At 43.2% G+C, this 142,334-nt stretch overlaps 2 protein-coding genes across 5 annotated transcripts; one reads left to right on the top strand and one right to left on the bottom strand.

Moving 5' to 3' along the window:
- Positions 1-7,513: 7,513 nt before the first annotated feature.
- Positions 7,514-75,922, top strand: CABLES1 (Cdk5 and Abl enzyme substrate 1). The gene is made up of 10 exons (XM_035564082.2): positions 7,514-8,100; positions 38,348-38,419; positions 40,638-40,730; positions 47,835-47,912; positions 57,296-57,395; positions 58,897-59,053; positions 60,074-60,177; positions 69,834-69,940; positions 70,869-71,076; positions 72,718-75,922. Exons 1-10 carry the CDS (start codon positions 7,514-7,516, stop codon positions 72,856-72,858), a joined length of 1,647 nt encoding a protein of 548 aa, XP_035419975.1. The 3' UTR covers positions 72,859-75,922.
- A 10,277-nt stretch (positions 75,923-86,199) lies between these two features.
- TMEM241 (transmembrane protein 241) lies at positions 86,200-141,992 on the bottom strand. Of its 4 annotated transcripts, none has more exons than XM_035564079.2 (15): positions 141,834-141,992; positions 139,835-139,881; positions 137,203-137,280; positions 132,914-132,995; positions 129,818-129,895; positions 128,166-128,188; positions 126,737-126,788; positions 125,476-125,524; positions 123,545-123,590; positions 122,563-122,598; positions 116,529-116,563; positions 115,180-115,249; positions 112,363-112,456; positions 90,208-90,272; positions 86,200-86,896 (listed from the first exon to the last, which is right to left on the bottom strand). In XM_035564079.2, the coding sequence occupies exons 1-15, from the start codon at positions 141,903-141,905 to the stop codon at positions 86,836-86,838; spliced, it is 888 nt and encodes a 295-aa protein (XP_035419972.1). In that variant the 5' UTR covers positions 141,906-141,992; the 3' UTR covers positions 86,200-86,835. The 4 variants fall into 4 exon arrangements, with proteins under 4 accessions (XP_035419972.1, XP_035419971.1, XP_035419973.1 ...); XM_035564078.2 differs by having other exon boundaries at positions 128,166-128,191; XM_035564080.2 differs by lacking the exon at positions 137,203-137,280 and having other exon boundaries at positions 128,166-128,191.
- Between the last annotated feature and the right edge of the window lie 342 nt (positions 141,993-142,334).

Below are 142,334 nucleotides of genomic sequence, written 5' to 3' on the forward strand. Positions count from 1 at the left end.
CCAGGGTCAGGCCACCTATGCCATTTCTGAGTGTCCCCACACCCTAGCAGGCCCTCAGCCCCCTCAGAGAGTTCACCTGGCCACAAGGACTCCCAAACATCCACACACCAGCATTAGCAGTGTTTATTCAGGGTTTTTGGGGGAGTGGAGCTGCCCTACCACCTCACACCCGGCCTGTGGCCAAGACTGGCCCCAGCCCCACCAAGGTCACCGCCACTCTGTCTCCCTCAGTGTGTTGTGCCAGTTTATCTGGCCGCCCTGGGAAAGAGGCAGAGCTGACCTTGCTGGGCACTATTATGCTGGAAATTTGCCCGTGGCAAATATTTACACAGGAGTATTGTTCAGAGAAGACCCAGGCAAGGCCTGTGCCCACCATGAGGGCAAGGAGAAGGGGCCCAGGCCACCTGTGCAGGCAGGCCGAGGTGGCATGAGGGGAGCCTGCTCTACTTCAAGGGTTTCAGGATTTCTACCAGCTGGGGACGATCTCCACCTGCTGAGGATCTCCTGAAGTTCACAGGGCTTGACAATTTACCCTGAAATCCTGGAGCGTACCGAGCGTGGCATTCTTGGGGGATTGCATTGCACACAGGCAGAAAAATGCCATTGAGACGATGCAAAACCTCAGCTCGCTCTGCCAAAATTTTCCATGTGCCTCCTTCGTTCACACTGAATTAAATATTTTCAAGAGGAGAAAAAAAAAATCCCTTGAACTTTTTTTTTCTTTTCAACTTGGATATTAAACTTTTACAGACACGATGAACTCATGCAACAGTCTCTGAAGTAAAACACTCCAGCAGCATGCCCCTTTGGGAACTTCAGATGCTATTTATTTAATGTTTTTACCCTCATTGAAGACCGTGTCTCAGAAGGTGTCAACAGTATTTTCCCTCTCACGCAGCAATTTGGTCAGACTGTCCTGTGAACTGGAGGATTTTCCTACCCTAGGCAGCCAACGTGCCTAAAGACTTGCTCACACGAATGTTTCAGAAACCTGCAGCTATGTTTTAAAATTATCCCGAGATGATTAAAAATTAACAAACACCATGGTGATGACGGATGTTCTCCCAGGCTTCCCACTGAAATCTTAATATCCAGTGATTCTATATTCAATTCCAAATTATCTCAAAATGGTAAAGAATGGGATAAATCACAGCTGTCACTTTATGAAAAACATTTAAAAAAGCTCTTTTTAGTGGTAAGTCTTGTTTTGTTCTACTGCCATTACAAGCTGCTTTTTATTTATCTGTCTGCTTAAGGAGACTGCCAGGAAGACAGGACATTTGCCTGTTCTCCTCACCTGAATAAAGACCACTGCATTCTTGAACCTCACACCTACGTTAACTTATTATGATACTGAAAAAAATAAAAATAAAAAAAAATCTGAAGAAACTGCAGTGAGACAAGGACAAACACAGACCAGGATTGTTTTCTGCACAAGTGTCCACAGTTTTTGTTTTCCAAGGGAGGGAGGAGCTATGTGGCCCTGTTCCCATTTAATCACACACATAGAAGCCAGAAACTGCTACATTCCAGTTGCAGCTCAGACACGGCCACCTTCCTTGTTTTGTCTACTTACCCTGCAAGCTCATTGCAGCAGCACGGGTCAGCATTTTAGCAACAACTAGTAAAACAGAGCTCCTGTTTGAGTGTGCGTCCTTAAGGGATCCACAAGTATATACAGCAAACAAACACCACCAACAACAGAAATCCTCAAACCGAGCCTAAGTTGAATGAGTAACTTTAAAAATTCAAGTGTGCAAAAACTGAGGAAGGAGAACTCAGGCTGGGTGTGCTTCCCCTCAGCCCCCTTGCAGTGCATCCATCAGAAGGGAGGATGGTGTTTTCTCCTCGTGCAGCTCCTTCCCTCCCCGCACCCAACCTTACGGCTCCCTCCTCTGCACCACTTGCCTGCCCTGAACCCATATTTCAGCAGCTGCCTCCACCGTGACCCAGAACAGCTGGGAACATCCCTTCCTGCGCTCCTGTAGGTCTGGGGACTGGGTGCACTCAGCTGGTTCGGGAAATGCAGAAGGCAGAAGTTTGCTCAGGGAAGACATCACTGGCAGTTTTAGCTGCGAGGCAGTAATAAGTCTCCAGCTAGCACATGCACGCTATGATTCAAAGGCTTAAAATTGGACCAAGGTGGGTGGATTTTGACAGGAAGGGCACTCCCTCCTCCTTCCCCAGCCCCACCTCAGACACAGAAGCCCACCTCCTAAATTCTTGTTTCAGTGCAGGAATGCTTGGGTATTTCAAAGCAAAGGTCAAAAGAATTTCTAATGTGGGCGAAGCAATGCGTTTTTCTTGTTCCTGCTCTTGGAGCTGGCATAACCATTTTGACCAAAGTTTCCTGAAAAAAAAATGTTTGGCCTGAAGAGGATCTAGCATAGAAAATGCCAAGGTGTTACAATGGAAAATGTTAAGTAGTCGTATTAAAAAGCTGTTGCCACCAGCCCCACCTAAAGGTATGGTATGTTGGAATAATGATATATATTCCGGTTTTGACCACTTAACTAGAGTGCCCTAATTTCTTGAAGAGACAAACATCTACCAAATTGGCCCCACCACCCACACGTGTACTGCTAGCCTACCGAAGACCTCAGAAGCCTTTCAAGGCGGTACAACACGCACACAAACACCACACATGCCACACCTCTGACATCTTAAATGATTAGCAGGTTAATTTGGTGACCTTTATATCTGCATGTCAGCTGAGCTGTGGAGGCACCGTTTCATCTTTGCCAAGGGCATTTGCTTCTGCGCTTCCTGCCAGTTACGCACAGGATCTTGCCCACACTGCTCCAACCATAATGCTAGGCGACCCCAAACCTCTCCCACTTTACCACTGCTGTATAAGAATTCGGTTTATGTTAACTGGCTAATGTTGGCACATACCCTAGAAAAATGCAAGAAAACAAAGTTAGGTTCCTGGTAAAGTGACAAGTGTGGGTCTCTGCATATCCAGGGAACTCTGTTTTTTAAACAAGGCAACAAGCATGTTAGTGTCAAGCTTTTATATCCAATTAGCAAGAGCAGACTTCAAAAAATAAAACACTCAGGCTCCTGAAGAATTACCAGTGGGAAGCAAGTACTTAGCTTTTCTGAGAATCAGGCTAAATTTACAACAGACTTAAGGTTAGGGCCTGGCACCGAAATAGGACTTACTATCCAGATGCAGTATTAGTCTTTTGTAAAGAATTTGTACTGTCTTTATCCAATTTCCATTCTTAACTATGGCTTTCAGTGAAGTGTGTTTAAATTCCCTCTATTTTATTTCTGCCAGACGGTTCTTTTAAGCAGAAGGATTATTAAATTCATATTCCAAGTCCTTCTTCAATGTTACAGCTTCTTTCTTCTATTGAAGTGCAACTGTACTCCAAAAAGGGACTTTGGGGAGGAACTAAAAAAAGCCAAATCGTTTATAAGATCGCTGATTTATTGTTTCTCCGAAGTCTTGCACAGCAAGTGTGCTCACAGGCTACAGGAATCTGCCTAGCTGCTGAGATCCGACAGTGGGATCCATGACCATGGGTAACAGTTGCTTCTGTTCTCAACTACAGAAGTGACGCAGTACCACCTTCAGATGACTTCTCTGCTGAGCTTTGCATATAACAACATTACCGGACTGATCCTGACAGTCAGAAAACAATGCTGTGAAAACGGCAAGAGAGAATTGCATTGGCTTTTCCTTCCACTAGCTGCCTTCCTCCTGCAGCTCTAACATGTGTCAGTGACAATAAGAAACTTGTTTTTATCGCCCAAGCACACAAACACTGCACTGAGGACACTCAAGCACTGGCCTGGTGACTCACGTTGGTGACTCAGGACTGGTTATTCCTGCAGAGTTAACTCGCAATATAATACAAATCTTGTCTCTAACTCAAGTTCCAGGCAAAGTTTTCAATACACCTGCAAATATGTTTTTAAGCTTGAGGTGGCAAGCCATTCAGGCGCACAGCTTCAGCTCAACCTTCCGTGGCCTTTCAGACTTGCTCTTCAACTCCTGTTGGCTGCACACTTGCATTGCAACAGGGCTCCCTTCGCACTAGTTACGCTAAAACCAAGACAACATAAGGCTTCCACGCTTGGATTCACTTTCCTACAAAGGCAGAGGCACCACTTCTACAGTCTCATTTCCCAGACTGGTAAATTGCTGAGCTTTCACTTTTTTTTTTTTTTTTTTTTTGTCCAAACTCCCTCTACCCTCTTCAAAATCTTTAAACCTGGCCTCTCCACTCACCTGTGTCAACTGGCTCCCCCAGTTCCTCGTTGTCTCCAGACACCCACAGCTGATGAGTCTCTCTCTCTATTCCAGCATTTTGTGCACTGGGTAAAAAAGTTATCACGCTCTTCCACTCCTATTACCACTTGTCATCCAACCACTTACATAAGCCTGTGACCTCTGAAATAAAAACATTTGCTTGCACTTGGGTAGAGCTGGTTGGTTGGAAGAGAAATTGGAGAGGAAAATGATTTAAAAAACAGTCACAGAAGCAAGTTTCCAGAATATGTCTTTTTGGTTTTCCTTTCAAGTTTGCTATTTCCTCTAGTCAACCACCGGTTCCCCATCAAAGAAAAAAGTTTGAACCAGCAAAGTCAATTTGTTTAACATTTCCACATAACCTCCGGCAAACAAGACTCCTATAGCCCGTGCAATCATCTACAGTTCTGCTAAGCACAGATCAAAAGGATGTAAGTAACTAGGAAAAAAATATTCACCTTAGGTTGTACATATTCGTTTTAATTTGCTACTAAACATATAAATAGGTCTAGAGAACCTGGTATTTCTAACATGCCAATTATCTCTGTACTGTGGTGCCCCACTCATTAACAAAAATAGCTTCACTTTCGACTGAAAAAGTCGTGTTTTTCTTGTTGTATGTTGCTTTCTCAAAGGGGTTTGTTCTCGTGTGCAGTGGAAGGGATGTTTTAACCCATCCTTAGCAGCACTGTTGGAAAAGGCAGTCCATACCCACACAGCGCCCACAGGAGCATTTGTTGAGGTCCCCTGAGGAAGTTAGGCTCATGGGCACACAGATAAGTGCTCCGCAGAGGTTGCAAGAGGTGACAAGAACCTGGTGACCTCAGCCGAATGCCCCAGCTTAGCAAAGACCTACAATTTATCCCAGTCCCTCTAACTTTGACGTAAGGAGGTTCGATAAACTCAACCATTCACATGAGTCTTCCCAATTGTACACAGTGTATCAGGTGCCAAAACGTATTCGGACACCTGTGAGGACAAGGGGGGGGCTAACAGTTTTCTCTAGAACAGTTTCAGAGGTGTTCTAGAGCAGAGGTTATGCCTCCACAGCAAAATAACGCTCACATTTATCCCACCACAAGGGGGATTTTGTGAAAGGAGCGCACACTTTACACATCAGAATTGCCCCAGGTTAGACAAACCTCTCGAACCTGCACCCGGCATTTTGGTGGCGGTTCTCTTTTACCATGCTTATCTCCTGGTAGAGGCTGGATTTGGAAAATACGCTCCAGGACTCAGTTGCCATAGCAAGCTTTTGAGCTCTGGGGAAAAATACACACTGTGGCTGCTTCCTGTCAGAAATGCAAGAGGTAAAAAATGAGTGTATGCCTCACTCAGCTGTAATGTGGAAGGTGTGAGTTTCATGACCTACAACACAGAAGTAGTCCTCGGGTCAGAGGTCAGCACCCAGGGAACGTGCTGACTGTCAGGCTATGAAGCTATGGCACTTCCCTATGTGGCCCAGGAGTCCTCCCCGAAAGAGTCCTAAATTCTTTTTAAAGTGGAACTGTCTCAAAAGGCACCCTGAGCTTCTCCATGGGACCTGAGTGCATCGCTTCCCTAGCACCAGCCGCCCCACTGCCTCCTGCTGCAGCACTGGGGCTGCCAGTCGGAAGCAATTCCTCACGCTTCCTCTCCAAAAGAGAAGTTGGAAGGACTCGTGGTGATCACCAGGGTACAGAGCACCTCCCTTACAGACGGGAGATGCCAGCTGGGCTCTCCTCTGGGGAGGTGAGTCCGGCACTCAGGCCCACCCGCTTCCCAGCCAAACCATCCGTCCCCGATGCACCACAGGGACGAGCACACCGGTGCCATCTGTTAGGGAAGACAGCATCAGCTTAAGCCTCAAGAGAGCAGTCTGAAGTGGGAATGCCCATCTCAAAATAGCACTTGGATCTAGAAGGAGGTGGGGGTTGGGAAACACTCCCTTTCCCCCAGCATTTCCCATCCATGCTGCCTGTACAGCATCCTTATTGCATCAGGAGCCTGCAGAGCCCACTCGAGGGACATCGGGGCCTTAAAGGCAGGGTTTTGGGGCACCCAGGGTGAGTAAAGGCCAAACTTTCACAAATCAGACCGAGTCACAGAGCTCAATTCTAAAGTCATTGAACGCTCAAAAGGTCAGTTTTGAGAGGAGGGCAAACCTGGGTCCATAGCTGCTTCAAAATTAATAGCATTAGGTTTTCCTCTGTGACCAAACGCCCAGCTTTGTTGATCAAATCTGCAAACTTTTGATCAAATCATAGGGGGCACTGCTTTCTTTGTGACAGTCTGAGAGGGATGTAAACTATCAGCAAACTGTAACGGGGATATAATAATACACATCATTGTAATGCTTCATGAAGGAGGTGCACGTTGCTGTCTCACAAGGATCGTGTGTGCTGGTGTTTGTGTTATCCAGCCCTTACATAAGGACAAAAACACTTGTAGCAAGGCTGAGCTGAGCGAGTGAAGTGATGAAGAAACGAAGGCGCTTCGCGCTGTGATGGGACTGGCCTCAGGCCAGTGGGGCTGGGGGCGAGAGGGCACCCTGAGTAACCCCACTGCCCCCGGAGCAGGGCAGAGCGAAGGCTTGGGGTGAAGGGGGTGAGGGAAGGGGGGCTTGGGGGTCTCGTGAGGTGTTTTAATGGTGCTTTAATGATTTGGGGTTCTTGTGAGGTGTTTTAATGGTGCTTTAATGGTTTGGGGGTCTCGTGAGGTGTTTTAATGGCGCTTTAATGGTTTGGGGGGTCTCGTGAGGTGTTTTCCGAGCCGCCAGCTCGCTGCAGCAGCCCGGCCGGGGTGCTGCCGGTGGGGACACAGCGGTGGCAGCCCGGCGGGCCATGTGGGCACAGACTCCACCTTCCCCTGCTCCCGCCCGCCCCCACGCATCCAGGAAGGGAAGAAGAGGGAGGAGGAGGAGGAGGAGGAGGGAAGGGGGAAAGAAAAAAAAAAAAAAGCAGAGAGAGGTTGAAAGGAGGGAGCTCGCCGAGACCCACCCTTCTCCCTCCTCCTCCTCCTCCTCCTCCTCCTCCTCCTCCTGCTGCGGGCTGCTGGCCGGGCTTTTGTTTTGCTCCGCTCCCCGCTCCGCACGTGATAGCCGCGGCACCCCCATGCGGCCCTCCGGGGCGGCCCCGCCGGCGGCCCGACGGCAGCCTCGCCCCGCCGCCCGCCCGCTGCCCTAGCGGGGAGCCCGGCAGCGAGAGCGGAGCGCCCGGCCGCAGGGCAGGGACGCGGCAGGGAGCGGGCAGCCGGCCGGCACAGCCACGCACAATGGCGGCGGCCGCCGCCAGCCCCGGCAGCCCCGCCGCCGCCGGGCCCCTGCCGCCGCCGCCGCCGGAGCCCTGCCCCAGGAAGGGGCCGGGGCCGCCGCTGCCGACGGGAGCGGGGCCGGCGGCGCCGCCGCGCAGCGACCCCCGTCGCAGGCAGGCCGCGCTCTCCTTCCTCACCAGCATCTCCCTCGACGGGAGGCCCCCGCCGCCGCCGCCTCCTCCGGCCGACGGCCCCGCCGCCAGGCCCCGCCAGGCCCCGCCGCCGCCCCCGCCGCCGCCGCCGCGGCTGGGCAGCCCCCCGGCGGCGCCCGCCGAGCCCCCCCGGCCCCGCGGCGGGGCGGAGGAGGAGGAGGGCGGCGGCGAGGAGGACGAGGAGGAGGAGGAGGACGCCTTCGCCGCCGTGCAGGTGCCGGCCGCCGCCTTCCTGGGCGCCGCGGCGGCGGCGGGGAGCCGCGGCCGCCTGAACTCCTTCACGGCCGGCGTGCTGCCCGTGCCCTTCGGCCGCGCCAGCCCCCAGGGCGGCGGTGGAGGAGGCTGCGAGCTGGGGCAGCCCGGCCCCGCCGCCGCCTTCGAGCTGCAGCGATCCCGGTAAGCGGCGGCGGGGCACGGGGAGGGACGGGACGGGGCGGGGGGGCGGCCCCGGGCAGCGGCAGGTGGGAAGCCGCTTCCCTCCTTCCTTCCCCCTTCCTTCCCCGCGGGAAGGCGTTTCCACCTTCATCCACGAGCTCTTGGTGTCCCTACCCGCTGTTCCCCGCCTCAGGGCATCCTTTTCCCCGTTACCGAGCTCGCTCGCCCCCAAGTGTGTAACCTCACCTGCTTGAACAACCACCGCTTTTGGGCTAGGGACGCGCAAATGCACGTGGAGCAGCTGCGCCACGCGTACTGAACGCTCCTCCCGCACCGCATCGTGCCCGGGTGTCGCAGGCTGAGGGAGAAGCAGGCTGGAAGCCGGAGGAAACGACTGCGTGCTCCCAGCCAACCGCTCCCACGTTCCCTGCTTGCCACGCTCGCTCCGTGTCGCTCCCTCGGACAAGCAGGTAGACTTGGAGTCACGTGCTGTTACTGCCAGGGTTCAGAAGGGTAACCTGAGCAGAGATTGCTGCAGAAAGAGCTCAATCACAACCAACTGGCTTGGAGAGATCAGAGGGACTCCAGGAGAGTACCCGTGGCCTTGGGAGCTGGTTGTGACCCACAGGTTTGGGGGCTGCTGTCCTACTCTGGAACGTGTCAGGTGACAGCTGCACTCAGCAGTTTGCTCCTGGCGTCCAACAGCCTGCATTCTCCACAGCCTTCCACTTAGTGAGCTGATTATCCGTGCAGGATTCCCGTGCCATCTTTCCGTATTCCCAAAGATCCTCCTCGTTTTTCCGTGCTTGCACTCCTTGGTCCCGTGCTCGGCTCTGGGAGAGATGCTCAGATCCCCCGTGCATCACTTCTTCCCCCAGCCCATCCTCATCCCATCGTTGTTTTCCCTTGCCCCTCTTTGCTGCTCTCTGAATTCCTCCTTCCACAACCTGCCCGTAACGGCCCTCCCTGAGTGCTCTGCCACTTGTGGTGTGCGATGTAAGGTAGGAGCTGGGTTTTGTTTTCTTGAGAGTTAGGTTCAGCTGCGGCAAAGACCTTGTGCAACTCCCCAGCGCTCGCTGGTAGCGGGTGCCCGTGAAGGAGAGCTTCCCGCGAAGCCCGCAGCTCTGCTGACGGCCATAATGCGGCACATGTGCGGTCCAGGGCAGGCTTTGGCTTGGGTTCAATAGATGCGTTTGTGTTTTGGAAAACATACTATTCTTAAATATAGAAATGGGATGGACTTGAGGTGGCGGCGTGCGCGCAGAGGTTGTACCCGGCCTTCGCTCCGCACCTCGGCGGAAAGGCACCGCTCGGGCTCCGATAGCGAAGGCTCGCTCTTCGCCGCACGAAAGATAAATCATAGGCATGCACGCTGCTGGCGCCAGCCCAAGAACAGGGAGTTCAAGCAGACCTGCTGCCGCTCTCCTAACGGAGACTGAAGGAGCCAAATGGCCGGCACATGGCCTGCCCTTACGGGCGTGATGCGGGTGGGAGGCACGGACCAGGCACCGGGGACAGACTTCGGCTCACCTGAAGGAGGATGCGGAGCAGAGAGAGAAATCAGGGCTTTTGTTAGCTCCTGTGTACCTCTGCTGTCTCTCCTGCCTCCCTTTCGTTCTCCTTGCAGCAGGACTTGAAAATGAGTTTGAGGTGTCGTTTGAAAAGGCTAGTCCTGTGCTTGGACACGTAAGTTATGTGGTAACATGAAACCATTTTCTACTACCATATCAGGCAAGACAGGCTGCGTTATGTTGTTGTTTTTATTTAGTTTTCAGAAACCATCGTGAACGTCTAATCAGAGTTTCCTGTTTTTTTTGTTTTGTTTTGTTTGTGTTAGCAGTTTGTATAATTGTGCACTGGTTTATATTTAACAGGGTTATCATTAATGTGGTTTGGGTTTGTGCTCCCTGTGTATTCACGGGGAATAAATGATTCAAAAAAGGACGTGGAGCTTCTAGCTGTTCGGAGGCTAGGGTGTAATTACGCATAAATGGGAAAAAAACGCTTGTGCAGTAGTTGGCTTGTTGATGCCGAAGGCTGTTGTCTGGTGCTGAAGAAGTTTGTCTCAGTTATGTGGTGAATGGGCGGCTGAGGACACTACTGGAAACTAGGGCCAGATTGTGCCACGGCTTTCCTTTGTGTCAAATTATAATTCGTTTTAATAGCTTCGTCTGAATTAGCCAGGACTTCTGTGGAACGAGATTTCAGCAACACCAATTTAAAATCATTACAGTGTCTGGAGGTTAGGTAATGATCCCATCCACGTACTTGTTTTTATGTAAGCCTACAATTCTTCTTGCTGTAGTTTTCTTTGCAAGAAACACCGTTGTTTCCATACGTGAAGGTTCCTTTCCTATACGCGACTTTTTCCAGTGGCTCAGGTTGTAAGAAACGAGTGTGTAGGGAGACAAATCAGTGATTGGATTTGTAGTTTAAACACCACTTACAGTTGCAGTTGACTGTGTCGCTGTGTCACAGCAGATGGGAAGGGGAATTCCTCCTGCAGCAGCTGGTTTGGGCAAGGCAATAGAAAGGAATATCTGCTGAGCAATTGCTGGGTGGGGGGATCTAGTCAAAAGGATGTTTAAGCTACCGTGGCTCAAATGGATTTATCTTCAGAATTTATTGACCTACAGAACAAATCTCATTTCCTGACTAATTCTGAAATTAATGTGTGATTATTAAAGCTCGTAAAGATTCAATTTGTTTCTACCCATTAGAAAGTCTCTGCGCCTTTCACCTTCCATCTCATTCAGTTTTGACAATACAGAGGGGAGGCAATTTCCTCGTTCAGGTCTCCATTCACTGCCACGGCGTTTTGTTGTGTAAGTGCTCAGGCTGTTATTGAAAATATGAAAGCATTTGCCTGTTTTAAATAGCTAGGTTTTGGCCTAATTGTTCATCGTCCAGAGAGACGCAGTGGAGGGGGATGCCGGATTTGTAGACTTGCCCAGCCTTTGTGGGGCTCACAAGGTGCAAGTTGGCGCTGCAGGAAGCCCCCAGGATCACCGCACATCCGCAGAAGATGCCTCTGATCTTAACACCTCAGGGACAAAAGAAGAGCCTCTCAGAAACGAGTGTGTTACGGGCAGAGTCCTGAAAGAGGAGCAGAACAAAAAGCGGAGGGCACTGTCCACCCTTCAGGGTCGTGCCAGCGTCGGGAGCTTGCTTGTGAGCTGCTGGAAAAAACATCGGACCTTTTGTGTGTGATTGAGACTCGGTTATTCACTGAGCCTAAAGCCCTTCAGGCAGCCGGAGTTTTAGAATTAGGTATACAAGAACAGCGTGAAAACAGCAATTTAATGGTCTGAGAAGTGAATGGAAAGTGCACATGCTGAAAGTGCACATGCTGATCTTTTCATAGGTGTGCGACCTTGTGTACCACTAATCATTGCTGCCTCTAAAAACGGGATGCTTTGGTGACTCCTGTCATCATTTCAGAAACCCGAATGGCCATCCCGTGCCACCCTAAAGAAAAATGTTGAAGAACAGGATTAAGGCTCTATAATAAGGGCTGTTTTGGTGGTGGCACCGGTGTCCTGCTGCTTTTGTCCTTGCCGAAGTGTTTGACACAGTTCCCGGGGGGCAGCCCCCCAGGAGAGGACTTGCTGTCCCCGTGTGTGCAGCTTGCAGGCTTCTGAGGGCCCCGTGAAGGACACGGAGCACGTCCACGTCCTGTGCACGTCCTGTGGCCCATGCTGAGAGGCTGGGTCCTCATGGTCACTTCAGGCACGGCAGGAGCAGTTGCGGACCGCTGGTGGGCTTGGAAGAGTCAGGTCTCTTCCTTCTCTTCCCTCCACACAAAGCCTGCGTGTACTGGAGGCTTGGTTAAATGGCATCCAAGAAGGGTTTGGGGAATTTGCTGGACATCTTGCAGGTCAGAGGAAGCCGTACCGACCAAGTCATACTGGAAACATAAAGCCCCGTCTGCATTTTGAGCTGTACACACGCTGAACATGGCCAGCCCTGCATCCACACAGGCTGGCATCCGCCTCCAGTGATCTCTGCATGCCTCTCCCTGTGGTCAGGGCACAGGTTTGAGCTTCTCTCTGTGGCTTACTTGGAACATCTGTAAACATTGCTATATTTCAGACATCAGTTGAAGTTGACCAGTGTTTCAGAAGTCACTGTAGTACAGTAATAAGAGGACGCACGGACAGATGGACAGCATAGTTATATCAGCCTTGTTTCCTTAAGACGTAGAGCTTTAAACAAAATCCCCCTGACGTTTGCTCTGGCATATTTCAGGCTTTATTATAACACTTAGCAAGCATCTTTCACCAATAAGAAAGATAATATTCATCAGACAAGAAAAAAAAACACCCTTTGCTGTCAATTCTGAAGAGGAGCTGGGACAGAACGTAGGGTACACGACTACTAGGGAATTAATTAGACATCTTTATAGACAGACACATGCTAAGACAGAGCTGCCTGTGCAGAAGTCTCAGAACTTGACAAGTTTTGAAGTGAGACAGCGTTAAAGCCGGATCAATCACCTGCAAAGCTCCTGTGCACGCAGGCAGGCTGGCTCTTCTTGTTGAGAGCGAGCTACACGGTGCCCTGTCACAGCAGGCATCCCTATGTGGTGAAAATCAGGAGCATCCATGTGACTCAGCAGCCCTCCAGACCATCACAAACACATAGTTTGATGGTAGATAGATGGGATAATGACAGATCATAGCTTGTTGACAGCTTTCGGATAGGAAGTATGCTTTAATCAGTAGTTATTATGACTTCGAGAATTATTCTGGTGAAGGACATAGCTTAGTTCGGAGCAGTTGAAAACGGCTAAAATACAAATATGAGGTTCCAAATATTCTGTCTGAAAGGAAAAAAAACCGAAATCTCCAGTAATACTGATTCTATGGCTTCTGAGCTTCAAAGCAGTAAATAGCAGGTAGGCTGGCTGGAGGCTCTGTGGAGAGTTTGATGTGAGGTAAAGACAAGAAGCACGAATGGTGATTCAGAACCAGACCTTGATTTATTTCTTTTTCCTTACTTCAGCTGTTTGTGGTCTCTCAGACAAGTTCTCTACTACATAAACATAAAGGCTCATCTGCCTAATTTAACCTGAAAATGCAGGAGTTTGGTTTTACTTTTTGGAACTTTTGTACATTGAAACTTCGGTAGACAACCTTAGCCCATGACAAGTATGGGAAATCAGATTCTGTTTAAGCAGTGCAAATACACCTGCAAAATTCATCACCTCTGGCCACACGATCATACTTCCAAGGCCATAGCCAGTCCTTTTGCTCAAACGCTCTGTTCTGCACACAGAATTGCCATTGAGGAGTGCGGGGCTGCCTCGAGATACCAGGCTGAGCGACGCAGCAGGTGCTGTGAGACGCAAAGCTGGCTGCTTTAATAACCCAGCTGAAAAACCTCGTGCCAGTTTGCTGCAAGAAGTGCGATTGCTAGAAATTACATTATTTGGCACATGGAGAGCCTGTATCTGCTGGCCTACAGTTTGCAAATAACACACTGAGAAATTTAAGGAATGGTGTGTTTGATTTCATGAGAGGGGCTTAGCAGAAGTTTTATTTGCTGCAAGAGGAAGGGTAAAGAACTCAGCAAATCGGTTAGGAGAGGAAAAATTCACTGCTGTTTGGAGAAAACATGATGTGCCAGTGGGAGACTTTCAGGAATCTCTCTGGCACATGTCTTCAGGTTTGCTTTTCAGGCTGCAATATGCAGATGTAGGAGAGTATATATTTAAGGGACTGTGAGGTTCCTTTACAGTGGCTACTGTGTTATATGCATAGCAACTGCCTTCCTGTCATGAATGTTAAATATATTTTCTGTTCTAATGATGTGTTTCAGAGTCAACATTGCTCTTAGCACAGCTACATTTCAAAGTTTTTGCCTAAGGAAGGTTTTCTGTTGTGGAAAATTTAGAAGTGAATGGAAAGTTAAGCAAAGGCTAGTTTCCTTTCTGTACAGAGTGGTTTTTTTGTTGTCGTTGTTGTTTTGTTTTTTATAAAAGCCTGGGGGAAAAAAAGATTTGCTCCCCACAATTGAAATGTGTTTTTCTCTGCTTGTCTTGGGTGGCAAAAGAAGGTATGTGCTTTCTGACCCAGGATCCTTCAAAGCCCAAAGTATGCATTTACATATGTATGAAATTACTTAGGCAGGGTATAAAGTTACTCTTGTAAATGAATCTTTGCAAAAACAGGGATTTTTCTGTATAATATTGATGGGATAAGAAAAAAAAACCTGAAATCTAGGTAACTTTATTTTTAATAATTTTTCAGACAACAATGGATTGCATTTTGGTGCTCCATCAAGTAGTCGTATTACCAAGGCAAATATGATTACGGTTTCAAATCTATGTGTTGTCAAGACAAATCAGCCATAGGCGCATCAGTTCATAGGTAAAGGCATTCAAAAGAAGCATAAATTTTCCTCCAAAAGGAAAAAAAAATCCTCTTATTTTGTGTAACAGGAAAAATCTGTAAGGTGACACTGCGCTGACTTCTCTCTACACCACATCATTCAACCGGAACGAGACTTGTGGAACAAACGGGGAAACTTTTCTGCTTGCTTTTCTTTTTCTCTGGGCTTTGGTTAGGATGATGAGAGCTAAGAAGTTTGTAGTGCCTCTTGGTTTGTAGCCTGTTAGTGGGTACTGGTATTTTCAGCCATCCGCTTGCTCTCTGGTGTGCGTGGCCTGGCCCGTGACCCTACAGGACACATCTGCACGTACTTTTTCGTGTAGCAAAAGAAGTGATACTGCAGTACGGTGGCAGTCCTAGCACCGCATTGACAAATAGCAAACCATAGGTGCTGTTGCAGTCCTCAAAGTTGAGGTTGTGCCTTCTGCAGCCTGGGGAGGCTGGTCCTCCCTCTGTCCTCTTCCGTCTGTGTTGCATCCTCTCCCTTTCTCTTTCAGGATGGAGAAAGAGCCACCGTAGGTACAGGGTCAGCAAATCCCAGTAAAGAAAGTGGAGAGCGAGTTTCAGCACTCCAAGGACCTAGAGTATGGTCACAGTGCTCAGAAAGGACTGTTGTCACCTGAAGGGATGTCTGGTTTCATCTGAAACACGTAGGGATGGAAAAAGGGGAACCAAGAGATGACTGTCTGGTAAATCCCTTTGCCTCTGGGCCTGCTTGGACCACATCCATGCATACGTATGGAGAGAGCAGATCTCCTTCAGGTCAGGTACACAAATACGGTCCATACCTTGCTTCCTCTTGTTCCTTGTTCACCCTCGTGTACTTGGAACCTATACTTTCCAAGCCCCTGTACTCAGCCTGTCTGAAGGATATGACATATATTAGCTATGGTTTGAAACATGTCTTGAAAACATCTTTTTTTTTTTTTCCCCTCAACATCTTTATTCCTTGTGTTTTGTCAGTCATAGCCCTCTACAGACAAAAAGTTTTGCTTTCCTGTTGCTTCTGCACGTGAGTTAGTACTTGCAGATCCGTCAGGAAAAGGGGCTCACTTCCTCCTTTTCCAGCCTAGTTTTCAATCGGCTGCACCCAGGCAAATGTGGGGCGACAGAAGATGTGCCCACGTGTCTGTAGGGGCCCGTTGAACTTGCATAGCAGGGAGGGAGTGAACTCCTCTTTAGGTGACAGAGAGCTACATGAGAAAGGTGGCTCCATTTCGATGCCTGGGACTTGGGCAGAACTGAGCAGCCTTGGTAGTTACAAGCAAACTTCATAGATCTCAACATTGCTCCAAGAGAATGATGTCATTTCCATAATTAAGCATCGTAAAACACTAGCCTGCTTTTCGGAGAATATGAAGAGAGGAAGAACAGCTTTCTGATGCTGCGGTGCACAGTGCGGTTTAATTGCTTGGGTAGGTGAGTCGAGCAGGTACTGCAGCACGTTATGTAAAAAGGTGTGGAAAGATGGCAGTCTGCTATTAATAGGCTTGGAAGAACATTCTTTAAAATACAAAGGTGTAATTATGCTTTCTAAAACAGAGCTCACATAGCCTCCTGTTTTCAACCCTTTATATGTCTTAGGAATGTTTTTGATTTCTTACTTAAACCAAATCTGGGTTTGATTTTTAAATGGTGGTGTTTACTGTTTTGTAGAATGACATCTTTTAATGTAACCTAATACAGAAAAAGACACAGGTAAGAGTTGGTTACTTAAAAACATAGACTTATTTACAGAAGAACACAAAGTGTCATTGTTAAGTACCTGCGTAGTGACTTTTTTTCTGCAATATATCTGCAAAATCCATATTTTTCTGTGTGTAACTTGCCTCAGGATAAAATGTTTTTTCTATTTTAGAAGCAGCTCCAGGTACTGCAGAACTCAGCCTTGCAAGTAACAAAAGTGCACAGTTATTTTAGGGAACGTACTCCATTGTAAAAGGTTTTGTGCTTCTGTTTGTTTTAAAGCGATTGTTATAAATACTGGTTTCTTGTTTACTCAATATAATCCTTATTGATTTAAGGCTATACAAGTCAAAGATAAGTGCTAGGGTGTAACAGGGAGTGTAGTTTGAGCAAATGCATTTAAAAGTAAAAAATACAATTTTTTATTAATTTATCACCACCCTTAAATAGGTACTTTTAGGGCTAATGCAGCAGTAGTTTTCATTGCTAGCCTCATGCTTTGTGTTAAGGTTGAATGCATGATGTGAATGGCAACACATATTTGCTCCCAGCGAGTCTGTGAGCTCACAGCTTTCATCTCCTGGAAGGATGTAGCCTTGTGACAGGAGCAATGGATTTTTATAGTGTGGTACTGTGCTCAGGGCTGTACAAAATCTCGTTGCTGCTGTTCCATATCACTTACAAACTAACCCCCAGCCCACATGGTTTTGTGCAGTAGGGCACCTCACAAAGATGGGGCTTGTAATTGGAATTTATTAACTCTGGGAAGGGAGGTGAGGGATGGAAGAGAAGGGGCTGGAAGAGCCCTCATGAAACGTTGTGTGTTTGCAAAGGTTGAGGCATCTGGAAATGAGTGGTCTCTGAATTGCTCAGCTACAGGTGAGAACAGGATCAGGCCCGTCCTTTCTTTTTTAGGTGTAGAGGTAAGGTTTCCAACCTGTCAAGCAATTGTCTATCTTGAATATTTTACTGGGTAAATGAGCACGTTATCCATGGTTGATGGTGGTGCGGTCTTCTGTATAACCAGCAGTTGGCTTGCATTTGTTGCAGTGCTGCTTTGCACAAACTGGGAACGTTTCAGCATGGTCTTGTTTTGGTTGTTTTTTTGTGTCATCTGCATGTGCGAGAAGAAGCACGGCTTTTGAGAGGCTCTTGACCCTCACATCCACTTTCCCAAGATAGGGGGTTATGGTAATGAAAACTGGCTTCACTTCTGCAGTGTTTTTTCTGGATTAGATGTCTGTCTTGTATTATTCAGGCTAAAGAGAGCAGAGCAATTCAAGCTGAGATTTTTTTGAAGGAGTCTCTGAACCATGAATTTGAGGAACTCTCTGGGCTCCTCTGAAAAAATCTCACTTTAAAAAGACAGCATGTGCTTTTCCTTTCTATTTTTTCACAAATTTTGCTTCCCGCTTTGTCCAGCCCAGCTCCAATCTGTATATTTGTCCTCCCTGTCAATTTTTGGGGGAGTGGTTGGTGTTGCAGACGATAGTTGCAATTCTGTTTTTATTGAAGCTAACAGCACAGTTCTGGGTAAATCAGTGGGTCAGAGAACTTGCTTTGTGCTGATGTATCAGCTGAAATGGACAAAATTCTCCTCATAAATCTTGAAATATGGCTTTTGAAGCCATAAAACTACCAGTCTTTTACATCTTAGACCATGGAGGTCTGTGGGCCCTAACGGAAAATTGGGGTGTAGATCGTGCTTTTCTAACAAAGTATGACCATGATTCTGTGATTATTCTTCAAATCTTCATTGCTTTTCAAGTTTCCTTCAAGTTTAGAATGAAAACAAAGTTGGAGTAAGGATATCTCAAAGGTTTGGTCATGTCTTCAGTCAATGTGCGTGTGTCCTGCTGTGAGGTGACAGTCAGTCCCGCCAGACCGTGCTCCATCTTGTGTGAGGTGTTCAGACACCCAATGCCTTGAAACAAAGCTAAGCAAGAACCGCCAGAGCTACAAATTACTTGAAAGCGGGGCTTTTGTGAGAGGAGTGGGTTTCCTCAACCCAAAAGGCCATGTCCGTGCTGGTGAGCAGCACGGCCCAGCGGGAGCAGAGCGGCAGGGCAAGGATCTTGGTGCTGAGGACAAGATGTCCTCTTCAGGCCAGCTCCAGCGTGGACCTGGGGACGGGGAGCACCAGTGAGGGGTTCCTGCCAGCTCTCATCTGTCAGGATTATTTTTTAAAATAATAACTAAATCAAAAATTGTAGGGAAAATTTGTGCTAATTGAAAAAGAGCACTTGGGCATTTGTTTTCTTTTCGCTGGTCAGTTGTGGGCTTTTTGAGCCTTCATTTTGTAATGCAGTAAATTCTGTGAAAACTACTTGTTTGTGTTACAATTCCTCACACTAACAGGCATCTTTCCTGTCTGTTTATTGGAAAAGGTGAAACAGGAAAGCAGAAATTTCAAAATTCGGCATCACATGTTGACAGTTCATAAGTCTGATCAACATAGAGCTCTACTGTCATACCCAACACGCTTTTTCTCTTGTCCTGTGCTGTATTTAGCAGCAAACATGTAGCTTGTGTGAGGAAGTAGTGGTTTCTGCTCTTGAGGTCTGGGGGGGGGAGGGGGGGTGTTCTTTTTCATTCAAAAAAAAAAAACCAGAGGCAAAAAACTTTCATAAAAGCATGCCTATTTTCTGTTTCAGTGGAAATAAGGAGGCAAAATTTTGCCTGTGATTTATGCAAGCAGATGCCACAGGAGTCGTCATAGTGGGTCATGTCTGGGGTCTGCGGGCAGCGCTGCCTCTCTCCCCTCCGTTTTAGACACCTTCATTAATGTTCAGGCCCAAGGAGGTGAAGAAAGGGCAGAAGCAAAAGAATAAAAGATGGGTGTGCTTTGGTTTTTGCCGCTGTCCGGGGCTGCCCCCCTTCAGATCGCAGCACTTGAACTTCCTCCTTCGCAGAGGCTTGCAGCGAGGAGGGAAAACGTTACGGGTGGTTGGGCAGTCGGACAGACAGCGGCGGAAGTGTATTTTTGGTTTCTTTGCTGGACGGGCTCTTTTTGAGATGTTTCTAGAGGAAAAATAAAGGCATACACATCTCCTGTTTTCCAAACAGCAGCTAACAGGTCATGCCCAGGAGAGGAAATCTTCCAAGTTCTCCCTGTAGCTCTACCAAAGGTAACTGACCGATGTCCTGTTAGCACTTGCATCCCCTGTTCTGCTCAATGACTTTATCTGGTTTCCCTGTGTCGGGATCAAGTAGCTAGACCAGGATTGCTGGAGGAAGACTGGAGCTGTGCTGTGAAAGCTTTAAATATATTTTACTCCAAATGATGGCTGTATGTTCACATTATATTAAAAGCAAGGATTTTTATCCTACATTAATACCATTAATATTCTCTGTTAGGTACAGGTGATGTTTTTCCAGTTGCTGAAGAGTTTTTCCTGTCTAGAGCTGCAGTGTTTTTACTCCCAAATTTAGTTTTCAAACTTATTTTTTCTTGAAAACCCTCAAAACATAGCATGCTTGTCGTGGCTAGCTACAAATATATTTCAAACGGAGTGCCTGGTAGGAAATAAACAAGGGAAGGAACTGGGAAGGGGAAATACCTGGGTTTAGGGGCTCTGTATCGGTACCCTTTCTGGCTAATATAAATACAGAGAAGTTTTTGTATGCAAACAAGTTCAGAAGGATCCTAAGCATAGTTTGTCTTTATATGTTGTAGTACTGCCATTAGGATACTATTTGCTATGTATTACTTACCCAGATATGACTTTATATATAAATTTGACAGATTTAAGTAGCCATAAATGTATGCTACAAAAGCGTATGCTTCCTGTTTTCCTTTTTAGAGACAAAAGAAAGAGATGCATATTTACAGATAATAAAATGTAATGTTTTTCAAAGGAATATTGATTGTTTAACTGCCCGTTTGATATCCACCTTGGAAGATTAAGTGTTTTCAGTAACAGCTTTGTGGTCTGTACCCTTTACTTGTTTGCTTAATGTCTGGCATGAAATGATGTAACTGGTACCAGTGCAGGTAAGACTTCAGCTCGTGTTTAACCCCTCGCTGGCACCATATTGTAAACGGGAAATTATGTTGTGCGTGCGTAATCCCATTAGGCAATATTGTTGTTCAAAACCCTTTTTTTTCTCCTTTCAACAAAGCCCCTAGGTCTGCGGTGAAGTGTTTTGTGACACATTTTTGAATGGGCCTTTTGCCCTGCTTTCAGTTCTTTATTGCAATAAGCTTTACCAGGAAACAAGAATCTCTTTCTTCTCTGCTAGTGTTTATTCAGCTTGGGGCTGTGATGCTGAATATGCAGACAGACACAGAAGTCAGATGATCTAAGATGTGTTACAAGGTTAGCCATTTCACATGAAAATCATATAAAATCTATATCGGAATTGTTAAGTCTGCATTTAATGTCTGCAGCATCTAAATGTCTTAATTACTTTTTTGAAAAGACGGATTTTTTTCTGTCTGCTTTCACCCCCAAGGCTGTTCTAAAGTAAATCCTCCCTTGCATTATATTTAGTTACATCTTTTGAAAGAGGTGATTAATTTGAAACAAGTAGTCCTAAATGAGCTTTGTCATTGAAAAATGGCTTTATAAAAATAGAGCCTGATCCTGCAAACACGTGCAGTTCCTTTCAGCCTTACTCTCACAGGTAGCTGGTTGCCTTTGACTTAGAAAGTGATCGCCTAACAGAGACTCAAAGTGAGCGAGCAGTTTCGCAGATTCGTTTGAGCAAGAGCCCCATCAGTTGAGGTTTCCGCTGAAGTGCAGCATTGGTCACACACGATACGCAAGTTCAGTAGTCACTGCTGAAATGTGGCAGATGCATGCACATCCCATTCCTTGTTTAGGAAAACAGGGGAGCAAACGACAAATACTCTAAGCAGCAACTTAGCATTTTTTAAAGATTTGTAGTATGTTTTTTCATGAGAATTGGAAGCAACATTTCTAAAACCACATAATCCAATAAAGGATCCTCTGTCTCCTTTCCATTGATGTTGCAGAGGATCTTACTCCAGTATTGTCAACTTCAAAGTCTTGCAATGTATGATTGAGGCTTTTAAAGTTCCTGGACTACTGGGATGAAGGGGAGGTGCTCAGTCTAATCTCCTTGTGTTCTGTCTCCTTGACAAAGTTCCTAACTTTTGGAATCAAAAAAAGCTTTAAAAAGATGCAGCCTGAAAGACCTACATACCAGAAGGCAAAGTTAAGGCTCTCTAAAGATTCACAGAAATTCATACATTTTTTATATGTTTTAGCTTTGTATTTGTTGTTTAAATGGATAATAACAGAGTCACAGGTCCCTCATGCCTTCCACTTTTGGAGAATCAGCAGCAAAGACCGGAGCCCAGACGGTGTGTGCGTATGCACATGCAGAGTTCTTGTGTATATTTTTTGGACAGAGGGAGGGCTCCCCGAAAAATGCACAGTACCACTGTGGAAGCAGTAACAACTGTCCCCATCACGATGTTTGTTTCAGTGTCTGCCTTGGGACTGCTGGTCATGAGAAGATGCTGAAGCGCAGATGGGCTGGGGCAGCATGGGTCCCTCCGCTACTCCCAGGGGTAGGGCTGCCTGGTGACTGCTGTGCACTGACATCTCCCTTAGCAGCAGCCAGCATAAAGTAGATGAAAAACCAGAAAACGAGACGGCTCGCCCTGATGGCCAGGAATTAGTTTTTAGGAGGGGGTGTAGAGAAACGCAGGGGGACCCATGCGTCCCTGTGACTTTCTAGGAGGGGTCTGTGTGTGGGGACCCCTTTTATCCTCTTCCCTCTGAGATTTCTGATACTGGACTCAGTCAGGAAGAACTTCCGATTTTTTTTATTTTTTTTTTCTGCAAGGCAGCCGCCTCCTGTTTTGAAAATGCTCTTTGCTTGTGAACGTGACCGGCTGGCACTGCTGCCTGCCCCAACAAAACCAGTCGGCCGCTCTGGGGCGTGCTAAATCCCCGACAGCGTGTTAACTCGTCATGAGACGGGGTGTCATCCCCTGCCAGGCTGAGGTGTTCAGATCCAGCTTTCTCAGAGTTACTCGGTTCATATGGATACGGGTTTCGTAATGCTGCTTTACATCAGGTCACATCAGGGAGCGGTGCCTGCAAGCAGCCCGCTGCCAGCTCTTGCCTGAGACTTGTCCCAGCAGCAGCCCGGCTCGGGCTGCGGTGGCTGCAGGGCGGGTGGCTGCCCCTAATCCGCTCTGTGGGGCACGGAGGCAGCCGTGAAGTTTCTGACTGGGATACCTGGGTTTGGCTGACTTTAGGATTTTTTTTGGTAACAGAATTACTGGCAGCAGCAGGAGCATGCTGGAAAACAAAAAGCGGTACTGCAGAATTGTCAGAGCAGATAATGTTAGGATGGGGCGCAGCTGCCTTTTTTTTTTTTTTTTTTGTCCCCTGTATTTGTGACCCTTATTTTTAAGAATTTTGTTTCAACTGTTGCAGTCTGCAAATTGAAGTAGGGTCGTGTCTCCTGCTGAATATTCATTCCTGCTTCCCGTCTGACATTAGGCAGTGCCATGGTCAGCTCTCCAGCCCACATGGAACTTGGGGGGTTGTTGGCAGGGAGGGGCTTTTGTTACTGAGTTTTCTTTCATCTTGAGGGTTTTTTTATATACATATGCCTTGTCAAATCATTTGTCTGTGCAGGCAGAGTTTAGAATGAGTGTCTTCCAGGAATCAAGATAACTATTAAAAAAATTAGAGGCTTGATTCTGTGAAAAGCATAAGGAGCATTTGGTTATCATCTGGGGTAGTTCACTGGGCTTCAAATGGGAATTATAAATAACAAGCACAGGGAGTGAAAGATGCCTCTGCTGAGGACTCTGCGGTCCAGGTGGAAGCTGCTTCTCCAGTTCCCCAGCAGACAGAGTGGGGACAGGGTGTGATATTTATTATAGTGAAGAAGGGCAGGGCTTTTTTGGCTGTCTTTTTCCAGGAAAGAGGAAAAGGAAGTAGGTCCTGGTTTTGCTGTATGTGTAGAGGGGAGAACAAGCCTTTTGAAGCAATAAAAGGTTGGAAAGGAAAAGCAGCAGTTTCCTTCTTCCTCCTGTTTTCCTCTTGACTTCCCCGTCTACCCCGTTACGGGTAGGAGCTCAAAGTGCTGCAGAGATTTGTGCTCAAGGCTTTCTCGTTTAATTGACTTTGGGTAGCGAGACGTGAGCCAGGAGTCTGGCAGGGGGATACAGTTTGCCCTCGTAATTTTTCTCACGTTTGCATTAAGTATGCAGCTAGAAGCAGCTTTTGTGAGGACTGCCCTGAAAAGCCAGTCTTTTGGGGTGTTGGCCTTTGTGTTGCCTGAGGAAACTCTTAAATTTATGACCATAAACCAGTGTCTCCTGACTGTTCACATTTGAGAATAGGGCAGATTTCTCTGTTTCAGAGAATCAGTGCGCTGAGTTGCTGGGAAAATTGCAACCCTTCAGCATGGAAACAGGCAGTTTTGTTGTGTGTGAAATGATGTGTGCCCTGTTTGCTTGCAAATTAAACTTAGTGGGTTGTTCAAACAAATGTCACGTTGGTCTCCTCACTCTTTTCTTAAATGATTGTCGAATATAACTGGGAGAACTGAATCCACAGCAGCTCCTTACAAGAGAGGTCAGAGAGCTCAGGAAATATGCGGTAATGTACTCAATAAATACATAGTTTTAGTGATGCTTTGGTACAATTTCATATTAATTCTTCTTCTCCTGACTGCTGTATTTTTTTCTCCCCAGCACGATCTCCTGCAAATAACTTGGCAGTGCTCATGGGTCATCAGACGGACACAAATCGGTCTCAGCAGAGTCAGAATTTGTGGGTACAGGGAGCTGGTGCTGATGCTGGGGAGCTCCATGTGCCCTCTGGCACAGCATGGGGCCATGCCGAGCATCCCTTGGAAAGGCAGCCTTGTGTGGAGCAGCGCCTGCATCCCTCTTTCCCCCAGTCCCACCCCTCTGCTAAGGGACCAGGTGTTTTCTGCAGACACAGTGCCACCCACAGCCCTTACACATGAAGGGGTTTTGCATTCAGTGCCACACCACAGACGGGAGGAGGGAGACCCTGCCAACTCTAAGTGTTTGGACCATTTTGCAAAATGAATACCTTGAAATTCTTTTTTCAGATTTACCTTTTCTGCCCTCTGTTAGCATGCCCGGAGGTTGTGGCAGAAAACCTTCTGCTCCTCACGTGGTTGCAGTCTGCAACTGGCTGCTGAAAGAGATTCAGGATCGTAAAATTCAGGGGTAGTAGAGGGTGGAGAACAGTATGGCCACGCTCTGTAAGTCATCTCAAATACCTAGCAGAGCTTCTTTAATAGGAGAGATTTCTTCGCTGCTGTTCTTGTGTTAGTGGGACACAAGCCTAAAAGCAAAAAATCAGATAAGTGAATATTAATGAAATCTGACATTAATTATAGCTAGAGAATGCTCTGGGAGAATTCATTTCATTTTCAGTGGATTTAAATATAACTTTGCTTGTGCAATCCTGTTAAACATTGTTGCAGTATGTCACTAAGAAAGCTCATTATATTTGCTATAGAAAGATTATGACTTTAGGGGGATTAAAGTTTTAGTGGTGGTTGCCATCTTTCTTGTGGCCCTAACAGGAAACTGTTAAATGTGACGAAGAGGGAGGAAGCTGTGTGTAAGCCAGATTTTCCATCTGCCTGGAAATGCAACCATTAATTCTGTTGAACCAAACCAGTGGAAACTCTGAACTTTTTTTTTCAGAAAGCAAGGTTCTTCAGAAAGGTGGTGTGTTCAAACAGTGGGAAACATTTCTTTCTGAGGCTTTCATATTGTATATACAGATGAATATATATATATCTGTGTCTCTCTCTATATGAAAAGAAAACAATTCCAAAGTAAAATGTTGACTTCAGGCAAATCAAAATGTTCTGGTCCCCTCAAAATCTGAGATTTGATGATTTTGCTGAAAATAGCAGCTGAAACGAAAACAGCAATATTTTTACTGTCACTTAGTTACAACCCTGCACCCAAAACTAGCAGGGGCCTCTGCTCCCTACACATTATTGCTGAAGCTGCTAGGCATTTTCAGCCTGAAGATTTTGCCCTTCCAGCTATGTTGTGTGTTTTCTTCTTATTATTTTTTGCTATTATGAACCTAAGCCTGTCCCTTTGGCCTGCTCATTTCTGTTAGCAAAAGTCTGAGCTTGGTGTAAGTTGAAAGCAGGTGTGACTTTGCTCACGGCGTTTGTGCAGTGGGGTATAGCTGAGGGGGTTAATGTTCAGACAGTGCTTTGCGATGCATTTTGTTCACACCGTGCAGCACTTACTTCAACAAGTCATTTGCTGACCTCAGTTAAAGTGATGTGTGCAGACTGATAGCTCTAGTTGGACACAAGACACCTGGTGTATCAGTGATTAAAAATAAGAAACATAATAAGAAACATTATGACGGGTTAGTGTACAACTGCCTTGAAACCACTGCATGATGATGGTGCATTTGCCATCAGATTAGGTCACGAAGCAGCTTTACTGCAGCCTGGAAAATTAGGAGCAAAAATAGTTCTGTGATTAAAACTTCAGCTTCTGAAAGCTCTTCAGAGAAGAAAGATGTGCAAATGCAGATGTATGGGAGAAATTAAGCAGTTTGGATATGCACAGTTCTTGAATTTAAAGAGAATAATTGATTAAACCGCTGTGCTAGTTCATTCTCACAGCCACCCTGTCTCAACAAAATTAAATGAAACACCAGAATGATCTCAGAATAAGTTGCCTAAAATATAATCCATAATCGGTCAATGTATTAACACGGAGAATTTAGTAGTTTCTATGGATATGTGGTTGTTCTGCATGTGCATAGCCTACAGTAGCAGTTGTCTTGGTTTAGATTTATTTCTCCCACGTTTTAAAAATATTCCATACCCTTTATCACATGTTTATCAGCAGTAAAATAATTTCTCTCGGAAGCAATGTTTGCTTTCTGATCAGCCCTTCCATCAGGACTTGGTCTCCTCCACAGCCCTCAGCTGCAGCAGCCAGATTCCATCACGCACAGGGCATCCTGTAAGTCCCTCGTGTGCTGCCAGGCAGTTTTTAAACACCAGAGGAAAATGAGCGTTTGAACTGATAAAGAAAAATAATTAAGTTCTCATTCTGCTGTTATGTTGTTTTCTTTCCGCTGCATCAAGCAGAAAACACCGACTATATTGCAGCTGTGCTATCGGGTGCCTGAAGGCTGAAATCTGGGCAGTATTGTACAGAGGCCTCTTTGCTGCCTGTACCTGTTAGGTACCAGGCTAGCTCCGTTAGCTTGGCCACGTGCAAGGAATTTGCTCGGTCGCGGAGAGGAGCAAGGAGCAGAGAATTACGGGAGAACATTAAACTGACTAATGAGACAAACAAGCGGTGTGAAATACAACACGCCCCAGCTCTGAGGCTAGCACGAGCTGTACGCCTGTTCAGAAAATTGCCATGGGCTTGACTGGAAAGCAACAGAAATACTCCTGGCAGCGAACACAGTCCTGGCTAGTCGGGGCAGTTAAATTCCCTTGCCTGTTTATCAGTGTGCTCAAGCTGAAAGGCTGATACAAAGTGCTTCCTGCTCAGCATGATAAATAGAACTTTGCATGATAATTATGTTTACAGCAGGACAGATGTACTAATAACACGTCCCCTAAAGACTTCAAATGAGGTATAAAAGAACCAAATCTCGGCTGAAAATGCTGGCAGCAGTAGTATTAATTGTGTAAGTTACATCTGATAATTGTCTTGTTTCATTTGAATGAGGCAGTCAGCTATTAATGGCTCGTGCTCTGTAGTACCAAAACAGCCGACTGCGCAGAATTTGTCAGGCTGGGTAATATAGTTATATATTAGCAATGCATCCTAATGGACATACTCTAGCGGATAGGGAAGAAGTGTTGCAGTTAATTTCTAATGCTGTTTCATCTTCTATATCAAAATACTTGCCTATGTGCCTTCAGGAAGAGAACTTATTTTTGTTATCTACAAATTGTTTGATGTAAGACAATGCCTGCAGTAAAAAAACAGACTCTTTGTGGTTATTGAGGACTGAAGTGAAGAATGACTAATTAGTTGTCTTGTTCCACTTACCTCTTCCACACTGGTGATATGAATGAAAATCTTACGCTTGTTTTTACATATATTAAAGATCCCTGTTCTGCAGATCTATTACAGAGCAAGCGCACATATAGAGATACACATATATATAATATAAACGTGACCTAAAATACTTAGAGTAAATTATCAAGCCTAATTTTTAGAATAGCAGTAAATGAACTCCAAATCTGTGCTCATACTAGATGTTGTGCCAGAATTACAGTTAAATAAAGATTTTGTAGGTAACTAACCAAATTTAAATCCCTGCTGGTCCAAATTGAATTACTTTTTGTGACATCCTAATTCATTTGCATTCCCAAAGCGTGTTTCGTTTCATCTGTGGTAAGCTGAGCTGCAGATAGTATCCCAGAGGATTACACTTCTAGCAGTCCTAACCCACATCCTTCCTCTGGTTGATTAATCTGTAAATCCTTCAAAATTTCTCTGCCGTGCTTTTACAGCAGAGCATCCCTGAGTAAAGCATGTGAGCGGAATCCTGAAATGGGCTCCCTTAGCATGAGAAGGGCTCTTTGTGTGTTTCATTAGGCAATACTTTGGGTTTTTTATGAGGAAACAGGCGGCTGACTTTCTAAAGAGCTCAAGAGGTGGTCGTTGGTTAGCAAAAGAGAGCTGACGGCCTGGAAAAATGCCTGGAGATGCTCTGTAAAAATTGTCCTTGGTTCCTTGTAACCTTTCATCATCTTAATTCGTTGCTAATGAGCTGCGAATTCATTGCAATTCATTGCAGAGCTTTAAAATTGCCGCTGAGTCAGATGACAAAGGGCTTTGTTTTATGTTATCAAGAAACCCCCTCAAAATGATTGAGGACTGGGCAGTAGCACACAGCCTCTGGAAGAAGCCTTGGCCCCCATGTCGCTGAAGGGTGCCCATGAAACTACAAAGAGCTGGAGAGGAGAAAGGAAAGAGGAGACCAGATGAACAGAAAATCTTTCTCAGCTTTCTGCCTTACTCCTGCTCACGGTAGGGAAATGGCTGTGTGATGGATTTGTTCCCAAACTGGGTGGGTTCCAGGCCTGGTGCTTCTGGCTGAGCTTCCCAGGCGTTTGGAGACCGGCACCTCCAGCAGCACGTGGATGCCACCCCTGCCTCGCCTGAGCCTCAGAAGGGGAGGAAGGAGAACCTCTGACAAGCTGCCCCTCTGGAAAACACCCTGACATTTTTGGACTTTCCCCCCTCCCTCCTCTGGAGGATAGGCACAGGTTGTAAACACTCACTGAGTAGCTGCCGCTTCACCTTGATGTTAGCAATTTGTTTGTGATTGTGAGAGCTGGATAACTCTGATCCTCCGCTATTCCTGTGAGGTTAGGGCGTGAGCCCATTCCCAATTAACCATCTCTATCAAAAGACAGGTTGCAACTATATTATTAGTGGGTGCTTTACGTGTTTGTTTGTTTTTTTGAATGTGTTGTGGGTCAGATCAGGTCAGAGGCTCAAGAAACACCTGAAGCGGGTCACTGTGACATTAGCAATAGCTCTCCCAGCCTCACCTTCATGGCGTAATATGAATGCAACGTATCTTTAGGGTGAGGTGAAGAGAGGCTGAACGTGTGGGGAATCACCCCTGGGGTGGTTTGGTGCAGCAATCGGTGTGCTTTGAAGAGATCTGCCTGCCCTTGTGTCTGCAGGTCATCGGTGCCCAAGCTGCTGCCTCTGCTGCTTCGGCTCAGGCCTGGCCGTAGGTGGAGGTGGTGAACACAGTGTTTTGTGGGTGAACCAGCACAGGGGAGCTCGCCAAGCACACAAACATGAAATCTGGGTCTTGTGCCCCTTTCTAATAGTGCCAGACAGCCCCATTTGAGGTGCTTTTCCTCGCCCTGATAATGTAAAGGATCAGTAGGCCCTGTCTAGCAGTGCCCAGCCTCCTGGGCTGGAGGTCTCAGAGCAGCTTCCGACTGCATCTGCCAAGCCAAGGGAAATGTCATCAGGATGTCTGCTGGGTGCTCTCTGCTGTGAAAATGGGAGGGGAGGCTTCTGAGCAAAATTCCCGAAATATTTGATGTTACTGTACCACCACATTTTAGCAGCGGGTAAATAATACAGCTACACGACCAAATGTTACCAGCATTGTGAGGGTCCCATAATATGTGCTTGCTGGAAGGAAGGAAGAAGTGGGGGTTCCTCACAGAGCTCCGATCTCTTAAATTAAGTCACCCCCCTACCATGATTAGTAAGAAAGATGTTCAGTGAGATGTACAGTCATCTTCAGTTTGTAGCTGGTCTTTCACCGTGCAGCTCATAAGAACTAAGTGTTCTGAATAGAGTAAACGGGCTTCCGAAAACATTTTAATTTTTAATAGAGGCATGTACCAGGGGAGAGAAACCTTGGGCTGGGAATGTGCCAATTACAGTATGCTATGCTGAGCAGGAGACCTCAGCAGGGGGAGAAGAAAATGATCTAATCTTCTGATTCTGCTTCCGTCTATCAACCCAGGAAAATACTGTGCCTAGTCACAGTGGCAGCGACAGGGAAGAGGAGGTGGTTTGCTCTTCCCAGGGCAGCCACACTGGTTGGCTCCAGGCCCTGTCATGACCAAGAAGAGCAGGAGAGAACTGAATTCCCTCTTACAATTCCCAGGCCCAAGCCTGCAGACCTGTCAAAGCGGTTATACTTAACAATAAGGATCTTCCATTGCCTTCTTAATGGATCCTTCTTAATTGGATTGCCTTCTTAATGGATCTTAATGGATCTTGGGCCCCTCGCTACAGGAAGGACATGGACGTGCTCGAGCGAGTCCAGAGAAGGGCGACCAAGCTGGTGAGGGGTCTGGAGAACAAGTCTTACGAGGAGCGGCTGAGGGAGCTGGGCTTGTTCAGCCTGGAAAAGAGGAGGCTCAGGGGCGACCTTATCGCTCTCTACAGTTACCTTAAAGGAAGCTGTAGTGAGGTGGGGGTTGGTCTGTTCTCCCACGTGCCTGGTGACAGGACGAGGGGGAATGGGCGAAAGTTGCGACAGGGGAGTTTTAGGTTGGATGTTAGGAAGTACTTCTTTACCGAAAGGGTTATTAAGCATTGGAACGGGCTGCCCAGGGAGGTGGTGGAGTCGCCATCCCTGGAGGTCTTTAAAAGACGTTTAGATGTACAGCTTAGTGATATGGTTTAGTGGAGTACTTAGTGTTAGGTCGGAGGTTGGACTCGATGATCTTGAGGTCTCTTCCAACCTAGAAATCTGTGTCTGTGTCTGTGTCTGATCTTATTTTATCATTTTTGAAACTGGCCTCTGTTACTGCAGATATGTTTTTAAGTAAATACATGATTTTGTACTGAAATGCCTTTGGCATTAAAACCGACTGCATGGACTAACAGGCAAGAGTACATTAATCCCAGTTGATGTGTTAATATTTAAAAATATGGCACTGATCTGTCTTGCAGTACCTCATGTTACCACAGATATCCAAAAGTATACCCTGTGTTGAATATCTAAGATACCTAATATTGGATGTCTCTAAACTGTATGAATTAATTGGCTTGGGCTTTAGCACAGTACATGGCCAAAGAGAGGAGGGCATGACCAGTGTTTGCTCCTGGGTATGTAATAGGATGGTGAGAAAAGCACCCGATCCTGAGGGAATTTGTGGCAAATGTACCCAGAACTAAATCCAGAGTATGCACCAGTAAACACTCCGATTGTCACCATCTGTGCCAGGGCTCATATCTCATCCATGAAATACCTCAAGTTAGCTTTCACTTGTTCAGTTTGATCATTATGTGCTGCTCACATGGGGAACTTCTGTTTTCTCTGTCAGAAGAATTTTATCCAGGCAGTTCATTATGTCCAAGATGCATTTTTAGAGAGAAGATTTATTAGTCCCTGTTCACATCTTTTCTAAATCTAGCGTTAATATGCAGAATATGTTCCCGCAGATAGCATGCACATCTGGAGGCATGGTTATAATTTAGAACTGTAGGTAGTCCAAGAGATACCATGAATGAAACAAGGGAAAACAAACAGGAAAAGGCAACAGTCTTAATTGTATAGTTATGTATGCAGGCGAGAATTAAAGGTGTTTTTCAGATGTGTATATGTGTTTCCACATGTTACAGCATCACTTATCTGTAGCCTTGATTTCCCAGTGCATTCTTACAACATTTGATTGCTCTAAAATACAACATTATTGGATTTTGGTAATTTAAAAGCTGGTTTTGGAGTGTAGCTTATTCAACTAGTGTCCTGAATTTTAGGGTTGATTCATTATTCTCTTAGGAATAGCTATCTCTCAGGTCAGGCTTTTAAGGAGCAGTGTTCCTTGTGGACAGATGTAAATATTCATCATTATACAATGCACAGAGTTCATCAGGCAGAAATTGTGCGTGAAGAACCTGTTAGATCTTTGACAAGGTAGATCCTGTCTGTTGATCAGACAAAGACTGGTCTGGGTTTTACTGTAGAAAAAGGACATAAAGATGAAGAATTTGTATGTTCTTTACAGTGCTACAGTATCTGCTCTGGCAAGCACCCTTGTTTTCATAGGACAGACAATTAATCTTGTTGTTTGCTCCTTTGCTAGTTTTGAGTGTCTTTAATTAAGCTGGTGCCTGATGATGTCTTGCCATGATAATATGTGTTAGGTTATGAGGTAATGGCTGTTCTGAAAAATACAGCTGTGGCAGCGTTCTGGCATATTCAACATAAATCACAGCTCACAAGCCTTCTGAAAGCTATCACGTTGCTGCAGAGTCAGGAAAGTGAAGACAGTGAATCTGTAAATCACTGGTTACATATAATAGGGGATGTAGATTTTAGGCGCTTCAGGAACATCGAGAGATCTGCTGTCTTTAAATGAATCGTAGTGAATTGCAGCTGTAGCTCCTCATTATAGCTTGGGTATAGCTGATAGTAGGAGGACAGGGTGCAGAGGCAGCTGCTACGGAGAGAAGATGGTAGGTTTCAAACAGGATCTGTCTTCAGTGAATTGGGAACCCAGCTGGGGAAGGTAAAAAGAAAAGGGGCCCCAGATTCAACAACACGTGGTGATTGCTCTTCCATTTACTAGACTAAATCCTCTTTTTTTCCTTCATCAGAGATTTCTTATCACTGCCTAATGTTGAATACATTTCCTCCCAGAATCATGCCTTCTAGCAAGGCTAAAGATTAATATCTTGAGTGGAATTGTGGAAGTTGCTGCAAACGACCGTATCTCCCATTTTTCTACACACACGTGCACACACACAGTGCAGATGCTTTGTCTATGAACGGTTTGCGTTTCAGCAATTCTAATGCAAGTCCCCTGTCTCTTCACAGTGCTGGTACTCCTGATTTTTTATTTCTTATAGACAGATCCAGATGGTGCTTCTGGGACATTGGGACAGAGTCATACTAGAATTTTGTGGTCTCTTTGAAGGAATATGTACGTAAAAATACATTATAATTTGTGAACAAGAGGTTCCGCTGCATTGACACACTGTGAAAAGTCAGTAGGATACTTTAGTCTTGTCATATTGTTTTCCTTCATTCTTTCCTCTTTCTTTTTTGTACTCTGTATTTTACACCAGTGTAACTATTTGTAAAAGAAATAATATGTAAAAAGTATTAATCCTACCTTCAGGACAGCAAGGTGGATATTTTCTACACACAGAAGTTATGTGCAGAAAGATCAGCAGGCAGCAGCTTGAGTGCTGTGTGTTTCGAAGCTTCTGCCTTGTGTATAGTGAGGACGAGGCTTGGAGAAGGATTTGGATGGCAGTATGGGTAGGATACAAAGCTCAGGGAGGACATCTGGTTTGGGAGGAGTCTGCCACGTTTATGCCATAGCTTTCCCTTCATCCCCTTGTTTTCTGCCCATCTTCCTGCTTATGCCCAAAGGGTTGATGCAGACCAGGGAAGCATTTTGGCATGGCATTATTAAGCCAATTATCTTTGGCTTAAGGTTTGAAAGCCTCTCTCCTTGCAGCATGTATCCTGATAGGAACAGGTTGCTGGGGCTCCTGCTAGCTCAAGGTTTCTGTGCCAGAGACACGCTGCAAAAGGCTGCGGTCTCAAACCAGGTTTACATCATGCCTGGACGTAGGTGACAACTAAATACAGTTCCCTTGGTGTATATTCTGTGGGTGTGTGTTTAGATTGGGCTGCTGAATTAACCGAATACCCCATTTTCAGCATATGCCAGATGCTTTTAACTCTCACTGTGGATAGCCTTGCCAATACACTGAGCAATTTAAAACTTCTAAATGGAGTTTGATGTTTTTTACAGAGCAAGGCTGTGCTTCGTAATTATGATAGCACATAATTAAATACTGCTTTATGTCAGTTTGGGTAGCTCCACGAAACTCTTAGTAATTTTTAACAGCCTCGGGGTTTGTTTTTGCTGTGTTTGTCTTCCTGTGCGATATTGGCAAAAGACTGGAAGAAAATGAGCTGGGACACAGGGATCCCAGTGAAAACTTCATTCGGAGGGCGAGAGCGACTCATTAGCAGGTCCTTCATCCGGGTTAATAGCGGGTCATGAAGTTAGGGGTTATGAGTGAATGGCGATTCACACGCAGCTGATGTCTCGTATAATACTTCAGAGGAGTGCATTAATTGCTGGCAGCTCAGCCTGGGGGTGTGGGGCAGCGGCACGTAGCGGGCAGGCTGATGAGGAAATTGAATTGGGACGAGGTGGTTCTTGCCTTTGCTGCAGTGACAGGGGCAGGAGGTCTTTAAAAGAGGCCTGGACATGGTCCTCGGCCAGCAGCTCTGCTTGAGCAGGGTGGGACCAGGTGCCCTCAGAAGGTCCCTTCCAGCCTCAACCCTGCTGCGATTGCCTGAGAACAGTATCTGGATATGCTCCTTAGCCAGAGCCCACCATGGCTTGGAGGATGGCAGCTCCTGGAAGCCTGACCTTAGATCTCGCTGAGGTCTCTCCTCCTTCTCTTCATCCTTTTTGGCGTGGGAGGAAGCAATGTGAAGCACGGTGAAGAACAGTCATAAGATGTGCTGTTCCCGTGGAGGTGGGATCAAGACACTGCCCTGCCTGGCTTGACCCCTGTGGGAGCTGCATGTCCAGAGCACGGCTTGCTACCTCCCCAGGGAGCGCTTGCAAAGGATTGCAGTAGGTTGGCTTTTGGGCAGCAGCTTACACGGGCAACTTGCTGAGCAACAACGAACTGCTACAGATCTAGCTCGGGTCCTTCAAGAGCTTTAAGTCACAAATTCTGGATGAATTGCAGTGGGGCTGGCGTAAGACCCCACTTCCTTGGTGCTTCTGTAAAAGTCTTGAGAAAATTCATTCGTCCCAGACGAATTGGAGACGCGTGTCCTGATGACTGCTTAAGTTCTGCACGCCAGCACTACCTGCTCTGCTGTCTTCAGCTGTTGTAGGTTTGTAACCTTAACATGAGCAGGGGGGATGCACACCCACAACTTTCTCAGAAATTAAGCATACTTAAAATGCAGCTCTTTCTTCCTGGTTTCCTAGCTGTGCTAGAAAGTCATTACACATGGATTTAGTTTTCCTTATCTCTTGGATTATCATCTGCAGTCTTCCTTCCTTCCTGGATGAATTTATCCAGTGTTCTGATTGCAGCTCCATTTTTTATCACCTCCTGTCTTAAGGGGCTTACGGTTTTGTAGGCTTAACGTTATTGAGCTGAGTATTTTGCAGCAGTTGACAATGAAGATAATTCTCCACAGATTGACGGGTTGGTTACAGTGAATCTTTTTGCAGAGTACTTAACTTGGCCATTCGCTCTTTTCGTCGCAGACCTTTATTTCATTTTTTCTTTGTATTCATTTTCTAATTGAGCCACATATTAATCTGACTTAGGAGAGGAGAAACAGACAACAGTTGAGTCTTAAGAAACTTCCACAGGGATTCAGACATCTGTTCAAAGATAAATCCGGTATGCAAACAGGGTCATGAATATCTTAGAAAATAGCCCTTTAAAATACCAACGCATCAAATATTTCTGTAGTCTCTTTCTTTGGCTTTGATTTGGAATTTGACTTTAGCATATTAGTAATTTCTGGGCTCATGTAACAGTTGCACGAAGAACAGGGAGGAAATGGGAGGAAGAAATGTTTTAGATGAATGTTTAAGGGAAAGTGGTATTATGTGATTTTTAAAGAAAAAACAAAACAGCAAGCAGCATGAGACTGCGACCAGCAATGTCCTACAGGTGTTGATCCTGAGAACTGTGAGGAGATCACCTTACCAGAGCTAAAAATGCCTGCCAGGTTTTTTGTGTGCATGAGGGTGAGGGGAGAGAGAGGGGCTTGGTATGCCTAGAAAGTGGTAATTAAAACTAGGAGTAATTTTTTTGAGGCTTTGTTTGGAGTAGGAGAAATTAACATTTTTACTAAAGCATCTTTTTTTTTTTGGTGTGTTAACTGGCTAAGATTTCCTCTATGTAAGTTTTAAAACATCCGTGTATTCAAAACTCAGCTGCCTGAAGACTTATCCCAAAGCATGAGTCTTGTATGAGTTGTGTAGGGCTGGTTTGTTTTGGGCTCTTACTTAAGAACAGAAGGATTTTCCCCTGCTTGTTATTGAAATAGGACAATTTTAGTGCGAAATAGGCATTGACATAGCTTTACATCAAAATGTTGGTGATTTGGGAACAGTTTGGGTTATTTCAGTGCAAGTCTGCATACGCCAGCTGCTATAGCAGGTTAATCAGTTTTTGAAAAGCAACCCTTCTAAAAGTTGTACAGACAAGCCCTGTCCACTTGCCTGCAGAAAGAAATGTGATGAAAGAATTTAAACATTAAACACAAGTTTTCTTCATACGTGTGGGGCACAGGGTGTGAGTTAGCTCACAGCAGGTAAGTTCGTTAGTTGGCATTCCTGGTGTAAGATCCAGCTGTGGAAGGCTTATCAACGCTGGTATTTAGGTCATCTTAATTAGGCCTCAAAGTAAAGATTTAGAAGTGGAATAATTGCACCTACTTCATTGCTGCTGAGCTTCTTCAGTGAAAAGAGGCGAAGTTCCCGGGCAGTATGAAGTGATTTAAGCAGAGGCGCTGCAGATCCTCAGCAGTGCTCCTGTGCCCGCGCCAGGAGCCGAACTGATAAAAAACAACAGCTCTGGGGAGAGGTGAAAGATGTGGCGGTGTGCGGCTGGCTTCGATGCTGTGCTGGATAACCCTGCTCTCACTACTGCAGTGTATGTCCTCGTAGGTTTCTGTGTGACCCGTACTTCTTCATTTCTGGCATCGAAAGCTGCCCCGGAGTTGATGAAATGAGTGGCATTCATTTCTGCCAGCCAACTAATGCATCTGCCTTGATAACAGATGCAAATGTAGGCAGTGCAATCTGCAAACCCGTCTCCGCTAAGCGACTGGCGGTGAAGGTGAGGATGGGGCATATCTTTGGGTAAGGGAAGGCTTGGAGGAGAGCTGTGGTGGCTGGAGTGTGCGTCTCGTGTTGTTAGATACCGTGAAGCATCTAACAGCAGATAGGGGAAATACTGTGCTACTAGCTTGATAAACATAATAGGGAGAAGGTGGCAAGGTTGTACCACTCTTTATCTTTTCGACTAACAAGCACACTAAAAGTTTTAGTATGCTTTTGGCATATCTAACACTACAGGATGGGAGGGTACCATCATTCAAGTGTGTTATTAACCTGACGGCGTATAAAGAGGTATTAAAAAGCAACAGCTGTCATTTGCCACATCAGTGGTGCTGGTGGTTGAAACGTCCAACTTCTGTTTGTGGACCAGTGCAGCTGAAAATAGAGGGGGAGCTCCTTCTCACCTGAATTTCTCTCCAGAAGAGCTTCTCCGTGTCCTCTGACTCTGGATGGAGCAGAGGGAGCACCCGTGGGCACAGGAGACAGGTGTTCGTTGTCTTCTTCCTTGCCAGCAAGTTCAGCACACCCTAACATTCAGACTTCTTTATATTTTCTTAGCAGTTTGAAGGCATATCCTATCTTGTACCAGGTCTTCTACAATTCTAGGTTAGACAAAGCCCAAGGGGATTTAGGTTTACATATTTTCCTAATAGGATTATGCTTCACACTTAGTTGTTCTATAAATTGTTTGATTTTTTTTTTTTTTTATGATTTGCTAAGTACTTGAAAACCTGCGTATACATTCAGAGTGTCTGGGGGTTAGCGATAGAAATCTGGTGTTCGACCTAGTAGTAAACTAAATCACTGAACCTCAGGGTTATTTTGAACCGAAAACATTTTGGTAATCTGATTTCCAGCACGGCTGCAGGAGCAGTTGAAGCAGTGCAACTGCAGGGGCTAGCAAATTGCAAGAAGGATTAGAAACTGCTTACGCTGGCATCAGTTAAAACAATTTATTGTGAAAATACAGCCCAGGAATAAAGTAGTGAGCACCCTTCCAGACACAGGGCTTGTGGGTGGGTTGTATCGTGCACATTGTTCCTAATTTGTGGTGGTTTGGGGGTGCTCTGGGTGCAGCTCCTAGTTTGCTGCTGCTGTTGGGGTGCTGGGAGGTGTGCAGCAGCTGCTTCAGCAAGCCTGTGCTGGGGCTTCTTCCTTGCCCAGGAAGACAATCAGAAAACTGGAAGTGATAAGGTTTCCTTTACAACTTCATTTCAGTGGTGGTTGGGAGGGATCTGACTCAACCATAGAAAACTGGTTTAAAACCCAAATAAACTGCTCGGTGCTTCTCAGAGGGATGAGCAGAGCTCCTCTTCAGACAGCTGTTCTGTATCCTAACACCTAACAAGTGATGAGATAGTAAAAGTTGGACATGGCTGAGAAGTGAGTGGCATTTTTTTTGGTAAAAAGGCCAAGGAGGAATGGAGAAAATGAGAAGTGTTCCCTGTAGCAGTGTGGATAGCAGTCAGTCTCTGTGGAGCTATGTCTGCGTTATTTTGTCAAAGACCTCTAGTTAAGATATTGCAAGCTGTAGTACAGCAAGTGAGGGACTGTTGGCAGGTGGGTATTAAACCCTTAAAGAAAGGAAAACTTGAAAGCCCAAACTAAGGAGAAGGACCTGTTGGGAATGTGGAGTTTGAATTGCTGTTTTGATACAGAAGCGTGTATGAAATAAGTTTGGTTCTGATTGGAATCAAATGGATTTAATAAGATAAGCAGAAAAGAAGAAAATGAAAGTTGGTTAATAACCCAAACGTACGGCTCAGGTAGAGAAGCTGTGGTTTGTGAACCTTTCTAAATAGCAGTTCCAAGTACTTCATTATGCACTCTAACCAGTGGCGATGTTTTGTGTTTTTTCTCCGCAGACGTCGGCTGATCTCCCAGCGATCTTCTCTGGAGACTTTGGAGGACATTGAGGAAAATGCCCCACTAAGGAGGTGATTTTATTAGCTCCCTGTCTGGTTATTGGTCTGTAAGGCACATACATGGACAGGCTTGCTATCCCTGCACGTGCTGAGAAGCAGCTGAATGTGCACATTAAGGCGTTCTTCATGTTGGTAAAGGTATTAAAATGTCACACACCCTGTAAGGTGGTAGGTGATGGGAATTACACGGTTCCTGGCTTTAGGTTACTAACTGGAAAGCCAGTATTTATATTTTATGAATAGAGAAGTCTAGCTGACACTAACAGGAATGACCAGTGCCTAACTTAGTACCTTGAAAATGTAGGTACAGCTGCTTTAATAAAGTAAGCCCTTTAAGGTTAGTATTTTTTAGCATTATTATTGTTTATGGATTTTTAAGGTGTTTGTTTCTCTCAGCACACACATCCTGTTTCACCAGCCAACATTACTGTCTCTATGGGTTGATTTGTGACTGCTACTTCATTAGTAAATCCTCTCCCATCCATGTTACATCATCAGCTTCCGTGCGGTTTTATTTCTGCATCCAAGAGGCCACAGCTTCTCTGGGGACTGCAGTAATTAGTCACTAGGCAATCCTCTGGAGTGTTGGAAAATGGAGCAACTGTTTAACAGTTCAGAAACGGGCTGATCGGCAATCTGACCAGTGTGTGGTATGCTTCCAGGTCAGCTGTTCGGCTAGGCAGCAGCTTAATTTTGAATGTCTCTTTATCCCGGGACCTGTCATTCAGCTGGTTTATGTTGGTGTTTAGCCTGTGGCCTTGTGTATCCACATGCACATTGGCTGTCTCTCCCCACCTTGAAGCAAAAACTTAATAGCAGAGGCTGTACCGACTGGCCCGTTACCAAGACTTGATTATTTTTACAAAGCTTACTGTTGAATGCTTACCAGCATGTTATGAAGTGTTCTCATAAATGATTCAAACACATATAATTGGCAAAAGATATAAACAAAGCATGGCTCGCGAGGCAGTATTTCTGTTTGCTAATCTGCAGAGTTGTTGGTAGAACCGCTCTCTTGGTGGTATTTTCCTGCGAAGAGGGAAACAAGCCTAATTGCAACCATAGGGTGAGGGAATTGCAGGGATTTTAATAGCAGGGGAAGGCAAAAATAGCACAGTGGTGGGGTTCCCCCCTGTGGGGATCTGGCCGGGGAGGGGGGCGTGGTGGTGGCATCTGGGGGCAGCAAGAGGCAGCCCCTGGTGCTTGGGACCAGTAGGCTGAGGTTTCAGTCCAACAGAAGGACCTCAAGAGGTCAGGAAGCAACTGAACTCTGTCTACATGTAGGAGAGGATGGGAGAAAATGGGTTCACGGGGTGCCATGCACCAGAGAAAGCTGCTTCTCCCTTCGGTCCCACGGAGGATGCAGCGCCTGCAGTCCTGCAGCCCTGGCTGCACACCGAGTTCGGGAGTTATCTCTGGTGCCTGTGCTCTGTGACTTGGAACAAAACAGCAACGAGATGAAACTGGAGAAAGCTTTCACAATGCGCAGTTGTGGTTTCAGTTGATTAAAAAGAGCAAGGCTGGAAGGAGGGAGGGAGTGTTGTTTGTCTCATCGCTCCTTCCTCTGGCAATTTCTTTCTCTAATTGCAATTTTAAAAAGTGTGTTCGCATGTAAAACAGGTTTAAGCGTTAATGTTTTGAGGGGAAATTTTTCTCTGAGGTAATTCATTTTATTTTCCGTTGTTCTGTGTGCTGTCAGGAACATGGAAAGTGATATTTAGAGTTAAAAGCAAATACAAATTATCCTTGTAAATGAGAGATTTTAAGTCTTTCTAAAATTAAAACAAGGAAGAACTTTCCTCAGTAGCTCCCTTATCAGTAGCCAAGGAGGTTACAAAAGTGTGGGTGTTGGTGTGAGCAGAAAAAAATGCAGAAAGATGTACCAGGTTTTGTTTTACTTTTCCCCCCCCCACACCCCCTCCCAAAGCTTGGGCTAAGCTGTCACAACAGATTACAGGAAGTTTTATTTTGCTGAGATTTTTTGTGTGTTTTTCTGCGTGAAGGGAGGGGTGGTGGTGCCTTTTCTCATTATTATTTTAAATATTTTTTTTATTTGAGCTGTCACATTTCCAGACTTATTGTCTTCATTGTTCTTGCTGATTCCTAAAACAGGGTGACTTGAATCATTTGTCTAGTCTTTCCTTCCTGCCTTTGTGTAGACTTCTCAGCTGTACAGCAGGGAACTGAGCACTTTTTTTTTTTTTTTTTCCCCAACTGATTTATTTTTCAGATGTCGGACTCTCTCAGGATCACCCAGACCAAAGAACTTTAAGAAGGTTCATTTTATCAAGAACATGCGGCAACACGATACCAGAAACGGCAGGTACTGTGCATGCAAAGGCTGCTCGTGGGGCACGGGGGCATGGGAAGGTTCAGCGTCCCCCTGAAACAGTGCAGCGTGCACTGCCTGTTGCCAAATGTATAGTCGATATAGGCCATTAAAGTAGTTTGTGAAAGTGCAGGCTCCTTTCTTGAGTGAAATACGAGTCAATGGCAGTGCTAGCCGATAGATTTTTAAGACCTGTGTCTCCATAATGCAGATACCTGTGGAAAAGGAAAATCAGCGGTGCTGTCAGTAAACCAAGCATAATCTGGTTACAGTTCTTTGAGGATAGTGCCAGGTGCTAAGTGTGAGAGGGGCACATGGCTGAACCTGCCTGGAACACGTTTAGCAATGGCTAAATGATATTTCAACAGCTATTAGGTGAGTGCAAGGGTAAGCACAGAGTTTGCTGGGTTGTCAGGGCTGCCTATTGAAGGAGGCTTACCAGACAAGTGACTCAAGAAAACAGCTGGAGGGAAAAGTATTAAGATTATCCCAAGTCTTACAAGATGAATTATAGAAGTGACAGATTCTGATCGCACCATTGTGTCCTCCCAGCTGCAAAGTGCTGTAAATGCGCAGGTGGGGATGGTTGTGACAAGTGGGATCCTTCTTTTCAGGGCAGACATAGGCAGAAAGGGTATTTGGGGACACCGCAAGATGTATGGAAAGGTGTGGCTGTGGCCACATGTGCACCCTGAGCTCTGATGTGCAGTACCCAGATTGCAGCCACAGGCACTAGCGGTCCTGTGCAGCAGCAGGCAGCCAAGATTTCCCTTGCTGCAGGTGGCACGGTGTCTGTCTTCTTCCCATCACCCAAGTAGGTTCTTATTCCAGGTGTCATCCAGTCAGAAGAGAAAATAACTCCTCCTTGCTTATAAAGACAGTCTGTCTTCTGTGTCGTGGGTTTTTTTTCCTTCCCAAGACTATTTCCCTTATGCCTTATGATATTATTCTTGTCCTTCCAAACCTAAGTAGGTTACCTGAACAGGTTTCATATAGACTAAACTGTCCTGCTGAGAGCTGACCCTTGCACATACCTGCTCTCGTACAACTGTAGTGGTCAAGAACCACATACATAATCTGGGGAATGATTTGTGGGTGTAGTCTGTGATTTTAATCAAATGTGGAGCCAGATCAATAGAAATTGTGACATAACGTCGAACCACAGTTTTTATGAATCGAATTCTGGGAGGTGTTACTTGGCTAGAAGAAAAATTTCCTTGCCTTTATTCTCACATGTACAATTGAATGCAGCTGAAAGGTAGTAATCAACATAAATACAGCAGAGTGTGGCTCTGGGAGATGAGAGTTTTTTAGAAACAGCTTTTGTTCCAGACAGACGTGCAGAACTGTTGACTTGACTATTGTCTGACTAGCAGACGATTATTGTCTAAAAAATGAGTACATGTGTAATCAAACTCTAAAAAGCAGCTCTCTAATTTTAGCCTGGTTTGTGCATAAATATATGTACGCTCTAGGAATTTCTTACAGGAAAAAAAAAACACGCTTATAAAGTATTATGCAAATTTCACAGAGAATGAGTAATTTCTGAGATATGCATATAAAATAAATGCATAAACTTGAAATATTACCTGTCAAAAATGAATAAATACTTGGTTTGTAAACTATCTACAGAATCGCTCATTTTCTCCAGCCATTGCAAAAATGTATTTGTGGGTTATATGCGGCATTTTGTCTTAATTCGTGTTACGTCAGTCATTGTGTCTGATAATAACAGAATATTTTTGTAGCTCAGAAAACACAGCCTAAGCTTTTGTTATTCAACTGGTTTCTTATCTTTATCAGCAGACACAGTTTTCCAGAATATTTCCATAATCATAATAAAGATCCCTTTATCTGCAACACAGATACAGTAAGAACAAGATACACAGTTTGTTAAATGCTTTTCATCCTATGGACAAAGAACCACAGCAATATTAGCTAAAAATAAAATGTAAAGTCAATACTTTCTGTCTCCCTAAAGCCAGTTAAGTCTAGCAGTAAGAAATCCGAGCACGTACCCTGCTTTTCCAAGGGGTCTGGATGCTGTTGCAGTCACTGAAGTTAGTTGGCATTCTGGATGAAAGGGGCCCCTGGAAATTCAGTTCAGTGTGCTTCATGTATTCAGCCTCAAATCAGCAGAGGTTCAGAGTACCTTTGGACCTTTGATGTTGGTGTCCTCCGCACTTCCCTGTGACACAGAGGAGCCACAGGTATTGCAATGGATAGGAAATCCTCATGGGTCTCCTTCCTTTTGCCCAGGATCTCGTCCCAAGCAGCTCACGTGTGTTCACGAAGGAAGGCTGAGTTGGGCTCTCTGAGCTCTGAAACCTGCAACCCTTCTGTCGCTGCACGACAGCCTTTCATGTGGCTTGACTTGAGGCAACTCGGCTTTGAAAACATCTACACTAGTATATTTCTGAGTGGAGGATTTAATAGCTAGGCTTCAAAATAGCTAGTGCTTTCAGTAATTGTTTCACTGGCACGAGACCAAGTTGTTTCACTGGCACGAGACCAAGTTTCACAGCAAAGAAAAATGCGGTATGGATGATAGCTCAGGGCTCATTTTCCTTTGTTAACTGCCCTTTTTGGGGCTCTTAACCTGTGACATGTCCCTGTCCTGTAGTGCTGAGAGCTCTTCCCCTCTTAGCCCTGGAGGTGGCACGTGTTGAGCAGCGATACTCTGGGTAGAGCCTTCGGCAGTCCTAGCAAAAAGGCAGGACGGGCTGTGGTTAAAATAACAGTTCAGGTATTTGAGCACTGAGAAAAAACACCTATACGCAGACCGCAGCATATCAGTGATTCCTTGTAAGGCTTCCTGTTGATAGTTTTGTGCGCTGGTTAAACCAGTTTCTTCAGATTTGTAGGATGTGGCTTATTAAAGGAACGGGAAAATTAGGTTTCCTAGACTGCACTATCAGAGCAATCTTGTAAAATAACACAAAATAAATTTGCCCATTAAAAGACAAAGACAAACCAACCCATCATACAAATTAGCAAATGTAGCCACTGGTGTGTGGTTTCACCCTATGAGACCTAGTGACTTTACTCGGCAGGTTTATTGGTGGTCTCTTCCATAAACTGTGAAGCAGAAGACGTCCTATCTAGCAGAAACAGGCCATCAAAATAGCAACGTGAGCCAGCTGAACAAACAACCCAGGGTGAGAATGTGACAAGAACATTTCTGGAGTCATCCTATATAGCAGCAAAACAATACACCTCTCCCACTCCGTGCCATTGCTTTCTCAATTTCTCGTTAGAATATAATTCTGTGCCAAAACCAAGCAGAACCCATAAGCTACTGAAAGGTCTTGCTGCCCTTTTAATTGTGGTAACGCACCCGTGCACACTCAGAGGCTGACTATTTGAGTGTCCTCACTGTTTATGATTACTCTCAATCAGTTTCAGATAGCTCCAACGTAAACTTGGGACACTGTAGAATGATGTCTGGTACCAAGATGGCATCTGTAGTTTGTGTTCATCCTTACCTGCAGGGGAGCAAAGTCTTGCTACTCAAACATTATCAATGACATACGAGGAAATATTCAGAATATATACAGTACACATGATGTATATCACATTGCACAATTACAGTGTTTTGGTGCAACTCAATCAAACCTAGACAGAAGCTAAAGAAAACAGATGTTATTCTTCAAATCAGGCGTATTACTAACTCTGCTGAGCGCCTTGTGCTCTGTAAATTTTTGTAGTTTTGTAGTATATACCTCATTAAAGAAATTGGAAGATGAGCTTTTACAATCTCAGACAGTTGCGCATTGTCAGAGCTCTCTTGCAAAATAATGGTTCCTTTAAGCTGTAGCAATTAGTACAACTTTTTGGTAAAATGAGAGAATTAGAGAGTGAAAACCTTTTCATGAAGTAATTTTAAACATGTCTACATGGCACAATGGCAATTGGGGCACGTAAACCCACTCTGAGTCAAACTGCTTCTGATATCCAAGATATCTCAATCGGAGTTGCACAGCATTGTAGGTACTGATGAAGAGCTGAAATCCAGAAAAATGCTTTTCTCTCATAAACAATAATTCTGTTTTCCTGAACAGCAGCCAGCTTCCTCCACACTTTCTTCTCCAAAGCATGCTTTATGACAAGTGTCTGGATTTTCTGGTCCAGCAAACCATAGTCAGCCCTCAGAATATTTTTGTTTCCACACATATTCTCTAATCTCTGAATAAAATGCTGTTTTATCTCTCTGTAATCAGCTTCTGACCACTGCCATCCCTGGGTCTCTTCCAGGCCAGCTCCTAAGTCTGTTTTGCACCAGCCTCCCTCCAGTAGCTCTGCAAGTGGAGGTTTTGTGGTAACCTGGCTCTGGAGGCCCTTGCAAGGAGAGGCTGTGCACTCATCTCCCACTCTGCCTTGAAGATCTTTATGTAGTTGGGGCCCCCTGTTTCATGGAAACAGGGACAATGTTTGATTCCCAAGGGAAAGAAATCTGAAAAAAATAGAGCCTGGGCTGATGCTTTCTATTTTCTTTCTGATCTGATTCCTTCTGATACACGCAGCTAGTTTTCTCCGGTGACTTCCCATTGATATTTCCACTTGAAGACACAGAAAGCACCAGTTTGTTTTTCTTCAAGAGGGTTTTTTTTAGGGAGTTGTAGGGCATCAGTGGAAGGACTGTATTTCCAGAAGCAGCCAGAGGGAATGGGGGATATGCCTGATGGGTGCTGTGGTTCTCTGAATTCCAAGATGCTTTCGGATGTCAACCTTGAAATGTGTGCCAAGTTGCATACATCAGCAAACGAGGCTTTCAGTGAACAAGCGAGCTGTTGTGAGTAGCAACTATTCAGCAATAAACAGTGGCAAGCACAAAATTAATCATATGCCAGGTTTTTTTGCTTGTGGCCTACCTTTCTCAAATGTGACAAAATTATTCTCCCTGCTTTATAACTTACTGCAGCACCATGAGACCAGTCTTATCAGATATGAGATACTTGCCATAGGTAAGGGCTGTTATGGAACTCAGATCATACAGTATCTGCTGCAGGAGAGTTTCCTAATATTGTACACATGTTTATTATTAGAAACCCTCCTGCTATTAAAGGGTAAATACCGCTTTGCTTTGAAATATACTTTTAAGGAAGAAAATAGAATTGCTGTAATAGAATGATCCAGGAAAAGGAAAATTGATCATTCTGCATTTTTCCAGGGAGACAATACTTGCATGCAGCAGCTCTCTGGGGAACCTAAGCCTTTTCCAAGAAATATGACTAAGCCAAGCTGGTCCCATAAGTAAACAATGCTTTAAAAAAATGTAAAGGGTATAAGATTTAGAGATGTATGTGGTGATTTTCAGACAACGAAGAACAAAATAGGTTGCTAGGGTTTGTCATCCAACTTTGACCAGTATAGGACAAAGGATGAAAAATGTGGGTGAAATCCACTCACCACAGAGATCCGTGGCAGACAACATCAGGAAAATCGGTGCTGAAGAGCAGAGCAAGGAAGTGAAATTGCCCTGACAACCAACCTAGCAATAGGTCCTAGCACTCTGGACCACAGGTGGAGACTTTCAGTAAGGTGAAACACGGGTAAATCATAACACTAATCAGGTTAGAAGTGTACGAATTACCATCACCATATCTTAGAGGAATTTGAGGGGATAGTAGTCTGTTGGCCAGTTTTAGGGGAAAGAGGGGTCTATTTCAGTGTATGTTGTACAAGTGTACAACTGTTGGGGTCCTGAAGCTAATGAGGAAAGATGGTATATTTATAAATAATCACATATTTATTGCTAGTGTATATCTTACATTTTGATCAAGTTCCTCTTGGCTTCTTGCCCAGTCTGCATGTCCTAAAACTTGAATTTATGCTGCTGTTGGAAGTCCTGTGTAGTTTTATGGAAAGTGGGTCTTGACCTCAAGGTAGTTCTGATGTTACTTGATGATATGTTGGAGGTTGATGGCTAAAGGTTATAGTGCAGATGTAAAACAGATAGGTTGCTTTAAGGTATTTAATTTAATGCCACTCGGTGACTTACTGCAGATGACGCAGAGATTTGGGGACTGGTTGAAAACACAAGGTGTTTGCTGGTAGAGCGGCCTGTATTCTGAGATAAGCTCTGTGCAGGCAAACAAATCATGCTTGCATGTAGCCAAATGTTGAGGTACCTGCCCATAATGAATGAAGGCAAGCCATCTTTACAGGAGGAGGGATCCAGTCCTGACAGTTAATAACTGAGACAGACATTGTGCTGGAGGAGAAGGGGTGAGGAGCTACGTGATCAGTCATGCCCGAGTGTCAGTGCAACATCATAACCAAGAGGGTGATATGATTACTGAGCGCAGAGGCTGGTGAGTGTCTTCCAGGCAAGACACAGATCTTAAAGGTAAGACTGAAGCTTACGTGACATTAACATCTGCCGTCTGTGCAGCTGCTGAGTCCAGTGGTAATGCCCAGAGGCCAAGGAGGATGATGGGGAGGAGTTGGAGAAGACTCAAGGAGGAACTTGGAAAACAGTGGAAGGATCTGAAAGCTTGTCGTAATAGCAGAGTTTGACTTCATTCATGAAACAGTCGATATCAGGAACAGAAAGCTGAAAATCAGTGGAGTCTTTTGGTTTAGCAGAGGAAGGTCATGACAAGCAGCAGCAAATTTTTGTCCAATAAATGCAGACTCAAAGTCAGCCACAGAGTTGTGGGGTGCATCACAGTTGATTGGTGGTTGGTGTGTATCACCTGGGATGCTGTTGGATTTGTTAGCTTTGTTTTAGGCAACTTGGTGAGGTATCAGAACAGCTCCTTGATGCTCCTGGTGGACTCTCTTTCACTAAGACTTTTAGAAAAACATCAGTTCTAGATTCCAGGTGAAATGTAATCAATATGTTCTTCTTGGAAAGCCTGTACAGGAGATGGGTTGTACTGTATATTTACTGTATAAGGCACGGACTTCAGCATTCCTTTAAAGATTCAGTTAAGCGATACCTTACCGTGAAATATGAAAGAAGAAGGAAAAATTGTCAGCGATGGAATTTTTGTGATGATTAATTCCTCAACAATGACATCTGTTGCTTTGCTTATTGTGGTGGGATTTTTAAATTTTAGTCTTTGATTTCTTTTATTTTCTTTTATATTTTAGAATAGTCCTTATCAGCAGCAGAAGATCCTTCTGTAGCATATTTTCAGTGCTGCCATATCGAGACTGTACCCAAGTCGGGTATGTATATTTATACACATACTTATGTAGTCTTTCTGGGCCTGCATGTAGAACTGGGTACGGACAACAGAATGACGGAGGCTAATGCTTTTAAATATCTGCACTGAGAAGAGAAGAGAGAAATGCATTTAGAAATGTTTGCATTGTGGGTCGTTACCAGGTTAAAACTACGATTCTCAGCTTCCCAGTTTGTTTATTTACATGTGTTGTGGTATCTTTGGTTATTAAACTGGAGAAGACTATCCTCCTGAATTCTACATTCTTGAAAAATATATGCAGCCTATATTGTTTCTTCGGCCTTCACTCGTCTTTGACGAAACACGTATTTTAGACAGCACAACTTTTATTTTATAAGCAGTCCTAGCTTTCTGATTCTCCCACATGACTATGGTGTTACTGTATCTAGACTTCCATTACTACAGAGAAATAATTGAATCTGAAACATAATAGCTTTTCATTGTACTTGTAGACAGTGGTCAGATCATTCAGTTAGCGAAAAGAGAGTTGTAGTAATGCTGACAGATTGTTTTGGCACTGATGCCATACAGATTCTTAGCAGTTGTGAGCAACTTCCATGGAGCTGACTTACATCCCTGAAAGTGCTGAGCCACTAGACCTCAGATAGATATCTGGGTTCTCCAGCAGTTCTCCAAAGACTGAGAAAGCTTTTTGCTCTTGCAGTGAAACTGCAGAAGCGGAGGAAACTGGGTTTAGCTAGGAAATGTCATCTTGCAGTCTCTGGGGCACGACCTGCTAAAGGCAGTGCTGGCTGCAGCTCTGTGCCTCTGGGGCAGAGGTTTAAAACGTGGCCGCCTGCCAGCGAGCTGAGAGTTGCCTGTAGTTGGCAATGGCTCGGTGCCTGCAGGGCACAAATCTGGGGGAAATACTTCAGATGATGCAGGGAGGTGTTTTTTGAAAGACCCGCAAAGTACCTAGAATCAAATTCATCCAGTGCACAAAGGGTGAACTTGGCTCATATTTTTCTGCCATCTTTTTAATTCTGGAGAGTTATTCGCCACAAGCTGCTCATGCATCAGTAATTCAAAACAAAGGGATATTATTTTTAATGCAGAAAGGAAAGGAGGTACCTGTGTAGGAAAGTTGACTTGCTCTCCTGTGTCTTACAGTAAAATGTTTCCCATAGTTAAGCAGGGATGACACATCAGGCAAATCCTCGACAGACGGGCAGCTTTGTTCAGTCTTCTTTGGTGCACTGTCATTCATTTATGGTCATTGCCCTGTGGAAATTGCCTCTTTATTGAAAATTGAATATATTTTGAAATGCTGATGACTGGTTATATCTTCTAACTTACAGCAGTAATGAACCCAGCTCCATGTATAAATATTATTTCAATATGTAATGTCTTGTACCGTGCTTGCGCAGCAAGAAGGGATTGGGATGAGTAGATAGAAAGTGCCAGTACACAGCAATCCAGCCCTTTTCCGTCTGTTAAAAAGCCAAAATTAAAAAAAAAAAAAAAAAAAAAAAAAGCCCTCTGTCTTTCTTCCAAAGCATCAGAGGAAGCGAGAAACAATTAAATGGTGCCTCCTTCCAGGAACGGCTGGTGCAAAGAACAGATGAGGCAGTATATCAGGAACTGTAGCCACTCTGTTCAGGCTGCACAGTAGCTGCTGACTGCTTTGCACATTTTGGATGTGTGGTAGGAGAGGGGAGAGACATGGGTACCTTTCCGAAGCTGTGTAATGACACCATCCTTTAGCTTTGCTTTCTGTGTGTCCCTGGATCACTGGTGCAGCTGTTTTGACTGGTTTGCGGTCTGTAAGCATTAATGAATAGTTATGGGGAAGAAACAGATAATTCCAGGGAACTTCGGATGTGTCCTCAAATAAAACAGAGTGGATGGAGTAAGCCCTGGCAGGAGTGGGAGAGCAGGGTGGACATGGAGGGGACACTACTTGATGTGACAGGAGCACAGGGCAGAGCTGCTGCTGCTTCTCCACCTCTGCTCTGACTTGCAGGCTCCGCGGCCAGCGAGGAAATCTCCAGGCACAGCTGTGCCCTGGGGAGGCTGCCAGCCCCAGCTATATTGTAGGCAGCAGAGAAGAGTTCTCCTGTACCGATGCTGGCAGCTGAACTGCTCCAATAGATCTGTTATAAAAACCTGCCTGAAAGGCAGTTCCTGCCGACACAGCTAAATTCTGTGTACTTGGCCAGGATGGATGGGGCATAACGACCCCTTACCAGCCATGTGCAGGAAATATGCTATAGATCTTCTCCACCTTCCATGCTCATTCAAGCTACGATAGCAAGAATCCTCCCCAAGCTATGTTCTTAAATTGCTGTACAAATACAAATGTGTGTCTGGGGGGATGTGGAAGGGAAGGCTGCAGAAACACAAGAGGGTGAAATTTGAGCTGTACCTTGGAAAATCTTTCCCAAATCGCCTTCCCTTGCAGGCAGACAGCAGCAGGCTCACCGGAGCATGGCTCACAGCAGGAGTTTGAAGGGAAGCATATTCCACAGCAGTGCAGAGGTTGCTGGTGATGGATGGTGGTTTTTGTTACCTGCTGTTTCAGAAGGCACATCGGGTTGCACGTGCTGGGGCTGAGAGGGGAGGGCACCACGTGCCAGGGAAATTATTTGCTCTACTTCTCTCTGTTTTGTTGAAGAGAAGCAAAAAGTATAGAGAGTGATGTGTTGGAGAGAAAAATAAGTCATGAACAGTAGTTATCACTGGAATTTTGTGTCCTCAAAATTTTGTCCATACCTTTTATTTGGTGGAAAACTAATGCTCTAGCTTACAGTGCTTTTGTGCAAGAGGAAGGGGAGAATTACCACCTAGATTCATTCACAAAGGTTTCGAGATACGTTCCTGCTGCTGAAATTACTGAGAGGCAGGTACATTTGTGGATCTGGGCCGTAATTTCTCCTCTTCGGGTCTGGTTACGGTGAGGTTGCCCACATCTTTGCAGGTGGCATGGTGGCAGGCACAGCTTCACCAGTTTCCATGGCCAAGAGCAGGGCAATGGATGGGACCAGAGCTTGCTTTTCTTCCCTCATCTAGACCACCAGCGCAGCTGCAAGAGCAGGCATAGCCAGGTGAAAGCAATGTTAGGAAGGCTATGCAGCATGTCAGGAGCTGAAAGAAGCAGGAGTCTTGCCTGCTGCCTTCCCTTGGCCTCTGAAGTCGTAAGTTAGCAGACCCTATGCACTGCTTAGTGGTAGCTAAGGGCAGCGATGAGAGAGCTGCCCCGTAGTGGGAGCACTGTGATAGTTTTATTGCCTTTCTTATTAAATTAACACACATACACACAAACTCTCATTATCATTACAGGCCAGTCTGCAGAAGCACGTATTATCATCAGCGCTGGTAATACTGGCTGAATGCTTGCCTTTGATGATGCTTTTATGAAATTTGAAATCATTGTGTGGTTCACAGGTTAGTGGTACGGCAATTCTAGAGCTGCTAGTAGTGCTGCAGAATCACTTTGGCAGCTGATACTCTTTTGCAGTGTACTGGAGATCTTCACAGCTAAAGGGTATTCGCAGTCTGGGTTTTTCTGCTAAGCAAAATCTTGCTCACCTGTGAAACATGCCCACACATGGGTTTTACAGTAACGTTTACAAACGAAACTCCAGTTCTCCATTGCTTACGTGCTCTTGGAGCTTCTTTAGGCACCACTTCTCCTTTGGCTTCCAAGGAGACAGCACAGTTCTGGCAATCCTCATGGACGTTGTTGGAGGTGCTCCATGTGGCCTGCAGGACTCAGTGGCAGTCCGAGAGCAATCCAGTTCTCATTCATATTCTAAAATGCCTGAGCGTTTTCACAAAAAAGGAAATGACAATGTATGGCTGTCATTGTTAACGGTGTTACAAAGCAGGAGAAAGGCACCATATTGTTCTTCCTCCAGGAGAAAAAGGTAATGAAGTTAGTTGTTTTTATAATTCTGTTGCTTTAATTTTTTTTTCTTTGGCACATGTCCTTATGGCTCACGATATAAAAACATGTTTTGAAAAGGGGCTTTTTAGGCTAGATTTTGTTAATAACAAAAACTAAGCTTTATTTTTTTTTTTTGCATTCACAGATTATAATCATCCCTATCATAGTATTTTATTTTGTAATGTTGCTAGAGCCTTTTAAGAGCTTCCAAGTTTCTGTAAAGCTCTGCCCAGAAGATGAATGTAAAGGAGCCGGGGAAGGAGGAGAGCTGGAGGTGTCAGAGAGGTTTGGCACTGCAACATGGCTGGTTTTACATTCAGCTATCAGCCGTGGGGTCAAAGTGGCTGACTGTCACTGAGGCTGGAGGCAATGAGCTAACGTACAAAAATTCCAGAGCATCAGATAGTACGTCATAAAAACAGCCAATTCACCTCATGTTTTATTCTTCATGGCATTGAATTCATTAAGGGGTTAGAAACTTATCCTACAGAGAGTATAGCTGCTGAATATTGCTCTTTGGTAGGAGAATTATAAGAATTATTAAGTCAGATAGAAGAATTTATTTGGCTAAACCTGCCTCCAGTTAAGGAAAATAATACAGGATCAGTAATCAAATGGATTGGAGCACGGAAAATCAATCATTCTTCTGAAGTAAAGCATTAAGTCACTAGATAAAAAGAATTTGTGTCCTTCTCAGCAGCGCTGCAAACCAGTTTCATCCAGTTTCTAAAGATAAATCATCACTGAATTTAACTTTGCCCGTTGAAGTCCTGACAAGAATACTAATGAGTTCAATGATACGACGAGCAAGAAGTTTTCAATACCATCATCCCAAATAACGTGTAGCCACAGCGATCAATGAGCCCAGAGGCCAGGCATTCCCAAAGGGTTTCATTATCCAAATTCTGAAATCTTTGTTCGTCCTCGGTGTTTAAACTGGGTAAGAAAGCCGTATGCAAAATGAGGCAAAAAGGAGCATCTAGATGAGTTTGTCTCACACACTGCACCCCTGCAGCCAGTGTAGGAAACGGGAATATTTGCAGGAGAAATGAGAGCTTCTAAATTGCCATAAGTATGGTAGAGATAAGTGCATAGCAAAGCAGGTTACTCTGTTATATCCTTCAGATTTGGTACCAGATTTCTTGCTGTTCTTCCCCTACCCGATTTTTGTATGTGAGACAGTTTGATCAAGTTGTCAATCTCTAGTGTATTTCCTGAATGTTTATCAGTCTGTAGATTTGGGAAACAGTAACTATCTATTATTAGCATATGATAGGGAAGCTGAAATATCCTTGCTTTCCTTCACTGTTGCCCATTTTCCTTGCTTATCCCAAATTGAACAAAACCAAGTGCATATTAGCTTTACAGAAAGACACAGAAATCTGTTTTTTTTTTTCCTACACAGCATGACGTTTTTAAACTAATCATCTCACAGGTGAATTTTATAGATCCACCATTAGCTCATTTTTATGAGGTTTCCTGTTCCCTTAGATTGAAATTAAGTGATAAATCCCAAAAGCTAATAGGCTTAAGGTTTGAACTTTTATTCCGTGTTGGGCAAAACATCAAGACGAGCTGACACGCTGACACCTGAATATGTCTGGAGAGATTAAAAGGATGCTGGCCCATTACAGCAATCTTTCCACGAGCTTCTCCACCTCCTTTCCCAGTAAATTGCAGCTTGAGATGTTGTTCTAGCAACACTAATGGCAATTAGGATCTGAAAACTCTCAGTCAATTAAAGCCAGCAGTCTCAGTCAGTAGGAGCTCTGCTGTAGAACTGGCTGGCAGCACATCTTTTCCAAAGTTGTCATTGTCCTCATCCCTAAAAACAGAGACGATAAGTAGAAGTTATTTGCAGTGAGGGATAAGAGCAGTATTTTTTTTTGACATCTCATGAACCGCCTTTGTTTTTGGAATAAATCTGGGCAGTCAGGAATCACTAAGCATAAAATACAAACACAAAAAGGTTGCATCTCTAAATAACACGTATCAGATTCCTTTTGCCATAAGTAGAAGGCTTTTTCATGCATCTAGAAATCTGTTTAATATTTAATGGACTCCTAAATTATTCACGAGTCAAAGTGTTCAACTGTTGCTGTCATTTAAAGAGCAAGCGCCCAGCAGGACTCTTGCATGGGTCTTTATAGATCACGTCAAAGCACAGTGTCTGGCTCATTAAAGAGATGTTATATTCATGAAAGAGCAGGTAATACAGTTTATATTCAGTTATATATATAGTACAGTTTATATTCAGTTTACGTTCTGTTAATCCTTGCCTGATACACAGGCTGAGAATTCCTGTTTTGATTCTTATTTACCTGTTCGGTAAAACTTTCCACCATCCCACAACAACTTTGGATTCACAAGTCACCCGGTACCGTTCCAGGAAAATCTGCGAAGTGTATGAGGTGGAGAAACTAACTTTCTTTTTCTCCCTCAGTTCTGAGTGTAGTTTCCAACACCACTCAGCAGCACGCTTTCTGGAAATGGTATGCACAAATAGAGCGTGGACATTTATGTAAATCAGAGTAACTCCCCTAATGTTATCAAAAACTGGGGTCAAGTTTTTTGCCTCCTGCAGAAATGGCATCCTGATCTTGTGATTTCCTTAAGCTTTCCCTGTTCAAATAAAGCAAAGGTAGCAAAATTACATTCCTGTGATTTATTTTAGCTTTTCAGTGTCTGCTGGAATTGCTGGAAAATTTTGTTAAAAAGCACTTTCGGAAAACAAAACACAGGAAAATCAAAAACGAGGAGGAGGAGGAAGGAAGTTCTCTTCACTTAAAAGCCTATTTGGCAAGGGCCATCTTTCCTGCTCTGAATTTTGTAAACAGCTTTTACTACTGCATATTGGTTTGTGCAGTTCCTCGGTGCCATTGGTAATGTAAATAACTTAAACACAGGGAAAGCTTGATTTTCTTTCAAGTTCCTATCCTACACGTGTGTAGGGCCTGTTGACCATGGTGCCGCACAAGGGCTCGTATCCTCAAGAACTTGGTGGCAGTGGTTTGCTGTGCTTAACGTGTTGGCTGTCCCAAAACAACTGTCCCAACCGTTCCCCATTGCAGAGAGCAAATGTGAGGCATATCCCACTGTTTCCTAGCTGGTTTGGGGATTTTGGGGGTTTGGTGAGGAAGAAGCTGTGCTGGGGCTCCTCCAGAAGCAGGGTCGCAGCCCCTGGGCTTGTCCCAGGTGGGGAAGCTGCCCCAGCATCCCTGGGACAGAGCTCTGTAGGTTGTTGTTACCAGCAGTTCCCCGCAAGAGAAAACTTAACCTGCCTTAATTTACAATCCAGAAAGGATTTATTATTATTTTATTTAGCTGGCTCAATCACAGGTATCCAGCATGAGCTTTGCTGAGGCATTCGTGAACTTTGCTGTAGTAGGAGTGGGATGAAAAATCAGTGCTCTCCCTGCAAAAAATTGACTAGCTTGCTGTTGGTCTTAGTGACAAGGAACTCAAAAAGGATAAGCTACACTCACCTAGGAATCTCATATCAAGTGTTTAACAATGTCTTCTATCAGCGGGGAGAGGATGTGTATAAGCTGGGATGATCCTTTTCATTTGAACATTGATAAGAAACTGTGTGTTGGTTTGTACTGATTTTCCTCAAGAGAGTGAGTTAAATTCTCAGTTTTATGGACAAGTTTCTCCCCAAACAGTAATGTTTTATTACTGTTTTACAACACAAGCAATATATACTACCTACAAATATAAGGACATACGTAAAGGAAGAGAGGACTTCTAAGTAGCCTTTGCAAAACACTTAGAATGAGGGAGAATAGCTGCAGTGTTGCTTACGGGGCCCTGAAGGTAGAGGTTTCTTTTAAAAACAGAAGAAAGATGGGCAAAATTGGGGGATTAGTCTTGATCAATCTCCAGCTAATGGGCAGGAATCATTCCCGTGCATGTTTACACTTGGAGCTGACTCTGATCTCTGCTCCCAAAGAACTGATTTCTTCTACGTCCCCAGAGCCACTCTAGTTTTGAAAAGCTGCTGAGCTGACTCTTTAAACGATGCCAGATTTTCGTTGAATGAATTAACAAAGCTATCTAGCCTTCTCTGTTAATTGCATGGAGAAGTGTCTCCGTGACTTGTTTTCAAAGCTGTAATGGCATTATATCTTCCCCTGTCCTTGAGGAAGTGAACTAAATTATCCTGCTATTGCTAAAGATAATTCAGATTTTTGTTTTGATTTGGGGGCTTCCTCAAGTCGTGTGTTCATTTCTTAGATAAGACCTACTGAAATGGTTACTGTTTAGTATTTATCTCTAGAAGAAATAGTTCCTTTAAGCATGTTGTGTGCAAGAATGGGGAGGCTAATCCGATGCCTCTGACAGAAGGTTATTTTTACCTAATTATTTGTGCAGCTTCTTAGTAATATAATATCAGGAAACAGAATGATGATATGACACTGTGCAAAGTGAACCCCAGTCAAGAAATCAAGAGGGCTTTGGATGAAAACCTTGATACAGTGTTTTTGTTTGCCATAGAGGTATGTTTTCCAGCAGATAGATGTGTTGGATTTTTCTAGGAGCAAGGTACACAATTTATTGGGAACTCAGTGATTGCCAGTTTTCAGAGAAATAAAATGAGTGACAAGATTTGAAGTGAAGACAAGGAAACAGGGTTTGCAAAGAGAAAGCAGGAACTAGCCCAGTCCAGCAGTCAGGTGAAGAACCTGCAGGGCTTCTCCAAGCCTCATGTCAGCATCTCTCCCACAGGTTTTTAAGCATGTACTTGGACCTTAGCAGAAATGAGCTGGGAAAACACCACAGGATAAATATTCTGGAGTTGCATACAGTAGCCATTTGTGGAGCACAAATTTGCTCATCATCTCTTTTATCTTCACTCACATTCGTGATGCTAAAGCATGGGATACAGACTGATTGTCTCAGGCACGTCGTTTACCTGTACGTGTAAAATGATGAATGGATCAGTCCTCCGAAGGCCCAAGTTTCTATCCTGAAGTGAGAGGGAGAGCTGGATTTCTCCTGAAGGCCTCCAGGAGCCAGTTCACTGAGCTTTGGACACCCTCCTGGTCTTGGAGGTGCAGAAATTCCTCCCAGAGGCTTTCATGGGCAATTCATTCTCTGCATGACAGCATGGAGGCACTTGGGCACGTATTTTAAGAGCATCAGTTTATTAGATATGCTGGATTATTGGATCTCACCCGAAGCTTACACAACTCCCAGGTCCCTCCCAGTGCCGAGCTCTGTCAGGTGCCCTCAGTGATGAGGAACCAAGTTTTGCACCATAGGTGGAATACGAGGCACAACCAGGAACAAAGTGGGCTTTTTGCTGTAACCAGTAGCTATAATGTATTTTAGACAACACAGTCCTGTCCGTAGGAAAGGTTGTCTCGTCTGTGCTTTGCACTGCTAGATTTAGGATTAATGCTGCTTCCGTTGTGTGGTGGAAAGTAAATAAGATGTGCTTATGAAGAGCTGTCTCTGCTCTGGTTTCTGTTCCCCAGGGATATGAAGTTGGATGGTGGACGCCAGTGCCATTCTACTGGAGTGTGTCTAAAAGAGATCATTGGTCTTGAAGGTGTGGAGCTCGGAGCAGATGGGAAGGTGGGGATGCTTCACTTCCTACGCCGTTAGATTCTCTGTAGTTAGGGAAAAATATGGCATAACTGGTAACAAGCACAAATATTTGAATAAATTACAATATTCAGCATAATACAATAGTTAAAGCACAGTATGTATGAGCTGTAAAGAAGATGAGCAGAAATTCAAGGGGACCATCCTAGCTGTCAATGCAAACAACTCAGTTTCCTTGAAGAAATCTGCCTCCGGCAACATCTGAGTCTGTGGAGCATTACTAAATCGGTGTTCCCCTGGCTCTAGCAGGAGGTATCAGCACAGAGTGTATTGTCAGAGGCAAAAATAATTTCTGGTGATAGTTGTAAGCTGTAATTCTGCTTGCTTTCAAATTTATTTAATAAAATAAATCTCACTTACCATTGCATTTGTCCAAAAGAGCAAGAGGACATTAGTATGAACCTGAGGAGCATGTCAAAATCCAAGAGCGCATTCATTTGAAATGGAATAAGCAATTATGATTTTTTGGGGAAAGCGATCCATTTTAAACAAATCTGTAGAGAAGAGATTATTTTAATCACATATGAAAACATTTTTTTTTTCTGAAAACCTGATTTACATTTTGTCATTCCATTTATCCAGTCTGCTGTCATTTCTGGATTTAAAGGCTTAAATAAAGGTCAGTGCTGCTGCACACAGTGTGCTCACCTAATCAAGTGACAGTCCAGACCCCAGACTGTAAATTCTTTAGGACAACCTGTCTGCTTATAAATAAATTAAAGCTCATGTGTTTTATTTGATACCTGTTCTGACCTGCTCATAAACCAGTCTGGAGCCTGAGACTCATTTTTTTCTTCATAATACTGTTATTTTTGGAAAATAAACCTAGGAGAAGCAAGACGTAGTCTATTTCTGGCCAAGCATGCAAACAGAGAATTGGTTCATTCTGAAAATAATTTTGTCACGTTATTCATTCACACTGAGTCCATGCTGGCAGGTAGTGAATGATCTCCCATAACCATTACCATTAACTTAAGACACCAACAAGACTTTGCCAGATCAAATCCTAAAGGACAAAAATACCACAGAAAGTGCTTAAGTTAAGTGGTGTTCAGGTGATTTGCCTGTGGCTGATCTGTGATGAGGGACCCATACACAAGAATGCCATTTCAGTAAAGAAACAGCTGAAATCTGCTACAGGGAAGGCCCACTGAAAAACCTGACGTATTTTTAAATCTGACCCTTGAGTAGGATTTTGCAAATCCCGTGTATTAGAGCTCGCGTGTGTGTTTGTAGTTTTGTTTTGCTGAAGAATTAATGCATTTGCAAAAGCTTTTTTGTGTGGATAAAGTGACTACACTGAAGCAAATGTAGGTGACTAGTGTTTATTCATCTGTGCCTAACTATGAAATCCAGAAAATCCCCTGCTAATTTGGTTTCCCCTGCTTCAAACTGGGATGCCCCAAAGGGATCCTGCTGCAGCTGAGCTGGGCTGATAGTAACTCTCTGTCCATTCTGACTTTCTTTTTAGACCGTTTCATACACACAGTTCCTATTTCCAACCAACGCTCTGGGAACTCGGAGGAACACAATAGACTCCACCTCATCCTTCTCCCAATTTCGCAATGCAAGCCATCGTAGCCTTTCTCTGGCAAGAGCTAACAGCACCCAGGGGAGCATTGATGCAGGTAACTTACCAAGAAGCGTGTTTTAATAGCCTTGCATACCCTGGCAATAGGTGACTATTATCACAGAATCACAGAATTGCAGGGGTTGGAAGGGACCTCAGGAGACCATCAGGTCCAACCCCCCTGCCAAAGCAGGTTCCCTAGAGCAAATTGCACAGGTAGGCGTCCAATTATGAAGACTTTTTGGTGGAGACACGCCATGTTTTAACCCCTTTTGTGCTTCAATTAAGCAAAATATAGTCTTACGCAGTAGGTAACACAGAGCTTGGAGTGCCCTTTTCCATGCTTGTTCCCTGTTTGTTCAGTAAGGCTGGCTTACAGATCATGGAAAGTTGAGTAAACACAAGCGCCGGTCCCTTGTCATATTGCCAGCCGCTGATCCCGCTCAGTATGCCTCCTTGTGTAACTGGCATTGTTTGTTCCTCCCACATAAGGCTCATCATGACTGCTGTTTGCTGTGAAAAATACACAATGGCAACACGATAGTCATAAGCTGAAGGTGTAAATCGTACTCATGACCTTTATTAGGCTGGAAGGGGCCGTGTTTACAAAACTGGGCACAAAACATACGCCAAAACACTATATGCTTAAGATACTTTGGCGTGTTAAATGAAACAAATCAAAACATCTGCATAAACAGATGAGAGCTTGTTTCTGGGAATAAAAGTCAACAAAACTTCCCCACTCACTTTCCTCTCACCTGAACATGGCAGGGTATGTGGGACCACATTTGTTTGGCAGACTTTTGGACTGTGGCTTCATTTTGGGGTTTCACAGAATTGTGCACTTCTCTAAGCCCTAAGTTCTTATTTACCAGGTAATTCATAAGCTTTAGGTCCTCTGTGTCTTCGCAAGTTCTACTATTACTGAAGTACCTAGAGTGACATATACAAAATGGACTCTTTTCAAACAGCCGGCACAAAGATCATTTTGTGCATTACCACTGAACTTGTTTGCCACTTAACGTTTACAGATTTCTTGATGTAATTAAGAAATGTTATTTTTACCATTGTTTTATAGGCAGTGACCTGGGAGACTATGTTGAATATGACCCCAATCTTTTAGATGATCCCCAGTGGCCGTGTGGCAAACATAAGCGGGTTTTAATATTTCCTTCGTATATGGTAAGTGATACTCAAAACTAGGTGTAGCACAGATAAATGTTAGTAACAATATTTAGAAAGTTGAGGTTGCATTTGGCTGCATTTTAAGAAGATTATTATTATTTTTAATCTACTAATAACAGATGTTTGGAATGCTTTGTTCTAAATGACAGTTACTTACTGGGACATGTAAAAACAAACTTGTGGAGGTATTACAAAAGTAAGTGCTTTTATTACTGCTGTATTTCATAAATATTTTAGATGAAAGGCTTGTTTGAACAATGCACTCATTCTCTCTCGTTCAGAGGAAAATTTATACTTCCTCTAATTGGCATCTATTACAAAATAGGAGAATGCCCATTAGGGTTTTTCTGAAGTCATGAAACTGTATTTTGTTTTGATACTTATCGTCTACTCATTGGAGTAGAACCTCGGTGTCTCGTAGAGCCTTTGTTTCCCAGATATTTATTTCATCATGGGATAGTCCTTCCTTTAATTGCAGCAATTATGAGCAGAACCTGTATGTTTTTTGCCATATCCAAAGCTGTAATGCAACAGACTCATAACAGTTCCTTGATCTCAGCTCTAACTCAGTATTTACTCTGGTGAGAGACTTCTGTAGCCTTTTTGCAGTTGCACCAAGCCCGTAGGATTTGGTGTGCTATTTTGGCAGAAATGTAGCAAGACGCAGTGCAGTTGTATGTGTGTGCGCACATATCTATCTGCATTAGACATCCAAAGCAGTAGTATACCGTGGTGGAAAGCTAATTCTTTTCTTTTTTTCAAAGTGGTGACTTACTATTACTCACTCTTTTCTATATATAAATAGGATAGGATTTGAAGTCTGAAGTGTCATCCACGTCCCCACTTAACTTGGAGCAGAGATACTACTTAGGAAACTACTAATGTATATAAAGGTACAGTCGTTGCAGGTTCTCCTCTGCCCCCCAGCCTGGTCTTTATTTGATAATAGTATTCCTAGGTGTTCCTTCTTCAACAGAAATGTATTTTACTTGTGTCACTTAAATTGAAGCCGATCTCCTTGTTGGCAAGAGTGCTCTGCCTGTTGCATAGAAAGGCTTAATTGAGCTCTGAGGCTGTGTTTGGGTTAAATTTTCAAGTGAAAAGTTTTAGTATGTCCTCTGCTTACTTTCAGCCAGTTTTACTTTTAGGATTGGCAAGTTATTTTTGGCTGGCAACCCACAAAGTGTCAACCCTTTATGGCAGCCACGTCTGGGTAGGAAAATACTTGTTAGGTTTTGATACGGTTATTGTCATGGACAAGGAGCTGTCTTCCTTCAAACAGAAACTCGTTGTTAACTGGCATCCAAAATGAACATAGTTCTAGCAATCGTGGTTGTGTCTCCAACCTTCTTCAGGCTGTAAGTATGCTCCAAACAGTCTGAGTCCTCTAACATCACCCAAAGTCATTGATGCTTGACGTTGAGGTGGATGTGGTCAGGTGAGTCAAAATGAGAGAGCCAGGAGAGCTTCCTGCAGGGGAGCTTTCTGCCCAGGAGCGGGTGTGTGCTGCCCTCCTTTTCTGTACACTGGTTAACCACAACATTTTGAGGCCCCCATTTGTGCTTTTATTGCAGTAAGCTGCCTGGGCTTTCCCCTGTGATAGAGGTATGACTAGATACATTCAAGGCGAAAAATGGACTTGAAGGCTAATCATTAAAATCAATGGCATTGTTTGCTCCTTCTCGGAAAGAAGGCACTAATCTGAGAAAGGACCGAAGGAAATTAAGTGCTGTGTTCCGTTTGGTGGTGGGAATAGCTGGCGTGTGCCAAGAGCTCTCTTGTCCAAGGTCCAAGATTTCGCCGTGACGCAACACAGGAGCTGCACAGCTTGACAGGGAACCAAGGAGTGGGTGTTTGTTCTTCAGCGCTCGGCTGAGGGATTTCACAAGCGGCTGGTGCTTCCTTCAGCCGAGAGAAGGGAGGAAAGGTCGTGCCAGAGCGTCCCGGGATCTTGCAGGTTTAAACAGGGTTTTGCAATTTGGGCTGCGAGTAAGGAGGGCTTATGCATTGAGCTGGTTGATAGAGGGCCATACTGCCTACGCAGAAGAATTCACTTGCATCCGTCTTCCTAGACTCAGCTGGAGTTCCCCCTCCCTGCAGTTCCCATCAGTGTGAACAGAAGCATAATAGTCTGTAATTTCAAGGCATTTTCCTCCCCAAATACAAAAACCAGCATATGCTGCAATTAAAGCAAATTGCAGTCTGAGGTCAGCGAGAAACCTGCGTTGCTTTTCCTGACGGTGCACAGCCATCTTAGCGTTAGCAGACTCCTGCAAAACGACCGCAGCATTGTCGACCTACTGTACACACTGATTCAAAGCAACCTGCGGTCCCGAGTGGAATACAGCTTCAGTTACTGCCTCCCAGGGGTGCCGGAGCAGCCGAGAGCATCTCCAATGTGAGCACCGTGCGTGGAGAGCTGCAGTTTGTAATTAAAGTTTCCTTACTTGGCCAGCATTTAGCATTAATGTTTGGCAGCTGCAAGCCTGTAGGCTTTTTTACCCCTCCTTGTGGATGTCAGAGCAATTAAGGGGGTAAGGTGTGTGACAAGAATCTGAACAAATGGTGTTTTAGAAGAGCGAGGCTAGATGCTGAGCTGCAGCAGGTCTGCAGGGCACTGCCGGCTGCAGAACAGAGTTAAATGCACAAATGCGACACCCAACGTGTGCTCTGCGGGCCAGGATTGCTCCTCCGGTAAAATGCTCTTGAGGTCTGCGTGAATTCTGCTTCACTAAACATTGCAGGCTTTATTCGAAGGTGCAAGACGGATAAAATGTGTGGCCCTGCTTGGATTTTACTCTGACATGAGTGCGGTTTGCACTCGAGCCTATGAGAGAGGCAGTTTCCTCCTTTTTTTGTGGAGCCCAAGGTTATTATCACTTACATTGACTTTATGGGCTTATAATTTTCCCGAGCTGAATTAGTCCTGACTTGCAGAGCATTTTGAACTGCAAGTCCTTGTTTTCAAGGAAAAGCAGAGCTTCCTCTTTGAAGATAGCTGTGGGGAAGAAGTGCTTTTGCTTTGGTCTTTTTTTTTTTTTGCAGTGAAGTTCCTAGCTTTAAAGGATACGCACTTCCCTGTAGCATTTCTAAAAGTAATACCCACAAACAGCCTGATAGGGAACAAATCTGAAAAGGCAGCCTATTTTTTGTTTCCAGCACAAACTCCACCACTTCCATTAATTGCATTCGTTGTATTCAAATTCTGGTGTACCCCAGAGAAATTGTTTCACTTTACGTTGTCTTTGTAGGAGAGCCTACAATCTCTGATACAATATAAACAATAAGAGGTAGAAGAATTCATGCTGGAGGAGGCAGAGGGAGGGAAAAAACATCATGTCATGGTTAACAGATGTCTTCCTGGCTGATACTGCTAAAACAGGAATTCTTGCAGATTCTTAAATCTCCCCAGAATAGGAACTTCCACCAGCTACCAGGCAGAGCAGTAACTTCTGTGCTCGCATTTCACGTCAACCAGTGTGCAGCCAGCATCTTCACTGTCTCCCTGCATTCCTGCAAGCAGAAACAAACAGGAGGAGAAAACTCCCTCTGCAGCATGCATGAGGACGACCCCCACAGCTCTGGGTTTTGTTGGTGACACAAAAACACAAGAGCGTGTTCAGCTGGCTGCTATCTGCTGCCAGAACTTGCAGAAAGGGAAGAAAAGCCTCGATCAGTAGCATCTTGACTTTGAGTGACCCTTGTGTAATAACATCCCTGCAATATCCATATATCCATGCCCAAGGGATACCCTTGGAAATTGGTTTTTGGTCCTTAACGACAGTTTCAGTGTATTGCTTTAATTATATCAAAACAAACTGACATCTATACGCTGCTAATAAAAAAGCATGTTGCAGAAGACTGAAGGGCTCTTACAGCAGGCTGACCATCAGCCTGCGTTTGCCAAGTACAGCACTCGTGTCAAGCACAGCCAAGCTGCATTATTAAATATTAGTCTTCCAATGTGATTTTAAAATTAGAACTGCGTGCTGCTCCATCCGTTCAGTCTAACAAAAGCCCTGCATGATGATATAGCACATTTGCTTTCTCGCTCCCCCCTTACTGTCTTTCACAAGGAGCACCAAGGTCAGAAGTACTCCACTACAGCAAGCGGCCTTTGATGTCATCACTGTAGTCTTCGAGCTGCTTCCGTAGTTGGAAATTAAGAAGCATCTCCAGATTGCTTTTTTATCAGCTGCTGGCCTCGTACCCAAAAGTCTCAGGGAGCACAGGATCACAGCGGTGGTATATATTCATATTTAAAGCCAGTGCTCTATGGATTTGATGCTATATTTGGCTGAGGCTCCAATAAATATGTATTTTGAAGCAATGACACGCTGTATTAATTGAGAATGCTTTCAGTGTGTTAACTGTATAAAATAAACTGGCATCATTCCACGTACCTTAATTCAAAGGGGCAGCTTTGAGATGATTTGCTTTGTGAAATGCTAAATATTTCAGTCTATGTTCCGTGAATGTCAGTACCTTTCTAACAATGAGACATCTTTTAGTTGTCCTTTTTCTTTTTTAAAAAGTTGTTATAATAAAGAAATCACTCCCATTTTCCATCACTGTTTCAAGCCTCTGCTCCAGCAGGATTTCCCATATATGTGCACCTTAAGCCATCGCTATATACATTGGGTTACTGACAGCTTATAGCCACGTAGCTAATCACGTGTGGTATGCATTAAAGCAGGGCAGAGTCGTTGACTTCTTCGCATCTGTTATGTGGTTGAGACCTTACCAATGTGCTACTGAAGGTCTCTTAAACCTATCGTGTCTGCTCTCCATGAAGCAGATTGATCAGAGGTCTGCAGTAAAGTCAGCTGAAGAGAACCTATCGTGTAACTTCCATTTTATTCACCTATTTTATTCTGATTTTACCCTTCTTAGAGGGAGATGGAGGCATCCAAGGCTAGGTCATCTTTTACTGGTAACGTGCCAAAGTAGGGTTTATTTTCAACAATATTTCATCTTGCCAGTCTTTCCAACCATTCCAGGCATCCTGCCTCCTCCTGTATTTATGAAACTATATATACAGCTTTCCTATGAGAAAGCAGCTGCTAGAAAACGCGTGTGAATAACACACGAGCTAACTTCCAAGTTCAAAACTGCCAGCCATGCAAAAAGTGTGCAGAGCACAGGCTTCAGCCCGAGCATTCATCATGTTGGCCAGGCATCTGTCAGCTACCATATATCAAAGCTTTCATTTGTCTTGTGCAACCTCCATCGCCAAACTAAAATATACATTTACAGATCTGTATACAGAGAACACGGACAGAGCTCGCAAAGGAGCATTTCTGAATACTGCAGTGAAATGTGTTTTGTGCAAATAAGCTGTGAGAAACAAGACAGACGGGTCTGGATGACAGAAGTTACAAACACTGGAGATTAGTGTTAGAGAGACGGTCGGGTACTTCCCAGTGCCTTGCTCGTGCTGACAGCCCTGGAAGTGCAAAATGCCTGCCTTCTGGGGAATAACGTTGTATATATTTAAGCATATTTGGATGGGAAAACGCCGTGCTCCTTTTAGGGGATTATTTAAAACGCCATCCTAAAATTTGGAGCATTGGTGTTGACCAGCGCAGGCAATACCAGAACTATTCCAGACAGACAAAACTCTGCTTACAGTGATGTCTTTTCCTTGACACAGCGAGTTTGTTTCTAACTCACAGACAGCCCAAGAGAAATAAAATTGCCTAAAGCAGAGGAAGAGTAAACGCTGAGCAGAAGAGAAGGTGGCAAACGATGACTCGGGGTCAGAGCACTCCCATTTCAGCAGTAAGATCCCAGCTGGTCCTTGTGGGTCACTGGGGCACCCTGGCCGTGCTTTTGGCCTTGTACATGCGCTGAGGTTTCCACCAGCCCATTCTCTTTCCTTCTCCATGGGAAAGGGAGCAGCAGAGGGTCGGTGCTGAGCCGCTCATGGGGTGCAGGAGGGCAGCTCCAGCAGGAAAGGACGGACGGACAGACGATTCTTGGGCATGTGGGATTTCTCCTTAGCTTCACAGGTACACAGCATGGCAGCAAGAGGGCTGCCCCTCTGGTGAGCAGAGCCCCAAATACAGTTATCCTACAGGCACCAGCTGAGAAGGGGGCTTCCTGCTGCGCAGGGGTAAGTCAGGATTCTGCAGCAGCTACCAAAAAAAAAAAAAAAGGGAAAAAAGACAAGAAGTTGCACAATGCCTTTTCTTGAGAATAAGGGCAGTTAGTTGAGCTCTCCAGCATGGCACTGACAAGACGAGACAGCTGCCGTAGAGCCAGTGTGTTCAAACATGCTGCTGTTATCCTGTTACATGAATCAAAAACAGCACACACTAGCTTTCATCTGGATTTCATTATTGTGATTTATATCGTAGAGACTGTTGTCTAGCAGGAAGCAGCAGTATTCGGAGTTGGAGGGGGGGAGATCCTTATCACCAGGACAAAATTGACAAATCTCTGCGTTTAAAAATAGCTGTACCTCATTACCATTTTCTGTTTTAAGCCGTCTGCTTATTCTCAAGACTCTGAATGCTTTGCTTTAAATAAATTAAAAAAAAAAAAAGGAACATCTTCTAAAAAGATTTTAGCTGAGTACTGGCAGATCTCCTCGGCTTAGCCGGCGGAGTCCCAGGTAAAACCAAAGACCCCTGCAGAGCAGCACGTAAGGCACCCAGGAGGCTGCCGCGGGAGCCCAGGGCTCACCCGACCACTCCGGAGCCACTCGGGCACGTTTGTGCTGGAGGTGAAAGCAACCCAACCCTGCCGTAGTGCATTATCAACGTGCAGCCCTTCAGCTGACTGCGGAGGATGCTCAGGCCCTGCCTCCACCACGGGCTTTCTGCTGCAAGGTGGTTTCTGTCCTGCACGCTCGAGTCATGTTTTTTTTGTGTTCTCCTCTGTGCAAGGGGAAATGATTACCTGGAAGGAGCCGAGTGCGAGTCTGCCAAAAAAAAAAAAAAAAAAAGCCATGATGGCTTTGTGGGAGATAATTAAGATAAAACTAAGGAGCTCTGTGGTAACAGAGAGCAAACAACGGGCAGTTAAGTTTGCAATGAGGCATGAAATAAGGTATAGTGTAGCTTTGCATGGTAGCACCAAGCCTGCTCTTTCTAGGATTGCCCAAGACAACCAAAAAGTGCTGATAGTAACTGAAAACATCTTTGGATTTAACCTTTGGGTAACCTTTGTGTGCTCAGCATCTCTTGACTCTGTAAATAAGTGAGGCATGGACCAATGTTTTTGTATTTTGAGTAGCAAGTAGCACTGGTCTAAAGTATGCTACATGGCTTTTTTCAGTAGTCCTCTTACAGCAGTACGAAAGAGGATCCTTTTTAATACCACAAAGAACTCCCAGCATATACATGTAAGCGTCAGAAGCACCCAACTTGCTGATGATCCTCTCGCAAAAAACCTCAAACCCCCAAAACCAAGGAGTAGGCAAGCAGGAACCAAAATCCCAGGGAAAGGAATGAGAGGAGAAAGAGAAATTGGTAAGATTTTCGTTCTTCAGCTTTTGAGGTCTGAGCCCTGCAGGCTGCAAGCAGAGCCTCCCGCAAGCGACTTTCTGAGACACCCAGGCAAAGTCTTCCGTGTACATTCAGCCAAATCCTCCCTTCCTTCCACCTCCAGCAAGACTGAAAACAGGCAGACCCACACATTCGGCTGAAGCCTTTCCCTTCTGCCCCAGGTAGGGTGAGGCTTCTCCTGCCTGTCTTTTCCTCTCTTCTCTTTTTTCAGGCATGATAGCAATCTGCCTGCTTCAACATCAAGACAGTATGTGAATTTTTAACCTTAGCAGTGCTTTGGTGTCTTCCCAGACCTGTGCTGTAGCTGATCCGTACACGTGCAGGGCAGCAAGGGTCACTGAAGAAGGTTGACGTGGCCTTCTCCTTTCTGATGTTTTCTTATAACTGGCAACTTTCCTTAATAGGACAGAGTTTTGTAATAAATCATCCCCTTTATTGAGCAAAATTTGGACTGGCGCTTGACATGTAACTGTGTCAGAGGGGGCTTGCAAGCATTTATACTTAACAGCAGGCAACTGTTGGGCTTGACGTGCCCAGCAGAATTACCTGCCAGGATGTCACGGAGAAGCAGTTATCTGGACAAATGATGCTTTTCACACTGCAAGGCAGACAGCAGAATAGCCCTCATTTTAAAATGTGTATATGACTGTAACGACTCCCTGCGGCTAGTTGGTTTTTTCCTCTTCATATCAGCATGTTTACTTCAGATACTGTTGTGTGCTATTCAGGCAAGAAGCATGCTCTGCTTTCATTTAAATTCTTGTAAATATCCTTTATTTCAGTACAACCGCTCTTAAACAAAGTGCAGGAAAAGTTAGTTGCCTTTTGCTCCTCTTCGTGCTCATTTCTGATCCAGCCAAGAACATGATCAGATAACAAGAGTTGCCCAGTTGCTCTCCGGAGCCATTACACTATCCTCCCCAGCCCTTCCATGTTTTATTATTTAAAAACTTTGGCTGATTTAGATTCCCATGAGGATATAATGCAGTGAGGCTCCATCTTCTACAAAGGCGTAACGTGACAAGTGTTTTGTATGTCTCTTTCCTTCGCTCATCTAGAGTCAACAGCCCTTTGCTCTGATATAGTTTAACCATAAACAGAAATTAGAAGGGAATAATCATTTTACTGGGAGGAGAATGCAGGATATATAATCCATATGGGTTGCACCCACCTGCTGTGTGCTGGGATGTGGAAATCTAGGAAGGGGATGCAGTACACAGAGGTGAATGCACTGCCCGTGCTTGAAGCTGGCCAGGATCCTGATGCCCAGGGACCAGGTTGTCCGCTGGCTGCCCAAGCCAGGGCTCTTCTCTGCTTGTGTCCAAGGGGCACAACAGCCAGAGCCAGGAAGAGAACTGGCACATCCTTCAAATGAGGGTTTAGCTCTTGGTTCAACTGATTTCAGTGGTGACAGAGGATTTTGGCAAAGTGCTGCATGAATGAAGACTGAAGGAATGGGAGAAGTGCTGCACACCCGTAGCTGCTGGTGGTGGTGGCATTGCAGGACTGGCCAGGAGGGCCCTGTGCTATCCAGGGAAATTCTTCAGGTTGTGACAAAAAGGAATAGGAATCTCCGTGTAAAGTAAACAAACTGTGCACTTCCGATGTGGTCCTAACTCAGTACTTCTGTCCGGTTAATATGTAAGTTATGACAGCATTACTGTCTTGCATTCTACTGATTTATCCACGATTTAGGCTGATTACCTATTCTATCACAAATGTATAGCACAGTAGTCAAGAATTTGTACCAGCAGATCCTTTGAGGAGTCTGTTTGAGACTGGCAATATGTTTCAGAACCACACACAAAATCTGGTCATCGCATTATTGTGATGACTTGTTTTGGCATAACAAGGATTGTCAGCTAGGTTTTATCCACCCACATTGGGCTTAAACTCATTTGCAGCAATATTTGGAAGTAATGAGGTATGTGTTGTTGGGGGTTTGTGCTCAGCACTCATCTCAGATTTCAGGTCACTCGTTCTGACGGAGCGGTCACAAACAAATCGTTACATTAATTCAGACTTATTTTTCCCCTCTCTGAAATCATTAGGCATTTGTTTGGTATTCTGTGCTTTCAGGGACTGAGTGATCTTGTTTGTTACACAATAAAAGAATGACTTTCTCTTGACCGTGTGTTACAGACCACAGTCATAGACTATGTGAAGCCATCAGATCTCAAGAAGGACATGAATGAGACCTTTAAGGAGAAGTTCCCTCACATCAAGTTAACCCTCAGTAAAATAAGAAGGTACGTTGCAAAGCTTGGTATGGCGGCCACGTGATACAGCTGTCTCACATTTCAGGGCCATCACTGTTGTGCATGAAGAGACTCACAGCACTGATTGATCTTCCAGGAGCAGTGACCTGCAGAGGTGCAGAATAAGTCAGATGGTTGCTTTGATTAGCGGGCTGAGTGAACAAGATAGGTGAACGTACAAACGCGTACCACTGAGGTGTCAAACTCAGCATCTGAGAGGATGAGGATGTGAGCTGGGCTTGCACTATACTATAAGATCCAGAAAAATATAAAAAAAGGACTCGAGTATATGGCACTTAGTTTAAAAAGAGCCTGAGGAAGGAGAAATGTTGATTTTTGTGCCTTGTCCAGAGAGCATGGCCAGAAGCAAAACAAGTGATCAGTTTCACAGCAAAGTTTTAGTATTTCATCACAGTTTCCAGCATAGCAGGCTAGACATACTGCTTCACTGAAGTAATGATGATTTCATTTGACTGAAGCGGCCAGGATACTGATTCTCGTTGCTCTGTAACTAGAGAACTCTGCGGTACATAGCAAGGTTGGGTTTGACCAACCATAACCAACTGCAAAGCTGCATATAGATCACAAGCACTCAAATCTGTTGTTACTAAATAATTTGTATGCAGCTTAAGAGTTCTGATGAAATATTTTTACTAAAAGTGTCAAAGCTTTACAATTACTTCTATACTTCGATGCAACTGCCTGTTGGGGGGGAACAAGAAGGGGAAGAATGAAGTCAAACCATGCGGTGCAATGTGTCCCCAAAACAGAGCATAAAGACACCTGCCCAGTAAATTACATTTTTCCTTTTCCTTTCCATTTGACTAAGCAGGAATCTCTTAAATAATGACTCTTATGGTAAAATGAGAAATGCTTTAACACGCAGTTCACAGCATACTTGTCTGGTCTCTTTATTCAGCTTGAAGAGAGAAATGCGCAAGCTTGCTCAAGAAGAATGTGGTTTTGAAGAGCCCACGGTAGCCATGGCCTTTGTCTACTTTGAGAAGCTCGCTCTGAAGGGGAAGCTGAACAAGCAGAATAGAAAGCTTTGTGCTGGAGCCTGTGTTCTTTTAGCAGCCAAAATTGGCAGTGACCTCAGAAAACACGAAGTCAAACATCTTATAGATGTAGGTATCCATACGTTTCCAGTGTTCCTTCTACATTAAGTGCCAGTGTGTGTTATACACAAGCCTGCTTATCAGTCGTCATGCTCTCCTCTAGGTTGCCAGCTCTACAGCTAGCTAAATACATTCCTTTATTTTACATTTGTGTGGAAGTAGGAGAGATCAGTGTCACAACAGAGGACTAAGAAACTTGTTTGACGTGATTGAAGACCCTGCTCTCAGATATTGTGAGGTCTGAGATATATCTGACCACCATTCTGTCAATACAAGTCAAAAGTTAACCTACAGGAAATTCATTTTGCTTTTAATTGTATTTTTAAGAGTGTCACTAAAGACTCTCCTTTGAGAGATAAATGTAGATACTAACTTGAGAAGGCATCTGATTGACTACCTCTTTGTATTTTTTTCATCAAGTTAAAAATTTGGGCCAAGAGGATGTGGCTTCCATTAGACACTTCACCCCAATGTGTTTTTTGTAGAGGAAGGTGTTTGGTCTCTAGCCACTCCATATGAAAGAGTTAAGATACAGAGGGGTGTGTTATTCCATAGTCTATTTGCAAGAACTGGGATACCAATCTGATTCAATGCTACAGAAAATCAGTGAGGTAGCTGAGTACAACCAACCTCAGTTCAAGAGGCATGGGACTTGGCTGGGGGCAGAACGGGACTCGCAGCCTTCTGCCACAGTCACAGAACTCGTCTGACAGTCAGTTTGTTAGCATGACCTTCAAATAACGAGATAAAAATAAACTGAGTGGGAGTGGGAAGATCTGGCTTCATGCTATCGTGAAAGATCGGTTCACCCTTAAGTCGCATTGAGCTTTTCATTAGATCCAGTGGGCAGAGATGCAGCAAGCCACAGAGGTCCTAAGAAGTTGGGGGGACGAGTGGGTGGTATTGAGAATATCCCTGAACAGCTGGCTGCCTTCTTCTAGCTTCCAAATCCAGTGAAAACAGCAGAACAGATGGGAGGTTTAGCACGTTACAGCAGAAAGTCAACTATGGAACCCATCTCGTCTCCCTTGAGGATAGTAATTTTTAATATACACTCTACTTACAGTTGTTGCAGATGACACCTTTTGCCTCTGAGGTATTACAATCAAATATATGTAATTGTAGCATAAATAATTGCCCTAACAGGGCCTTATAACACAGCCTAATGCTGAAAAGAAAATCCGTGATTTCAAGCAGAGCAGGAATTTTGTAGGCAGGTACAAGGTTGCATGTATTCCATCACACAAGTGACTGCATGAAGCTAGGTGTTCCTCTTCCTGCTTCAGTAATCACTATGATCATTAGAAGATGTATTTGCTAGAGATGGAATGAGTGGAATGACAAACATGCCAAAAATAGCGTGTCTGGCTGAACTTTGTAAACAACTTCCCCAGTAAAAAATGGATGCATCTGATTCATCCCAGTAGTTTATCACCTGCTGATCAGTAAGGGAAGGGGGAATACGAAGCAACGTGACACTGTATGGTCATAAGCTGCTGCCCAGCACATTTAGGTCAGTTAAAAGTAAAAAGTCTTGCTGAACAACAGCAACGCATGCTTATTTAAATGTTTTTAATGATGTCATTTGTAAGAAGGCACTAGCAAGTCAAATCCTCATTCACAAAGTCTTTTTTTTCCGGGTTATTGCAGAAACTGGAAGAGAAGTTTCGGCTGAACAGGCGAGAACTGATCGCCTTTGAATTCCCAGTGCTGGTGGCCTTGGAGTTTGCTCTTCACCTTCCTGAGCACGAAGTGATGCCACACTACAGACGCTTGATCCAGAGCTCCTAGCACTGGCTGCCCTCCTGGGAAGGGGCTCTGGACTGTTCCCACTTGGCTCTCTTGAGCCGCAATTACTACTGGAAATGCAAAATCAGACTCCTAACACTTCACTCTCTCCCTTTCCAAACCAGTTTTTCCAGCGACTGATAGGAAACACTGCGTTGATGTAAGACTCTCAGCTTTGACAAATTTATGTATCGTTACTTTCTCAGAGCAGGTAAAGACTGAGATGTTGGTACATGGTTAACGTGCTGAAACTGGGTGGCAACTGACCCTGCTGCAGGGACTAGCGACATAAAAGTTACCTGTCATCAGTCATACAGAAATACGAAGGGCGTCCTTCATTACCACCCCTCTCTCAATCACACAAACCCTGGAAGCCCACGTGAGTGCATTCTCATAGTGCTTTTTCTACAGACCTGCTGCAACTTACAAAAGGACTCCCTAACGTTGTGAAAAAGCTTTTAAAAGAGGATATCTTCACTGTGTCAAAAAGAATGTGCCAATCTATTTTTGTATCAGCAATTGAAAGTGCACTTTTTCCTGTGGGGTGTTTGTGTGTGTATCCATGTGTGTGTGCGTGCGTGCCACTGACCTGATCTCGGTCCAGGTGGTTGGCTTAGCGGTGTCAGCGTGTATCAGTTACTGATGGCGAAGATCAAGGTGACCTTACATGTTTACTTCTTGAAAAACATAACTACTGGAAAAGTGGTAAACGGGATCATTTTTGGACACTTGTTTTTTTGTTTTTTTTTTTTTGTTGTTTGTTTGTTTTAATTCTCTGATCTTTCCAACATTTTACCTTTGAAAGGATTACACTACTATTACAAGAGAAGGATCAGCAACTGACCATAAGTTTTCAGTCGTGTTTGTGATAAAGATGAAAGCATTAGTATGAGATTTCCATGTCATGTTTTTTAAAAATATCTTGTGTTAAGCCACATGCATATTTTTAACCTTCGCACTTTTCCCACTGTGGAGATGGTTAGACTTGCACTCTGTAGTGTTGTATTTCTGTGCTCTATGTTAGAGTGCGTAATAAGCACATTTATTGTGCTGTATCTTAAAACAGTGTTTTATTAAAAAAAAAAAAAAAGTAGGGCTCAGCTGTATAACAGGTGTCTTAAGGCTCCAACAGCAGGGGCATCAGCTATTCAAGTTTTGGTTTTTAACTAGAATTGACTGTGCAAAACTTAAAACCAGTGCCCATTTAAGTTAAAGGTCCAGTTCCTTTAGACATTTCAATACTGGAGTTTTACAGGAAAACCTCTTGCAGCTTCCGTGGCTCTGACTGGACACCCAGAAAGCCAGAGAGCGTCATCCGAGCTCCCCGATGCTGCGTGCACACTATGCTAGCGCCATGCTTACGGACGTTGCTCAATCGTTGTTACGCGGTGGGATTACACCCGTGTCCAACCTTCTCTTGTGCAGATTCACTTAGTAACAAGCCTTGCCCTCAACATGCCCCGCACGGATCCAGTGAAGTCAGATACTTACATTTATGGTATTCAAATACAAAATCTCAACCACGAGATTTTAGCTGAAGCCTTACCTCTCTAAGTTCGGGAGTGCTTGCTCAGAGTACGGAAAGGGCTTGTGAGCAGAACGTAGAGAAGTGGGACATACCAGAGGATGTAAACACACTAATGCTTACTTTCTTTTGCTTTTACTTTAACCGGTTTTATTATTTCCTTCGGTTAGGCCAGGAAACATCCAGTTTCTTTACCAGCTTTGACTCCTTTAAATTCTAGTATGAGAAACGCCTGCGTATGAATACTCTAGGATCTGGAAAGGTTGTATGAAACATGTCAGGACAAATGGGAATTCGCTTGATGCTGTTGCTCTCCCTCCATTTTAAGGGGGAGGGCCATTGGGCTGGCTTACAGTTATTGCTAATACTTGCCTAGTTACTGATCAGATACATTCCAACAGGATTGGGGGGGAGGTGGGCAACGAGAAAAGCGTGCACTTCCCGCCCCGGTGCAACTCCCCAGGCTGCTGCAATCCCCGTGTTGCTCCTGCTCCCTGCTGTCTCCCGTCCCCAGGCAGCCCCGGAGGAGAAGGGCCCAGAGCCTGCAGAGTGCTCAGCGCCTACAGCAGCCCCCTGGTCTGATTCAGCCCTAGGCAGTGGTGTAGCAGGCTGGTCTACAAAGCAAAACTGTCAGCGGCTTTGCTAAGAGGTCCTTCCACCCCTGGCTGCATCCCTCCCCACCAAAATCATGTGTATACATTCGAGATTTGCTTCTGATGGCAGAGATCTGTTCCTAAGAGCGACCACTCAAAGCTAAGTGGAAGCTTTAAAGGCTTCTGCGTTTTGCTTTTGAGTCTTGATTTTTTTTTTTATTTTTATTTTTTTTATGTTGCTTTATAGTATTGCAGGGAAGAAAACAAATTGTGATTGCAAGATACAGACTAAAGAATGACAGTCTTACAGTAGTCTTTAGAGACGCTATTGAATCATGCTGTCACCTCTTTTGTCTTCTGTGCTGCTACCCAACCCCGAGCTACAGTTTACACAGATTTCTGGGAGGAAATCTGCTTGCTGGAGACTTTCTGCTTTTTGGTTTCATCATTTTGGGGGCGGGAAAGGGTTTGGGAGTGCTGTTCAGTTACAGTTTGAATGTGGAATAAACACTTAAGATGGTGATGATGTTGCACTGTTCGCTTAGGGAACGTATATAAAGCCATACGATGCTAGATCTCAAAAGCACAAAGCTTGGTCAGTACAATTATGGTTAGGACAACGGGCAGCATTTGCCCCCCTTTTCTCCCCAACCCTTGGAAAATTCAGGCTGAAGTGATAGAAGAAATCTGTACCAAACAAACAAAAAAGTTGTTTGCCTATGTCTTACAAGGTAATGAGTGTTGATTTACAGATGATTTTAGGTTCAACTTTAAATAGCGTGGGAAATGATCCATTCCATATCACTTGTTCTGTTTTGAAATTATATACCATACACTCTACCATGCAGAGTTTTTTCCTTTTTCTAAAAAAAAAAAAAATAAAAGTTTTAAAAAATTTTGAAAGGAACACTCTTTTCCACCAGTGACAGTAAGTAAAATTATTCAGCTCTCTCTCACCTGTACGTGTCAAGTGGTTTTGGTTTTGTCTTCCTCTGGGACATCAAGCTGTTTAGAGATAAGCCAGCGACACAACTGCCCAAGGGCCCTGGGCATCTCCTGACATTCGCCTCCCTGCACACGCCCCACTTCCAGGGTCTTTCCTCCAGCCCAGATCATCTTCTTCCAAGGCCACTTGTTTTTGTTTTTCAGGGTTTTTTTGGTTGGTTGTGTTTGTTTTTTTTTTTTTTGGGGTGGGGGGGGGGGAAGGGAGGGAAGGTTGCTGGTTTTGTTTTTTTGGAGGCACCAGCTCCTCCTGAAGCCATAAGCCTGGTTTGCCCAGCCCAAATGGCCGTGTGCAGAAGCACGAGGCACAAGCAGGCTCCCAAGCATTGCTTCCGTCTCATGCCCCTAATTGGAGAAGTTGGGGTATGCCACTTATGTTTAGGCCAGGTGTTACTAAAACGCGCGGCCAGCCCCATACCAGTCGTAGCCCAAGTAGCAGGCTGCCAGAATTGCAATTTTCAGCACTGAACCCCATTATCTGCCACCAGTTTATTCAAGCTGTCTTTCCACCACCTTTGAAACCCCCTAACTCCAGCACCTAGCTAGGCCTTGTTAGGCCAGAAGGCCTCGCCAGACAGCACCTACTTATTGTGCTTTTTCATTCCACGTCCACTTTAATAAAGAGATTTCAAAGGTTTGGCTTCCCACCCCCTACCCATCACTGTGCTCCCTAGAGCCCCATAATTGTAAATGGGTATTTGTGGCGATAGGAACGGCAGCTGGCTTTATGTGGGCACCAGAACATGCAAATATATGGAAGAAAGCTTTGATAGTCAGCTTCCAGAACAACCACAAACAGGCAGTGGCTTCTTTAGGATAGCCCATAGTGTGTTTAAATGAAATATCTTTATCTAATTGCTTCAGCCACGCAGCACGGAGCCCACGGGCTAGCTCTTCCCTGGAAGCAGTGAGTAGTTTGTTAGGAGAAGATAACACCTTCCCACAACGTTAACGGATTTTGGCACCCGGCTCCATGTTAAAAACACAGAAACAACGTTTTTTTTTAAAAAAAAAAAAAAGTAAAAAATGCAAAAGTTGTTCAGAGAAGTGAGAGACTGAGCAATCACAGCAGCAGTGCCAACATCACTGCTTGAGACTGCAAGGTGTCCCAGGTTGCGCCGTTGGGGAAGGGGGAGGGAGAGTGGGAGGAGGATCTGAACTGAATTTGTTCATCTGGCTGCCATTTTAAACTCTGTAGTAAAGGGGAAAGAAGTGAAGGGGAGAGAGAAACGTCAGATGCGTCCTTTCAATGAGGCTTGCACATGAAGAGACCCTTGAACCTTGCTCCGACTGCACAGTGAGTTCCCACAGCCAGAGACTCAGTGCCTCGGCCTACAGGACTTCTGGTCTGGGTGAGCTCAAAAAGCCTCTTTCCATTCACTATAAACCACACTATAAACCAGAAAATTAATAAATAGCCTTGTCCAGAACCCAGCGGCAAATGTCAGGACCAATAGTGAGAGCAGGAGTTAACGGTTATAGCGTGCTACTGGCAAAGAGCAGGGACTGTGGTCCTGGGAAGCAGCCTTCAAAGCAAGGCAGGGCAAGGAGGCGCTGCTAACTTGAGTGGCAAAATCTTCCATCCCTTAGAGACCTAAACATTGGTGACCATCAGAAGTAAATTCACCCATTCTATGAATTCCTCTAGCCTGTCACACAACCCTTCCCACAATCCTGCTGAGCATTACCTTAAAGCAGGTAAGGGCCTGGCCTCTGCTAGGCCGCTCAGACAGCTGCTCTGGGACTCGATTCCTCAAACCATGAGGAGCCTTCCAATTCACAGTCTGATTTGACTTGTGACTAGTTTGTAACTTTTTGAACTCCTGTCAGTATTTTACCTAATTGAAAATGAAATCCTCCCCTTATGGGGACTATGGGCTCAGCGGATCCTCAGTGGCAGAGGATATTCTCAACAACTTTCAGGTATTTAGTTAGATGAGATACTAAAAGGAGAACAGAGACATGAGAAGAAAACAGTCCTCCTCTGAAGCAGCAAAGCCATGAAATGTGAGAGGACACCCAAGCAACTCTTTCCCTTCATATGGAGAGCTGCCAGTCACACTAAACTGTCACCCTTTTCCTGAAGCCCTTGTTGATGCCAGTTTCTCCAGGCCCCTTGCTCTGTCTCTCTCCTCTTCCTTTGACTCCTCTACCTTTTTGGCACGCTCTCCAGATGGGATCATGGATAAACTGGCAGCAAACGCCCACTCAGAGTATCAGTAAACAGCACGCAGAGATTATTCAGAGTTAAAGGAAAAGCCTCCGAGCCCAGTGAAGTGTTGCCCTCGCTGTCATCAGTGGGTGCTGCCATCAAGGGAGAAGCTGTGCAAGCCAGGCCTTCAGAACCGATGACACTTAAACACGCTCATTTTTAACTCACCAGCACCCACGAGAGAGCCTTTGTGCTATACTCTACTCACCCTTCCTTCCCAACATACACAGCCAAGAATCATGAGTTTACCTGTTTCCCACTGCTTCCCAGAGGGTTTTCATTTGGGGTTGACTGGGAGAGAGTGAGGATGAAGAGGCAGAAGGGGAGAAAATGCAGCCTGGTCTATTTACAAGTCACTGTTAAGTCCTGTGTGATCAAAGAGGGGTTTACCAGGAATGGATTCTGTCCGTTGATTTAGGAGATTCTCAACGTTGTCTCGAAGAAACGGCTGCTTTGGATGGGGAGAGGAGATAATGCACCAAGAAGAGACGTAGAAAAACTGCAGGGCTGAGTGGTCTGAAACTCTGCTCCAGGGAGGAAGGAATGGTTCACAAAATTACAAATCTGCAGAAAACAATGGGAGTCTGTGGTTTCTGTTGATATTTTCTGCTGGCAAACAAAAGAAGCCCGTCTGTATTTTTAGTTTAAAAAGATTAAAAAAAGAAAAGAAAAAAAGTGTAGTAACACAGTATCTACAAAGTTTTAAAAAGACGGATAAAAGGCTTTTGTTTCTAAACTGCTCTCAACCCACTCAGAATGGGATGACAAAAATGACTGAATTGTTGCCATCCAAGCTGGATTACCCGTCTGGAGCGTGCTGCCTCCCCATCCTGCCCTGCTTCCCAGTGGGGCGTCTCTGCAGAACGATGCCTGTGTGAGGGCCTCCAGCTGAAGGGCTGAACCCCAGGCACCTTCCTCACGTCCCCCCGCTTCTGTGGGTGAGAGCACAGCTTGTGAGGCAGTCAGCTCCATGTGATTAACCTGCCACGAGCAGGCCTTTTTGTTGGGAAAGGTCTGAGCTCTGTCTTCAGGACACGGCAGGAGCAAGTGGTGGGGCTGGCCCCCAGGTATACACATCGGCTACGTGTTGGTTGCACGTTGAGGTGAGGCCTTAGTGTGCACCAACCAGCCCACCACCCGCTCTGCTTCCCTGTGAAAGGAAGCACTGGCAAGAAAGGATGGAAGGGGCCATCACCACATTTGTCCACATGAGCAATCCTAGAGGAAAAGGGAGAACCAAGACATGTTAAAGGCATGCCCACCTAAAGAAAGGAGAACTGAAGCAATGACTACCCACACATCATCATCATTCATTCACTTCTTCTTAACAAAAATAAATAAATAAAATAAAAATAAAATCTCCTTCCAAAAAGGGTACTGAAGCATGGTTGAACTACAATCACTAGCAACCTACCTTCTGCTTTCTAGGCCAAAAGTGAGCTGGTCGTACAGACCTCCAGGTCCATGCTCTGACCTCCCATGATGCAGCCCACAAACTAACTGCTCTGTAGCTCTTTGTAGACCACAAGCATCTTAAAGAAACATCAAAGCATTCATTTAGACATTTTCAGATGGACAAAGTCCAGCACATTTCTAAACATCAGTAGTTTCTTCCAATCTCTCTTCTGTTGTGAGCAGTTTTTTAGCCAAAACTAGACCAATTTGAGCTTATAAGCAAAAGCAAGTCATTTAAATACACATCTTTCAGATGCACATCATTCAAAAGCACATCACTGAAGAGCTACATCCAGAGTGCTTCTGAAAGCTCAATATTTAAGGCCTTCTCCTGGAGCAACATCCTCCCAGCCATCCTGAAACACCCGTCTCTGGTGAGGAGCGCAGACTGGAAGCCAATTAGGAGCTGAAGTATTTCTGTGGGTAAAGATTACAATTCTCACACAGACAAAACCAGGACTGTAAAGTGCTCTTTTTTTTTTTTTTTCTTCCTTCTTTTTTCCTTTTGGTTCACCTTGTCTTATTTGAATAAACCCAAAGGTAAGCAGGAAGATGTTGGTGCAGCGCTGGGAGCTGGGGCTGGCTGACTCTTTCATACGTGGCATCCGGAGCTGCAGTCCCCACCCTTTGTCTGATTTATTTTAAAAGCCTGCTGCGTCCATTAATGGAAAGTTGGACTCTGTTCAGGCTGCGATGGTGTCCATGGACAGGAAAATGGAAAGTTTCAGATTAAAGCTGCAGGAGGCCAGGAAGAAAAATATCTGGTGAATTTAATTGATGGTGGCAACGCAATTATTGTGGACAAATGTTAAAGAAATGTCCGTCTGTGAGCCAAAGCAGATCCTTAGTTGGAAAGATAAAGGAGGGCAGCATGAAAGTCCGCAAGGCCACGGGGCTGAGAAGTTGAAATGTTCCTTACCAGCGGGAAGGTCAGGCACTTTGCTAAGTTGATCTTTTGAAGGTGTATGATAGGACAGCTCTCACCACGCCGTTACATTTGCTAACCATCCAAGTTATTCTCTCTCTCCTTAATTTCCTGAAGATCTGAGACATATCTGATGACACTTGGGCATCCCCATTGCTTTTGTACTCAGCAGAAGGTGATAGGAGTCCCAGCAATATCATTCCGTAGTCTCATTGAAATAAGCAGCTGAGCAGAGGGAGGAAGTCGTAGCGGCAACCTGTGCTGAAGACCTTACAGACACTGCGGAAGCCCATCAAGGCATGTGGATGCCCTGGAAACCCACCTGCCTGGGGCTGCATCCAGAAAATCAGCAAATAGACTTTTCAAAGTGCAAATGATCTCAGATCCTACCAAGGGGATCTTTAAGGGGGAAAAAAGGTGAATAAAAAGCTGGCAAAGAATGCAGAATTCCTGTTCCTAAATCAACTACTGATTTATAACTGTACTGCCCTCATGTGATTTTTTTCTTCCAGTTAACTGGGTAGCAATGAGCCAGAAAATTAAAAATTATTTATTCTTAGCATAACTGTAACTGTATTTATTTACATACGACTACTATAGAAAATAGGAGGAGAGGAAACCAGTATGAAGGAAAGGGAAAAGGGAAAAACACCCCAAACTCCAAAACTTTAGAGAATGTTACAGCTGAAATCTCATGCATGCCATGGGCTTGCTCTACTGTTTGTTTTTAAACCATCGCATGGAAAATGATGTCAGAATCCTATAGCAGGAATGTATTTTTGGAGTGGCCAGAAATATTTCAGAGTACTTTGTACCCTCCTATTAAGGCAAGACAGCCAAACTTCCAGCTCATGGAAGAATTCATCGTGAAGAGATTTCATGAAGTCTCTCAGGGAGAGAGACCAACACAGAAGACACCATTGGCTCTTCGAGAGTGCGTTCCCTTCTCTCTTTTCCCTAAAAGCCATAAACCCTTCCAATCTTTACCTTTGGATGATTCAACGTGTATCGTTTTAGGAGGCGACGTGGTTTATTAACTCGCAGTGGTTTATTGAATCACGTCGTAATAGACTCGCGTTTCCTCTCGTTGAGGAAATTGGCAGCGTTTCCCCATGAGAGCTGCCTGCAGTCGCGCTTACAGCCCCAGATGCTGGGAGCCAGAGGTTACTAAACAACCCCTGCTGCTATCCCCTGCGTTTACCCCTCTAAAATCAACTTTCCGTGATTTCAGAGAGGACTTTGAACCAGAAACGGTGCCCTTGTGTCACATTTCCATAAACAAGAAAAATAAAAAACACAAGAGAGACTTTGAACCAGAAATGGCGCCCTTGTGTCACATTTTCGTAAACAAGAAAAATAAAAAACACACGAGAGATTTGGAAGGGCAAGGGGAAGTAACTTTCTAGCTTTTCCACCGATTTCTGTATCGGGAGGTTAAGGGTTCCCCCGTCAACATTTCCAGTGGCACTGCCCTGCAGCGCAGCGCCCACTCTGCTGAACTAGACCACTTCTCTCTGAAGGTTTCTGAACCACAGAGGGTTTGGTTTATGGGTTTGTTTGTTTGTTTTAACCCGACAGAAAACAATACAGACAAGTTTTTTCCATCTGAGAGGCTGCAGCAAGCGACTTGCCCATACAACGTGCCTGTTCACAGCACAAGCCACGCAGCTCTCTGCTCAGCAATTTCAATATTCCGCTCTGAACACGGCTGAGCCACACGAAATTGCATTGTGTAAGGCTCTCCTTGAAAGTAGAGATTTATTTCCTTTGGTTACAGCTCACCAAGTCTTGAGGCTACAGCCATCTGTGTTAATCCCCACACGGTCTGTTCTTACTCACCATCAATAACCAGCCCGAGGAGCGCCCATGCTGAAGACAGGGCGCGCAGACAAGTACAATAAGGAAATAAAAGTTGCCGTGACAGGATTTTTAGCTTCTGTGTCTATCCAGCATCCAAAGTCTCTGAACAAAAATGGAGACATTAAATGAGAGAAAACAATTAGCGTCGCCCCAAAGGAGCACAGCAATGGGAGAAAGAAAGTTCAGCGTCGCGCTGGGAGTGGCCGGGGCTGGGAGGATTTGCAGATCTCAGCCCCCGGCCGTGGGACAGCCAGAAGCAGGATGGCAAAGCGAGGAGCTCGGATGTTGTGCCCCCTGCCCGATGGCTGTCGGCCTGCTCACAGCTTGATGCTTAGCAGGAACCGTGACCCTCTCATTAAGCTGCGTGGTACCGGCGGCACTGCCAGCTCTCCCCCTTCCCTGGCCATCTCCATTGCCTTACAGCTTAACGAGCGTAAATCCCAACCACCCAGTTTCTCAACCCCAATTCCCATCTCCTCCAAACATCAATGCCTTCTCCTTACCCGTTTCGAAGGAGTTGTGCCGGAGGCTTGTTTTATTCGGGCAGAAGGGAGTCACGAAAAGTTTGGGACCGCTGAGGGCAAACATAAGAAGGAGAAGCTTGGGCATCCTCAGCTGCCTGTTTTTAAATCTTAATCACAAAGCATAACACATACAATCACAAAGCATGCTGTCAGCATGATTTGGAGAGAGAAAGAGATTTTTCAAATCAAGAAGTCAATATGCCAGCTGGCTACCCCCATCTACTCTGGAAGCAGAGACATTTATGAAGGGGTAGAAAAGCACTGCCTGACGCCATCCCATCCCAAGCAGCAAGGCAGGGGTACACTCCCCACCCCAGCAACCAAGAAGCACAGCTTTTTCATCAGTATTCTCCCCAAACAGTCACTTCTCTAGCAGAAAACAAAGCTTACACAAGGTCAAAGCATAGCTAACAAAGGGTTAAGCTTCTCACACAAGGCAATTACTATGGAAATAGTTACACAACCCTCACGGGCTCCTTTAATCGCTTTCTGGGACTAAACAGCCATGTATTTGTAATGTGCCCTAATCAAAAAAGAAATAAATAAGCAACACGTTTTTCAGGAGAAAATCTCTTCCCAGTTTATCTCCTGGCACAAAACTATTTCAACCTGTGCTTTTGCCAGTCCTGCCCCCAGTCTCCTTCCCCTGACCCATGCCTCCTCCGCAAACAAAACCAGCCTGCCCCTGCTCTGCTGTCTGGAACAGGATTAAGGTTTCACGCAGGTCTGTTGCCTGCTTCACGTAGCAGATCATCTGGCTGAAAACCGTTCACTCAGCTTCTGCTCTGGGCAAAGCAAATTTGCTATGGAGTTTTCTTCAACCCTCGAACTCCTTTAGGTTACGGATAAAACATTTGGAAGAAGGCCTCCTTTCCTCAGCACAGCTCCCAGTAAATAACTTTTCTGCAGTATTTAATAACAGTACCCTTTTTAAAACATGTCCTATGTCCACATCACACTTCTTGAATTTTTCAGATCTTGTTCAAGGATGGGAACCAAGAACATAAATACATACTCATCCAACAACTCTGACATAGCTGTTAAAAAAGGAATAGTAAATTACAACTCTATCCCTTACTAAGTATTTCTATCTCTAACCAAGTATCTTAATGGGTCCACTGCTTTTTGAAGAAAAAAATAAAAGGTACTGAAAGATTGGCATAAGTTCTCTTCCTAGCACTAAGCACAACAGTCACACAGCAATAAGCAACAATGGAATTGCTACAGTGGTAAGCATCAGATTCTTTTAATTCATTTAATAAAACCTTCCGCTGGAATCTGTGGCACAGCAGCCAGGTCCAGAAGATTGTTTTGACTACCCACTTGTGGTCCATACCCATCAGCTTTGCCATTTCAGTCTTCTCTCCGTGGCGCTTGACTTCAAGAGCCTCTTTATCCCAAAAACCAGACAGATGCACAAGTCGCGCCACCCCAGCAGATCGTACGAGCCTTGCCACAAACCAACTAAGCAAGATAAGATCAAAAAGGTATTACGTGATTCAGCACTATCTGCCAGAGTGGTTTGATCAGAAGCAGTAGACGTGAAAGCAGCGTGATGAGGCAGCCACCAGGGATCTGCTTGCCCTCGGGACGACCAGCACAGCCCCATCTCTCTCTAGTCCCACGCGCTGATGGCCCAAGAGCTGCTGAGGCTTCAGATGGTACGTTCCTGAAATGAGAGACTGGAAAAAATGAGGTTCTTCACCAGCTCAACTACAGAACCATTGCTATGCATTTAGGAATTAACATCCTTGCGCCTTTGCTCCTTCTTCAGATCTTTGTTTCTACTCTTTTTTTTCCCCCTCTAAATTACTGAACATAACTGTTATCAAGTCCAGTGAGAGCCATCTTAAGTTTGAACTTCAGAGGTTTCCTTCTTCGAAGATCATTACAACAACCCCGAGCTGTGTTTTTTAACCTTGCAATCTCTCTCCTCCTGAGGCAGGGCTGAACTAAAGATCAGGCCATGGTTCAGGCTCAGGAAATTACCACGTTGTCCTGTCCCACCCCCACCGGTCACACACGCTCCTTGGGTCTGCTCTCACCTGGGAGATGCTCCTGGAGGAGCCCCTCTTCCAGGACCAGCGCTAGGGGGTCTTCAACCCCCCACAGGGGTCATCCCTGTCTGAAGCAGGTCAGGTTGGTTCAGAGCGTGCTGCTTCTTCCCAGCCACGTTTAACAGGGGAACCCAACTCTGTTTTCTTGAATGGCTTATGTAGTGATCAATTGAAACTTTTTTTTTTTTTTTTTTTTTTACTTACATCAAGCAGAGCCTCACAAATGCAAGCACATTGTGCTAAGGCACAAAAATGAAAAACAGAAGCAAAGAGCTCCGTGTTGGTTAACATGCATGAAGTTAATAAATACGTAGCGGACTCACTAAGCGGGTAGCTTAGATACTAATTCGGCAGCTGCAGGGACTCAATTCCCCAGAACGCAGACAATGTCATGCCTACTCCAGCCAAACAACCTTCCCACAAACACCCTAAGCATGCCCTCTGGAATTAAAGAACCCCTGCTGCTGATTTGGCCATTTCTTTCCAGTGAGACCACCAGCAAGAAAGCAAACGGGTGTTCTGGGGTTTGGTATGTTGCTATGAATAGGACAAACAAGAGAGCGGGGAAAAAACAATAATCCAGACTGCAACCTACCCATGAAAATTATGCAAGAAGAGAGGTACATGAAGAGCTTTTCCCACAGCAAAGGTTCCAGCTATAATTGCAAAGCGTAAGCTATCACTCGGGGACTCCTTCATGAGGCACCGTTGTTCTCTGTGAGGGCACCCCATCCCTTCCACCAACCATGAAGGAAATTTTTGTCAACTTAGATGAAGGGACTACAGTTCAGATATCTAATGCCATGTGAGACAAGTCTGTCTCCTTATTGAACATTTGTTATCAAGCTCCTTTTACCACGTAGACCTTCCTCACAATATTATCAAGTCAACATTTAACACCACTTTGACATAAATTGCTTTCCCAGGTGCTAATACATCAAGACTAATTTCTAACATCCATTAAGCAACCAGAAATTAATTTTAAGAACTCTTGAGATAAATTGCCTTAGACTCTTTATGACATCCATTCAAGTTTTATAATCTTTGTTGCCTCTTGCAACAATTTAGGAGACAAACCACTGCTGGGAACAGTACAATTCCCTCCACCCCTTCCAGATGAGAAAAATTCACAGACTTCAAGAGAAATCTTGGGGAATGGGAGAAGAAAAAAAATACACAAACAGCAAGCACTACAGACATTGAGATTTATTGCTGATTTCCCCATTTGGCAAAGCTGTCAACCCACCGTGGTTCCATGAGGGAATTATCTCCAGAAGCCCCGTTGCCTATGTCACTGTGCCAGCTCAGACGATGTGACTACAGACCTGTGCGCAGCGGCTTGCTGCTTTCAGAACAGTTGGAAACAAAGTCCATCCTTCCTGATACTGAATTCAGGGCAGGATTTGGGCTCTGACATTGTTTGGTATAACCTACTGTCAGCTTTCAACAACAACAACAAAAAAAACGGGGAGCATCCAGTGGGGAATGCTGCTTTTCCTGAGTTCAGTTCCCTGTGCAAAAAGCTGCTACTGAGAGGTTTTTGCACAAGGCCAATGGCATGAGACAGCACAGTTTTTCCTTTACCACATCAATCAGAAATAGTTTTGTCTTGTGCTTTGAGGCAAAGGCTCCTAATCATCCTACCAACTATGCTGCTCTCTTACCAGCACTAATAGCATAGTTTTTCCTTCTTAATAAAAAAAAAAACATAGGCCTTTTTCCCTGTGTTTGGTTGCACTTCTTCATTCTTGCTGCTGCATTTTATTCATGATAGGCTCTCTAGGCTGCAAGTCAGCTCTTTTCCAGCTGGCGAGATCTGGTTCCGCTTTACGTGCCTGTCCTTTCAGTGTACACAAGCAAAGCTTCTCCAACGCCACTGATCACAAGGCTGTAAACAAAGTAAACCACAAATTCAGCATCAGGCAAGTCCCTTTACTTGATACAATGCCAAACACACCACAGCATTAAGAGAACTGAATTAATTTGTCTAAATACATTTCAACCTAGAGACAGTATCCCAGGTGATTTTTTCACTTGTCTTGATAAGAGGCTGAAAAAATAAATGTCTTATTCTACAGATCTCACCAGAAACTACCCTTTCTATATGTTAGGGCTGATGGTAGTTCAAGTGAAAAGACACAAGTCTACGTAGAAAAGATTGCATGTAGTTAGGAGAGTAACTATATGCCCACATGCCAGCAAGAAAAGGAAAAGAAGGCAGGAGGAGATGTAAAGCCTGGGTTTTGTGAGCTGAGGAAATCTGGAAAAAGCATTTTGCTCTGGGGAGTTCCCACTGTCCTAGGGAGGCCAGCAGAAATCCTTGTGTTTGCTGCTCTTTGCGAGGAAGCTGGCGGAAGAGAAGTGCCCTGGCTGAAACGGCACATGTGCCCAGGCACTTCCTTCCCCTGCTGCTCACAGCACAGTGGTGGCTCTAACACTTCTCGCCAAGACTCAGGCGTGAAGCAGGATGAATGTCATAAATCCAAATGAGGATGAACGCTTTTTACAAACAAAACCATTCACTGAAATAATCTATCAACCCAACTTCATTTGTGTAATAGTTAAAATCTCCAAAATCTTTCCTGCAATCATATCCGAGAGGAATACTGTAGGATACAGACTCTTCTCCACTTTAGTAACATTGCACAGCTAAGAATATTGACCTTTCATTTTAGCCTCATGGCTTAGTTAGATTATGAAACAGAAAAGCTCCTTAATGAACTTCACAAACAAAACAAACTTTTATGAAGTTCATTTGCAAGAGTGTTTTTTTTTTCCCTAAGATAAAATGCATGTGAAGCTGAAGGCTCTGGTCTTTAATAGCATTACATTCACTTATATGATTAGCTTTGGTGAGCTGCTTTAAAAATCGCGTAATTCCCCTTGTTCCTGAGAGGAACAAACATTGTACAACCATGACACAATACCTCACAATTACACAGTAAGCAGCCCTGGGAGGTAGGTGCTGACAGCCTACTGTGGAGACAGAATACCTCCACAAGTGGAACTGCCAACAAGGAGCTGCGAGGGCTGCAGGCTTGTCAAAATGATCTAAAACACACAAGTCTGTGTGCCTGAAATCACTAACCACCTGAGCACTTCTCTTTGGAGAGGGTTAACTCCCATGTCTTGCCTAGATTTCAGCACCAGTTCTAAACACATCTCTGCATTAATTCCTTTGGAAGCTAAGGTGGGATAACGTATTCTTTTTTATTCCGAGGAGAGAAACCCGATGCATATAGGAAGAACTAAAACCAACAGAGTCTTAAAAATTACTTTTTTTTTTTTTCCTTTTTGTGTGTTCTCTACAAGATTTTTGACAGACTTAAAAAAAAAATAATCTATCACTGCTGTAGCACTCTAAAAATTAGACTGGCAATCCTATACAAAAGATTAAACTGTGCAACACTGTTCTGTAAAAATGCACCTGCATTTAAATTGTTTATAATACCTTATGTCCTTCATCAGTGGAGAAGAAGAATCCCTTTCTGCAGGACTGGAAGTTTCAGGTATTCACAAGCCCATGCAATCCATACTTAACTAGATTACTAGGCCAATAGAAACAATCATTATAACAGGGATGAAGCAGATCTAAAATCCATGGCTAAACGCCAACCCTTTATTTACCTTCGGTTTACCATCTGGCAAATCCTTTGGCTTCTGTTTATTGTGGGAGTGACAGCTAACTGCCTTTGCCCATCACTCAGAAATTAACATATGATATCGTCCATGACAAAACTGGAGCAACACTAAAAACCTCAGTGATTAATGATCTCATGAGTGCTTTGCAGCTGCTATCATCTAAGAATATTTCCAGAGCTTAGCCAAGGCACTACCGAGGCACAAACAACAATGGGACTTGAAAATAAATAAAGATACTTTTTAATTGTAACCATGAAAGCGTAATACTGGCCTAAGGGCAGCAAAGCAAAGTTTCTTTTAATGATACAGACACATTCATTATTTATATTACATACAGGAGGGCATGTAGTATATGTGCAACTATACAGGTCTACGTGTTCACATTCATAGTGATACTGCTTTTATTTTTCCATACGTTAGCGAATATGTATGTATTATAAAAGCCTACCTCCAGCATGCAGGACGGACCTGTGCTAATGCATGTAAAACGAGGTCAGGAACAGCAAGTTAATGGCCTGTGCTGGGAGTCTGGCAAGCACATTGCTGTTAGATCAGGCTCTTGTGTACACAGGCCACATAAATGTGAGCTAGAGCTAACGAAAACCACAAAGGACTTACCTTAGCATTTGAGATTATGTATGCATGACATACATATGGGGATGCATATTCACATATACATAAATGGGGCTAGTTTAAAGCAAAATTCTCCTTTCCCTAACTTCTTGATCGCACCTGGGAACGGAATATGCTAATTCCATTCAGTGCAGGGCTGAATCCTTAGACTGAGAATCAAACTCTGAGGACCGGAAAAGGGAGCCTAAAGCTGTTCAAAAGCAGGCAGGCTTATTTCCAGTAACAAATCTATCCTCAGAGATACATGCCTAACCCCTTCTTTAGTTGTTATGTGCATGGCAGAAGCACTTGAGAGCATCAGCCCTGGGCTGGGATTCCCTTTTGCTGAGTGCTCTTCAAACACAAACCGCTGTCTTTGACCAAAGGAGTTTGCAATCCAATCCTTTATATCAGTACCCAAAAATGTCAGGTTAGGTGATTCGTAACGCATGGCTAAATGTTACAAAATCCAGATACAGATTTGGAAAAAAGTTTATTAGTAGTAGTTTATTTTCCTACCTCTATTTATGCATTCAAAGTATACACAGCACTAGGGTCTATTCAGAAACTTGAATGCACTCTATTGGCTGAAAAGACTATTAACCAAACCATGACTCCTACGTTTTACATCCAGTTCTGCCACTGATTTATAGTATGACTTCGAATAGGTCATTTATTTGCCTATTGCATCTTTTATCTAGCTGTAAAACATGCTGAGTGAATCGTGGTGGTGCTAAATGTCTGAAATGTCCACGTTCTCCCACCGAGGGAGAAGAAACACTCTTCTATTCATCTTGCTGTACTGAATCCATCACACCTGGTTCTCCTTACATGCACAATATTACTAGCACTAATAGAGTTTGCCATTTGAAAAGTATTTCCACATGAAACACTGTGTGGAAATTCATTTCTACTGTTGAGAAAAAAGTTCACAAAGGTACTTACCAAGAAATTGTCAGTGCGTTAGCAGTCATGACAAAGAAGAGTGGTGATAAGCTAGCAGTGATAACCTGTAAAATTTAAAGGAGAAAAAAAAAAACACAAAACAACTTAGTGACCTTGTGACAACACAAACGAAAACTGAAATACTTTCGTTGAAATTAAATTTCCATATATGCAGACATTTTTTTTTCTTTGCATTTACAACTATTAGAGTCCAAAAATAGACAGTCAATGACAGGAGAAATGCATTGAGACTATTCTAAGCAGTCAAACATTGCTGAAGGTGGAATTCCCATTCCTGCCCAACCTCCCTCCCCTGCGTGAGCACAGAGACTATACACAGGCACCTCCTTTCTCCTCTGCCCTGTGTGAGGCAGGCCAGAAGACGACCCAACATGTGGGGACATGAGAGCTGTGCAACCAGCTCAGAGCAAGAACACGAGGTATCCCTGGGAAGCACGTTTCAAACTCAGGTTAGACAGGGCTTTGAGCAACCTAATCTAGTGAAAGATGTCCTGCCCGTGGCAGGGGCGTTGGTCTAGGTGACCTTTAAAGGCCCCTTCCAACCCAAACCACTCTAAGATTCAATGAAAACACACTGCTCATTAGGCTAGGAGATAACGGAGAAAATAATACGACAATCACACGCTGCAGTTGAATTTTAACTCCTACAGAATGTGGGATGCAGCAGAGGCAGGGCAGGGAACTACAGCAGAAGGTCCCTTTACTGCACACCCCAGTTGGTCTGGTTGGGAAACCTGCTAGCTTTTATTTGCCGATATTATTTTTATTAGCAAACTAGACTGGGGAAGACCAGTCAGGTCCTGGGTCAAAAAGCCTTACGTTTCTGATGAGGATGACAGCTTTAAATGCATAGTGGGCGTAGAAAAGATGGAAAAAGGAAAAAAAGGGAATGGTGTAAATAAAAATAGTGTAACTTCAGCGTGTTTCTACCTCAAATATTTTCTTACACCAAGGTGTCCTGGGTGAAAAAGATGGGGACAAACGACTTTATATTTTGATCCCAGAAACAGCTAGTTCCTGATGTACAATGGTTTGCAGCAGATCCCTGTCTCAACAGCCATGGAGCTACCACATCTGCAGTCTGCTCTCGGTTTTGGAGATTTTGTTGCCAGATGGATAATGTAAAATGGAAAGAGTTCAGAGAACAGTGACAGAGTCATTAGATGGAGGAATTGATTTTCAGTCAACAGTTAGGATAAGCAATGTCTGTGGGAAAGGAAGACTTGGTAGTGATTTACAAATACTTGGGAAACACGAGCGCTGAGGAATGAAGGGAACTATTTAGGTTAATACAAAGTTGCCCAAGTAAAATGATGAAATTAAGAAACCAAACATTTAAATAATTATCAGCTAAGATTTCCTAATAGTTGTTTGTCTAGTTGTCTCCCCAGGGATACAGCAGAAACCTCATTCCTTCATCTATTAAAAACTTGTTATAACATTAATACGTGTCCAGCAGGGAAGTAAATGCTTCTTTGTAGTAAACTCCGTGCGCCAAAGCTTGATCCAACGATTTGTTAGCCAATACCCGTTACATTTGCCACGGCTGCATTTTCAAAGACAGGTTTCTGAATCTGCAGATCACAAGCAGCAGCAGAAGAGATGCTGGTGCATCGCTCCTCCAGCCCCAGTCTAATAGTTGGAGGGGGAAGGGGGCGGTAACGTAAAGTTGGTGTGGTGCCACAGAATGGCAGTAAGCAACACGCAAGAACTGTGGTGCTTGACGGGGACAATACAGTGATTGCCACCTCTGGGGATGTCTCTAATTTAGGAAGAATCAAGGGATGCAGAAATGGCTTTTTTTTTTTCCTCCTAGGGATTACCGTAAACCACACCCTGGCTGCTCTCCATTTGCTGATGGCACGGGCACCTTGCAGAGGGAACGAGGCAGGAGATGGGTTTGATCCAAAGATACCACACCACAGGACTGCAGATTTACTCCGTTCCTCCACAGCAATCAAACTGCCAGTATCTATACAACCACTGATACATCTCCTGATGCAAACCACTCATTCATCTGACTTACATAGCCCTGTACTAACTATCAGAGTAACATACGGGAACATTAGGCAACGCTACAAAGCTTGAAGGTAACAGTGGAAGTGAGAACACTGCAAGTCCAACCCCTCTGAAGGTGAATCTTTCATGCACTTTCCCTAACACAGCTCCTAGGCTGGATATCCGGCAGTCCAAACACAGCACCCTAAAAATGCATCCACACCTTGATCTACGGGGCTGGATTCTCCCTCACACACCTTGCAGCCACTCTGACCTCCGCAGACCAACTTCTCACATCCGTGTCAATGACCGCAGAATTAACTGCACCGAGCTTATCTCAGGCTAACGTGAGTTTATTACATAAAGATGCACAACATCCACTGTCATGCATGTAAACAGGGATTAACGAAGAATGGCAGCTGTGACATTTACACTGCTTTCTTTTCTTTAAGTTCTCCTGAAAGAAACTCAAGTGCTGCGTTTGAGAAGTGACATAAGTTAAAGCTGTGTCACCCACTCCATTGTAGAGTCATGTTTATCAGAAACTTGAGAGGAGGCCAAGAGCAGAGAAACAGGCATTTAAGAACCCTGTGAGAACAGGCCTTATCAAAAACAATACCCCATTCTACTGCGATCATCCCAAAACTCTGCAAAAATGCTACTGCAGGCTGTAGCCTTTTGGACTACTGCTGCAGAACACTCTTGTATTTCTGAAAAATTATGTAAGGGTGCCTCAGTGCCAAAGAGAAACAAAATGTGGGTTGGAATAGCACATGAAATAAGCATGCACAAGAAAAAAAAAAAGAAAGAAAACAAAAGGAAAACACGTTGCTAAAAATGTCCACCTTTGATTGTTTGTGTAATGTAAAAATGAGAAACAAGTTTTCAGAGAAGTTAACCATATAATTTGTTCCAGGGGAAGTCTCTAAAATCTAGACATACAGTTCAGAAGATTATTTTCCTTTTACTGCATTTCAGCGTTTCCTGAAGTGTTTTGAGTGCACGTGTACTTAGTTTAAAAAAAAAAGACACCTACATTGATGTCCTGAATGTCCTTTAAAATAAAAATCACGCAAAGTGTGGTAATCTCTTTCTTCACTTTAAAGGTCACAGTTGTCCTCTTAGGCATTGAGACGCCTTAGGAAAAGGAATGAGCTTGCAAGACAAAGGAAACCAAGTAAAAGGCAAATTAAATTAGTGATTTCCAAATCTATCTGCTGAATCATTAAAAGTAGGAGATGGAAAGGAAAATTTTAATTAGGCTTAGCCAGCCTGTTTAAAGCAAAGGTCCCCAAGATTCTGACATGCAGTCAGAATTCTACCTAATGATATGGATACTAATTCTACCAAATGATTTAGACTCAATGGTTCAACCCCAACGATTTTAGAAACAGGAATAGTTCCAGGAACTCTGGCTACCCATGTGCTTGTAGAAACTGTGACCATGCAGTGCTGCAAAAGCTATTTTTAAAACATTTATACTGCAAACATTTGTACAAAATTCTGACACAGCTTTCAGCGATCAGGAAAAAAAATCTGAGTGTAGCATCATTTAACAAAACATTTCCATGTGAGCTGAAGTTGCTCCTAAGAAATCATTTCAAAACCTTCCTTGCTCAAAAAGGAAACAAAAAAGAAAAAAAAGAAGGTTGCTTCTTAAAATAAACCATTTTAATTTTACCATGTCACTCTGCTGTACCATGGAAACAACATGCATTTGAAGGGAACATTTGATTAACACCTATTTACCTTGATCTCAGCTATTTCTATAGTTTCAATCACTGATTCATTTACAAGTAATTTTGTAAGTAAACAAACATTTTGGTATTGCAGAGTACATTTGCTGTCTCTGTCAAAACCAGTTCCAGTTCTTTACAAAATCTATCAGCACTGAAGGCAATAACTGCATCCTTGTGAAGCACTCTTATCTGGGAGTCAAAGGAGAGTGGTCTGAATCTCCACTGCTGCAGGACCCAACCTGCAGAAAGTCATTGGCCTGGCCCAACGAACCCTAGCTGAAATGGCTTCCACAGCAAGGCAGATAACCTGCATGAGCTAGGACTGCAAGTCCCTCCAGGAAGGAGAAGGAAGAAGCTTAGAGCAGCGATCACTGTGAGCACCGGGAGAATTCTGCAGGACTGCTGGAGCAAAGACTGGAGCTGAGTAGTTAGATAATTAAACAGAAGGGGCTTCTTTACATTGATCACCTAGTACAGGGAGTAAACGAGAACCAGAAAGGGAAAGAGAGGATGACCCAGCACTATGGCTGGACTATGCCACGGAGAAGTCTCTTAAAACAGCAGCCCTTTTACAACTTAGTCGTTGTAAGTACTAGAAGTACTCACGAGTACTGGAAGTGGGGTTGGACCCACCTAGAAGGGATGGGAGAGCAGGGAAATACGGACTCATTCCTCAACTTATAACTTGGACCCCGCAGAGGGAAACAAAGCTGGTGAGATCGCTGTTCCAGCCTCTGAATGGGAGTAATTTTGGGAAGATTCAGTGATAGGGAAGAACCGATCACTGCAAACAGTGAAACAGAAACAAGTGAGGCTGAACCCTTTTACCTAATGACTGAGGACACACAGAAGCTCTGGGGTTTGTGCATTGTAGAAATCATGATCATCAAAGATAACTCATCAGAAGTTGGTAGGGCATGAACTGTGGTGAAACCTTGAGGAAGGACTGTGAGGAATCATGTAGGAGTCAATTCCGCAGGTCCAGCATTTGCCCCACATCAGGCTGAACTACAGGCAACAAGACCAATGGCATCATCAAACTCCTGGGTACCAGTCTAAGATTCATCAAGCCCAAATACCCTAATATGTGGAAGAACTTGTTGCACAGTAGGAGCACATCCAACATGCAAAAGTCAACCTTCTACAGGCAAAGAGGCGGCACTGGAAAGAACGTGCTCTCGTTTATCTGCATTTATGAAATCTGCTTACGCGATTCATGGATGGATGGAAGCACGATTACCACAAACTTTAAAAAGTTCCCAAAGAACTTTGGTAGGCTGCTACACAATTCCTGATGTGAATGACCCCCTCCTTTCTCCTAATCACTTTACGGTCAGATGACAAAACGTTCAGAAGAGAAAGCAAAATTTGTTTAATAAAGGTTGTTTAAAAACTTAGGAAAAAACGTTTAGAAATCATTTATTATTAGAAAAAAAGTCAGAAAAATAGTTTTTACAGATAACAAAACAAAATACGTGGACTGTATGGAGAGTTCTTTGCTGAGTAAACTTAAGAACAGCAAGATTACAGCTGGTCCAGCTGTAACTGGATCTACTTCTTGACCACAAAACGTAAGAAAATTCTGCTAAGTCTGACATACGGCTTAAAGACAGGAGATGACAATAGCATCCTAAAGGTTCCCTGTTCTTGACAAAGCAGACACCTGGATCCTGGGAGACACAAATGTGGGACTACACATTCTTTGCTGCCTCACATTCTCCACTGAGCAGCTGTGATTATCTCATAGACTTCACGGCGTCAATTCTTGAACAGGTCAAACCAGCCAGTACTGGCTAGATAAACGTGTCATTCCTGAGTGAGCTATCATTGATCCCTTCCACCCATGACCTCACAAGTACCTTAGCGAAAGATCTTCAAGCTGCAAAAGCTGGCTCTGGATTTTGAGTATCTAACATTTCTGAGGTGTTCAGGAACATGTTTATGTAGCCAAGAACACAGATGAGGCCATTTTCAGAATTTAGATTCTGATTTAATCTTCCTATCTGGAATTGAAAGATATGGGGGATTTAGTCCAGACACGAACACGATTTGTTAATAGTACGACTATATCTGTACATACCATATAAAAAGTATGTTTCCTCTGATTCACTGCTAAACTAGAAAGTTAAATGTCATACAGTGCTTGCTGTAAGCGAACACAGAATACTTTATTAAAGTTTTCCTTACTTTGTGTACACAGAGCCAATCCTCGTAACCTCACTTCTCCAAACTGCCAAAACCTCTGTCCTTACAGAAACGCGTTTTTTTTTTTTTTTTTTTTTCCAAAGACAGTGTTTTGAAATGGCTCATCAAGTTCACTCACTGTTCAAAATAAATCTTCCTATTTATCATCAGGTCATCTTCTCAAAACATCAGGAAAAAGCTTCTGATGTACGTAACCTTTGTTTTCATTCTACTGGTGGAATTAAAGCAATGTCAAGCTTTTTATAGACATAATATTTGTTTTGTCCCTCTTCTGCATGTTTTAACCAGCTGCTAAGATAATTGTCAAAAATCGCCAGGGAAATGGATCGCTCTTAGTGCTGCTGAAAGCAGCTACATCAAGATAACACATTAACATGAAAAAGGCAGAAATTACAGTGGGCAAGAATCAGTAACAACACACATTATTTCGTTTCTTGAAGGACAGCCACTGAAATAAGTTATCAAATGTTATTGTTACATCTCTTGTATATACATCTACTTGGCAGCAAGCATATGTACAAACGCACACATACAAAACGCTATGTGAGGTAGGGAGATCTAGCAACAAATATCTTCAGAACAGGAAAAAAGGAACAGTTAATCTTATGTTATCGTCTCTATTCAATAATTCACATTTTCTGAGCTATTAACACCATTCCTCCTCGTTTACAAACATTTTTCATTTCAGCTGGAGTAGGAGCCATTTCTATCAGCTCTCCTCTACCTTGCTACATTCCAATTTAAGGCAACCAAACATTGTCAGAGGGGTAACTCTGTATCTTAGCAAGAACTTTTTGAGTCAGAGATATCTGGCAGTTGCAGAGCAGACAAACAAGACATTGACTGGGACAGCTAAATACGTGCAAGAACACCCAGGGACCCGGCTCTCCCCTGGCTAAACCCTAACTGAAGTGGTCCAGTGTGTTCTGAGAAGCCTTTTTGAAATAACCCAAACCTGAGAGGAGATCTTTGTAGACCAGGTACTGACTGCCATGTTCCACAAACTGCAGAAAGTCAGCGTTGAACAGCCAGAGGCACCGATGAATTCACCGATTACCAAGGGCTGTTGCAGGCACTGGGACCGACCTTAGCTGGGTAGAACTGGGGGAGGAACAAAAAACTCTGCTGGAGCTGACAACCATGGTGCACACCTTTCCTTGCAAGATAGGATGGGAGAAGAACTAAAGTCAGGAACATCTGGATTAATTGTGAATAAAGCAGGGGAAAAAAAAAATCAAATGCAAAGAAAACAAATAAACAAAAAAACAAATACAAAGAAATAAATACACAGTTCTACTCCAGTGTTTAACAGTCAAAATAAAGCACCATTAACAGCTGTAGGTACTGTGCACAGAAGATCTCCCCAGGACTGCAGAGTACATGAAGGAATCCTGCAAGCTGAACCAGACCAAAATCAAACTTGCATTAACTGTTTAATTTCAGGTCAGTTTGGGGGATGGCCTACCACAGAAATAAGAACTTCCCCAGAAGCTTTCGAGCACATTGCCTATTACAAGAAGGCTTTCCCTGCAATCTGCATCTTTTCTAGAAGCACAAAGAGTCCTTGTAAATCATCTTTAAGATGTCAAAGCTCATCTCTGGTTAAAAGCGATATAGGAAAAGGGGGCAAAGCTCCTCCATCCAACTCTTCTGTAAAGCCTCCTTTATTTATCAACACATTGAAAGGACTCGAGAGAGATTTTAACTTTGTTCTGAGGGTCTGTTGTCACCAATCAAAAGGAAAGACAAAATGCGCTGCTTAACCTAACAGCTCCAGGTGATAACACAGCCCCTTTGAAGGAGCAGTACTCATAAATCCACAGACAAGGAACAATTTTAAGCAGACACAGCTTTCTGCAAGGAAAAATAATGAATCTAGCCTCGAAGCACCAAAACATTGGCCCTTCCAAAAGGAAACGGCAATGCCATAATCCTGCCTGAAAAGCTGAGCAGCCCAAACAAGGAAAGAAACCATTCAAAGTGAAATGCATTGGAACAGGGGGAAAAGCAAAAGAGGTTTTGCTCTCGGTTCTGCTCATTAGCTTAAAGCTAACTTGAGCATGTCTGCTGCATGACCCTCAGTCTGACCAAAGTGCAGACGTACCCTAAGGGCTTTTGTTCCCTGATGGACTTAACAGGAGGCTGACACAGTCACCTTTTCAGCACACACCACAGCATGAATTCAGTAGACACTGCAATGAATTCGTACGTCACAGCATCCAGAGGTGAAATTTGCTCAGAGAAGGTGGATTCTGCTCAGCTCTCCTGAAGTTGTATTAGGAGAAGTAAGAAAACCCTTTAACCCTTCCTGACACACACCCTGAGCAGGTTGTTGCTTAAAGGATAGCATTTTCACAATCCACAAAGCATGAATCTGGCCACACAGAAGTCTTACCAGCTGCAGTAGATTTCTTTGAGATCCTTTATTTCGTGTGCAGGCATTTAGGCAGACATATGTCCACCTTTCCTGAAGTACATGTTCCTTGAAGGGGATTTGGTCACTCCTCTGTCCTTTCTCTATATTGTACATCTATTTTTTGAGTGCTATTAAAATAATAATGCCAAAATCGATTTTGAACACAGTTCAAAAGAGCACAGTTAGATCCATGTACTGTGACTCAAATGCAGCCAGTACCTAAACACGTCCTGGCATTCGCACACTTAGTGGTAAAGATAAAATTCACTTCTAGTGTGATTAATCTATTTGACTTTCATAGCAATTAACTTCTCACCAGCTTAAAACCACCTACATGTTGCATTCAAAACATAAAACATACTAAAAGGAGGGGGAGAGTAGATTAAATGACAAACGAAATCAGAAACCTGCCCTCTAAAATGTTTCCAGAACAGCAGCAGTATAAATGTTCTGTCTAGCAAAATCATCAGATATTTTTAATTTTTTTTAACCAACACCCAAAAGAGCAGTCTCTGTCTCACAGAGGAGTATCTTTATATATTAGCTTTCCAATTACTATGAGAAAACAGATTTCTTAATTACATCTAGTATGATTTTAGAGGGCTGAGAAACCTCCGCATTTCCATGCCTGGATACATGCAGTTCTAGTATTTAGGGAAGCAGGTATACATCCACTGCTTTCTATCACATTTAAGAAGAATTTTTTCACTGCTGTTTTTTTTTTTATGTACTTTTTGTTTCCAGGTTGTGATGGCCAACATAGCCGAGACCCTGATCCTACATGTACAAAATCTGACGCAATAGGTGGATGTATCAGGTCCCTTAGAGTCATTCATTATCCTGTCCTCTCATATTAATACGTTGTCAAGGACTAATATAAAATCTTTTCAGATTAATATGATACATTAATTATTTTTAACCCAGAGCACGCATGTGAATGCCAGAAGAACTGCAAAATTATTGTATAACTTCATCATTTTTTTTATTCCTTATAAGACGAAGGTGGCCAAGCCATTGTTCCTGCACTGTATGTATCTCATAAGCAGTTTGGCTGGGGGAGAAAATGAGCCCTCAGGGGATACTGAAGCTGTCATTACCAGGCCATCCTGGAAGCCAGCTGTATGCCCATCCCCATCCTACAATGGGGAAAGGGCTCAAAAAAGCCTCCATCTGTATCTTGCCTCTGAATCACTTCTAGACATCCCTCTCTGCCATCACCTTAGGGGAGTGTGGCACCTGTCTTGCTGCTCTCAGCCACACGAACACATACATACTGTATGTAGCATAGAAACATATAAACCTGCATCACTGATGAGATATGACTGGACATTTGCAAGTACATCCTAACTACTTTTGAATGCCTAAAAGGTGTGAAAGATATCCTGAGACCTTATAAAAAAAATCTCTGTAGAATATTAGATTTGGTTGAAGATTATGGTAGCTATTTCTTTTTGGAGATAAGCAGCTACTCCACCCTAACTTCACCACTCAAACACAAACATCAGACTTCTGTCACAATAAAGAGAAATCAAAACCAAGACGCATGTGCCCTCTGCTACTGGATGTAATGGCAAAAACTTACATTTCCCCCTCCTGTGACTAATGAGATAGCTGGTGACATGCCATCAACTTCCAGCCTATGAAGTGCAGAATGGCTATGGCACAGAACTCAACTTCTACTTAAATATTTCTCTTAAATGTGACCACTGAAAATGTAATCCAGATACCGATCTCTCTCTCAGTATTCACCTGTATTGAGGAGAAAAAGGGGAAATGATGCAGAATTCATCTAAGTTCTTCCTGAAGCACGCCTTGCTGATACGAAATCGCTATGAATCACGACTCAAACAGGTGGGTGTCTATGAACCAGACTAATAGCATCTGTTTCGCTAAGTTCTGCATGCGAGGCACAATCCACGCAGCAGCTGAAGCCTTCTCAAAGAAGGACAACAAAGGTCATTTAATAAGGGATAAGAAAAGGCTTAATTAGACCAAATAACTGATTTTCTTTGCCTTTGATGAGAAGTACTTTGTCCATTCTTGCTGTTACCGGATTGACTGCTGATGCGCGTACAGATGCAATAGATGAAATATATTTGTATTTCTAGGTTATGTTAAATGTAAGTCCCAATGCCTCCTGCTTCCTGCAAAAGCTTCGTGCACTGAAATGCTAAACTGTACTTTTTCTCTGTCATTTCAGCCTGTTGAGGAGTCTCCTCTCCTTACGTTCTGTCCCACTGCTGCAACGGCCTTAAACTGCTCCTGCCACTTCTTCTCTCCCTTGAAACCTCTGAGCTCAGAAGTTGGTAGGACAAGGTTTCATAATCATCTTGTTCTTATTATATGAATTATTAAATATTTGTGTAATGGAGCAAGCATTTATCAACAGCAACAACAGCAGCAGTGAAGTGTTCTACCTATTAAGATCCCGAACACCAACTGGAGTGAACCAGCGAACCAAGGATTTGTTTAATCAAGTACTGGTTGATGTCAGAGGCATCGGGAGAATTTATAATCCTTCCCTAATGCAGCAAGTCTGCAGCTGATGTGCACATCAGAGGAAAGGAGAGGGATCTGCACACTGACCTTAGCTTATAGAAAACTTACACCCCTTGGCACACAGTTTATTAGTCTTTTCACTTCTGTACTACAAAGATTTCCATATAATGTTCTCTTATGCGGAAAACACTAGGGACCACATCACCGAAACCATCCGAGCATATCTGACCCTGTAAAAAAAAGTTTTTGTTTTGTTTTCCTTGAATTTTACTGGTTAGTAATACGGCACAACTTGCTAAAGAAATATTTCTTTTGTCTGATTTGAAAAGTATTGCTTTTCATTTCTGGGGAATGGCCGGCTGTTCTAACGCTCTGCCACTGTAAAATACTGCAGTAAAATACACTTCATCTTACATTAAGCTCAGCAATAGCCTTTTGGCATTCCAAGTTACTCTTTACCTCATCTAACCCTTATGAGATTATGAAATAGCGATTACTATAAAGAGGCTGATAACCCAGGTAAGAAGACCCTCTTTTTCATTGTCATACTAAAGAAGCAAACCTAATAGGCAAGCTGACAGTTTGCTATATATATCTGGCACAAAAGGAGTTGGCTGCTTGTGAAGAACCGAGCTCAGCATCTGCCTGTGTCTGTCTTCCTCCCAAATGCTAGGATCTAGTGGATGGGCCAGCAGCCAGATCAGGCGGGATCTTTTACCGTAACAGCCCACCCTGCAGTATCAGGATGTTAGAGTGAAGGTGGGAGACGAGGCAATTCCAAGCTCCTCACGGGTGAACCAGGACTTCCCGCAGCAGTGGCCCAGCTGGCATCCAGGGGAAAAAAAAAGTTGGTTCTAGTGATTAGAGTGTAAGTTTCTTAGCAGTTTGGGTCCATGAAGAAGAGGAAAATTAATCTGAGCTTCTCAGAGGTAGTATATAGCAGAACTGTGGTAGATGATGATATTTTTAAGAATAGACTGATATATGATATTTTTTAAGAATAGACTGATCAGTGACTGCAAAAATTCTTGACCATTTAGCTACTTCATGTCCATTTCACAATTCTCAAAGTCCAAATCAACCAGGCTGATATTTTCAACCACTGTCAGTTCTCTCCTGAAGTGTAAGAGGGCATCATTCAAGGGACTATGACCTCAGAGAGAAAACTTCAACAGTGAGGTGACCAGGCAAAAAACAGCCAAAGACAGATAGATTACAGGCAATATCAGCATGTTTCTATAAGCGCAAAGAACTGAATGCCTTCCCAAAAGTCAGGTGGGCACTCAGTCCAAAGCCATGTGCTTTGGTGTTGCCGCATACCAGATAATACCTTCACAAAGCAGATGGGAAGACTGACAAGAGAAAATGTCCCTGAGCAACCTGGGAATCCAACAGTGAACCTTCCTTCCCCACATCTTCGTGTAAGAAAGCAGCCAGCAAACATACCCCAGGCATCAGCGAGTGTAGTATGTGATCCTCTGCCAAATACAGGATGAGACACAGGCTACTGCTGACCTCTACAGTCTTGACCTCGATACACCTACTGCCACTACGGGCTCACCTTGGGAAAAAGCATACAACTGTGCCTCTGCTACAGCCCCAAATGCTCACGTGGACACCATGGAGATGAACACCAACGCAATTGTGAGCTCTGAGGCTACCTCCACAGCTGGTTTAAATGACCCTGATGTGTCCTGACAATGTGCCAAGACTGAGCTGATCCAGAGCACCTTGCTGCAGAGGGGGGTGCTGTACACTCTCATTGACCGCTCTCGCCATTCTATATTGCCTGAGGGTCTCAGGCTGAAAATTGCAACCTTGAGGCCACCGTCAGTTCAGCACCTGTGAGATTTTATGAATTTTGTGAAGCTTACCGTGCCCCTGAGTATTACTGCTATAAGTGAATCCCACGCATGCTGCTTTGCTGCTGTATGGATAGCACAATGCTGCTGAAAGGCATTCAAGGATACTGCCAGAGTCAGTGAGGAAATCTAGTTTAAGGGGAATATTTTAGGTGTGAAAAGGGCATTATATTGCTTTTTCCATTATTATATAATCTAAAGAAACACCTGAAGTGGTTATGATCCTTGTCAATATTGTCAGATGTGAAAGAATTTTCTGTCATGACTAACTCAGAACTCTGTAGGGATATCGCTAGTATCAAAAACAGCAGAGGAAACTTTAGGATGCGTAATCAAGTTTTTTTTTTTTTAAATCTGTTAGCAAAAATAGCAAGTTTCCATCAACCTCTCTCCCCCACAACACGCACAATTTTGTTATTTCTGTGCACATATGAAGTCCACTTCCTATTGTATTTCCCATCTCACGATTCCTTTGGGAAAACCTAATTTATAAGCAATTCCCAGACTAGATAACTAAATCTTCCTGCTGACCCCTTTCCGTACAACCCAACAACAACAGTCACAGTCTCTGCCTTTCCATTTTCTGGTGTGTTTATGCTGTTTTAGTAATGATGTAATGGAAAGAAATCGACATGCTATTATTATTATTATGCTAAGGATTGCAAAGAAGAATTAGTATTCTTTAAGGTTTTAATTTTCCATTCAAAAACAAAAGTCTTTCCAAGGCTTTCTAACCATTCACTGTTACAAAAGGTCAAAATATTCCATCAGAAACCTTAAAAAAAGCAATACTTGCAAAAATGTTGTTTTTAAATGTGATCATAGCTACTCCATTTTGAGTAATGCCTTTTATGAACAAAGTCACAAGGTTATGCACTTGGTTCTGTGGGTGTCAGAAGTCTGTGAGTGTCCCACGCGTGAGAAGACAGTGACAGAAGTGACTACAGTCTGTGGGCTCCCATTCACTCAAAATGGGTGAGGAAGTAACAGCCAAGACGACCTGTTGCCTCCTGCCCTCTTAGCACATCATTCATAGCAACATACATAGCGAGAAAGCTGAATTCTGCCCTCTTCCTTTCCATGTTAGCCATGGATAGGAGAGGAACAAACAGTGGTCATCTCTTGAGACTGTCTGAAGCTTAGGTAATTTCCCTGAGCACCATGTATTTTAGGGATAGGATATAGATCAGGGGGCAAACCCTTCAGTCTGCCTCCCCCAGAGCCCTGTGGCTGTTTGCTGACTTTTGTCAAAAAAAGTCAAAATCCAATCCTTAAGAAAGCATCCAGAGTGGGACTGAGAAATGAACACACTTGAGATTTTGCAAAGACTGGTTCTGAGCTGGGGGAGGGAGGGAAGGAGATGGGAAGACCCATTTCAGATAGCAGCGTCTCACTACCATGAGAAGCTTCTGAAGAAAGCAACCTGCAGTGTGAGACCAAGTGCCTATCAGGGGTCATTGATCAGGCTCAAGATTTGTGAGGCCCTCTGGAGACACCTCACTCATGAAGGGTTTTAAGAACCAGAAAGACAGCTGCTGATCCAGATCCTGAAAAGAACCAGGAACCAGCAAGGGGAAAGAGGCCACTTTCTGCTCATTTTTGGAACCCTACACTGAGATAGCTCTGAAACCTTCTACATCAGTATGTTGTATAATGCATGGTTTTCCCATATAACTTTTTTATTTACATCAGTACATTTCCGACGGAAACAATTTCCAAACCAGCCCTTATTCTTCTGTCTTCTCTTTGTCACACTTATGACTCATCTCCCAGCCTCGGCTCTCCATATGAAAGTAACTCCAGGAAACAACACAGGATACTAGGAATAGTACTAGTAATAGTAGTTCCTTGGCATAATAGATGCCAAGGAACCAATGAACCTGCGTCCTCTGCAATTCAAACTTCCATTAGATTAGACAAAATCTACTTTTAAATTGTCATTTTCTACTATCAAATATATAGGGAGTGTGTCAAGGGCTGGGGTGAAAAAATAGCTTCAGAAAACATACTCCCAACCAGCAGTCCTGCAGTTATCTTTATGTGCAAGAGAACGACAATACCAAATGTACACAACGCACTTTAAATCGATGCTCGGTACGGATAAAAGGAAACAAACTAATTCAGAGCACCTCTTTTGGGCTCAATCTATCAATTCATGTTTGCTGAGACTAGAGATTTATTATACTGAGCGCAGATGAAAATTGTGCTGCGATGCCACCCCCAAGCAGCAACACGTAACTTTATGTACTTACCCTGTCGTGCCCAAAAGCTGTGTAGCTGCCATTTTTCAGTGAATGCACAAATGCAGCCCTATGCAACACCTGTTAATATACATATTAAAGCTTAACATTGCCTGGAGATGCAAAATCTCCAGTAAGTCTCAGCTATTTTTACAGGACAGCTTCCTTAAATTGTATTAGTGCCCCAGGGAGCCTGCGCCACTTCGCCTAGCGGTCACGGAGCACGCAGAGGAGTTGTTATGGAGACTGATTTCTTCCCAACAATTACATGGTGTAATTAGTGTTGGATGCTACGACGTAACTATCAAGCTGTCTCCATGGAAACTACCTGAAAACCTATACTTACAGGTTTCCAAAACTGGGGTGCTTTACAGACCTTTAAGATGCAGTTAAGAGCACACTGATCACCTTACCTGCTCATCAAGCTCAGCTGAGAAACAATTTCTCTTCCGAGGTATTTTGCAGTCCCCATGGTGACTGACAAACACATGTGACAAGGATAAAGTTACGTATTTCATACAGTGAAGGCTGAACACAAATTATAATAAGAATTTTTACCATCCTTAATCACGTTTATGCATGTGTGTGCATATCCACACGCATAAAAGTACATGCGGCATGTAGGTGGAGGAAGCTCACTTCTACATTTATAAACTCCTTAGCATACACAGAAGAATTAGGGTCATGGAAACTCCCTCTCTCAGATTAGAGGAACCAGTGGCAGGAGGAACCATTAGAGGAACCAGATTAGTGGCACCAGTGTGGTTTGAAGTGCACCTACCAGCACAGACTGGTCAATTCTAGCACACAAATCTCCCTCTCTCACGCGGCTTTGGCTTGCATCTACACGGCTTTTCCACGCCAGGCAAGCAGAGATCTCCAGACAGCCTCACGTGCAGCACAGGGTCTTCGCTGAATGAAAACATACTGCGTTTATGGAACTGCAGGGGGAGTTTATGACATTCTTGCGTAAAGTTTTGCAAGGCCCAAGCCATGAATCTCTGTCACTTTTTGCCTACATACAGCAGCGCACAAAGAGGAGACTACTTCCATCTGCAACAGAACTAAATGGGCAAGTTCCAGGCAGTCAAACACATTCTGGTTATAATATAGGTATAAAATTCTTAAACACAATGTTTTATCCAAAATCCTCTCCCATGAGGGCAGAGATGCACAAGGAGACCTATTGCTTCACATCATGTGCCAATGGCAAGACTCTCTTGCAGTGGCACCTTCTTCTGCAAGGAAATACCCTCAGCAGAAGTAAGGAGCTGACATTCTGGACTAGAATGTTTTATAGCACTTGCACGCTAAGCAGCAGTGCAAGAGAGGAATTAAGAGAAACACAAATAGGAGTGCATGCTTTAGGAAAGGCTTTAAGACTATAAAAATACGGAAAAAGTTGAATTTGTTTTATTTCTCTTGGTTGGTTTGTCCCTGTAATTAAAGTAGATAAAATTCTCATGTCAATTGCTATCTGTGGAGAGGAGCAGTGAGCACAACCAGGCTAAGAGATGCAGAAGATTCACTGTTGTGGCCTCTTCATTTTACGAGAAGCAGGAAAAAATAGAATTTCTGCTTTAATAAAAAAAACATCAGTACTTTCCAATCTTTAGGAGTGTTATCATCCATTTTTTTTCACTGATATGAAGATGGATCTACTCTATCCTTTCTCTTCAGGACACCACAGGGACCTAGGAAGCAGATACACAGGCACAAAATATAAAATCAAAGACTACAGGAGACATTCTGAATAGCCGTACAGCGGGCTACAGTTGGGTACATCAGACCCATGGACAGGATATTCTTTCAGATGCTTCTCCAAAAGTACTTTTGCAATGTCTGGCAGCCAGCACTAAACACAGGGTGACCTGGGGCAACCACTTCTAAAGTTAACAAACAAGAAACCAAAGCAGCTGTCAGGAGATGCTTTTACGTAGCAGGGAGCCTCCAACACTATTCAGATACACTGGAGATTACATAATTGGGCATAGGATGGGCATAAGGAAAAGAACTGCATACTTCCTGGTCTGATTAAAGTAAATTTTCTTCCAGCTAATGTGTAAGAAAACCAGGGTAAAATTCAGTGCAACTTGACTTCGGTTATTTTGTCAGAGGAGGGAGGAAGAAAGAATTCAAAATGCACCTTCCACTGACCCTCCCCTTTTACTCTTCCTCCTTATAAAATGTGTCTCAGTAGATTCCTGCTGGAAATAAGCTGAATTCACTACTCCAAGTTTTACTGGGATAACACTAAACACAATATGGGAGCATAAATTCACAAGTAACCAGTATCTCGCTCTAGGAAAGTTCTGAAATACCACTGGTCCTTCCTATTCAGGATTTAAGTTTTTCTGCTGCCTGATTTTTAGGGTCACTAGCAGGTTTCATCACCAGATATAGATTGGCAGCCTTAATATAAACAAACTCACTGACAGCACTGTTAGAGCTCATTAGCGTTCCCACAGCTGCTTCTGTCTGTATATATGAGCATCTCTAGTTTTTCTTTCCAGTACATGACCCACGATACCAGCACAGCTTTCAAATTAAACCAAGAGAACTTAGTATAGCTTCAAAACCTTGCTCTTCTGGGGATTAAATCTATGCAAAGCTATGACAAAGCATTCCATATTTCTTGGGCTTCTGGAAAGTTTGTTTGTTTGTTTGTTTTTCACATCGCTTTAGTGATTTTTTTTTTTAAGCATTTCTCAGGAATCTATACAGATATGACTAATGCACGGGCTATTTGCTTTCACAGCAAAAGTGCGGCGTGTTTGTCACTGCAGACATCACGCAGGGCTACACACACAGATGAAGTCTGTGCTTTGTCCGTCCATGCACAGAGCAATGCTTTGACAAGAAAGCCATCAAAAATCATTACAGGGAAGAATTCAAAAACCTCATACAACGATTAAGTTGCCAGAGCCAAAGTAAGTATCGTAAAAACAAGTTATGACCCAGCTCCAGTTTTTAAGTGAATGAAAAATTAGAGGGCAGGGAGGCCAAATATGTGGGCTTCACAAAGAATGTCTCCTCGAATCTTTAAAGAAGCCCATCCAGCTCTCATGGCTAGCTTATTGGTGTATTGGCACTTCACGAGAACTGAAGTGGTGGCAGCAATCTCAGCCCCAGCTCGTCAGTCACATAGGTACAAAGCATCCAAATGGAAAACACATTTTCTGATTCTCGGCACCTCCCTCGAGGGCTGTGCTGCTCGCTGTCTGAGGACTTCAGCATTCTCCTCTCTTGGCTCATTTGCAGGATAAACATATTCTGGCCTCAAAAGCTGCTCCCTTCCAACTGCTGGTGAAAACTCCAGTCAGACTGAGAGATTAAGAGGATGATCTAGGGCACTACTCAATACAAGAAAAATGCTCATGTGGGAACGCAAAGCCGCTGTTGTTACCCGGAGTTGTTGTGTTTTTTTTTTTTCCACTGGATCTCATTTCATTATGCAAGTTCAGATTCAAATAGTTTCTATCTTTAATCTTTATCCACTTTAACTTCCTCCGCCCCCCCCCCCCCCCCCCAAGGGCGTCACACACTTCGGTTTAAGCACATTTTTACAGCACTAGTTAAACACCGCTTTTCTGCACCTTTCATCCGTTCATGACTTATGATGTGATTCAGACAGCCCTCGAATCTAGGCCATGCGGGTTGGATCAGCATGCAGTTACGATGCTTCCAAACACCTGCAGGAAGCAGCATTAGTGATCAGGTAGATATGATTCTTCCTAACCCCTCCACAGGTAAATCTGTGGTTTGTTAGAGTTACAAAAAAGCTGGTAAGAATTTTGCAGGAGCTGGTAGATCAGCCCCTACCTTTGCAGGTAGGTTCAGCTCGTTGCTTTCTGCCCCTCTGGGACTATCTTTGCAGTCCCTCTTGGTCCCGTCCTAAAACTGACACACAGTATTTCTGAATTTTTTTTTAAGCATTCACTGCCTTCTACTCCAGGAATCAGTTGCAGTTCAGCACTGAGAGCAGCAGCTCCTCCGTGTCCTGCATACTGCCTCAGACTGAGCTCAACAAAAAAATCTTATAGTGAGCTTTAACATTCTTACCATGAGCTTTAAAAACACTAGTGAAAGACATTTAGGAAATTGCTCCTTTTGATAAAATTAGAGCTGCAGACAGATCTCGTGTCCTGATTGCTTATTCCCCTCTTTGAATTCGAGAGGAGGCATATAATTTGAGCACTGGGTTAGAAGCTACAGTAGGAAAAGGACTAATTTGCTCTGTTACAAAAGCCTTCCTAAGCAAGATGAGTAATTAAACCACGCACATGCACACAGACCCTTTAAAACTAAAGAACGGATTGAATTACCAGTGATAAAAGCTAAAATCTTTAGTTGCTACAAAAGCACGTAATTTCATTGACAACAGTGGCTAGAACAAACTTTGTCAAACTTCGTCTAGAGCTGGCCAAACCCCCACAAATCTAGAAGTCCTTGAACTTTGGGAAAGCTTTGATCCAGTCCAGACCTTGTGGCTCTGATTCACTTCGGCTGGGAAGTACCCAAATCTGCCTAAAATATATTTCACAACACATCTTCGCCTGAATTTTTTGGGGATAGGTCATAAATACCACATGTAGAACCATTTCTCATTACTCACAATACCTACGAGCAGAGCCAGCTATTCCCAAAGCATTAGAAAACAAAAATGCAAGAGCAAGCTCTAGATCAGCTGACTCGCTACCAAGGAGCGAGAAGAAAGTTAAAGCACTAAAATCTGCAGCCAGAACGTTTGGGAGAAATTCAAACCGGTGAGGAAATCCATACGACTTGGACAGCATGAAACAGTTTGCAAAGCAAAAATGAGCCATACCTCTCCCTTCTTGTTATAACCAGAAAAAAAAAATAGATATTTAACTACAGTTTCTGGATAGGCATGTTATGCAAGTACACTTTTTTTTGTTAAAGGTAACAGCTTCATTACTGCAGTAGGAAAGCTGCGATCACCAACCACATAGCAAGGCTGTGGTTTTCAGATAACCTAGCTGAGGGTGATGAAACGGGGTAGTAACTAGCAAAGGGGTCACACCAGCTCTTCTGACTGCATTTATAATTGATAATCTAACAAATGAGCTGTTACTAACTTACAGCAAGTACAGCCAGACCCTAGGTCCACAGATCACGGGCTAATTCTGGGAAGAACAGACCTCAGGAGGTCAGAGCAGGTTGCTCACCACTTTGTGCAACCGGGTCTTGAAAACCTTTGAAGATGGAGACCGCACGGCCTCCCTGGGATACCTGTGCCCCTGCCAGACTTGTCCTAGGGGTCAAAAAGTTCTCTTTTTTACACCCAGTGTAAACCTCTCATTTAGACTTATGCTCATTAGCCTTTGTCCTGCATCCATCTTCTTGATAACATCTCCATGGGTACTGGGGGGAGGCTGCTGCTAGGTGCCCCCAAAGCCACTTCTCCAGCTGTTCGGCTCCAGGCTGAACAAGCCCAAAGTCCTGCAGCCTCTCCTAAGAGGGGATGTGCTCTAAGCCCCCTGACTACTCTGGTGATCCTCTGCTGAACCCGCTACAGTTTATCAATGTCTTTCTTGTATTGAGGGGCCCAAAATAAGTTTCTAGGCCAAGACAGACTAGATCGATGGGCTGAGTTCAATTACATGAAATTCAGGACAGGAGAGCAACAAAACTGGTGAAGGGACTAGAAAACGTAACTTCTGAGGAACAGCTGAGAGAACTGGGATTGTTCAACTTAGAGAAGAGAAGGCTGAGGGGAGATCTCATCACTCTCTGCAACTACCTGAGAAGTTGCAGCGAGGAGGGTGTTGGTCACTTTTCTCAGGTGACAAGTGATAGGACACAAGGAAGTGGTCTCAAGTTGTGCCAAGGGAAGTTTAGATTTGATATTAGGAAGAATTTCTTCATGGAAAGGATGGTCAAGCATCGGAACAGGCAGCCCAGGGAAGCGGTGGGCTCCCCATCCCTGGGGGTATTTAAGAGACATGAGGACATGGCACTAAGGGACATTTTTTAGTGACGGGACTCAGTCAATCAGGCTGATGGTCAGACTTGATGATCTTAGAGTTTTTTTCCAACCTAAATGATTCTCCGATTCCCCATTCCAGATGCTGTCTAACAAGTGGTGAGTAGAGGGTGATGATTGTTTCCACTGTTTTACTGCCTATGCTACTTTTAATACAACTCAGGATACTTTTGGTCTTCTTTACTGCCAGGGCACACTGCTGACTCATGTTCAGCTTCCTGTCCACCAAAATCCCTAGATCCTTTCTCACATAGCTACTTCCCAGCCAGCCAACCCCAACCTGTAATGCTGTCAGGGACTCTTTGTTCCTACGTGCAGGACTTTGCATTTGTTCTTGCGGAATTTAAGACTCTTGTCGGCTCATTTCTCCGGTCTGTCCAGGTCCCTCTAGAGTGTAACCACGTCCTTCAGCTGTATTGACTAGTCATAAAACCATAGAATATCCTGTGTTGGAAGGGGCTCAACAGGATCACCAAGTCCAACTCCCAGCTTCACACAGGACAACCCGAAAATCAGACCACATGCCTGAGAACATTGTCCAAACACTTCCTGAATTCCAGCAGGCTCGGTGCTGTGACCACTTCCCTGTGGAATCTGTTCCAGAGCCCAACCAGCCTCTTACTGAAGAACCTTTTCTTAACACCATCTAATTGTGTCCCCATCCAGACTAAAGCAGCCTAATTTGGATATAGGAACATCGTGGAAGATATTGTCAAAAGCCTTACTAATATCGAAGCAAATGACATCCTCTGCCCTGTGACGATGGCAATGGGAGTGCTGGTATTGATCTTCACAGAACTAGTTTTAACTCTTGATTCTGGGAAGACATGCTGGAAACAACGGCTGGTGCACACACTCTCAGGAGGAGTATTTTTCTCCAATACACCTCTGGTAGGTATTGATTTGTAATACTTGAAATCAGCAGGCCAAATCCTCAGCTGCAGTAATCAGCACAGCTCCACTGAACTCAGTCTATACACAGCATTTTGCCTTAGCTAACAATCCTGACTTACTAAGCACCTGAACAATATTTGTTGCCTGAACCCTTTGTGCAGGTTGCATGGCCAGGCTCTGCGAGTGTCAAATAGGACTAGCATGGGAAACTATGGAGATGCAGGACTTCCTTTGCCCTCCCGTGAGATGCATGGATCTGCCATCTTTCTCTTACCTTTGCAAGGAAACTCCACGCTGCGTATTGCCCTGAGGTTGTGCTGCTTTTTAGCTTCACTGTGTGCAACATCAGAAAGAATCCCAGCAGCCCGCTGCAAAGGATGGGGAAAGCTTGTTAGTAAAGTCTCTTAATTTCAGCTAAGCAGTCTCTTACAAGCATCTCAGTTCTAACACGGGACTGAACAGGCACCCTTCAAGCAGTGTTAATCTTATTTGGAGAAAGCAAACTGGTTGACAAGAGCTTACATTATATCCAGCAAATCTGGGGTTTTGTTCAGTCAGTGACTAGAGTCTGAGTAAAGCAAGTCCGATGGTCTTATGGTTGGTCTCCAATGCACTTGCATAATCAGAAAAGTAGAGATTATTGGAAACATGAGGTCAAATATTTAACTTGAGGCATTGAAACAGCTCTGAATAAAGGCAATGCTAATTTCAACAGAAACCACACTTTTGGCAGGTAACTCACTCCAGCCTCCACAGAGGTTCAACTGAAAAATAACCATTGAAAGCTTTCTGCCTGAGTTTTCAAGTTGTTTAAACTTCATGAAGCCTAAATTCCAATTAAAAAGTCAAATACCTCTCTACCAGATAACAGATAGACTCTAGAAGACTCAATAGCATTAGGAACAGAACACTCCAAAGCTCTGTGCTGGAAATTAAGTTAATTTTGATTCTCAAGTCACAGAGGACAATAGTCCATCCTGTAGCCAAGGCTACTCTAGAAGGAACTGTTCCACATCTCACTGGACCTCATAAAGCTGACAAGCTTTGGCTCTGGATTTTTTTTTCCCCACTTGCAACATACTTAAAGCCCACTGGCTGTGAACAGTGAAATAATACAAGCCAGCAAGCAGGGAATGGAAAAGGACTTCAAAATACACGTGGCACAAATCACTAGGTGGCTGGTTACGAGGCACAGGATCTTACAAAGTACTGTGGGAAACGGCATGGGAAAAGAGATAAGATCCACAGGGGGCACACGCGACGAGGCAAAATGTGCCTTGTTCCTTGGTCGGTGTGCTGTTCTTGGCAGCTGATGGCCCCCCTGCAGTAGCAGAAAGGGTAGAAGATCGTGGCGCCCCAGGTTAGAAGTTCCATGCTGGGCTCTGACACCTGAGTCAAGTGCTGCTCCCTGCTCAGGGCATGTGGAAAATCATTTCTCAGCCACATGTCAGTGCAGGTGGTTTTGATACACCAAGCAGTAGGGTAAGATAACTGCTGAGGAGTAGGAGGTACTACAATTTCTTACGCTTAGGCATAACACAAGACCCCAAAGGACTACCTGCTGTGCCTGCAGCCAAGAAAGCAGATGATGCTTTAGTGATAAAAGAACCAAACAGCTGCCAGTTGCAGAGGATTAAGTACCGAGCAGGAGAGCATCCCACCCTGAGAAATCAGTGAGTTCAATACAGCAGCACTGCCCAAACTTCTGAAAGTTCAGTAGCTGGCTAAAGTTTGTTCCATACCTTCTGCCCTGCTGAAAAGTGCTTTTAGTCAAAGTGATTTGACGGCATTTCATGTAATTCAGGCATAAAAAGTGAAACAAGTAATTATCATACCTGAAATACTGATGTCACAATTAAACACCATTTTATTTCATTAAACAAATGGAGCACTTTGTACCTAACTTCTAATGCTTCAGACATTCTGCACAGGTGGTACATTTAGCCCCACCAGTTACCCTTTAAATTGTGCAGGTTTTCCATCAAGTCCTTTACATCTACAAAACACCACATAAGACAAGATGCGGGTAAGCAACTTTTTTCTCCATCAATTCCTTTCCAATTATTTTAGAAAAGTGTAGCGTACAACGCTATCTAATATGTGTACTGAAGCTGGGGCAATGGAAATAGAAGCAGGAGGCTACATCAGTGGTAAAATTGTATTGAAGTAAAAGAGAAGTATGTCTGGGCTAGCTAAATATCCATTAGTGCCTGAAGTTACATTTGTCTTCAAGAAGAAACAGATTTCACCAGCTATTAAGGAACAAGTTATTTGATAGCTAACTGCAATTTGTTTGTAGTAGGTACAGTCCACTCTTGAAAAAAAAAAAACCAACACTTTTGTACCACAAAACTACAGAGGAATTATTTAACAATCATTTTTAAATAACACCTTTTCACAGAGAATCCAGATATAAATAAGAAAACACATAACAATCAGGAAACATTTCCATCATCGGTTAGCACGAAAACATTTTTCCCTCTCTAAAAAGAGAATACTTCCATTAGACAAAAGACTGGAGAGGAAGGACAGGAATAAATTATATGAGATAATTAAGACCTATAGAAAACATTTATGTTGTCCTGTGAGAATTACATTACAGGACAATGAACTTTTGCTACTCGAAATAAAGGGATGCTTGTTAAAGCTTTTCCCTTTTACCCTCAAAAAACGTTCTGCCAAGTAACAAGATGTACAAGCAAATAAATCCATGTACACCCGTGCAGTGCTGAAGACTAATACTTCGTAATCTCTGCAAACAGCAAGTTTAACAAGGGCTAATCCAACTTGGGAAGCATTTAAGAGATGCTATTTATCAAAGCTTTGCTACACTAGGTAAGAACTACTTTGCTGGTGACTGGGAACTCTCCGGGTTCACTCAAACAATCACATTTACCTCGTTTGCACAAACTTTAGCACATTTAAATCTTATGCCTTCAAATGCATACCCACAGATACACATTCTCTGCAGTTTTATTGGCTTATGCCAGTAGAAACTAGGATAGCTCCAATTTTTTTTTAAACCGAGAGCCAAAGCTGGAATTCAACAGTAATTTGAAAACATTCACATGTCCTGTTACAGAGAGGTTACCTGGCGCAGCAACTGCTATGAAATCTGTAGAAGTACAAGAACGGAAAGTCCAAGGCACTGAAGAGATCACCTGAGGGACAAAGCAATACACTCAGTGGAACACAGGAAAAAAAAATTACCACTGTTACAAGCAGGGAACGGCAATTATACGAACATTACTAGTTTAACATTCCTTAGAGCCTTTACAGCTGGCTGACTTTTCATTTGTGATGCTTTCCACATTTCTAGTGTGCTTAATGATTTCTCTCTGACCTTGACTCCAGCCAGTCCCTGCCTTTGGTTGAAAAGGAGAAAAAGGATTATACAAAATGTAAGAATATTCTTTGCTAGCATACGGATGATCCTGCTGAAACAACAGTTGCCAGTGGCTAGACATACATCGCATCCACTTCCTTCAGAAGGTTGTGATGATTCCTGTTGAAGCAACAGGAAACACAGATACATGTTGGCTGCTTCTTCCTCTGGAATTTGAACTCTGTCACACAGAACAAGTCAAGAGGCTTGAGAGAGTTCTCCCAGATCCAGGCAGAGCTCTCAAGTATTTGCATTTCCAGGAACCTGGGCCCTGGTTAATCTTAGTAGCAACAATTCCTGGGACTCCTCCGTCCCTTGGGCTCTACAGATGCAGATGCAGCTCCATCTTTCACTTTTTGAAATGCAGGCCTATTTTCCTCAGCATTTCTGTCTATCCTGGTGGGAAAATGCTATATACACAATACGAACCACCAGTCAAAAGGGGGAATTCAAGTTTACTCAAATGTTTTTGGCTTTATTTTTCTGACTGAGCAAGCATTCTACTGAAAGCAACAGACAGGCATCTTTATCCTTCTAACTGTTAAAACGCCTGTACGAGAGCAATATTTTCTACCATCAAATTTTCGGTTTCTTCAATTTTAGCCTTTGATCTTTTGCTACTTCAAATCCTGCCACAGGCTTAAGGGATGGAATACATCTCATGAAAACAACAAAACAAAATCTTTGCATAGCACTGAGGGAAATGCAGAGGAGGAAGCTCAGATCTATTGGGAGTGCTGGAGCACTGCTCTCAAGAGGACATGTTCAGTAAGGGAACCTTTGTTCTTTACCACGTACCACCTCAAAAGCTGTTGTTTGTTGTCTGCCCTATGATGCTTCTTTGCAAAGGGCAGTTAAGAAAGATATTACCAAATATCAAACACAAATTACAGCGTCAGGTACCTTCCTCTCTTCTTCCTACAAAATACCTTATTATCAGTCATACTGCAATTGAATTCCACAGCTAACTTCTACAGGGTCTGGCTTCTAAAAACTTGCACGAAAAGGAAAGGCACTACAGAAACCTAAAAAAGGAGCAACTCAAACCACTTTACCTGCTGGATGGGATGCGGAGGCCAACAACACCACACTGAAAAATAAAAAAAGATTAATTATATATTGCAGTAGTTGTGACATGGCCCCAACATTATGAATTGACAGCTTTGCAATTTTTTTTTCATAGTGAAACTTATTTCAGTTTTGTAGAATAAATGAGGCATAGATAATAATACTAAAAAAGGTAGTTGGAAAGGAATCTCCAGGGTTGCCACCTCTAACTTGCAACAGGGCTACTGCCAATAGTTGATCATGTCCTCTGTCTTGGGTGGCTCTGCCTGAAAATGCCAAGTCTCAAAAATCTGCCAGCATGGAGATTCCACACCTCTCTGGGTGACTTGCTCCAGGGCTACCCTACCCTCCTAACAAAGAGGTTTTTCCCTGATGTCCAGTTTGCAAATCACTAAAGCTACAACTTATGGCTCTCGTTCCACATTATACTACCAACTTCTCCTTAGAAGAGTTTGGCTAGATCATCCGGGTCCTTTGGGGACCCAGGAGTTGGACTCAATGATCCTTGTGGGTCCCTTCCAACTCTGATACTCTATGACTCCATGATCTCTAACTGCCTTTCAAGAAGGTGTAGGCGTTGTTAGTCTCCTTGGTCTCCATTTTGACATTCTCAACAAGATGAGCTTCTTCGAACCCTCCTTCTAGCAGGCCATGTGCTCTAGGTCCCTAACACTGTCAGTAGCCCTGAGCTTCTGTCTTCAACTGGGAAGCCCAAAACTGCACAGAGCATTCCACCTGCAGCCTCCGCAACACTGACAATGACTTCTGTCAATCTGATATGCTCCTAACATAGCCCAATTTGCCATGAACATACACTACCGCCCTAGGTTGATTTAAGCATTCCCTGTTACTCAAGTCCTTTGTAACATAGCTCCTATTCAGTCAGATGGTGACACTGAGACAGAATCTAGATGGAACTACAGATTTGAGTAACCCTCTCTCCAAGGACGAATATCAGCAGCGTGCACAAATGTCTGCTTTGTAGGAATGTCCATATGTTGTATAAGAGAGTTAAATACCCAGTCCTATGCATGCAGTTGTACACGTGCTGCACATTCATGCCCAAAATGTTAACTGGAAAAAGAACAAATGCTGCCATTAAACAAGTTGAAAAACATGCATGAAAACGAAACAAAGTACCAGCCCAAATGATACACACTTTTTACAAAGATGCAAGTGAACAAGAAAATCATCTGTGACTAGTTCTTTAACTGGAGAATTACTTAAGACTTCTGAGATCCTACATGGTCTTCTTGCTCTGAGTTTGTAGCACAGGCTGTACAGAGCCTCCTTCAGCACTGTTGATTCTTCCTATCAATTTATATTTTTTTTCCCCAAAACTTTTTTTATTCCTCAGTGTTTCAAAGTTTAAAAGTTTAAAAGGCTACAGAAACATATTCTGGAGCATTATAGGATGGGAGAAATGAGTATGTCTTCCAAATCAGAACTAGAGCTTCCTACAGACACCAACACACATCCATGTTGAACACAAGGGACAAGAGAGAGAAGGAGAAAAGAATATCTGGAGAAGCCACTTCCCTGAAAAGTAGCAAGCACTGCACTTAGGAAGGCGAAAAGACATTCATTAATATTGTGAATGGCAAAGCTAGGCAGTTTCCCTTGCTAATTACCAGTGATTCTTACAGGTCACTGGGCACAGTAATAACACTGAAGTATAAACCCAGCCAGTAGAAGGACACGTGATGAAAAGTTAAGGCAGAGAAAGAGCTGGAAATGGTTCCCAGCACACATGATGGCTAGAAAATATTGCTTGCTGTAAATGAGCGACCTCAGGTACTCGTTATTGACTGAATAAGACAGACAACAGGGGACTGGAAGTAAAACTATCACCACTGATAAGAATTATGACTAACCTGTGTTTCTCCACTTTTGCTTTTTGCATTATTACTTTTAAAACAAAATAACAGTGAGATCGGGAAAAGCTCTAAGAGAAACTTCCTTCTGCAACCAAGAGGGATTGATAACCATACCAGACATCCCAGGCCGCAATCCAAAGAAAACATGGAGAAGGTTTTGTTTTCGTCCTTGTAAAGTGAAAGGAAGGTTAAGGCACAAGGGTTAGATGGCATTAAAGCTGTACTGTAACTCTGCCCTGAACAGAACATCAGTAGAAAAGACAGGATTATGTTATAAAACCCGATCAGGGATCCAGGAATTTCCAGAAGGACAGCCTGAACCTCAGGCCACAGCAGGATTCCCGCGCAGGGCTTCTTCTGCTCCTCTGGTCTTCCCCCGTACCCACTAATGTGGGCTGGGTCACCTGAGGTTTTCTGTCTAACCAAAAAGAGGTTTTGCCCGCAAGGAAAGTAACTTATGCCTGCAAAGCTGCCTCTTCATTGCGGAAAATCTACTGTAGCTAATCTGTCACTTCTGTAAATTAAAAAAGCTCTTTTACAGCCAGATATAGTTTAGTTGCACAGAATAAAGCCTTTCCCCGTATCTTCAACAGTACCATTTATTCACCATTTGAAAATCTCCTGCCTTAAGTCTTTGCTTTCTCTTCACCGGCAACTGCGAGGTTACCTTGTGAACAAATACCAAATAGTAAAAGATATTGAGATATACTGAAGCTTTCTTCCAAGTTCACCCCAAGGAGGAACATATCTCTACCTGCATCATCATAGGAGAAAGCCCAAGACAAGCTGCAACCCACTTCTAAGACACATTATACATCCCTCCACATGCCAGGTAGACATTTCTACCCCCGCCTCACACTAGCCTTTGCCAGCTGGCTGTCGAGAGAAATCTGGCTCCTGCCTTGGTGAAAAGCAAGTGACTGGAAAGGAATAAAAGAAAATGCAAGACTACTGGAAAAACAAACAAACAAAAAAAAAAAAAAAAAACCAGCATAACAAGTAGGAAGTATCAGAAGCACAAGAGTCAGAATGCAGTGAAATACATCACTGTGGTAAAAGAGGGTGTTGGGAACAAGACTGGAGGATCAGAGGGACAACAAAAGGGAGAGGGATGAAGAGGAGGATCGGGCTGGGCACAAAGAAGCAACATCACTCCTCCCTTCCCTACACAGCACAGCTCTGCTTTCCTTCCCCTACGTTTGTCCCTGGCCAGGCTCCCTCTTAAAAATCCCCTGAATAATCAAGCTGTAAGTGATGAAGTAAGAACACCACCACACTTTCATCATCAACAAGTATTTCTTCAGATCTGGAAAGTTCCTGTCCATATACATTTGCTAACACTCTAACTTAAGATGTTCTCCCCCACAAAACTGTTTCAGATTTTAAAATGAGAAACAGAGCTTACAAGGACAGCACATGTTAGGAGACTGCTAATTTCAGCTGCACCTCTGGAAGCATTCAACAGAGCCAATACAGTTATTTTTTCTTAAATTTAAATACATGTATTTATAATCCGACATATTGGCGCAATGTAACACCCAGTTGCTTGGGACAGAGCTTTTAATCTGCTCCATCCAGGCAGTGCCTCCACAGAGAGCACAATTTTGGTTTTGCACTGACAGAAACAGTTTGAACAGACCCTATGATGACAAAAACTACTTGGCTGTGTTCACACAGCTGCTTTCTTTTCTCCGCACAGCCACATGTCAGCCGTCTGATCTAGTTAGAAATAAGAAGCTACAAAGGCCTACTGATAATAGCGCTAACAGGGGGACGTTGCGCTAATACCGCTCTAGGAAATTCCCTCGCAGACGCTCATACAGACAAGACCACCAGTAGATGTTGCTGTCCTGTCTCAGAGATGGAACCAGAATCCTGTCACGGCCAAAACAGTCCTTGAGAGGAAGCAGCATGCTAAATCACAAAATGCTGGGTACCCTCTGCCAGAGATAAGCACATTTACAGTAATTCTGAGCTAGAATTGCCCATAAGAATCACAGAATCTTTAAGGTTGGAAGAGACCTCCAAGATCATCTGGTCCAACCATCCCCCTACCGCCAATGTCACCCACTAAACCATGTCCCCAAGCACCACGTCCAACCTTTCCTTGAACACCCCCAGGGACGGTGACGCCACCACCTCCCTGGGCAACCCGTCCCAATGCCTGACTGCTCTTTCTGAGGAGAAATGTCTCCTCATTTCCAACCTGAACCTCCCCTGGTGCAACTTGAGGCTATTCCCTCTTGTCCTGTCACTAGTTATCTGCAAGAAGAGGCCGAAGAAGTCTGCACTCATCCATAGTAAAAGGTCTTCTATTCAGTGCCATTTAGAAATACTTTTGACTGTTTCCTACAGAAATTAAGTCCTTGCAACAACACCGTGTGTCTGTCAGCCATCTTACACAGCTCTCAAACATGCTGACCAGCTTCACACCACTATGCTTCACAGTTCCTTAGTTGAGAAGCTTCGCCTTTTCAAAATCCTCTACAACCATAATCATGCTTTCCATGTAATGTGGAACTCCTGCTCTCTGCTGGACACAACTTCACAGACTTCAAAGGATACCATCAGCTAACATCATACAGAACATAGATCTCACTTCTCAATCGAAGCTGCAAAATTAAGACCTTCAGCCAAAATCTGAATAAAGGTCGAGGCCCAAATGCAGTTTTCAGCTAAAATGACAACCAAGAGCCATAGTTGGGCAGCTGACAAGTGAAAAAAAAACAACTGATTTTACTGCTTGTTTAGTGATTCTTCCTTCAACATTAAACATACGGCTATAATTCATTCAAGACTTCATGGATTATCTCTGTACATAGCAACACATTTGCAAGCCCCATGACTAACATTCTTCAAAACAGTTCAATAAATACAACTACCTCCTTTCAGTAAAATTGATTTGCTTTGCACTTCACACTAAATAGGAAACAACAACTGACTTAAAACAAGAACCTACTTCAGGCAAATTGATATTCAGGTACTGTCAACACATGGGACCTTGGTGAACAGACACTGGAACCATACAAACCGCAAGTGGCCTGCATTACTTTTTTTTTTTTTTAAATGGAAATAGATCTGATTGGGCTATGATAGAAAGAGATACATGGTGTTATGCTGATGATGCTCATAAGATAAATGGGAACCTAAGTTAAGTAACTATCTTACACCAGTGTCCCTGATGTGTTCCTGCCAGGCGTCTTTAACGAGGTCGGATTAAAGCACACATCCATCTAATCAAATGGACAAGCACTTCACTTTTGCTATGCTTATTCCTAACTTCTGTTCTGTGTTCCACTTCCGCCCTGACTAATTTATGTATTTCAGTCCCTTTGACCACCTTTCTTCCTTAGAGCTCCGCATCCATACTCCAGAGCATTCCCACACAACTTTAGTTACCATTCTAAGAAAAGAGGTCAATATATACAAGCAGATATGATAATGGATGGAGAAGGATCTAGTAGTCTCTTTACACCTTACTTCAAATAAAGCCTTACAGAAATCTAGTGGAAACCTTACACACTGAATGCTCTAGCTTATATAGCTCTTTGGGGAAAGGACTGATTTGTTCCCAAATAAAACAAAAAAAAAAAACACACACACACAAAAAATAATACAACCAGGGGACTCTGGTCTGTGACTCAGGCTCTTTTACTAACTACAAAATAACAAGCCAGTTTTATATCTCCAAATCAGAAAAACAGCTAAAGGTCTGAATTACTCAACCCCACTAACGGCACTCTCAACAATCAGTTACTGCTCATGTTCTTTGCACGTGGTACTTTTATAATCACTGCCTCTCCCTCTGGCAATTTAGTTTAAGTTTGATTTTCTGTGGTGGAGATTTTGCCAGGGAGTTACTCAGTAAATATTATTTCTGGAAAAGATGGATCACTTGTGCACATGGTGATTAAAAATTCGTAATTAACACCTCGTTACCTCCCCAGGTGTATACTGGCATGCCCACCTACAACCAGAGCCAAAACCACGCAGCTGCTAAGCCATATTCTTCCAATGAACGTCCTGCTAAATAAATACATTTAAGTAGTGGTAGCTCTGAGTTTCCTAAACAAGACATGGTTAAAAATGAAGACATATACTACAGAAAAACAACAACAGTGTATCAAAGGCTTATTAGTTTTACCTGAATACATAATTGATGTACTGTTGGTCCAATTCACTAGGAGAGGAGAAAAAAAAAAAGTGTTCTTTTAGTAATGCCATTCACTTGATATAATAGATCAGTATAGGTAGTAGTATTATAACACTGTAATGTTGCAACATATTTGCATTATACATGTTATAATTATATAGCATACTTATAATATTATAAACAAACTATTAATATCATAATATTAATCAGCATACTAACCTACACAGCTTTTGCACACTATTTCTGTTGTTACTCTGTCAATGGGAGTCTCATTGACAGGAAAGATATGGTGAGTTTGACCAAAATTTAGACCCTTTAAACAAAGATGGAAAATTGTTTTGAAATAAATGAGCCTATCCATACCCTATACACATGTTGCACACATACACTTAATATGCAGTGGCAACACACCCTTCCCTATACAGACAATTGCAGATTATAGACACCACAAATATGTCATGTGAACAATGCACCTGCTTTCAAAACTACTGTATGGTTGAAGGTCTGGTGTGCAAAGCTGTTGCAAAGTCTCAAGGTTTTAAGTTATTCAGACATTCACATCCTGCAACAACTCACCAGCTGTTAAACACTTTTGAGATTGTATCCCATTGGGAGATACTGACAGAGACAAACCTTGCAGCTTTCAAGTCTAACACAAACTAACATTTCCTCTTAATGCCAGTGCCAGTAACAAGGGGATATTTTTCCAGGATTGAGTCATCATCCTTTGATAACGGACTGTTTAAAACTAATTCAGTGTTTGCATTAGCAGTATAAATATCAATAACTGCATGGTATTCTTAAGATCATCAACAACAAGGCTCCTCTTGTAAAAGTCATTAACGATTAACCAAGAGGGATCCAGTTCATCCTGATAAAGCAGAGATCCCTACAGTTTACCTGACTGCTACATAGATCAACCCTCTTTTGATAGTAATCTCCTTCTTTTTAAAAAAATATGAAAACACAATACCTGAAAGAACTAGGTTTCCATAACTTGTGAAATACTTTGTAAGCCCCTGCAATTGAAATGATGTGCAATTACCATAGCATGCAATCATTCTGACAAACAACAGCTTATCTGGTCATCGGTACTGACAGATGTGGAACCCCTCTAAATTACAGTTAGAAACACAGCACAAAGGATACATAAATCATGAGTAAAATCAACCTATCGCTTCAAATTAATGGTTTTCAAAGTGTTATCACCTCAGATTACTGCCATTATGACATATTGCTGCTAGTCCTTCCAAAGAGATGACTTCTAGCTCATGGAAACTAAAAAATGGGGAGGGAAGTACAAACATGTATGCAAATGAAGTACCGAAGAATCCATTCTTCCCATTTTTCACCATTTTTCTGGGTAACTTCTATGATGTGTTCATCTATGTAGGCTCCTATAGCTGTTGGTTCTGAGCCATTTTTGCTCTTTACAGTTTTCTCAGCTCTAGGCTCTCCAGGCTCTCTACCATCTATCTTTACCTACTCACCTCTTGGTTAGCTCCCACTTCTATTTTGGGAAAGGCTTTAAGCACTCAAGTAAGGAATAACACAGCTTCAGGCTCTACTTCTTTAGACCTCTTTACCTTTTTCCCCCCTTTTTACCATTTCTCTTCAAACCAAGCTGAAAGGCAAAACATGTACTTCCTCTATGTTCTATCTTAATTATGTGATAAGTTAGTTCACCTGTTCACCCTTTCTCTCAGCATCATTATTTTGTGTTAGTTGATAGAAAACGCAATTACATAAAAACTTCAACGGCTACATAAACAGCTTTCTCTCAGAAATAAGCAAAATGGAAAAAAGATGTACTTTGAGCATAAACATTATGTCGTCACTTCCTACACATTTCAACAACACAGATTAGGGCTCCTGGAGGTTCTAAGCAGCGTTCCACCTCTGGTCTAGCAATGCTTTACAAAGGAAACAACTATGAAAGCAGTAACATCACTAGTTACAGCAAACAAGTATTTGAAGTGAAAAATCCGTAGACTGTTGTTTTATCTAAACGAGCAAATGTTTACCATATGACATTTCCTAAAGAAAAAGTAATACTTCTTATCTGTATACAACTTTTTTAGCATGCAATCTCTAGACGTCCTTAGGCACAAATACATATAAACACATAACCTCTGACCTAAAAAATTTACAATAGGAATACACAAAATAAAGAAGGAGTCATCCCTGATTTGCAGACAAGACTTAACATACGAATGAGTCACTCAGTCTTACAGCAGTTCTAAAAAAGTTCTACAAATCCCTTACAATCCAACTTAATGTTACAAATATCCTACTTAAATATCACTGCTCGTGTTTTCTTCAGATTTTTTAGGTCTGTTTTTAACTTTTCAGAGAACTATTATTATTTATTCAAATTAATGTTTAATCTGAAAAAGACAAAATTAAAACATACAAATACCGACAGGTCATGCAACTCTTTTTTGTTTATTTTTAAAAATACATATGATTGCATCAAAAACACCAACATTTCAACACCCTTCCTCTGGGAACATATTCCATGATATTTTAGAAAACTTTTTGTGAGCTTTTAAATAAAATGTGTGTGTGCAATAAAGATATTATTTGTTTTTCTTCATGTTTCTTCTCCCCCCTGAGAGAAGCATCTCTTAGAGGCCAACCGTTAAAAACTCCCAGAAAGTCTTAGTGTTGATTAAAACTGTGTGTGTATTTTCTCATCCACAATTAACTGACTGCAGTATCTAGTTTATTCCTTTGTTTTCAAAGGCTATAAAAGGTATGCACTTTCTTTACTGACCTTCTTTATTCTTTTCAAATGTTTCTTACATCAAAAAACTTAAATACCAATAACTTCATAATAAAGCTGATTTGCTTCTACAACACATTTACTTTTCAGAATTCTCCTTCCAAAAGGAAATGACTTACCAACGCAGATCAAGTGAACTAGGGCCCAGAAATAACCATTTGGATCAAACTGCAATAACGAACATCCAAGTAAATTAAAGCATGTTCATATAAACATAGGTATTACTATTTCCCTGCAGTACTTCATAAAGCAAATACATTGGGAGCTATGCTACAAGTATAGAGAAGAAGACTAAGAAAGTCTAGAGAAGACTAAAGTTCTTTCTGTTCCCCTTAGAGATTTGGCATATGCAAGGTAGCTCTATCCTCTGTCACCCCGGTTCTCCGCCTTGGTGAGGACAGCTCTATTTCTTTCAGATACAGACACCATTTTAAACAGCCTGAGACTATGAACTCCAGCCTGTTTACTCTTCTATCACAGCCATTTTTCACTCAGCAGAAAAGTTCACTTCTGGCTGCCCCTGGACATTTGGACTGGCAGTCAGGGAGGGCTGAGGGGGTCAGAGGAATACCACTAAGGTCTTGGAAGTGGTGTTCTTTTGCCTCCTTTCTCCTCTCAGCCCCTCCAGCAGCTAAGCAGTCTCTCTCCCCAAGGCTCTCAGTAACTGCAGAGTATCCTAAAAGAACACTCTATGAAGAGAGCCTACTGTACTCAATCAATGGGGAAAAAATAAACATTTTTGAGGGGAATTCACTTGGCCTATTTTTGATGTCTGCTTTCAGGTAAGATGGATTATACACCATAAGTTCCTACTCTGTATCATAAAGGGAGCTAGCTCAGGTGCAACACTGTTGATATATATCTGCGTTTGATCAGATGCATCCAGACAAGTCCCATATTCTTCCCACCTGACTTCGGATATTAACTGAAGTCTCTAAATCAAGGAAGCAGCCGTCCTAAAACTCCAAAAGAGAGACAGGCATCTCCAAAGAACAGATCTATGCTGGACTGAGCTACTCTAGATCTAGATACCTCCTTTCTTTCTCCAGTGGCCACCAAAAGTGCACAGAGTGATTACAAAGCTTATTTAGGAAACCACTTGCACATTCAAACTGAAGTGATTTGCTTAAAGCCCTCTAAGAAGTTACACCAAGGTCTTTTCTGCCACTGACTTCACTGAAGAGTTCCATGTGTGCACTGGTCAGAGGTTTTGCCAGGATGCAAATACATTAAAACCAGCAAGATTTTAACAAGGCAATACGCCACACTTACAACTCCTTTGCAGGAATCCTGCCCTAGCTTACAAGTAAAAGCTGCATCCCTTATATGAGAACAAACATCAAGGTCAAACTAGAGCTGTTTTACAAAAACAGAGCTCACCTGGGTGTCAAACAAAGGAAGGCACACTGCTGCTACCAGAAGGAACAGCACGCTGTGGGAAAGAGAAAAAAAAACAGACTAAAAGCTTGTACTCCCAGTGAAATATGGACACTTCCACTCGATTCTACACTGATGCTTTGTTCACTTCATTTTTATTCCATGTATTTAAAAAGCAATTTCTGCCACCAAAATTAAGTTTTACATCAGACATTCTTCATAGCTAATAATACAGAACAAAGTTGTGCAAGAAGAAAAGCAGCACAAAACATCGTTGAAATTGTATTTATTTATTTATTTTTAGGGAATACTGTTCTTCACTTGCCATCTGGCCTCCCTAGGCTTCTTCAGAATACTAAAACCAACCCATCTCTGGCTATGAACAGATACCAAAAAGTTCTGCCATTAAGACAAATTCCTTATTACAATTTCAGCAGTGGTGGCTCCATTAAAAGTATGCTGTTAGCTCCAGAACACAGAGCAAAGTGGGAGAGAGTGGCAGAATGGCAGAAACGATGTAAGTGCAGCTCAAATCCTCCCCTAGTCCATTGAGCTGGACTAAACAAAACCTTAAACTGTGGCTGAGTCAGGATTTCTACGGGTTACAAAGAAAATGCAGGTGTAGAATTTCTATGGACGATCACTATCAATAATAGTGAATATCTGCTTTTGCAGCTCATTTTCCCGCTTTCCAGGGACATAGAAGGAAAAGACAATAAATAAGATTGAAAACAACAAACTGGCGTCCTTGGCGATAATCCACTAGTGAAAATAAGGCCACAGTAAGTCAGCTAATGGGAACAACGCGGAGGAAGTAGGAAGACAGGGCCTCCAAAGACACTAACATATAAACCAAAACTGTCCACTCTAAGTACAGCTAAAAGATTGCAAAGCGTGGAGGACAGTCTTTCAAGAAGACGGGCAGGAAGAATGAAACTTTTAATACGTGTATAGCCAACTTCTGTTTGTCACTTTATCTCCTTTTTGAAGCCTGCACAACTAGGCCCAACCAAGATTGGTAAGGTTGTTTATCAATGCTAACAGAATGATGCTGGATGTCACCCACCTCTTCTTTCTTAGGAAAGGCATTTTTAGCTATTTTTTATCACATTGTCTTTTTCTTACTGTTTATCCACTCGGTTATCAAACCTGATTTCCATCTCTTTTTCAAAAACATTCTTACAATCATTGCTTTGTTACTTCTAGCTTTTTTTTATTTTTTATAATGAGAAAAAAAATGGATCTATTTAAGGAATTGTTAAAAAATTCATTTTAAAAACATTTAATTACTTCTGTTGCAATCTAGACTCACTGCCTACAGGAATATGTCTTAATATTCTTCATTGTTTTGATGTGCTATTATCTGAAACAAATACAGAAGCTGGAGCCAAAACAAGTCTGAATCTGAATTTGAGCAGTTTTTAAAACTTACCTACAGACTTTCAGATGAGAGGTCTGCTGTAAAAAAGAACATATGATTTCAAAATTAATCTATGTGATCACAGATGATCTTCCTGCACATTAAAAAGCCACTGAACACTCAACAGCCCATTATGTGTGAGTACTGCTTAGCAAATTTATTTTGAAAAAAAAAAAAAGAAAAAAGAACAAGGATTACAGATGAGCCTACCCTCATTTTTTTTTTTTTTTTTTTTTTTTTAATATTTTCAGGTTATTTACCAGCAAGTAAACCAGTAAACCTAAAACCATCCTCTAACTTAATACCTGGTCCTCACTCGCATCTTGAAGTGTACCAAAACTGCATTTTGTATGTATTCAAATATTAAGTATCCTTAATTAATTAGGTATTATCCCAACCAAATCAGTCTTGGCCTAAATTCATGAGTTTCCCAATCCCCTGGGCCAAAATTATTCCCCTGAAGACCCCTAGCAAGAGCTGTGTTTGCATTATCCTTCCCCATCATGCTTTTGTTTTCAAAGACAGGAAATATAAGCATGTGAGCTAGAAGAAAAAGATAAAAACACTTTGGCAGGGACACTAGACAGGGAAATATGCCATAGGGACATGCCATGGTACACACTGTTAAATACCTTAGTCATAACCTTTCAGAGCTCTTCAGCTTGTCACGAATAGCAAACAGCCATTTATTTATCTTCTATATGCACAGCAGAGGTAATGAAGGGAAGATTTCTTCCACTACAAGCCACAGGCCATTGCAGAAATGATTTTGTGATTTCCCAGTGCTACCTCACACAACAGCTCTGGTTAGACACTTAGAATAGCATTTCATTGCCTAAAAAGAAAAATCTCCCATAGTGTAGTTGAAGAGCCAAAAAAAAAAATTCTTATTAAAGTAAGTAGGAATTGTTCTCCTCCCTTTAACAGGTATTGGAACAGATTCTCAAGCACTCAGAAACAAATCAAAAAATGCATTGTTTGTCCAAAATTTCATGTGGAGATGTGATCTATCTAAGGGTTACAGTAAACGGAATTACATTAGGTGAGTGAGCAATCACTATTGGGGTTCCCCATGGCTCCATTTTAGGGCCGGTTCTCTTCAATGTTTTCATAAATGTCTTGGATTACTAAGACAAGAAGGTATTTTGAGTAAGTCTGCAGATCATACTAAATTGGGAGGCGTGGCTGACTCCATCAAGGGTGGAGAGGCCTCGCAGAAAGACCTTGACAAATTAGAGAGCTGGGTAATCACCAACCGTATGAAGTTGCACAAGAGCAAGTGCCAGATTCTGCACCTGGGAAGGGGCAACCCCGGATACACATAGAGAATGGGGGACAAGAGGCTGGAGAACAGCCCTTAGCTCAAACGATGAAAGTCTTACATCTGGCCTAAGAGAGATGGGACCAAGCCAGTCTTTAAAATGCAGATCAAACCATCAATATGCACTTGCAGTCTTTCATCAACTAAAGAGGAAATGAAAACATCAATGTAGATACTTGTCAACAGCAAATCTCTCTCTGGGACTCATTAGGGACTTGCTATCACAGCGAGAGCAGAAAAGCACACAGCAGTAATGCCTATATAAAAAGAAATGAGGTGTTTTGTTATAGGGCAGTTATATCACAGGAGGTGCCTTGAATACCTCAATTAATAGACCAATTACCTCTTTCTGCACAAACTTCTGGAAGCCACAGGTTATGACTTCTGCTGCATTCTGTACAGTGAGGAACACTGGAATTGGCTGCCATTGGGAGAGAAAAAAAAAAAGCCTGAATCAACTCAGAACAGTCACTGGCATAGGAATGGGTGCTCCTCTTAGGGCTAGCTGTCCCAGGGCTTCGTGTTATTTTGTTTGTTTTTAAATTGTAAACCCACGTCATATCTCCTAAAGGGGACTTCGACCCATTCCAAGAGCATGATCACTATTACAAGGCACAGGCATCTTTAACCCTGATTGCTTCTCCCACTTTTGAGTGCTCAGTCTGTTCATCCAGAGCTACCATTGCAGTATTTGCCACAGGTTTTGCCTCTCTATTCATGTATCTACAGCCTCCACGGCGCACCATTCTCATTAGTTTTCCCATCTCTGTCTGCGGGTACTAAGAATACAGTGTTACTCCTAGCAACAAAAGTACGAGTAAGATTATTTTCGGCAATTGCTTTCAGCTCCTGCTAGGAAGAGCTGCCAGAAATTAGGGTGGAAATATGATAGTTCACACACGAGTGATGCTGAAATTATATCCAACGAGGCATCTGGCCACCATCCCAATATGAAATCATTAAGCAACAAACCCCAGTGATAACAATAATGAGTAAGACGCCCATCGCCCCAAGCAAAACCAACTTGAATTAGTGGTTCATAATACTTCCTCCAAATCAGATCCATGGTCTCTCAGACAGTTGAAACAGAAGCAACTCTCTGCTCCAATTAAGATAATCTAAAGACTAAAGCAGTTGTAGGAAGCAGTATTTCCCTTCTTATGGATAGTATTTAAATCATGAGTAGCGAATAAGTTAATTTCTCAGTGATGTCCTTGCCTTGTAAGTATCAGATAGTATCACCTCCCTGTCTTGACTTTGCAATCAGAAATCTGTATTTTTCTCTTCTTTCCCATAAAGCTGGATAAGGATCACTAAATAAACATTTAAAGCCATAGCGACAACTGAGGTGGATCCATAAACACAACAGTTTCACCAAGATAACTCTTAACACCTCTAAATTAGCAAGGAACGAAAAATCACACGAACAGAACTAGCATGAATTTGTCAGCTCCTGCTTCACTGTTTCTGAAAACCAATTCACAACCCTGTTGCTGGACAGCTAAGCACAGTAAAACAGAATTATCTAACATAAGCATCCTGAGCCTGACACGATAGGAAATACAAGTAACTGTAAAGAAATAACCACATACAAGGAAGGCTGCAACGTGACAGCAAAATTTACATTATTCCTTTTGTGAAGCCAATTTGTTGGGTTTTTCTTTCCTCCCTCTCCCCTACTCCACTTTTGGCTCTTCCGTATGTGTTTCAGAGCCAACAATGGCTCCAGTTTGCCTAGCCCTGTTAACCTTCTCCATATGTCTATTGTCTTTGATGTGACTATGTCTTTAATTTGTGAGTGGACTTGATGCTAACAAAAAGAAAGGTTTGCTAGTTGGACAGGCAGGGTGAACAGGCTCTGTACAAACCTCCCCTCACAGTTGTGCATACTTTTCCTAATGCATCACAGTGCAGAGCTAAGCAGCCCCCTCCTCCAGTCCCAGCCCTGAACTCCTGGGCAGGAGAGACTGCCAGTGACTCTTGGGAGAGACGCAAGTAGAGACTATATTACAGTCCTGGCATTGTACAGTAGCGTTTGAAAGTGGGCATCCCTGGTTTTGATCCAAAAAGTTCACATAATTTCTGCTTTGGAAACAAACCCACTTAATTCAAGTATACTTGTGAGGTGAGCCATTTTGGTACAAGGATTGGGAGAGTGCATTTTTCTTCTTGTTATGTCATAAAACTGTTGTAGGCAAAGTTACTGTAAATAAAGCTGGCACGTAAGATTGAATTTAAGACCAGTACAAGGAACTATATACTAATCATGGCCTAACACTACTTGTCTTTCTTCCTAAAATGGCCACAGAAATAGGCCTCAAAATCCTCATCCATGAACAACAAAAAGCCATGCAGAAATGGGAGATGCTCCTGATGAACAGTTTGGGATAAAAATCAAAAAAACATTCACAGGCCCTCTGCCACTCCAGCACATCTTACTCTTGAATGACCATGGAAATAATGTAATTTACGGGACTCTGAAAGTAGACATAACAAGAGAGTATATAATTCAGACCTCCTCCACCTCTCAGGTGAGCAGGCAGAAAAGGTGCTGCTGCCAAGGCTTTATCCTTGTTTCCAGGCAGCTCTTTCCTTAGAGATCTTTGCTGAGTTTACACCAGGGAAGCCCCATGGAACTTGCTTTGACAAGGAACTAAGAGGAAGTAAATGCAATCACCATGAGAGAGAGCTAATCTGGAGGCATGTGGCTTCTGAGCATACAGCCAGGCTTTACCAGATATCACTGGGGTCTAAAATGAGGCCCACCGCATTGGTCAAGAGGACAGAGACCATCTGTCAGGTTTTTTCGAGAAACGCTGGCTCACTTAAGTAAAAGGCAGTCAGCTTTAATGAAAGCAGGTTTGAGATCCCCTGAATAAACATTTGGTAGGTTATTGTGATTCAAATGGCTCATCAATCCAATGACTCTAACCACTCCCATAATCTCTTCCCAACTTTCAATTTATTTTCTCAAATCTTGTAAAGCCTTAAAGCCTCTCACTGAAAGAGTCTTCATCCTCTTCCTGGAAGGATTTCCCACAGAAATGTGTCCCATTCACCCTCTTGCTTATAGCTAAGTTATAGCTAAGAACTTAAGTTATAGCTAAGAACTTCTGTAACTTCTTCCCTACTTGCACAGTTCAGACTACTGACGATCTGTCTGCAAAACCCTGAGTATCCTGGAGAGATGCTGAGTTCTTCAGACTGTCAGAGAGACCAAGGAAAGATGAAGGTATTTTGTGCTTTTTGTTACTGCTTTACACTTTGTAGGCCCGGATTGCTGCTCTAGCACCATTAACAGATTCTGTATTATTTGAGCTCCTCCACCTTTCTTTTCCCCCAACCCAGGAACAGCATTAAACCCCCTGTACGAAGGGAACATTCTTTGCTCAAAAAGTCGAGGCGGTAATGAACTGACTTCTACTTGTGCATTTCTTACCAATCTAGATAGCGCCCTAGAGCCAGCGTAAATAATGCCCACAAAAAGTACTGAAGCAGGAAGCCACGACAGGATTTCGGACCTGTGAAAACAATTAGAATTGCATTACTTCACCACGTTCTGTTTACATGCAGTCAGCAACACTTACTTGCAAGGAATATTACATATATATTCAAAAGTGTGCATATTAAATTTATTGTCTGATTGTTCAATATTCCTCCCACTTACTAAAGAAGTCTCTGAGACAGAAATGGACCACTTCAACTAATCCCAAATAGACAGTATTTCTGCTAGTTCCTTTCCTGTACTTCTTCCTTGGCTGCTCTCCTACAAAAAAATGTTTATTTCATAGTAATTGCTCCTATTGGTTTTAAGGGAGAGCAATTTCATTTTAATAAGTTCCTTGATACACTGTAAAAGGAAGAAAAAACTTACAAATGAAGGCATAAAATGGCGCACTTGCACAGACAGCACACATTTTCACTATGTACAAATACACTTGCCCACCCACACATTCATTTCTCAGCCAGATTTACAAAGAGATCCTTCCTAAAGATCAGATTGTCTCTGTGGGAGCCTGTCTCTTGAGATTTCCTAATGATACTCCTTTGACTAAGCCAAACTCCTAGAGGCAGTTTGACAATTAATGGAGGAATGAAGTCATTGCAGATTGATCTTGCGGTGTTTTGTGTTTTTTTGTTAAGTCTTCGTTATGGCAGTCAGGTCAGGTCTCAGTTTTGAGAAGGGGCTTCAGAATTTGCACTCTTCCTTTTTTGATCTCGGTACTTCAGGGAAAAAATGAATCAGGTAGGTGGTAAACTTCAGAGAGAATAATGTAAGATTTTGAGCAAGGGAGGAAAGAAGTGACAGCAATTTAAAGGACTAAATCAGAGGTTTCCCAGGACTGAAGACAATGTTACCTTCATTCACTCTTCCTAAACCTTGAATTAAAGTTTTAGCATGTAATTCTGTTTCTTTAAAATGAAGGCAAATTATTTGCAATTCATCAGCTTGGATTATGCTTCCAACAAGCATATAAGAGTCAAAATATAGTTACCACTATAGTAACACACTTCATTAAATACTAAAAAACAGACAAATAAAGGTAAAAAAAAACAGTCTAAATGAAGATACATCACACCCAAGGATTTCTATAAGCTTTAAGACAAGAAAAAAAAAAAGTTTCCTTTCTTTATATAATTTTCCAAGATATTTGATTTAAAAAAAAAAACAAAGACAAAACACAACAGTGTAACAAGAAATAGTCTTTATATCCTTCTACTGGCACAAAAAATTGCTGTTTATTTGTTTTTTCCCCTCCAGTAGTCATCATCATTTTTACAGAAAACCTGTGCCTTTTAAGGTTATTGACTTCAACTGGAATTTCGCTAAGATCAGGATTTAAAACTGTCATACCTCACTGCCAATGACTTCACATCACCAAAAAAATTGAATTGGCGTAAATTCAAGAAAGAAGGAAGGGAAGAAGATAAATGAAGGGCTGGGAAGAAGGAACACAAGATGAAAACTTAATTTCCATTTAAAGCATCAAAATACTGCTCTTTCATGTTCCCCACCACTAAATTCTAGGTATGTGAAATATGTCTCCATTTCCAATGCAGCATTGTGAAGTGCAATGGAAAAGGGCTTCAGATACTTTTCCCAGGATGTGAAAAGAGAATTTTATGCTGCCAAGTGGGAATTTCAGGACTGAAAAAGAATGCATGCATGTTTGATGCAGTATGTCAGCACCAACGATCTGTCTTGCATGCAGACCAATTAGTAGCTTCCTATGCTGGCAATACAGCAATGTACGTGCAAAACAGGCAAGCTCAGTGACGTAAAAGAACTGAGGAGTTTGTGGTTGCGGGGCTAGATCCAAAGCCCACTGAAGTCAATGAACAGTTTCCCTGAAACCATTCTTTGAAGCTTTGGTTTAAGCAAGGCTCTTAGCTGCTGCTTAGCTCTGGAGAAAATTCAACACCAGCAGAAACGCCAAGCAGAACACAGAGGCCTAAGGTGCCTACAAGGGTTAGGCAGAAGCTGGGCAACACACTGCAGCACTGGAAGCATTATGCAGGTGATACACACATATCCTCTGCACTCCACTGAGTTCCTCTTTTGGATACAAGTTTTGCAGACAATCACTATTCACCCCGTAGAAGCAACAACCATGATGAGAAACTCCAGCACTACTGAAGAGAAACGTATGAAAAGCAGGATATCCATAAAAACAAAGAGAAATTACTCTAAATAATATGTTTAGTGGAACCGAGGACCTGTTTTTATTTGCTTTATTGTGAAGCTAGTATTCCTGACTTTGTCATATCCTTCAGAAAAAGTGTAGTGATCTCTATGTAATAAAATAATTCTTCTGAAATACTTTGAGATAACCTGAACTGGCTCAGAAAGCACGAGATCAGTCTGCAGAACAAAAATATTCAAGACTTTGTAGAAACACACAGATGGGTAGCAGTTTGTTATTTCCAGTATGAGAAGACTGATGACTGGATATAGTAGTTTTAAATACTCTAAATATCCTACATGTACACACACAAAATAGATCCAGAGACCAAAATTCTTCAAGAGAGGGGATAAAAAATGTCCTTTCCAGACCACTGGGAGAATATCTTTGCAGGGGAAACAGCAGACAAAAGCTCTGAAGCACTATGTTTTGTTTTGTTGTTGTTTTTTTTTTTTTTTTTAAATAGAGGAGATCTATGCTACAAGTTGAGTTCAGCAAAGCATGCTCTTAATTCTTCTGAAGAAAGATTTAAATTCATGCTTAAGTACTCAGCTGAACGATAGCTAAAACACATCATTTAATTCTGGTCATTTCATTTGTTCCACAGCAGATACCAAATGCATGTTCTGGAAAACTACAGAAGAGCTTTCTCGAGGTTTGTTTAAATCAGTTTCCCTAGTGTATGCTGACATCTAGTGGTGTCTCGACTTTTTTACTTTCTTGATTTAAGGCAGAAGTAATTTCTCATCTAGTGATGAAAAGATGAATTAAAAAGGACATTGCTGATGGCTGTATTCCTTTGTCCTTCAGGCTGTATTGTGAAGACAAAATATGCATAAACAATAGATATATTTGATAACAATATGTATCAGTAACTGTTACTAAAGCAAAGTTTGGAACCTAATTCCGCTTCAACCAGCATCAATAACTGCTTTCGGCACCAGTATCATTTTATCTAAACATAAAGATAAAAGATAGGAAGTTAAATTTTGTTTCCATTTACAAGTTCACTTAGGTTTCAGGAGTGATGTACTCACTTGCACACAGAAAAAAAAAAAAGAAAAAAAACAGAACTTAGCCTGGTTCTTCTCACACACACACATGCAGATTTCATTCTAAATGAGAAGCTTTGGTTTTGCAAATCAATTGCTTGTAACCCAAACAGAAAAGTTATCAGCTGTCATTTGCTAATACAGAATCACTGATTAAAAAAAGAAGTGAACTCTGGCAGTCATCTAGCCTGATACCCTAGATTCAGATTTAAGCCACATTGTTCAGGTCATTCAGTATTTTTTTTTAATATCTCCAGTGATGGGGATTCAACGATTTCTGTACGTAAACTATCTTATAAATCGTAGCATTTTGTGAAATATAAAGGATATGCCACATTCCATACTATGGAATGGATCTATCTGAACACAGTACAGTATTCTAGGTGACTCTTCTAATTTGCAGCCACACTCACTTCAAGAAGATGATCTCGATCCAACAAAGCACATTTGAATTTGGAGTTTGATTATTATACCAACCCTGTGCACTGCAATGGCTACTCTTGCCATGCATTTATGAAGACTAGACGTACACATAAGAGTGTGTCCCATAAATGAGAATCATACACCTCTTAGAGAGGAAAAGGCAGATTACAATTTCAGACTCCACTGCAATTAGATTTTAGGAAAGAGGGCTTTTAACTAATATTACAGAGGTTTCTATTATGGTACTTTTAAGATAATCTAGGGAGGAGATGCAGACAAATGCTTAGATGAATTAGCTTGCAGTCTTCTCTAATGGCTTCCTTTTTTCATTATCTTACCAAAAGTTACACTGAATCCACTTTATATTAATAATCTGTTGAAATGCATGTCCTTGAACGTTCATTAGACTGAAACACAAGACTTCACCTATACTTGTGAGGCAGAACACACAGATACACACAAAGTCTTATGTTTTTAGCAAGTTAGCAACTTCCACAACCAACTTAACCACGCTGTAACTCTACTACAGAAAATAAGTATTTAATCAGATACTGAAAACCCCACAGTACCTTGAACACAAGCTTATTTCCACCCAGCCCAACTTCCAGGAGATATGAAGCAGAATTCCACCAACTAACGTCTGCCACCTGAAATAGAAACAAACACTATCTCTAAATTGTTTGTCTTTTTTTAACCATGTGGAGCATGATTTCAGAATCCCTAGAGCTTCTCATGGCACACCCAGGACTATAGTTATTACTGTTTCTCCAGGTTATCAGGGATGGCACTATTCCTCTTCGAATCTTTCATTTTCTGGGCCTTTATTTCCTCCAATTTTTCCTATTACTTTGGTGCTTCCAATTCTCCCAGGTTTCTTTTTTTTTTTTTTTTTTTTTTTTTAATAAAGGACCATCTACCAAGATTACCTTAGTCATGTTATTGAATACCCATTTTATTTTTTCTCCCAACACAAGATTACCAATAATAATAGTGCTGTTATAACCATGATAATCTAAAGATGCAACTGAGGCAAGGTTTGTGACAAGAGATATATAGCTGTTCATACATAAACTGTCACTGTTAGAGCAAATAAACATGATTTCAGAATTCAGACTGACTTCAGCTGGATGAACCAATAAGCCCCAAGGATGAAGTGTGTAGTCCTGGTAATTTCAAACATCAGCTTTATACTTTTCATTGTTATTCATGCTGGGCCTAGATTACACACTCCCTAGAACAGAGATGGCATGTTTTCCCAGCATCTTGTGTAGCAAGCACCAACTGAAGTGTCATCAACAATCAAATCATTATGCTGCAGGAGCCTCTGCTTCAGAGCATCTAGAGAAAACGCCTTTACAGACAGATAACTTTGCATATAAACCACAATACTGTTACACACCTTTTCAATGAGAAAAATCACAATTACACACATTCTGAATTGACTTACCTATCTAACAATTTATCCTGTCACAAAGGTATTCCTTAGTCTACTGCAGAAATAGCATGTGAGGCCTCAGCAATGACTGAAGGTAGTTTTGACTGCAGGTAAAATTAGTACTGACGCATGGTGATTTTTTTTAAGCTTTAAAATAAATGATCATCTCCCTTCTTCAGGCTAGTGGTTTTCAGAGACGTGTTTCTTGGGTGAAAATACTTGAGCATTTAGCACAGACAGATACTGCACAACAGCATAAAGTCACGTTAACAGGTATAGAAATGGGTTTATTGATTATTCCCATTCACTCCAATAAGGAATTATTTTTAAAATCTCTCTCATGCACACGTAAATTGACAAATGTTTGCTATATGCAGCATTACCTACAGTTAGACATTGTGCATAAGGGCATGACGAACATTCAACGCTACTATCACAGGTCACTTGACCTTTTTCGGATGAGGGACGTTTCAGAGCTTAAAAGCCAGATTCCCTTCTTGTTTGCTGCAGGCTTGATCACGCTCTATATTCCAAACCACTGATGAGTTCCCATCAACTTTCCATGAAGAATATTGTATCATGTCATGTTTTAAAGACAGAAGACAAAGCTTGTAATAATTTCATATCCTCAGCACCACTGTCATGTTCTCTTACATTATAGAGGGAACAAAAGTAACATCAACAAACAGCAACGACATGAAGTGGGCCTAACACTCTTGCTCCTTTGTTCATCTACCTTAGCGCTAAATGAAAGCGCACCTGAGTCACTTAATTTTCAAGGGACGGTCACTTTTAAAAAGCAGAATTAATAAAATGCATCTCAGATGCATTTCCAAATAACAGGAAAAAGGAAATTACTGTGGTAACACAGACATCATAAAGCAATTCTTTGTCATTGAGCATATGGCTTTTTACTGTTGACTTACCACACTCATGTTTGACATACATTACGCAAGATCCTTTCCCCATATGCTAAAAGCCCTGTCCAAGAGACTGTGTGTTTACTGAAGGAAGCATTCATTGCATATGGAGCTGAGTATACTCAGAGAAAACGGAGATTGCCAGGTGAATTATTCCTAGAGTCAATTACAGCCCTGGAGCTGCAAGTCAGGCAAAAATGTAAGCCACGCTAAGCAACAGTAAAGGAATTAAAAGATATCCAACATCTGCAGATTTTACCAGCATCTCAAAAGAACAAAAGGGAGAAGTATTAAATGTAAGAGGACAGAATTTCACTAACTGTCTCTCAAATTATTAACAGTACTGATGGTCTGTGAATACTTGGCAAAACAGTAAATTTTTCATTACTGTCATTAAGGTATTGTAAGGACTACACAGCTACAACAAATGCCAAGCATGAGAATAAGCAGCACTGTATTTGCGTATGCCTTAAGATGGATTTAAGGTCAGTTTTCATTAGCATAATAAAAAAGAATACACCAAATCTGCCTGTTACCCATGAGAGCCGTATCCCATGAAGACAGGCTGTACTACAATTACTATTTTTCTATGCTAAAGCATAAAACTCCCATGAAAACCAAGAAATTATGGGGTCTATATATCCTAATTACATTACCATCATCATGTTTAAAAGTTAACTAAGGCAAATTAATGTCTGTTTTACTAAGGCTTCATGAAGTACGTTGTCTAGACAGCAACAGCCAGTAACGGCATGAAGTACCAAAGTTGGCTTCAGCATGGAACGGCAAGACATTTACTGATTAAAGTCATTTTTCAAACAATTGTATTCTTAAAATGGTACTTACCCTTGAAAAAGGGTAGGGTAGGTAAATTTCAGGACAGACAGGACATACTGGAAAACAAACACCAAATTAATGGACCTCAAACATCCACAGAGTTATAACATTAACAATCGATTACAAGAGCAACAAAATACAAGAAGCCCCTACTGAAATAAAGAAACGTAAAAAAATAAGAGACAGTCTGAACATTTTCTGTAACTTCTTTTCCTGTGCCAAAACTGCTGGATGTTCCCCCAGTCACCGTGGAAGGTAGCAGACACAGAAGTGCATGAGGCACAGAGCAGACACACTGAACAGCGGAGAGAAGGATGACTACCGAGTTGCTCTTTTACTTGCTGAGCACACGGCACACTTTGCACTGAATGGGAAAAGGACGTACAGGAACAAAAAGATACAAGAACTTGTCCGTTAAAATCATATCATACCACAGAGGCAAGCTTTGGCAGGATTAAGACCGATAACTTTGAGATAATTGCCTGCTGATGATTAATCAATTTGTACCTAATGCTGCTCGCCCAGTTTTGTGTAAAATATGAAGTAGTCCATAAAGCCCTTTGGCGATGTAATATACTGTGCAGATGTGGAAGTAGGCTTTGTGTCTTTGCTTTAGCATGCTTTGTCAGGGTCTGCGTGTATGGGTGCAAGCGTTTTTTCCCCACATACGCATGCAACTATGAGACAGAAATGCATCGGCCTTTCCATATGTACACCAGGATCTAACAACTTCCTGTGATAAAGTACACGGACACTATTTGTGCAAAGGAGAAGAACAACTGAAGCTTCCTCAGTGGAAAGGAAAGGTACCTGCCATTCCCTCCAGGAGCCAGCAGCAGCTGTCAATGAACACGAGAAGTTGAAAGCTTTCAGCAGAGATGAAACTGCACCGAACACTTTGCAAAGTCATTTTTAGAGGTGGTGGCGACATGTTACTGAGAAACTGGCATCAATACACACAAAGATAAGGCATGTTGGCTCACAAGGGGTCGTGTTATGCACAGATTTGTCAGAAGTAGCAATTGGTTTTTAAATCGGGAGGGCATACCTGTGCAAGTCCATACCCCCATGTCCATTTATATACCATCTGGGACAAACGGAAGGTCTATATTCTGATTATTTTCAGTCTCATTATGTTAAAACCTATTTTCAAGTTTGAAAACAGAGGCCCTACATCAAAGCTCTTTCAGCTTCCTCTTAAGTAGAGTTAAGCCAAGCATCTTTTCCAACACAGGAGGCAGCTTGCCAGCTGTTCTACCCCTTTCTTTTTCGCTAGCCAACACACCTCGTTTGACAGATTTGGTAGGAGCAATATCTCCTCGTAGGAACTCAGCTTCACTTCTGGACTCTGATCTACTTTTGGGCATCCTTAAGGGCAGACGTGCCTCGGAGCAGAAACCAGCAGGGCACACCAAGAACAGATTTCAGTCTCGTCTCCAGAACACCACATTTCTTTAACTCTCCCTCAGGAAATCCGTGCCCTGGTTACTTCAAAAACACATCTTTTCTTTCAGAAAGCTACAGGCAGAAACACAGACACGCTCTCTGAAAAATTGGACAGGAAGGGGTAGCAGCTGTCTCCCATATCAACACAAACTATTGCAAACTATGTTTAAGCAGTACACTTTTGTTCACACTTCGGCCACTTGGACCCTTCAGCAATACCAACTAAGCTGCAGAGCGGCAAACAGATTTCTTGCCCTGAATTTGACAGACACCTTGCCCTCAATCTGCAAATTGATTAAACCCCACGAGTATGCACAGAAGCTAACGCTGGCCTGCTACTACACCACTCCGACCACTTATCACGGATGCCCGGCGCTATCACCCCACGCCACCCATTTTGTGAGGCGAAGGGGACCGTGAGCTGGGCAGCCAGCCCTCTCCAGCCCCGCCGGGGCTGCCCGGTCCCCGACCGCAAGCCGCAGGCCGCCGCCACGTGTCCCGGGGTCCCGGCTTCAGCCACCGCCGCCCCGGCCTCTCTGGGCTCCCCTCCGGAGCACCTCACCTTGTTGGTGAAGCAGGACGCCAGGTAGAAGAGGCAGAAGGCCAGCCCGCCCGCCGGTCGCTTCAGGTACATCGGGCACCGGCCCAGCCGCCCGCGGCGGCCATGGCGGACCAGTGGCCGCTCCCCGGGGCGCCTCCTCCTGAAGGGGGCGAGGCCGCCATGAGCGGGGCGGTGCGGAGCGGGGCCGGGCCCCAAAGGGGGAATGTGGACACGATTCCTTTGCTAGCCGGGTGTCACCGGCCGTAATTGCACTCGTGTTCATTTAGATGACATCCAGAGCGATGCGAGGACAGAAAAAAACGCAGGCTTGGATCAAAATGGAAGCGTCTGCACGACGAGCAGAGACCAGAATCCCTCACTCTGTATTCATCCGCTGCTTTACACTAACATAAATTCCAAGCCTATTATGACAAACTTTAATTTTGATAATTGCCATTCCTTGCACGTAAGGAATACACACCTCCTGTGACACCTCCGGGCTCTCAGAGATGCAGCCCAGAG

This window comes from Cygnus atratus, chromosome 2 (assembly GCF_013377495.2).
Source record: "Cygnus atratus isolate AKBS03 ecotype Queensland, Australia chromosome 2, CAtr_DNAZoo_HiC_assembly, whole genome shotgun sequence".
Taxonomy (NCBI): Eukaryota; Metazoa; Chordata; class Aves; order Anseriformes; family Anatidae; genus Cygnus; species Cygnus atratus.

Coding starts and splice junctions, on each gene's coding strand:
- CABLES1 (XM_035564082.2), top strand. CDS start 7,514: ATGGCGGCGGCCGCCGCCAGCCCCGGCAGCCCCGCCGCCGCCGGGCCC. Junction 57,396..58,896: donor AGCTCGGAGCAGATGGGAAG/GTGGGGATGCTT, acceptor CTTTCTTTTTAG/ACCGTTTCATACACACAGTT. Junction 71,077..72,717: donor AAGTCAAACATCTTATAGAT/GTAGGTATCCAT, acceptor GGGTTATTGCAG/AAACTGGAAGAGAAGTTTCG.
- TMEM241 (XM_035564078.2), bottom strand. CDS start 141,905: ATGTACCTGAAGCGACCGGCGGGCGGGCTGGCCTTCTGCCTCTTCTAC. Junction 137,281..139,834: donor TACCCTACCCTTTTTCAAGG/GTAAGTACCATT, acceptor TTTCTATTTCAG/GTGGCAGACGTTAGTTGGTG. Junction 132,996..137,202: donor GAAATAAGCTTGTGTTCAAG/GTACTGTGGGGT, acceptor TTGTTTTCACAG/GTCCGAAATCCTGTCGTGGC.